General features: G+C 45.6%; 4 protein-coding genes and 1 long non-coding RNA gene across 7 annotated transcripts; 3 read left to right on the top strand and 2 right to left on the bottom strand.

Annotated features, from left to right (window-relative positions):
• The first annotated feature begins 796 nt into the window (after positions 1–796).
• Positions 797–92,571, top strand: Nup210l (nucleoporin 210 like). The gene is made up of 40 exons (XM_087897331.1): positions 797–1,019; positions 2,883–3,019; positions 15,245–15,376; positions 16,932–17,025; positions 18,020–18,170; positions 22,160–22,292; positions 23,992–24,150; positions 27,802–27,870; positions 28,655–28,761; positions 30,261–30,401; positions 30,788–30,919; positions 31,461–31,616; positions 37,150–37,348; positions 38,079–38,224; positions 41,050–41,271; positions 46,343–46,516; positions 48,658–48,850; positions 53,590–53,678; positions 54,247–54,351; positions 54,578–54,679; positions 56,333–56,461; positions 57,409–57,536; positions 58,885–59,017; positions 63,387–63,449; positions 64,114–64,293; positions 64,630–64,710; positions 65,816–65,947; positions 68,468–68,626; positions 70,481–70,572; positions 73,940–74,114; positions 75,535–75,710; positions 77,994–78,211; positions 81,641–81,777; positions 83,387–83,513; positions 85,369–85,518; positions 86,704–86,951; positions 89,514–89,712; positions 91,239–91,343; positions 92,174–92,248; positions 92,331–92,571. The coding sequence occupies exons 1-40, from the start codon at positions 829–831 to the stop codon at positions 92,429–92,431; spliced, it is 5,640 nt and encodes a 1,879-aa protein (XP_087753457.1). The 5' UTR covers positions 797–828; the 3' UTR covers positions 92,432–92,571.
• On the bottom strand, positions 65,139–75,614 carry LOC146891355 (uncharacterized). 2 transcript variants are annotated; one of them, XR_014997763.2, is made up of 4 exons: positions 75,553–75,614; positions 74,894–75,030; positions 73,882–74,046; positions 65,139–65,332 (listed from the first exon to the last, which is right to left on the bottom strand). It is a non-coding gene; the product is annotated as an uncharacterized LOC146891355 (long non-coding RNA). The 2 variants fall into 2 exon arrangements; XR_014997764.1 differs by lacking the exon at positions 65,139–65,332 and adding an exon at positions 66,642–67,124.
• On the bottom strand, positions 91,882–94,557 carry Rps27 (ribosomal protein S27). Its single transcript, XM_048456137.3, has 5 exons — positions 94,424–94,557; positions 94,004–94,112; positions 93,663–93,773; positions 93,220–93,385; positions 91,882–92,125 (listed from the first exon to the last, which is right to left on the bottom strand). Exons 1-4 carry the CDS (start codon positions 94,427–94,429, stop codon positions 93,357–93,359), a joined length of 255 nt encoding a protein of 84 aa, XP_048312094.1. The 5' UTR covers positions 94,430–94,557; the 3' UTR covers positions 91,882–92,125; positions 93,220–93,356.
• A 7,886-nt stretch (positions 94,558–102,443) lies between these two features.
• On the top strand, positions 102,444–108,380 carry Rab13 (RAB13, member RAS oncogene family). Of its 2 annotated transcripts, XM_087897329.1 has the most exons (8): positions 102,445–102,713; positions 103,879–103,939; positions 105,931–105,991; positions 106,208–106,285; positions 106,710–106,799; positions 106,925–106,990; positions 107,072–107,125; positions 107,628–108,380. In XM_087897329.1, the coding sequence occupies exons 1-8, from the start codon at positions 102,590–102,592 to the stop codon at positions 107,700–107,702; spliced, it is 609 nt and encodes a 202-aa protein (XP_087753455.1). In that variant the 5' UTR covers positions 102,445–102,589; the 3' UTR covers positions 107,703–108,380. The 2 variants fall into 2 exon arrangements, with proteins under 2 accessions (XP_087753456.1, XP_087753455.1); XM_087897330.1 differs by lacking the exon at positions 106,208–106,285 and having other exon boundaries at positions 102,444–102,713.
• A 5,543-nt stretch (positions 108,381–113,923) lies between these two features.
• Positions 113,924–117,075, top strand: Jtb (jumping translocation breakpoint). The gene is made up of 5 exons (XM_048456215.3): positions 113,924–114,315; positions 114,465–114,502; positions 114,714–114,796; positions 115,310–115,389; positions 116,625–117,075. The coding sequence occupies exons 1-5, from the start codon at positions 114,233–114,235 to the stop codon at positions 116,779–116,781; spliced, it is 441 nt and encodes a 146-aa protein (XP_048312172.1). The 5' UTR covers positions 113,924–114,232; the 3' UTR covers positions 116,782–117,075.
• The last annotated feature ends 253 nt before the right edge of the window (positions 117,076–117,328 follow it).

Genomic DNA, 117,328 nt, shown 5'->3' with positions numbered 1-117,328 from the left:
TGAAGGTATCAGATCCCCTGGAACTGGAGTTTCACGGAGCCGTTAGCTGTCATTTGGGTGCTGGGAATCGAACCTGGGTCCTCTGGAAGAGCAACCAGTGCTCTTCCTCTCTAGTCCCCTAGACTAAGGTTCTTGATCCCCCTGCCTCAGCCCCTGCTTACTGGGGTTATGGATATGTGCCACCACAGCCCAGTCACGCACACATGTGCCCAGGGTTTCTGTTGTCGAGTCAGGTTGTGTGAGACAATGACTTTCTCAGTTGCTTCTGAGGTCAGTGCCAGCTATTTCCTGCATCATGGTCTGGAAGCAGGACATAAATCCTAGGAAAAATAACATACATACCTTGACTAAGGCCAGATGTTCATGCTAGAGACTGGGATTTTTTCCACTTATAGCCTGAGACTAATGCTGACTGGAAATCCCTTCAATTTTTTAAGTTAAATAACTTGTTTCTTGTGTTATTGGAGGGTGTGAACCTAGACCCTTGTGCATGTGAGTCATACGTTTCATCCTTATCTTTCTGCCCTTTTTTATTAAAAACCTTAAAATCGAACCAAACAATAACAGCATGTGGAGTTGAGATGGGAGACACTGCTGGATTTTTGGACCTTTCTTTCTGGTTCTTAGCTAGTGAAGTTTACCACCAAATATTTAGTAAGGCGGTCCTTTGGTCCTGTGCCCGAAATTTACATGTTAGTTTGGACGCACTTAAAAAGTACCCACAATTCCTAGTGAGAAAAGCATCCGCTGACGTTGTGGCTGCGGGTTGGTTGGTGTTGGGGGGGTGGGGCAGTAGTTGAGTGGGAAGTTGAGACCAGGGCGGTAGCCATGATTATCTCTAGGGCTCCTGGAACCCGAAGCTTCAGGCACCTTTTCTGCTTGACTCCACACCACCTCCTGCTGTTTTTAGTTGGGACCTTGGCCAACAAACTCAATGTGCCGCAAGTGTTACTGCCGTTCAGCCGGGAGCCAGGCCGGGTGCCCTTCTTGCTGGAGGCGCAGCGCGGCTGCTACACCTGGTGAGGGGCGCCAGAGGTCGCAGGATCTTGTCCCCACAGTGAAGAGGGACAGGCTTACAGGAGTGAGGTGTGGTCCCACAGTGTGCAGGGGCCTGAATGTGGCATCCTTGAATGGAATAGACCCTAAATTGGAGGCTTTTTTAATTAAGAAATGTACTAGGATACGAGTCTGCCTCCCTGCTGAGACAGCCCTTGTAAGCAACTGTCGGCACAGGCAAGCCCTATGCCAGACACTGCCGCCATTTATTTTCTCCAATTTGAGGGATTTATGATGGAAACAAAGACAGGTGAAGTGAGAGCCACATTAGAAGACCCTGACAGCAACGACAAAACTAGAGTAACAAGAAAACGATTCATCATGCCTGAAAATGAGATCCGCCTGTGTGATGAGAGCTCCCTTCCCCTGGTGCAACGGAAGAGGGAAGAAAACTGGGTAGTCTGTCCTGGGTTAATGACCTTCCCGACTCTAAGAGAACCCAAAGGCAGGTCATGCGGCTACCAGAATTGTACGGGAGTTTAACTAAAATAATCCTAAATGAAAGAGATTTCCCCTTTCTCTACCTTTGCAGAACAGAGGGTTGGACTGTGGCTTTGCACATGGTAGGCAAACCCTCTGCTGAGAAACTGCATCCCCAGCCCCTTCCCTGCCTCATGAGAAGCAGTGAGGTTTTTATCTCAGAGTACAAGAATTTCAAGTCTCATTTCATGAGGAAGTATAAGGAACTTAGGCTTGTAGAGGTCCTAGTGTGGTGGCCATCTTTCAGGAATTTGAGAGCTTTTCATCCAGGCGAGTTGTATTTTTGTTTGGTCTCAGGAAGTAGGTAGAGGAAGCCCTGTCTGTCTTGTTGCAAACATAGCCCCAATGTTATTTCCCGTAGCCCCAGTGTTATTTTCCACAGTGTGAGTTTTTTTTGTTTTTTTGTTTTGTTTTGTTTTGTTTTTTTGTTTTTTGTTTTTTGTTTTTTTGAGACAAGATTTCTCTGTGTATCCCTGGGCATCTACATCTAGAAACATACTCTTAGACTAGGCTGGTCTCGAGACTCACCTGCCTCTGTCCCCTAAGTGCTAGGATTAATGGTATATGCCTCTACCACCTGGCGAGTCTTTTTTTAACCATTCTGGGAGGAATATAGCATTGTAGATCTTTGCAAGAGAAACCACTGGGAAAAGATTCAGATCACTCTCCTGTTTTAATCTTGTGTCCTCTGACACTTCTACAGAGTGTCTTTAAGCAAGCCTAGTCGTATGTAGCATGAGAGAAGTGCGGATCTTTCTTCCAGATGTCGCCTTGACCCAATCATTTCATGCTCTTTTTTTTTTCCCTTTGGTTTTCCAAGACAGGGTTAGCTGTCCTGAAACTAGTTGTTTTTTTCTTTTTAATTTATTTATTATGTATACAATATTCTGTCTGTGTGTATGCCTGCAGGCCAGAAGGGGGCACCAGACCCCATTACAGATGGTTGTGAGCCACCATGTGGTTGCTGGGAATTGAACTCAGGACCTTTGGAAGAGCAGGCAATGCTCTTAACCTCTGAGCCATCTCTCCAGTCCCTGGAACTAGTTCTTATAGACCAGGCTGGCCTCGAACACACAGAGATCCACCTGCCTCTGCCTCCCAAGTGCTAGGATTTTTTTTTTATGTATACAACATTCTGCCTCCATGTGTGCCTGCATGTCAGAAGAGGGCACCAGATCTTATTACAGATGGTTGTGAGCCACCATGTGGCTCACCAGGACCTCTGGAAGAGCAGCCAGTGCTCTTAACCACTGAGCCATCTCTCCAGCCCCTGAGTGCTAGGATTAGAGGTGTGTGCCACCACTGCTTGGCTCGCATTTCATGCTCTAAACCGTTTGCTTTGGCAGGCATTCCACTCATCATGATGCAGTAACCATTGAGCCTTCTTATGAAAATGGCACCTCTTGCTCCCAAAGAGCTATTCTTGTTGCTGAATCCACCCAACCAATCCGCCTCAGCAGCATTATTCTTGCTCGAGAAGTAGGTATGTTATGGAATTTGTTTGTTTGGTTCTGTGACTGTTGTTTCCTTGAGACAGGGTCTCACTATGTAACCCTGGCTGGCCTGGAGTTCAGTATGTAGACCAGGCTGGCCTCTGCCTATTGAGTGGTAGGATCAAAGGTGTGCACTACCATGTACAACCATTTATTTGGAATTTTGAAATGGCCTGTCTGGCCCTGGTACTCATTATGTAACCCAGGCTGGCCTTGAACTCACAGATGTTCATGCATTACCCTCGTGTATGAAGAAATTAAAGATGTATATCACCATGCCTGGCAAGAAAAGGCTATGTTAAAAGCAAAGATGAGTAAGATAATGTCTTATATTAATGATTGACACAATTGTGTTTGGCTTCAAGTATTAAGAACCTAAAGATGATATAAATCATAATATTGTAGATGCTATCAATCCTGACAACCTGGGGGAGAAGGAAAAGAACCAAATCCTAAATGTTGTGCTCTGATCTCTGAAGGGAGGAGGCAAAAACACCTTGGCCTAAGTACTGCCATTTTGATATGAGACTCCATTTTACCCGTAGGGTGAAACAAAGTTCAGGTTCCCAAGCCCTAGGGGAACTGGAGCTTTCCAATGGCTGATCAGCCCTCCTTAGACACTGGAAACCGTCTGTTATGCCCTTAGTTCTCTAAAACATTACGGCTGTTTCTAACAACAGAAAGAAGAAATGATGCTGATTGGCTGGACCCTCTGTGTTGGTTGACAGTGACGGAACACATAGGGAAAGTCCCCAGTCTTTGGCTCCTGATGGGTGAAAGCTGTAACTGGAACTTGGCAACAAATGTTTGTGGCTTTTCTGCTTATAAACCCCACTTCTGTCCTTGCTCGGGCTGTCAGGGGAAATGAGGCTCCTGCGTCCTTGTCCTGACTGGTCAGGGCTGCAACGATCACAGAGCCTTGATGTGGCAAGTTCTTAAAGTCTTTGGAGCCACAGGTGTCGCTCTCCTTCCTCGTGGACAACGGACATGACATGTGCACTTGTGCACGCTCGTGTGTGTATACTCATGTAAAAACAATATGATTTTAAAACTTCATGGCCTAATTTTTCCATTCTATTTATTTTGGTTGGTTTGTGTGTGTGTGTGTGTGTGTGTGTGTGTGTGTGTGTGTTTGATTTTTGAGACACAGTCTCACTTATGTAGACCAGGTTTCTACCTGTCTCTGATTCCCAGGTACTGGAATAGAGACATGTGCCATACTTAGCCTAAAAGCATTTTAGTGACATTTATGTGTAACATGACGGGGGCCAGCTTGTTGGGGTATCTGTCCCACCTAGTACTCCACAGCCGGCAAGTCCCAAAGAAAATCACGCACAAGACTCCATAAGATTATAAACTGATTGCCCATTAGGTCAGGCTTCTTGTTAACTCTTATAACTTATATTAACCCATTATTCTCATCTATGTTAGCCACAATGGCTCCGTACCTTTCTCAGCTGGACATGTTACATGCTGCCTCTTCGGTGGTCTGCGCAGGAGTGGCAGAGGAACCTCCCTGCTTCCCAGAATTCTCCTGTTCTCATTGCATCACCTCTACTTCCTGTCTGGTTTTTCCGCCTATACTGCCTGCCTGGCCAATCAGCTTTTTATTAAAATATGATTGACAGAATACAGACAATTCTCCCACACCATTTATGTGTGTGGGGAGGTGGTATGTAGGAAATGACATGCGTGTGGAGGTTAGAGGACAGCTGTTAGGAGTTGGTTCTTGCCTTGCACCATGTGGGCCCCCAGATTTGAGCTCAGATTGTCAAGTTGGGGAGCAAGCTTAGGTCCTACCTATGGTTTTGTGTGTGTGTGTGTGTGTGTGTGTGTGTGATTTTTGGTTTTTGTTTTTAGACAGAGTTTTACTACATAGCCCTGGCTAGCTGGAAACTCCCTGTATAGAACATGCTGGCCTCAAATTCACAGAGAACTTCTTGCCTCTGCCTCCCACGTGCTAAAATTAAAGATGTGCACTGCCGCACCTGGGTTGCTTTTGTTTGCTTGGCTTTTCAAAGCAGGGTTTCTCTGTGTGTTCCTTTCTTTCCTGGAAATCACTCTGTAGACCAAGCTGGTCTTGAACTCACGAGATCCACTTGCCTCTGCCTCCTGGGACTCAAGGCATACACCACTACTCCTGGTTCTTGGGTTTATTTTTGTTTTAATTATGAATACTCAGCCTTAGTTTAGGCTTGTTCCACTAGCTCTTTTTTTAATTTTAAATTTTTATACATTTTTTATTGATATTTATTGAGCTCTACATTTTTCTCTGCTCCCCTCCCTGTCTCTCCCCTCCCCCTTCAACCCTCCCCCAAGGTCCCCATGCTCCCAATTTACTCAGGGGATCTTGTCTTTTTCTACTTTCTACTTCCCATGTAGATTAGATCTATGTAAGTCTCTCTTAGTGTCCTCATTGTTGTCTAAGTTCTCTGGGATTGTGGTTTGTAGGCTGGCTTTCTTTGCTTTATGTTTAAAAACCACCTATGAGTGAGTACATGTGATAATTGTCTTTCTGGGTCTGGGTTACCTCACTCAAAATAATGTTTTCTAGCTCCATCCATTTTCCTGCAAAATTCAAGATATCGTTATTTTTTTCCTGCTGTGTAGTACTCCATTGTGTAAATGTAGCACATGTTTCTTATCTATTTTTCAATCGAGGGGCATTTAGGTTGTTTCCAGGTTCTGGCTATGACAAACAAAGCTGCTATGAACATAGTTGAGCACATGTCCTTGTGGCGTGATTGAGCATCCTTTGAATATATACCCAAAAGTGGTATTACTGGGTCTTGAGGAAGGTTGTTTCCTAATTTTCTGAGAAATTGCCACACTGACATCCAAAGGGGCTGTCCCAGCTTGCATTCCCACCAGCAATGCAGAAGTGTTCCCTTTTCCTCATAACCTCTCCAGCATAAGTTGTCATCAGTGTTTCTGATCTTGGCCATTCTTACAAGTGTAAGATGGAATCTCAGAGTTGTTTTGCTTTGCATTTCTCTGATGACTAAGGATGTTGAACATTTCCTTAAGTGTCTTTCAGCCATTTTAGATTCCTCTGTTGAAAGTTCTCTGTTTAGGTTTGTACTCCATTTTTTTTATTGGATTATGTGATCTTTTGGTGTCCAATTTCTTGAGTTCTTTGTATATTTTAGAGATCAGATTTTTTCCCATTATGTAAGCTGTCATTTTGTCTTGTTGACCATGTCCTTTGCTTTACAGAAGGTTTTCAGTTTCAGGAGGTCCCATTTATTAATTGTTTCTCTCAGTGTCTGTGCTGCTGGAATTCTATTTAGGAAGTGGTTCGCTGTGCCAATGCATTCAAGTGTACTTCCCACTTTCTCTTCTGTAAGGTTCAGTGTGGCTGGCTTTATGTTGAGATCTTTGATCCATTTGGACTTGAGTTTTGTGAATGGTGATAGATATGAGTCTATTTTCTATCAGTTATGCCAGCACCACTTGTTAAATATTCTTTCTTTTTTCCATTTGATATTTTTTGCTTCTCTATCAAAGATCAGGTGTTCAAAGATGTGTGGATTAATATCTGGGTCTTCTATTTAGTTCCATTGGTCCTCCTGTCTGTTCTTATGCCAAGGGCTGTTTTCAGTACTGTAGTTCTGTAGTAGAGTTTGAAGTAAGGGATTGTGATGCCTCCAGAAGTTCTTTTATTGCACAGGATTGTTTTGGCTACCCTGGGTTTTTTGCTTTTCAATATGAAGTTGAGTACTGTTCTTTCGAGGTCTCTGAGGAATTTTGCTGGGATTTTGATAGGCATTGTGTTGAATCTGTTCTTGGGTTTCTTTTTGTTTCAGTTTTGTTTGTTTATTTTTGAGACAGGGTCTCTTAGTCTTGGCTAGCCTTGAACTACTGGTGATACTCTTGCCTTAGCCTTTTAAACACCAAGATTGCAGAGTGCGTAGTGTGTGTGTGTGTGTGTGTGTGTGTGTGTGTGTGTGTGTGTGTGGTGTATGCATTTTCATGTGGAGACCAGAGCTTAGCTTCTGGTATCTTTTTCAGTTGCTCTTCTTTTTATTTTTGAGGCAGGGTCTCTCTTTGTTTTTTTTTTTTAATTTTTTTATTTAATGTTTATTTATTTATTATGTATACAATATTCTGTCTGTATGTCTGCTGGCCAGTGAGCCCCCCAGGATCGCCTGTCTTCACTCACCTAGCCCTGGGGTTACAAAGGTGTGCCACACCATGCCTGGTTTTTATGTGTGGTCTGGGGATGCAAACTCAGATCTTTATACTTGTGAAACAAACATTTGCTCACTGAGCCGTCTTCCCAGACAGCCTCATGTAGCACAGGATGCCCCGGAACTCACTGTATCTTGCTGCTGGCCTTGAACTCCTGATCCTTTTGCTTTTACTCCCTGAGTGCTGAGGATACAGGAGTGTACCATCACAGCTGGCATCCCTGTAATTTTTGATATTTCCAAGTGTGTTGGGGAGCCAGGCTTAGTGGTGTAGACTCGTAACCCCAGCTATTGGGGGCTGGAGGCTGGAGGATCATAAGTTCAAGGCCAGTATGGGCTATTCAGTCTTAAAATTAAAATGAGAGCTAGGGATATGAGTTAGTGGCAGAGAGGTTGCCTAGCTTGTGTGAGACCTTGTATTCAATCCCCAGTACTGCAAGCAAATAAATAGTGTTAGTCAGATGTCCCTCAGTTTGGGTTTGTCTGGTTTGTAATAGATTCTCTGCACCGCACCCCCTACAGTAGGTTTCTCTGCAGACTCAGTAAGTCAGGTGAAGCTGAATTGAAAAAGTATAACAGGCTTATCTGAGCAAAGCAATTCCCAGGCAGCTTCTCCAGTCCCAGAGATCGAGACCAGAGAAGCCACACACCTGAACTAAAGCAGGGAAATTATATAGTTGTAGGCAAGACATGATGATATGTCCACCACAAGTTGCGTTTGTGCCCAAGTATGATCCAAAGCAGAACACTTTAGGTGGAGACTTGGCAGCTGGCCACTTCAGGGGAGGAGCTGCTGTAGCCACCAAGAATGCAGAACTGGGCTTTTTGGTGCCTTTTCTTTGTTTGGAGATTCTCTGAGTGGGCAGGGTTTGGAGACAGGAATGGGCCTTCTCAGATGTGCAGGAGTGAGCTGGAACTTTCAACCGAACAATTTGGGTTGTATTGGGGGGACTTGGAGGCGAATAGCCTTTGCTTTGCATTGTGCCCCAGAGTGTGTGATGTCAGTGGCCGTGTTAATACTTGACTTAGATGGTGTCTGTGTTGTTCCCATTCTCCCCTTCCTTTATGCTAGTCATGAGAAATCATCACTGAGTCCAGCCCCATAGGCAAAGGAGAAAGAATTAAGCTCTACCTTGGAAGGAGCATTGTCAAAGAGCCTATGGTAATATATTTAGCACCAGAATAACTAATAAATATTTGGGGAATGTAGAAGGAGCAGCGGGCTGTGTTCCTGCCTGGCTCCTGCATGGCTAGCTTTACACCCAAAATAACAACACACAAATTGTATTCTTTTAAACACTCCCTGGCCCATTAGTTCCAGCCTCTTATCGGCTAACTCTCACATCTTGATTAACCCATTTCTATTCATTTGTGTAGCACCATGAGGTGGTGGCTTACCAGCAAGGATCTTAACCTGCATCCATCTTGGAGAGGAGAGCTACAGCGTCTGCCTGCCTCTGCTTTCTTTCTCCCATAATTCTGTTCTGTCTTCCCTGCCTAGCTATGTTCTGACCTATCAGGCCAATCAGTTTCTTTATTAATTAATCAATGAAAGCAACAGAAATATAGAAGACCCACCTACATCAGGGAAAGATACTTTGATATATCCTGTCACTCCTTAAAGGTTTTACCCAGTAATGTTAACACATATGCATGGATTTTTAAGAAAGATTTTATTATTTTTATGTGTGTGTTGGTTTGAATGAGAAGCACTCCCTTGGGTTCATACATTTGAAGACTTGGTTCCCAACTGTTGGACTGTTTGGGAAGGCTTAGAAGGTGTGGCCTTGTTGGAGGAGGTGTGTCACTGGGAGGCTTTGAGTTTCAAAAGCCATTCCCAGTGCGACTTTCTGCCTCCTACTTTTGGATCAAGATGTGTGCTGTCAGCTGTTTCTGCTGCCGTGCTTTGGCTTCCCATCATGGACTCTAATCTCTGACACGGTCAGCCCAATTGAACACTTTCTTTTATTAGCTGCCTGAGTCGTGGTGCTGTTACATCAGTAGAAAAATAACCAAGACAGCGTTTTGCCTACATATTTGTGAGTATACCACTTCATGCCTGGTGTCCACGAAGGCTAGATGAGGGCAGTAGACCCCCTAAAACTGGACTTACAGCTGTGAGCCACCATGTGGGTCCTGGGACCTGAACCTGGGTCCTTTCCAAAGGCAGCAGCTGCTCCTAACTGTGGAGCCATCTTTCTAGATCACGAGTTCTCAGCCTGTGGGTCACAGCCCCGTGGGGGTGGAGAGCAATCCTTGCATAGGAGTCGCCTAAGACCATCAGAAAATACAAATATATTACAATTCATAACCGTAGCAAAATTACAGTTATAAAGTAGTAACAAATATAATTTTATGATTGGGGATCACAACATGAGGAACCGCACTGAAAGTTTGCGGCTTCAGGGAGGTTGAGAACCACTGCCCCAGGTGGATCTTTTTGTTTGTTCAGTTGGTTTTTGAAACAGGTTATCTCACTGTGTAGCCCAGGTCAACCTAGAACTTGTCAATCCTCCTGCCTCTGTCTCCCAAATACTGAGATTACAGGTGTATACCACCATACCTGTCCTGCCTGCATCTTCGTGCTGTGCTGTTCAGATGGTCACTTCGTTTCCCTCAACTCTTCTATGTTTAGTGGGTAGTATAATGAAAAAAAGAAGTCTTACATCTTCCATATAGCATCTTCCCATTGAGTATCTTTCTCGGCCACTTACATCAGTGTGGACTTAGCTATTTGGGGACGGGGTTATAATCTAATTCTCCGTGTCCTAGTTAGTTTTAACTGTCAGCTTGTCACGGCCTAAGTGAGTCACCTGATAAGGGAATCTCAACTGAAGAACTGACTAGTGAGATTGTCCTGTCCATGGGGGATTGTCTTGGTTGTTAATTGATGTCTGAGGGACCAGACCTCTGTGGGTGACATCATCCCCTGGGCAATGGTCCCATCCTCTATATGAGCCCGTGAGTCAATGTTCCTTCATGATTTCTGGTTCAGATTTCTACTTAGGCTCCTGTTTAGACTGCTCTCAATGGATTGTAGTCTATAAGATGAAAAAGTCTTTCCTGCCCTTTAGTTACTTTTGGTCTTGGTGCTTTGTCAGAGCCTTGGAAAGAAAACTAATTAATATTCCTTAAAAAATAATGCTGGCATGACCGCAGCCGCTAGTCCAGGCAGAGATGGCTAGAATGGTGCAGATTCCCCGCCGGGAGAGTCACTCAAGCAGGCCGGTGGAGAGGCGTATAAAAGGCTTACAGGACATAGTAAACAGACATAAGGCTAAACATTTATTACTTAAAAAGAGAAAGACAGAAATAGGAAAAGGGAGAGAGAAAGACAAAAACATGTGTGCACACGCCAAGAGAGGAAACAGAAAGAAAGAAAGATGGCAACGAGAGGTCAGAAGTCTCTGGGAGTGGGCGTGGCTTGCCCCTTAAAGGGACCAGAGATCAAAAAGAATAACACTAACACTGTGGGAATTCATATTTTCTACTTGTGGTGTCCTGCAGTTTGGCTCCTGTGTCCTTTGCATATACCCTTATTTTTGGTATTTCCTTTATGGAACTCCCTGCCCCACCCCCTTTTTTAAAGATAAGGTCTCATATCGCCACTTCTGGCCTCTGGTTTACTATATAGCTAAGCTTGACCTTGAACTTCTGGTCCTTTTGCCTCCACCTCCCCAGCCCTAGGATTCCAAGTGTGCACCACTGGGCTGTGTTTATGCAGTGCTGGAGATCAAGCCCCCGGCTTCTTTCATGCTAGTCAAAAACTCTAGCAACTAAGCTATATTCCTAGCACAGTACTTCCTTGCTTTTGAGCTCCAGAGTTATATTTAGACAGCAAGTTCTAGATGCTAGTGTGCTTGTTGCTAAGGGAGTGTCCCAGTTTCCAGGTTCTCTTATAAGACAGAGCTAAGAAAGTAATGTGCACATGCCAGCCTGAGTGTACACATGTCTCTGTATTTATTTCTGTATTGTCTAGCTGCATATATGATTAAAATGCATATGAACTCATGCTGATAGCTTCAGCTCCAGACTGGGCTCATTCTAGACATCTCTCTTTTGCTTATTTGTAGCTTTGCTGTCAGAAAGACAGACCTGGGCTGGTGAGATGGCTCAGTGAGTAAAGGCACTCGTCACCAAGCCTGATGACTAAGTTCCATCTCTAGAACCCATGTAAAGGTGGAAGGAGAGACCCGAGTCACAGAGTTGTCCACCAACATCTACACGCCTGCTGTGACACATGTCCACACATAGGGAATAGTTTTCGTCAAAGCCTGACCTTCATCATCTTTTGTGTGTCCTCTTGTTTGTCCAGCCCCGTCCACATGAAGAGCTATTTTAGGGGTGGAGAGACAGCTAAGAAGCCAGAGCATTGGCTGCTCTTTCGGAGGCTCAAGATTCAATTCACAGCACTCACAGGGCACTTCAGAACCTTTCATAACTCCAGTTCCTGGGGCCTTTGTCCCTTTTTGGCCTCCAAGGGTAATGCTTGCCCACGGCACAAAGCATATATACAGGCAACACCCAAACACATAAAGTAGTTTCAATATGGCAAATTCAATTTTTTTTTGCACTGGGGTCTTAGTTTATTTTACCAGGGTGCCTAGGATTTATTGTGTGTGTGTAACTCAGGGTGTCCTTTAACTTGAGGTCTACTTCCCTGGGTGCTTGAGTTACAGTTAAATTCAGTTCTTAACGTCTCTTGTGTAAAAAAAGACAGTGTTTTCTGAAGTAAAAATCTGTTACCGTGCATGGCATCATGGGCCTGTAATCCCAGCACTCAGTAAACAGAGACAGGAGGATCATAAACACACACAAGGGTCTCTTTGAATTCCCAGCCAGCCAGGGCTGCGCAATGAGACTCTGTCTTTTATTTGTTCTGTTTTGTTTTGTTTTTCAAGACAAGGTTTCTCTGTGTTGTTTTAGAGCCTGACATGGAACTAGTTCTTGTAGACCAGGCTGACCTTGAACTCATAGAAATCCTCCTGCCTCTGCCTCTTGAGTGCTGGGATTAAAGGCCTATGCAACCACCGCCCAGGGTCGAGACCCTGTCTTAAGGAAATAAAGCAACTAAAAACAAAACAAAAATTGGAGTTCAGAGTCTAAAGAGGTGGGAACAACAAACAGACAAACCCCGGAGGGCTGGTCAGGTGGCTCAGTGGGTGGAGGTGTTTGCTGCCAAGCCTGACAGCTTGAGTTTGATCTCAGGCCTCCACATGTGGAAGGAACCTGCACTCTCAAGTTGTCCTCTGACCACTACACACAGATTAGAGGCTCATCAATACAGTTCCCATACAGTACCTCCATTTTACTTATCTAAATAAATAAATTTAAAAAAACAACCGCTGGGCGGTGGTGGTCACACCTTTAATCCCAGCACTCGGGAGGCAGAGACAGGCGGATCTCTGTGAGTTTGAGGCCAGCCTGGTCTACAGAGCGAGTTCCAGGACAGGCTCCATAGCTACTGGGAAACCCTGTCTCAAAAAACAAACAAACAAACAAACCCAACCAAAAACCTATTACCCTCATTTTCTAAAATATTTTTAAATATTCCACTTAAACCGGGCAGTGGTGGCGCACACCTTTAATCCCAGCACTCAGGAGGCAACCCTGTCTCGAAAACAAACAAACAAACAAAAAATCCACTTAAAAAGACAAGGAATAGGGGGCTGTAGAGATGGCTCAGTGGTTAAAAGCATTGCCTGCTCTTCCAAAGGTCCTGAGTTCAATTCCCAGCAACCACATGGTGGCTGACAACCATCTGAAATGAGATCTGATGCCTTCTTCTGGCCTGCAGGCAGACACACAGACAGAATATTGTATACATAATAAAATAAATAAATATTTTTTAAAAAGACAAGGAATATCAAACATTGCTTCTCAGCTCTACCCATCCTCAAACCCTCTACCCATGAGGCTGGCATCTCTTCCCTTCAGATGCTTCACACCCCAAAAGGAATCTCAATTTCATAACTATTCTGCATCTGCTGCGGTCCCCTTAGTCCATCCCTGTGCCTCTTAGCAAATCCTCCTGGCAGACCTCGCTGCTCTTGCCCACTGTCCCACGTGGGTGCCCTAAGTCACAGTCCTTCTACTAGAAACACTGCAATGACTCATTGCCTTTATAAGATGTCTTTCTCAGGGGCGGGGGAGTTTTTTGGTTTGGGTTTGGTTTAGGCTTGGTTTTTGGTCTTTTTGAAGCAGGGTTTCTCTGTGTAACCCTGGCTGTCCTGGGAACTCTGTAGACCAGGCTGGCCTCGAACTCAGAGATCTGCCTGCCTCTGCCTCTCAAGTGCTGGGATTAAAGGTGTGCGGATAAGATGTCTAATAAGTGGAGCTGCTCCCTTTGATCCCTGCAGCGTGTCAGGTTCGTTTTCAGCTCCAGACCTCTCTAGATCTCAGCTCAGTGGCCTTGATTTCCCCACCAGCGTCACTCTTGCTCCCTCTGCTCGTTCCTAAGTCCCCTCCAGCCGGCACCTTGTGGGAAGGTCTGGTGGTCTGTCTTCCCTGCTTCTTCAGTGCCACTAGAGGTTCAGTTTTCTATGTTATGTTTCTACGTTATGATTCCAATCCAAACAAGGGAGACAACTGTGTAGGCTTGAGCCCCTCAGGAAAGAAGCCATTGCTGCCCCTCCCCCTTACCATTCAGGTAGTCCACACACCGTTGTGAACTGTCACTTCCAAGAGCCCACCTTAGCTGGTACATTCTGCCTAAAGCTTGCTGCGCCATCTTTTCACAATCTTGACTCTTCTCCCTCTCTCTCCCAGGACCAGGATCTGACCCAGGCATTGGTACGGGAGCTTGAGCTCAGAAGGAACTCTTGTGAAAATCAGGAACTATACGGGAGCTTCAAAGTCTGGCTTCCTTCAAAACTAATATACATACATACATACACACACATATATATATATATTAGCTTTATATATTAGTTTTGACAAGTACAAAAGTGATAATACAGAGCCCTCCTCAACCCAAAATGTGAGCCACCCGTGGCATCCCCTCCCTGTTAACAAACCAACAGGCAAAATTTCTGGAGTCCTTGTCTCTTTTAATAATGTGTTATTCTGTTTTGTAATGTGTGCTTGGGGTTCTGAGGTATGTAGAATTGAGTTCTATGCTTTTTTTCTACGATGTTATATGTAAATGTAAAGTTATTTAGATATATGTTTTAAAGAACTCTCACCACCAACTTTTGTTGCAAAAGAAAAAGAAATCACTGCTGCATTAAATGGACCACATCATGTGTCGAAGAAAAAAAAGACAAGGAGTAAAATAGGTCCCTCGGTGACACAAACTCTGGGTTTTATTTTCTGGGACAGGGCCTTGCTGTATAGCAGCTCAGGCTGGTTGAACGGGCAGCAATCTTCCTGCCCAAGCCTCTAAGCTACCAGGATTCTAGGTGTCAGTCACTGCAACCAGTATATCTTTCAGGTCTTTTTGGATTGGTTAGGAACTTGGCATACAAGAAACATTAGCACATAATTCTGCAGGAATTCAGGGATGGGCCTGACACACAGCTCTTAGCGGAGGAGCATCTCTCTCTCTCTCTCTAATATATATTTATTTATTATATATACTGTCTTTCTGCCTGCATGTGTGCTTGCATGCCAGAAGAGGGCACTAGATCTCATTAGAGACAATTGGAAATCATCATGTGGTTGCTGGGAATTGAACTCAGGACCTCTGGAAGAGCAGCTACCTGCACTCCAATTCCAGGGGATCCAAAACCTCCTGAGGCACTGCATGAACATAGTACATAGACTTACATGCAGCCAAAATACCTAGCCACATAAAATAAAATCCAAAATTAAAAAAAATTCAGTTCTCTCGTTCTCGGGCTCGGCAGGACATTTCCCCACACAGCCTTGTCGTGAAACAGAGGTTCCTCTTTTTGACTTTTTGAGACAGTCTCTCTACATAGCTCTGGCTGCTGGCCTTGTATAACCTTTAAACTCTGAGTATTTGAGACATTTAATAAACTGGTGACAAATTTCCTTAAGTAGTCAGCTCTCTGTCCCTTGCAGTGACTGACCATGAACTGCGCTGTGATGTTAAGGTCGATGTTATAAACAGCATAGAAATCGTATCTCGCACCCGGGAGCTGTATGTGGACGACGCGCCCCTGGAGCTGATGGTGAGGGCTCTGGATGCTCAAGGTACGGGGCCAGAGGAGGCCGGAGCAAAGGGGGCCTAAAGCAGGAGCTCGGAAACTGCTAGCAGATTGTGAATGTGACCTGTTTTCTCATTTCTCATTTCTCACATGCAGGAAGGTTGGCAGTGCGGAACGTAGTTCAATGTATTAGCTGCTTTCTTGCAAAAAAAACAAAAACAACAAAACTACTGCTATTATTTCTTGTTATTTCTGGACTTTAAAAGAAATTAATCAGGCTGGGCAGTGGTGACACACACCTTTAATCCCAGCATTCGGGAGGCAGAGGTAGGCAGATCTCTTTGAATTGGAGGCCAGCCTGGTCTACAAGAGCTAGTTCCAGGACAGACTCCAAAGCTACAGTGAAACCCTGTCTCGAAAAACCAAAAAAAAATTGGTTGGGGCTAGGGGTTCTTTCAGAAGACTTGGGTTCAATTCCCAGCACCCACATGACAGCCCACAATTGTCTGTAACTCCAGTTCCAGGGGATCCAGCACCCTCATACAGATATACATGCAGGCAAAAATACCAATGCACATGAAATAAAAATAAATAAAATGAAAAAAATTAGTATATGGGGGTGGGGCCTGCACACCCTACAGACATGTAGAAGTCATAGTATGATTGGTGGAAGCCAGTTCTCTCCTTCTATCACATGGGTCCTGGGCTCAAACTCAGGTCCTTTTTGGTTTTTGTTTTGTTTTTTTAAGACAGGGTCTCACTGTGTAGCTCTGGCTGTCCTAGAACTCACTATATAGACCAGGCTGTCCTCCAATGCACAGAGATCAACCCACCACTGCTTCCTGAGTGCTGAGATTAAATGCCTGTGCCACCACCACCTGATAATTTGCCTTAAATGTGCTATACTGAGGTTGTAAAACGATATTTAAAAAGTTATCACTGCTATACTTGTAAATTATTTAGTAAACAGGTTTTAAAATTTCTTTTACTGTATTGTCTGTGTGAGTGCACATATGCACATGTATGCTAAGGCATGCATGTACTCTATGGCGTGCATGTATGCTCTGGCATGCATGTGGAGGTCAGGGGACAGCCCTTTCCTTCCATCTTTACTAGATGGAGCTCAGGCTCCCACTGTGAGTTGCCTTCCCACCACCTCATTAGCCCAAGACTGCTGGACTAATTTTTAAGACATGAAAAAATAACTTTTAGAATCTAGTTTTATGACAACTTGTTTTGAAGGAACCAGGGTTCAATATGCCTGCAGCTGGCAGTGAGTCTACATGGGTCCATTCTACTTTAGAAAGCCTGTTGGAGCCGGGCCGTGGGGGCGCACACCTTTATTCCAACACTCAGGGGGCAGAGGCAGGTGGGTCTGTGAGTTTGAGGCCAGCCGGGTCTACACAGCTAGTTCCAGGACAGCCAGGGCTACACAGAGAACCCTGTCTCAAAAACCTAAATAAATAATTAAGTGCCAGCCTGTTGGAAGCCACACTCACGTTGTCTTGTAAGGGTCTTCATGTGTGTGTTTCAGCTGATTCATCACTGAAATGTTTTGGAATATGTGACTCTGTCTCGCCTGCTTTTGGTTTGCTCTGCAGGGAACACGTTCAGCACTTTGGCAGGCATGGTGTTTGAGTGGAGCATCGCCCAGGATAACGAGTCAGCAAGAGAGGAGTTGTTTAGCAAAATTAGGTAAAGCTGAAGGCCAACATAAACCACCTGACCCTGAAGATGTGTCCCCGTGAAACCTCTGGACAGCAGCCGTCTGTGTGGACTTTGATAATCCTACTGTCTGGAATTTTTTAAACAGATACATTCACTAGGGCAAATACCTTTGGTAGAAAGACAGAGGGAATAAATGTGGGAACCTACGTGAGAGTTACTTTGAGCCTCTGTTGGGAAATCCGTGAGCTCAAGCTGTTGGCACATGCTGAAACTGAGTGAGATTATTAGCCCATTGGTTTAGCAAGCACCTTTAGTCCCAGCATTCAGAAGGCAGAGGCAAGCTGATCTCTGTGAGCTCAAAACCAACTTGGTTTACATAGTGAGTTCCAGACCAGCCAGGGCTACACAGTGGGAACACCTTAAGAAAAATTAAAACAGCAACAACACCAATACCAAAGAACAGATCACAGACAGCCTAAATTATAGTTTGATAGCAGTCTTAACCATAGGCTAGCCCTTCTGGAAATCAGAAAGTAAAAACTCAAATCAGGCTCAGTGTCTCAGAACCCTAATACTGGGAGTTGGGGGTGGAGGTGCTGAAGCAGGAGGATTGGAAGTTCAGGGTGAGCTGGGCAGTAGTGGCACACACATTTCATTTTACCACTCAGGAGGCAAAGGCAGGTGAATCTCTGAGTTTGAGGCCAGCCTGGTCTATAGATCAAGTTCCAGGACAGCCAGGGCTGCACAGAGAAAATCTGTCTAAAAAAGAAAGTAGTAGTCGTTCGGGGCGAGCCTCTGCTATATAAGTTCTGCTATATGAGCCTCTGCAAATCTAAGTTCGAGGCCAGCCTGGGTTACACTGTTTCAAATCCAAGTTAGAGGCCAGCCTGGGTTACACTGTTTAAAAAAGCCGACAAGCAAGCAAAGGTATTTTAGAATTGTTTACATGAACAGATTTCATAGAAACTAAAGTTTAGAAGTCTATTATTCCTACTAGAGACAAATCTTACTTTGTATCTAGGATCCTGAAATTCTCGGAAGCAGAATATTCTCCCCCTGACTACATCATTGAGATGGAAAAAGAGGAGCGACAAGGAGACGTGGTTTTGGTGTCTGGGATGAGAACGGGAGCTGCTGTGGTGAAAGTCCGAATTTATGAGCCATTCTACAAGGTGAACAGCTGCGCTAGAGACGGCCTTCCCAAGTCTCCCCGTGCGGAATAGACACTGCTAACTCGCTATTATCTGGGCCAATAGGCATCATTTATTTGAAAAAGCCCTTTCACACCTCCTGTGGTGTCACACCCCTTTAATCCCAGTGCTCAGGAGACAAAGCCGGGATCTCTATGAGCTTGAGCCCAGTCTGGTCTACAGACTGAATTCTAGGCCAGCCAGGGCTACACAGTGTGACTGTGTGACTGATGCTGAGGGTCAAATCCTTGCCTTCTACATGGTAGGCAGTGTTTCACCACTGAGCTGCCCCATACACTGACATTCTCCGTTAAAAATAGCTAACTGCTCCACGCCTTGATCCCAGCACTCCAGGAGGCAGAGGCAGATCTCTGTGAGTTTGAGGCCAGCCTGGTCTACAGAGAGAGTTCCAGGACAGGTTCCAAAGCTACACAGAGAAACCCTGTCTCAAAAAACAAAAACAAAAAAATAATAAAATAAAATATCTACCTTTTTTTTTAAATTTATAAAAGTTTATTAATTTATAAAAGTTTCCATTTCTGCCCCTCCTCCCAACACCCTCCCACTCCCCCCACTCCCTCTCCTCCTCCCTCTCCATCCCTAAGAGCAGTCAGGGTTTCCTGCCCTGTGGGAAGTTCAAGTTCCTCCCCCCTCCCTCCAGGTCCAGGAAGGTGAGCATCCAAACAGACTGGATCCCAAAAATCCAGTATATGCAGAGGAAACAAGTCCCAGTGTCATTGTCAATGGCTTTTCAATATCTACCTTTTTTATGATGCCCTGGACGGCCTAAAGCTCACTGTGTAGACCAAGCTGGTCTCCAGGTTACAGACCCTTTAGCTTTGCCTCCCGAGTACTGGGATTAAAGGTGTGCACTACCAGGGTTGGAGAGATGGCTCAGTGGTAAGGAGCACTGGCTGCTCTTCCAGAGGACCCGGGTTCAGTTCTTGGCACCCACATGGCAGCTACAACTGTCTGCAGCTCCTGTTGCAAAGGATTCAACATCCTCATACAGGCAAACCAGTGTGTATAAAAAAATTTTTAAAAAGGTGTGCACTACTATGCCCAGTCCAAAGCTTTTGTTATTTAAATTTTTAAAATTATTTTAAAATGTCTTTAAAGTTATGGGTGTTTGCCTGCACATGTGTGTGCACCACATGTGTGCCTGATGTTCTTGAAAGCCGAAAGAGGGAGCAGGAAGATACCAGGGACTGGAGTTACAGAGGATTCTGGGAATTGAACCCAGGTCCTCTGCATGAGCGACTAGTGCTCTTAACCACTGGACATCAATCCAGTCCCCTTTTATTTTTCAGTATAGGAAAAATAATTGTTTTGGTCACTAATTGGTTTTAGTCTCCAATCAGCTGGAGAATCAATCCATTTCTATAGCCTGTGATGAGACAGAAACCACGATTGGAGGAGAGTGTGGAAAGGAGAATGTAGCTGGGATTTTTTTTTTTAACTCTTTGTGGACCTGCCACTCAGCTCCCAAATAAATACATGGAGACTTAGTCTTACCTATGAATGCTTGACCTTAGCTTAACTGTTTCTAGCCAGCTTTTCTTAAGTCACCCACCTAGCTTTTCTTTTCTTTTCTTTTTCGAGACAGGGTTTCTCTGTGTAGACTGTCCTGGAACTCACTCTGTAGGCCAGGTTGGCCTCAAACTCAGAAATCCTTCTGCCTCTGCCTCCCGAGTGCCGGGATTAAAAGTGTGTGCCACCATGGCCCAGCTCCCATCTACCTTTTGTCTCTGGGATTTTTACCTTTCTTTGTTCTATACATCTTTCTTCCCTTCATACTCTGGCTGGTTGTGTGGTTGGGTGACTGGCCCTGCCTAGCGTTCTCTTTCTCTTCTTTTCTTTAGAGCCTAGTATAGTGTGATGTCTCACTCTTTTGGCAGGGACCTCTACATAGCTCCCGAATAAATCACACACGAAGCTTACTCTTACATTATCCCAGCTACCTTTTGCCTCTGTGCATTTTCCTTTTCTTACTTCTGTTTTCCTTTCACTCTCACCCCCTGGCTGACTGGCCTCTTGCCCTTGTTCTCTCCTTGCTCCTCCTCTTCCTTGTTTTTCCTCCTGCTTATCCTCTCTGTCTGCCAGCCCCGCCTGTCCTTGCTCCTGCCTTGCCAGTGGCCGGTCAGCTCTTTATTAGGACCCTCAGCTGTTTTAGACAGGCGGAGAATCACAGCTTCACCAAGTCAAACAAATGCAGCATAAACAAAAGTCACACAGCTTAAAATCATATTGCCCAGCAGCCTAGATTGCTCCTCCTATTTATTTTCTCTGCCTATCAACCCTGCCTATCCTCTCTCCTGCCTACCTATTGACTGTTCAGCTCTTTATTAGATCAGTCAGGTGTTTAGACAGGCCAAGTAACACAGCTTCAGAGTTAAACAAATGCAACCTAAAATAATGCACCTCATCTTTGCATCATTAAACAAATGTTCCACAGCAGAAACAAATGAACACATCTTAAAATAATATCCTCCTATCTCAGGATCTTAAATAGTGGAATTATAGCCTTGTAGCATCATACCCAGCTTCCTGTTGTAATGTATTTATAAATTATAACTAACAGCTGGGCAGTGGTGGCACACGCCTTTAAGCTCAGCATTCAGGAGGCAGAGGCAGGCGGATCTCTGTGAGTTCCAGGCCTGGCCTACAGAGCAAGTTCCAGGACAGAGAAGCCCTGTCTCAAAACACTATATATATATATATATATATATATATATATATATATATATATATATGATAAATTTAACTTAGATAAGCATTTAATTTACATGACCAAAGAACAACTGTGTGGGCATCCTACTAAACAACCCAATAAACTGATGCTGGGTTAGAATAATGCTGGCTTTTAATGAGAATCGGGACTGGAGAGCTGGCTCAGCAGTTAAAGCATTAGCTACTCTTCCAAAGGACCCAGTTCAATTCCCAGCACCCACATGGCAGCTTACAACCATCTACAATCTCATTCTCAGGGAATCCAACACCCTTTTCTCACCTCCAAAGGACTCAGGCACACACATAGTTCACAGACATAAATGCAAGTAAAATGCCCATGCACATTAAAATTCACCCCCTCCCAGACAGGATTTCTCTGTGTAGCCCTGACTGCCTTGGAACTCATTCTGTACGTGAGGCTAGCCTCAAACTCAGAGATCCCCCTGCCTCTGCCTCTGGAGTGCTGGGATTAAAGGTGTGCACCGCTGCTTGGTTAAAATAAACCATAAACTGTTTAAGAAAGAAAAGGGGGTGAGGGGATGTTGCATTTGCTTTTTGCACCTGCCTCTCTTTTGCCTTAACCTGCACAGCAGGGCCTGTCAGCGGGGTGGGGGGGGGACTGAAGAGAGGGAGAGACAGACAGACAGACAGACAGAGAGGGAGCGGGAGCTAGAGCCGGAGAGCTCTGGATTAGTAGACTGCATCTCTGTTAGATGGTTTCAGGTTAACCTGAAATGATTTGTGATTATTAGGAATTTTTTTTGCTCTTTATATATTTTTTAAACTTATAAAAAAAGGGGGACAGATGAGATTTCTCAGTGGGTAAGAACACTTGGCTGCCAAGCCTAACAACCCGTGTTTGATCCTGAGTACCCATGTGGTGGAGGAGAAAACTGATTTCTGCAGGTTGCCCTGTGACAGCCACATTTCCACACATGTAAAAACAAACAAGTGCAAAAACTACTTTTTAGCTTTTTAAAAGTAAGCTTTGGGGCTGGAGACATGGCTCAGTGGCTAAGAGCACTGCTATTCTTCCAGAGGTCCCGGGTTCCCAGCACCCACATGGCAGCTCACAACTGTCTGTAGTTCCAGTTCCAGAGGATCCGACACCCTCACATGGACATGCAGGCAAAACACCAATGCATATAAAATACAAATAAGTCGTTTTTAAAAAGTAGGCCCTGAAGAAGGGTGGGAGTTTAGTGACTTTTGCCTATGGAAATTTCTTCGTCCTCTTTCAGAAAGTGTCGGCAGCCTTGGTCCGTCTGCTCGTGCTGGAGAACATATTCCTTATGCCATCTCACGATACGTATCTCTTAGTAGGAGCCTGCATTAAATACCAGGTTGCAAAAATGGTTCAGGGAAGAATGACAGGTAAGACGGCTTGGCTTTCCCTAGGACTCATGCCTCTTCCTGGTGATACTGAAGGAGGCAGTGCACAAACCACTTCTTTGTGTGTCAGATGTTGTGGGAAAATACTTCTAAGTACCTGAAGTCTGCATATTCCAAAGAGCTTATTGACATAATTTAGCTTTAGTTAGGACACTTAGCTTCTGCGTTTGCACCCACTGTTAAGGTGACAGCCCAGAATTTTCAGCTGATAGAGGAAGTGCAAAAAACTTATCTGGCTGGGCAGTGGTGGCGCACACCTTTAATCCCAGCACTCGGGAAGCAGAGGCAGGCGGATCTCTGTGAATTCGAGGCCAGCTTGGTCTTCGAAGCAAGTTTCAGGACGGTTATGCAGAGATATCCTGTCTCGAAAAGAAAAAAAAAAGAAAAAGAAAAAAAAAAGGCTATCTGAGGGACTGGAGAGGTGGCTCAGAGGTTAAAAGCACTGCCTGCTCTTCCAGAGGTCCTGAGTTCAATTCCCAGCAACCACATGGTGGCTCACAGCCATCTGTAATGAGATCTGGTGCCCTCTTCTGGCCTGCAGTCATACATGGAAGCTGAACACTGTGTACATAATAAATAAATCTTTTAAAAAAAAAAGGCTATCTGATCTCTGCTAACTTAGTCCTTTGCATGCTTAGTAGTGATCTGCCCAGGTCACCAAGTTTGTTTGCTTTGCTGTTAATATTTTGGCAAAGATGTATTTTAATCTTAATTATGTATATATCTATGTATCTGTGTGTGGTTATGTGTGCATGTGAGTGTAGGTGCACACAGAGTCCTGAAGAGGGCAATAGATCCCCTGGAGATGTATGTAGTACAGGTTGTCGTGAGCTACTTGATGTGGATGCTGTGTCCTGAACCCCGATCCTCTGGAGGAGCAGTGCACACCTTCAACCACTGAGTCATCTCCTTAGCCCCCATACTGCCTTGTTTGTTTATTTCTTTTTTAGCAGTAGGGTCTCTTTACACAGCCCTGACTGTGCTGGAACTCCCTCTGTAGACCAGGCTGGCCTTGAGCTCACAGAGATCCTCCTGCCTCCCTCCTGTATACTTGGATGAAAGGTGTGCATTACCATGCCCAGCTGTTGCTGTCATTTGAGACAGTATCTCAGCTAAACTCAGGGTGACCTCAAACTCCCCAGGTAACTGAGGCTAGCCTTGAACTTCTGATCTCCTGGCCTCTCTTTCTAGGTGCTGGGATTACAAGGGTGCAGCCACACACTCAGTGACTCACTAGTTTTCAAGTGTATAAGTTACCAGTTAGGTCAGAGCGTCCCTTCTTGCCAGTGGCCGTGCAGATTCATCCTTGTGAAAAAGGGACCAGAACCCAGGCGGTGGTGGCACTGCCTTTAATTCGCAGGTGGATCTGTGAGTTCAAGGCCAGCCTGGTCTTCTAGAGATAGTTCCAGGACAGGCTTCAAAGCTACAAAGAAACCCTTTCTTGAAAAAGAAAGAAAGAAAGAAAGAAAGAAAGAAAGAAAGAAAGAAAGAAAGAAAGAAAGAAAGAGGAAAGGAAAAGAAAAGAAAAGAAAAAGAAGAAGGGACCAGAAAGGGATCCAGCTGTGGGTTTAAGGTCTAGGACATCACTGTCCTGACTGGACAGTTACAGGTGTCTGTCTCCCTCACACTGCGGTGGACATCACTGACCTGGACTGTTACATGTGTCTTTCATGTCTTACAGAGGTGAAATTTCCCCTGGAACATTACACATTGGAATTGCAAGACAACAGATGCACGAATAAAGGTTCTCCTTCTGGGAAAGTGGCTCTACTGGATGAGAAAACAGCCACGGTCACTGCTCTCCAACTGGGCCAAACTAACCTTGTCTTTGTCCACAAAAGTATCCTTTTGTTCAACTTTAGTGGGCAATCTAAACTTCTCTGAGCATAGTAGGCATGGTTCTTGGTAAAAGAGCCTATTAAAAGTGATTATGGGGGTGGGGCTGAAGGGATGGCTAAGAGCTCTTGTTGCCCTTTCAGTGGACCTGGGTTCAATTCCAGCCCCCTCATGGCAGCTAACAACTGTCTGTAAGTCCAGTTCCAGGGAATCCAGCGCTCTCACACAGACATGCATGTAGACAAAACACCAGTGCACATTAAATAAATAAATTAATTTAAAAAAAGTGATGATAAGGCTGGAGAAATGACTTGCTGCTGGTCCTGAGTTCAGCACCCATGGCAGGCAGCTCGCGAGCACCTGTCCCTGCAGGTGCTCTGAGGGCACCTGCACACACACTCGCACACCCACACACAGTTTTCTTTTTTGAGACATGATTTCACTTTCTAATATTAGGATTGTATTTCTTTGTCAGCACAGCCAGCTTTTAGTCATCTTAAAGTATCTAAAATGTAATACCTACAGAAGAATGCTTGCTTACTGGACGCCATCTGAGTGGCAGGAGTGCCCCTGGTTCCCTAGCAGAAGTATATATATATGCTCCTGGTGTCTCGGAGGCCAGGGCAGAAGGACTGCTATCTGTTGAGCCAGCCTGGGCTGTTACATTGCAAGACTGTCAAACAAACAAATAAACAAACCTGGAACTAGAGGGATGGCTCAGTGGTTAAGAACACTGACTGCTCTTTCAGAGGACCCAGGTTCGATTCCTGTATTCACATGGTGGATATAACTTCAGTTTCAAGGGATCTGATCATCTCTTCTGGCCTCCTCAGACACTTCTTGCCCACGGGACACAGACACACTATACATGCAGACACCCATAACGTAAAATTAAAATAAGAAAATAAATAAATAAAAATAAAAGACTAGTAGTTCGAAGTCTGGGTCACGTTGTCAGTAAAAGTAGCTCCGTTTTGAAAAGAAGAAAAGCAGGTAGAAATTACAAAAAGACACGAAGAGACAGGCCTCATGTAGCCCAGGCTGGCCTTGTGATGTAGCAGGTGATATCCAGGAGTTTTTATCCTCCCCATCTCCCAAGCACTGCAGCTGCAGGTGGGCACCACCACTTTGGGTTTAGATGGTGCTGGGAATGGATCCCAAGGTTTCATCTTGCTGGGCAAGTCTAACGGCTGATCAACATCCTCAGCCGGAGATAACCTAAGAGAAGAGAAATTGCACATGACAGCATGGTGAAGAGGAGGAGGAAGTTGGAGCTGTAGGGAGCCGATGGCAGCAAGTTTTCTGATGGAGTACGTGGAGGAGAGCAATGTGTGTGTGTGAGCTAGATGGCCGTGCGTGTTCTCACAGCTGTGTGTGTGTGTGTGAGCTAGATGGCCATGCGTGTTCTCACAGCAGTGTGTGTGTGTGTGTGTGTAAGCTAGATGGCCGTGCGTGTTCTCACAGCAGTGTGTGTGTGTGTGAGCTAGATGGCCGTGCATGTTCTCACAGCTGTGTGTGTGTGTGTGTGTGTGTGTGAGCTAAATGGCCGTGCGTGTTCTCACAGCAGTGTGTGTGTGTGAGCTAGATGGCCATGCGTGTTCTCACAGCAGTGTGTGTGTGTGTGTGTGTGTGTGTGTGTGTGTGTGTGTGTGAGCTAGATGTCCGTGTGTGTTCTCACAACAGGAGTGACTGTAGGAGCCAGGCTGATGTTTCCTCATTCGTTATAGTTCTGAAATACACTCTAATGCGTATATTTTATGACTATTATATTCAAGTATCATCAGAACCAGCCAAGTCTGGACAGTTGCTTATACAGTCTTTAGATTTTCTATAGTGAACAGGTAAAAATTATTATCAATTGGCATACAATCACATGTACATGTATGTATACTTATATATATGCATATTTGTATATCATCAGGGTGAGTGCATAAACAATTTCCTTTTTGATTTCTGTTTGCTTAATTGGTAGTGTTTGTTTGTTTCAAAACAGTGTCTTGCTATGCATCCCAAGCTGGCCTATAACTCACTAAGTAGCCCAAGCTAGCCAAGAGTTTACAATTCTTCTACTCTACCTGCTGAATGCTGGGTTTACAGGCCTTTCTCACTAAACCTACTTAAATATGCCTAAAAGACAGATGCCAAGTGGCACATGCCTTTAATCTCTGTTTCTTCCAAAAAGTAATTGTATTTAACTAGTAGCATATCTAAGTAAACTAGAAGTATTTTTTTAAAATGTTTTAGATGAAGCTGGGCAGTGGCGGTGCACGTCTTTAATCCCAGCACTCTGGATGCCAGGCAGGTGGATCTCATTGGGTTCAAGGCCAGCCTGGTCTACAGAGTGAGTTCCGGGACAGTCAAGGCTACACAGACAAACTCTGTCTTGAAAAACAAAATACAAACAAAATTTTCTTTTAGATGTATTTATTTTATTTTATGATGTGTATAATTTTTTGTTTGTTTGTTTTTTGAGACAAGGTTTCTCTGTAGCTTTGGTGCCTGTCCTGGTACTAGCTTTTGTAGCCCAGGCTGGCCTCGAACTCACAGAGATCCACCTGCCTCTGCCTCCTAAGTACTGGGATTATGCGCCACCACTGCCCAGCATGTACAAATGTTTTGCCCGCATATATGTAAATGTACCAAGTGTGTGTCTGATGCCTGAGGAAACCAGAAATGACATTGGATCCCCTAGAACTGGAGTTACAGATGGTTGTGAGTCGCCATGTGGATGTTAGTGATCAAACCCAGCTCCCCTGCAAGAATAACCACAGAGACATCCATCCATTTCTGTAGCTCATAGAAGTGTTTTTGATGGCAAAGAAATAAATCTTGGTAGTGAATATTTGCTGCAAGCTATAGCGATTTTGGAGCTGTAGAGCTCTAGGCACGCTGCTGGGTGGCAAGTCTCACCCCGGTTCCAGCTCCACTGTTCGTCTTTTCAGGCCATGTCTTTGTCTCCTCCAGAATGGGATCAGGTTTTCCTGCATTCCATACTGGGCTCCTCTGGGAGAATTTATTTGAAGAAATAGTTCTGTAGCTAAGTGAATTTTAAAACCACAGAACATGACCACCTTTCCATTCTGTCCTCTTTAAATTTAATTCTGTGTATATGCATGTTTTGTCTGCGTGTGTGTCATACATGTGCATGCTTAATGCCTGAAGAGGCCAGATGACAGTATCAGACATCTGGGACTGCAGCATTGCTGTAGATGCCAGCACCTGAACCCAGGTTCTCTGCAGAGCAGCCAGTGCTGAGCATCTCTCTAGCCCCTGCATTTTTATTATGCTTATTTATGCATGCGTGTGTGTGTGTGTGTGTGTGTGTGTGTGTGGAGTCAGGTAACAGCTGTGGGAGTCCTGGGGATCAAGCTTAACTTCAGGCTTAGCAGCAGCTGCATACTACTGTTGCACCATCTTGTTGGGCCGTCCGCCATCTTGTTGGGCCATTTGCCATCTTGTTGGGCTGTGTTCAGGCTTTTCTCAGAAGTGTTCATATTTAAGTTTTGGCTTTCCAAAGTAAATGAAACACAAGTGTGTGTGTGTGTGTGTGTGTGTGTGTGTAGTTTTGTTTGTACAATTTACTTTTTTTCTTCAGTGGCTCATCTTTCTTTTTGTACCCAACACTGGCTCAGATAACTTCCTTAGCAAAATTAAGATGTCCACATGCGCTCTGTATCTGGACTTCCAAACGCTACCATATGTGTCGTGGAGCCTGGATATTTAGGTGATTTTAGATAATGGCTTTCAGAGAGTTGAGTAATTTAAATGAATGCATTAAACTTAAAAGGACTGCCAAAGTCTCAGACTTTGAATTTGAGACTTTGAATTCAACCTGACTTTGATTCATTTCCTTTCTTTCCTTCTTTCTTTCTTTTGTTTTTTGCTTTGTTTTGTTTTTCTAAGACAAGGTCTCTCTGTGCAGCCCTGGCTGTCCTGGAATCTGCTCTGAAGACCAGGCTGGCCTTGAACTCACAGAGATCCACCTGTCTGCCTCCGAGTGCTGGGGTGACACGCGAGCCCCACCCTGCTTGGTTTCGGTTACTTCTCTGCTGCTGTGACAAGACCATGGCCATGGCACCTGAGGGGAGGAAGGATTTATTTGGGGCTGACATTTTCAGATGGCCAGAAATCAATCGTTGTCATGGCAGGAGCATGGCACCTGGCAGGTGTGCGCTGGAGCAGCAGCTGGGCACTCATGGCTGTGCCCACAAGCAGAAGGTGGAGACTGTTGGAACCTTCAGCCTGCCCACAGTGACAGGCTTCCTCCGATAAGGCCGCTCCCACTAGTCCTCCCCAAGCAGTCAGGAATGGAACCAAGAAATGCCTGAAACTTGTCGAGGGGACATCTCATTCAAACCATGCTTGGCCATGGTGTTTATAACAGGAGACAGGAGAGTAACCGTGCGGTGCATCTTCTGTTTTGTTTTGTTTTAAAGTCCGTAGTTGTTACCTCGTGGCAGGAGGACACGGACCTCTTCCCAGTCTCCTGTTTCTTGCTTTGCGTGCAGGTTTCACCGTTTATCCTGGCGGCCGATGGAGTCTCGAGGTGGGCCAGGTGTATATCATCACAGTTGATGTGTTTGACAAAAGCAGCACAAGGGTTCATATTTCAGACGTGAGTCTCATTTGTTTTTGTTGTTTTCGCTCCCTGTCTGAGACAGGACCTCACATAGTCCACACTGGACTTTCAGCTAGCTGCGTAGAAGACAATGATTTTGAACTCCTGATTTTCTGCATCTATTCAGGAGAGTGCTAGGATTACAGATGTGTGCCCATGTCCAGTTTTATGTGCTTCTAGGCATCGAATCCAGGGCCTCAAGTACACAAGATAAGCACTTTCCCAACTGAGCCACACCACAATCCTCTCTTATTTTCTCAGGTCCGTTGTGGACAGCTCCTGGCGTGGGCCATCTGAGTGGGAGAAAGCAGTCTTTCTTCCTTTGCTCTGAATCTTCACCTTTGTAAATGCAAGTTATTAGTTGTGGTTATTATTATTACCATTCACTAGTGCTGTCCTTGGGGGAATGTTAACCTGGAAGTCATAATATGATCGGGGTTACAGGCAGGAGTTGAAGACCCCAGTAACAGCTGGGGACAGGCCTCTCTCTGCACATCGTACTTCTGCGTCCTGCCCAGAACTGACAGGGTTGAGAGTTAGGCATTATGCATCATGAATACCTTCTTAAATCACACCTTTCTGACAGACTTCCCACGAGGGAAAGCAAAAGTTTTGTTCTTTTTTGAATCAATTAATTATAGCTTGGTGTGGTGGTGGCGCACGCCTTTAATCCCAGGACTCAGGAGGCAGAGGCAGGTGGATCTCTGTGAGTTTGAGGTCTGCCTGATCCAAAGAGTGAGTTCCAGGACAGCCATGGCTGTTTCACAGAGAAAAAACTTTGTGTGTACAAGTGGTTTTCTGCATATATGTATTCCTGATACTGAACAGAGGCCAGGATAGGGCATAGGATCCTCTGGAACTAGAGTTACATGGTTAAGAGCTGCCGTGTCGGTACTGGAAACTGAACCAGGGGTCTTCTGGAAAAGCACAGGACTGAGCATCTCTCCAGCTTCTGTTTATCTATTTACTTTTTGGCTTTTCTTTTTCTTTCTTTCTTTCTTTCTTTCTTTTTTTTTTTTTTTTTTTTGAGTCAGGACTTCTCTGTGTAGTCTTGCCTGTCCTGGAACTTGCTCTGTAGACTGGAGGTGGCTTCAAACTCAGAGACCCGCCTGCCTCTGTCTCTAGGACTAAAGGTGTGTGCCACCACGGCCTAGCTTCTGTTTATTTAATTTTAATTATGTGTTTGTGGGTATGTACATGTGTGTGCAGGTGCCCAGAGACCAGATGTGTTGGATCCCCAGAACTAGACCTATAGGTGGTTGTGAGTTGCCCTGTGGGTGCTGAGAACTGAATTGGGCCTTCTACAAGAGCAACAACTGCTCTTAATGACTGAGCCATCCTTCCAGCACACACACCCGACCCCTGTTCTTATGTCTTCATCCCTTAAGTGCATAGCTACAGTCTTATCTGTGGCTTGGCTTAAAATGGTTTTAGGGAAATGTATTTGGGGAAAAAAATACATCTTCAAATTTGTTTTGCCGTTGGACTGGTTTCAGAATCTCAAAATCACGTTCCAGTTTCTGAAGGAATATTTTGAAGAGCAACTAAGTACTTCCAATGGATCTTACCATGTGTTAAAAGCCCTGAAAGATGGGGTTGCGGTGATAAATGCGACCCTGACTCCCAGCACTCAGGAGGTAGGTGTCTCAACAGCCGGCCAATCCCTAGGAGCCCTGCAGGGTGGGCTGCTGCGATTTAAAGCACCTGTGACATGCCATCTTCCTCTGTCACGCCACACACACGGTACTGCATGCCTCTACAGACTGTTCTTCCACTGCAGATAGCACACAGTTCCTCTAAGAAACTTTTCCAAGCTGGGCAGAGGCTGGTGGCGCACGCCTTTAATCCCAGCACTCGAGAGGCAGAGGCAGGCAGATCTCTGTGAGTTTGAGACCAGCCTGGTCTACAAAGCAAGTTCCCGGACAGCCCGAGATATTACACAGAGAAACCATGTCACAAACAAAAATAAAACAAGAAAGGGTCTCAGGAGATCTATTTTGACATTTTTTCCTTGTTTCTGCAGAGTACTCAGCCTAAAACGTATGAAATCAGTCACCAGCAAGAAGTGAAGGTGTATTTTCCCATCCAGCTTACACCCAGCTTTCTGGCATTTCCCCATTATCCTCTGGGAATACCAAATCGTTACAAAGTTCAGGTATGACATCCTCTAATAGTGGGATTCCCTAGTAGGTTGTTTTGTTGAGAAAGTTGTGACGTGTGGTTCAGACTAGCCTTGAACACCGTGTAACCTCAGGTTCTCCAGACTGCAGCACGTGAGATGCACAGCCTGGCAATGCAGTGCGGGGATCAAACCCAGAGCTCCACTCTGCCTGCCGGGCTGCACCCCAGCCCCAGATTCATTGTTGATTTTTACCTCCCCACCAAACCTAAGAATTGCCATGCTTTCTGTGTGGCCATCTGCCATCTCCTTGTGAGTTTTACGATGCTTTGTCCCATTCCCTGATGCCCCTGTGACCTTGTGTGGCAGGAGAGCTCCTTACCCTCTCCTCCCTTTAATCCTTTTCTCATCATTTCCTCCTTCCTGGCCGACTCACGGCCTCTTGACATGTGCAGAGATCGTTTATTACATCATTTTATTAGTTTCTAAACTTGACTTCACCAGGCAGGTTCTACATTTTCACTTAGATTTCCCTTTCCTCCCAGAAGAGTTCAACATGGGTTGTGGTTTTTCACAGGTGGAGGGAGGTAGTGGCAACTTCACGTGGACCTCTTCTAACGAAACGGTGGCCATGGTCACCACCAAAGGAGTGGTCACCGCAGGTCAGGTGAGAGGGAACAGTACCATTTTGGCACGAGATGTACAAAATCCTTTTCGATATGGAGAAATTAAGGTAAGTGTCTCTTGAAAACCAAGTATCTTTGGGACACCGCTGTCTAAATTTGGTTGGGATTTTTTTTTGTAAATAAATTACGTGTATGAGTGTTTTGCCTCCATATATATCTGTGCACCACTTTTGTGCCTAGTATCCATGGAAGTCATAGGAGGGCACTGGATCCCATGGAAGTGGAGTCTCCAGCAGCTGTGAATTGCCATGTGGATTCCAGGAACTGAACCTCTCTCCTCCGCACGAACAGCGAGAACTCTCACCTGCTGAGCAGTTTCTCCAGCCCCATGATTTCTAATTGTTTGTTTGTTTGGATTTTTTTCTTTTCTTTCTTTTCTTTTTTGAGACAGGGTCTTTCTGTGTAGCTCTGACTGTCCTGGAACTCGCTTTGTAGACCAGGCTGACCTCGAATTCACAGAGATCCACCTGCCTCTGCCTTTCAAATGCTGGGATTAAATATGTGAGTCACCACCAACGGGCTACAATTTCTAAATTTAATTTCAGGACATGTTCAAAATTACATCTAATCCAGCTTGACTATTTGAAAATTTTACTCAAGACTTGAGGTCATGGCTCAGCTGGTAGAGTGATTATCATGCACAAAAAACCAGGTTCAGTCCTTAGCACCCACAAAACTGGGCATGGAGACCGTGCTTGTAATCCAGCACTAAGGAGGTAAAGCCAGGACAATCAGAAATCCAGCACCATCTTCAACTACATGAAACCCTATCTCAGTAAATAGAGCTAAAGTAAATTAAAATGTTATGAAATTCAACCTGAAAGTTCATATTCCTTAAATAGTTCGGAATATGAGTTGATTCCTACTAAAGAGTCCTATATTTAGCCGGGTGGTGGTGGTGCCGCCTTCAGTCCCTTCAGCACTCAGCAGGAGATGGATCTCTGAGTTCAAGCCCAGCCTGGTCTACAGAGCAAGTTCCAGGACAGCCAGACCTGTTACACAGAGAACCCTGTCTCAGAAAACAAAACAACAACAACAAAAGACCCATATGTTTGGTGTCTGTGTTTGCTTTCTCAGTTGTAAAATGGGCTGGTCTTGGGCTGGGGACGTAACCCAGTGGCAGAGAACACAACCTACCCTGTGCAAAGCCCTGCTTTTTCTCCCCAGCACTGTGTCTGGCTTTTCTGGAAAGTTTGGGAATCCAAGCTCAGGTCCCCACTTTGTAAGACAAGTTCTTTACAATTGAGCTCATGTTCCCAGTCCTAACCATTAAAAAAATCACTTTGATACATGTAATCTTTTAATATTTAATATTGCACGTGCATATGCATGTTGAGGGTGCATTTGCCACAGCAGTGCGTGTGGAAGTCGGAAGACAGCTTTGTGAAGTGCTTTTCTCCTCCACATCAATTGACAACCAAGGAAATGCTCCACAGACAAGCCCATGGGACAACTCAGAGGCCGTTCTTCAACTGAAGTTCCCTCTTCCCGAGTGTATCAGGTTGACAGCCAAGATTAGCCACAAGGCCTGAGTACCAGAAATGGAACTCAAGCCACCAGCGGTGTGTCTGTGTCGCGGGCGTCCATCTGAGCCCCTCGCTGGCCCTGTACAGTCATCAGAGGCTTCCATGTTACCCTTATTACTAGCCTCATACTTTGGCGAGTTAAACTACCTGTGAAAGACTGAAAATACTTGCCAGGTCTGGGAGTACATACCTGTCATCACCCCAATTTGGAGTTAAAGGCAGAAGGATTAGGAATGTGGTCATTTTTTAAAAGATTTTATTTATTATGTATGCAGTGTTCTGCATGTACACCTGCAGGCCAGAAGAGGGCACCAGATCTCATCACAGATGGTTGTTAGCCACTATGTGGTTGCTGGGAATTGAACTCAGGACCTTTGGAAGAGCAGTCAGTGCTCAGAACCTCTGGAACCATTTCTCCAGCCCCAAGACCCTGTCTTAAACAAAAAACAAGGCCTGAACTTTTTTCTTAGACTAATTATATGACCATTTTTCTATTTCCTCCAGTGTATGGCATATAATGCTTTTCCTTGTGTGACTTGATATTGTTTGTTTGTTTGTTTTTTGAGATAGGATTTCTCTGTATAACAGTCCTAGCTGTCCTGGAACTAGCTCTTGTAGACCAGGCTTCTCGAACTCATGGAGATCCACCTGTCTCTGTCCCCGAGTGCTGGGATTAAAGGCATGCACCACCACTACCCAGCTGTGATCTGACGTATGTCATCACGTCATAATCATTTAATGAGTGCCTCTAGGTACTAATAAGTACTAAGTACCATAGCCCCCCACCAAAACATGACATCACTTCCTACCTCAAAGAACTAAAATCTATGCAGGAAGATTTCTTTGTTTTTTATTTTCTCTTTTCTTTTTTTACTTTACTTTACTTTACTTTTTTTTTCTTTTTTGGCTTGTTTTTTGAGATGTTTCTTTGTATAGAATTTGCTCTGTAGATCTGGCTGGTCTTGAACACACTGAGATCTGCCTTCCTCTGCCTCCTGAGTGCTGGGATTAAAGATGTGTTCCACCACCCAGTGGTAGTGCACACTTTTAATCCCAGAACTCAGTTTGAGGCCAGCCTGTTCTTTGTACTGAGTTTTAGGACAGCCAGAGCCACATAACAGAGAGATCCCATCTCAAAAAAATCAATCAATAAAATTAATTAATAATTTTAAAAACTTCTCTTTGCCGGGTGGTGATAGCACAGCACTTGGGAGGCAGAGGCAGATGGATCTCTGTGAGTTCGAGGCCATCTTGGTTCACAGAGTGAGTTCCAGGACTGACACTTCATAGCTACTGAGAAACCCTATCTCCAAAAACCAAAAAAAAAAAAAAAAAAAAAAACCTACTCCTAGTAGATAGAAAAATCCTTGTGGGCCTTGTGGGTGTGACTAGTTAATGAGGTGTGACTAGTTAGTGATGATTAGGAACAAGATTTTGGAAGAAAAAGGCAAATAAAAGCCAGAGGGCCACAGCCGGACGTGGCCTCTTTGAATAGCTTTTACCAGGACTCCTGTTGCTCATTCACATATTCCAGATGCTGCTTTCTTTTTGGTTTTTTGAGACAGGTTTCTCTGTGCAGCATTGATATCCTGGAACTGCCTCTGTAGCCCAGGCTGGCCTCAAACTCACAGAGCCCCGCCTGCCTCTGTCTCTCAAGTGCTGGGGTTAAAGGTGTGTGCCACCACCCCTGGGCAAGACCCTGTTTTAAAACAGCAAAAAGTGGACAGATTGAGAGGATCCTGTAGTTGGAAATTTCTTTGGGCCACCAAGTTGGAAATTTCTTTGGGCCACCAACCAGCTCCCAATAAAGACACAGAGACTTCTTATTAATTATGAATGCTCAGCCTTTAGATTATGTTTGTCCCACTAGCTGTTATAACTTAATTTAATCTGTTTCTGGTCATTTACATTTCGCCTCAGGCCTTCTCTACTTTTCTTTCATTCTGTCTGTCCTGCTTGCCTGCTCTTCCAGGGCTGGCTGGGCCGCGGCGTACCCCTGGTATCTTCGTCTCACCCTTGTCTCCCTCCGTCTCTCTCAAGCCTAGATTCCTTCTACTTACTCTCCCTACCCAGAAGTCCTGCCTATACATCCTCCCTCAATATTGGCCATGCACCTTTTTATTAGGCCAAGCAGGTGCCTTAGGCAGGCAAGGTAAAACAGCAACACAGCTTTACATAATTAAACAAATGCAACACATCTTTAGATAGTTAAACAAATACAACACACTTAAATAGTTACAATAATATTCCACAACAGGTCTTACTTGGGGAGAGGGATCAGTTGAGACAGGGTCTTATTCTATGACCAAAGTTTGCCTCAAACTCATTATGTAGCTCAATCTGGCCTCAGACTCTTGGCCATTCTCTTGTCTCAGCCCAAATGCTGGGATTGTAGGATTAAAGATTTAATGAGCAGTTGGATAAGGCAAGTAAAAGATCTGAAGCTACAGAGATGGTGTGAAGGTTTCCAGTTCTGACAGCAGCATACATAGGGAACACAGGAAAAGGAAGCATTGCGTGGGATTCTCACCGCCATCTCTCACTGCCACAGCACCGCATTGTTATGCTGCGTTGTGTTTTTGTTCTTGGGTATTTTTGTTTTGTTTTGTTTTGTTTTGTTTTTTGACAGGGCCTCTATCTATAGCTTCAAATTCATGGCAATTCTCTTGCATCCACCTCTTAAGGGCTTAAACCCCAGGCCAGGGCCACTGTGTCCAGCTGTCCGTCACTGTTCAGGGAATCACAACAAGGGAAGAAGTGCATCTAAGTGCAGTGTACCTGTGATCCCCAGAACTCAGGGACAGAGGCTGTGGTATCCAAGCCATCTCTGCCACACAGTTAACTCAAGGCCAGCCTGGATGACATAAAACCTATCTCAAGCCAAACAAAGTACATTTTCAGTGTTTTTCCCAAGTAATTTTAGTCAGTTGAATCTGTAGATGCATAACTCATGTATATGAAGGGCTGATTCTCTGTTATCCTGGTTAGATTTTTGGCAGCTTGGCATAGGCTTAGAGTCATTTAGAAGAGGGAACCACAATTAAGAAACTGCCCTGACCATATGGGTCTTTGTGGAAGCCAGTGGTACATTTTCTTAATTAATGGTTGATGTGGAACGGCCCAGCCCATTGTGGTTATAGCATTTGGGCTTCTAGCATCTGCGCTGGTGGTCCTAGACACTGTAGGAAAGCAAGCTGAGAAGCCATGAGAGCAAGCCAGTAACCTGTTTTCCTCCATGGCCTCTGCCTCAGCTCCCTTCTCCAGGCTCCTGCGCTGACTTCTGTGTATGGTGGACTTTTCTCCTCGAGTCACTTTTGGTCATGGAGTTTATCACAGCAATAGAAACCCTAAAGCACGTGTATGTGTTTATATTAAAATATATATTAACTGAAGTTGGGCATGGTGGTGCACGCCTTTAATCCCAGCGCTTGGTAGGAAGAGGCGGGCAATCTCTGAGTTCAAGGCCGTAGTGAATTCTACGACAGCCAGGGCTACACAGAGAAACCCTGTCTCAAAAAGAACCCAAAATAATATGTTAGAGAATACCTTTGTGTTATCTAACCTAAGTTATTATATAATTTGTATATAATAGATCAAAATCATGTTATATTACATATACATAATTTATGTAATTATATAATTTTATCTATAATATATATAATCATATGTTTTTAACTGGAGGCCTAGCTTGGCATAGTAGGCTTTCCTCTTATGCACAAGGATCTAGGTTCAACCCCTAGCACCGCCACCAAAAAAAAAAAAAAAAAAAAGGAAATGGAAGAACATGGGACCTAAAGTAAACTTTGTAAGTAACAATGTATTGAGAGAATATACATGTGGCTGTTGAGACAGGATCTCACTACATGACCAAGCCTGCACTTGACTCTATCCACTGGCCTGAGCTTCTCAGGGCTAGAATCAGATTTGTGCAACCACACCTAAATGTGTGAATTTATGTATATATTATATGTGCATATGCATGCAGCGTGTGATTATGCATGTATTTACATATCTCTTCTAAGACTTTCCTAAAGGTTAATTGCTTTTCCTCAAGATATATGTCATGAAGCTGAACAAAATGGAACTGTTACCATTTCAAGCTGATGTGGAAATTGGTCAGATTATTGAGGTCCCCATTGCAATGTATCATGTAAATACAGAGACCAGAGAGACCATCGCATTCACCGACTGCTCTCACCTACCCCTGGATCTCAGCTCGGATAAGCAAGGAGTCTTCACTCTTTATAAAGAAGGCAAGGCAAAGCTCTTTCTAGTTTTCTTCTTCATCCTTGAATTAAGGGACCATTCACCTCTGTAGTTTAATTAATACAATTCCTTCTCTTCTACTCTCTCTTTCCCTCTTTAACACACACACACACACACACACACACACACACACACACACACACACACACACACTCTCTTGATCCTGCTATGTAGCCTAGGCTGACCTTGAATTCATAACCTTGTCTAAGCCTCCTGAGTACTGTCGTGAAAGGCTTGTGCTTCTCTATAACGCCTCTCTATATACACCTTCTCTGTAAGACCTGTACCCTGCACCTTCTCTGTGACACCTTTCCCCTACACCTTCTCTGTGACACCTTTCCCCTACACCTTCTCTGTAAGACCTGTACCCTACACCTTCTCTGTGACACCTTTACTCTGCACCTTCTCTGTGACACCTTTCCCCTACACCTTCTCTGTGACACCTTTACCCTGCACCTTCTCTGTGACACCTTTCCCCTACACCTTCTCTGTGACACCTTTCCCCTACACCTTCTCTGTAAGACCTGTACCCTACACCTTCTCTGTGACACCTTTACTCTGCACCTTCTCTGTGACACCTTTACCCTGCACCTTCTCTGTGACACCTTCATTCTGTCAACTGTAGTGAAGTAGGTGTTCCTCTGCTCTTTTTTATATATTCATAAAACCTCCCAAGTGTCACCATGTCTGTTTGAAACCATGTCTTTTGATTGAAAGGTATTAAAAACCCTGGACCAATGCACTGTTCTAGTGTGCACATAGCAGCCGCGTCTGCAGGCCACACTGTGCTGACAGTCAGTGTGACTGGGCATGAAGAGCAGGCTGCGAGCAGCGCCACATTTGCTGCGTACGAGCCTCTAAAGGTGAGCTGTCCGTCGCTAGGCCTGGTAAAGCCCTGGCTACTTGCCGCCCGTCCTCTCCACGAAGGCTCAGCCATCAGGATCTGTGGGAGTTTATCCCCCAAGCTGCCTGAATGAACTCATTCAGGAACAGCTTTTCTTTTCTTTTCTTCCTTTCTTCTTCTTCTTCTTTTTTTTTTGTTTGTTTTTAGACGGAGTCTCATGTAGCCCAGGCTGAGCTTCAATTAGACATGTATCCAAGGATGATCTTGAACTTCTGCTCCTCCTGTTTCTACATCACAAGTGTGGGGTTACAGTAGTATTCAGTCACACGCAGTTCATGCCCTGCGGGTTGGAACACAGGCCTCATGCATGCTAGGCAAGCTTCCAATCAACCAACCAATAAGCAAATAACCCCGCCCCCAACTGAACCACATCTCCACCTGTCATTAGTAATAATATAAAATATTATCTTTATCTTGCATTAGCAAATTTTAGGTATTTAACTTTCTTATTTAATAATGAGGTATAAGCTGTGGGAAATTAATCACCTGAGACATCAATTCTAAGGTAATATCTGATTTTTACATATGTATATATCTCTGTAGGCACACCTCACACAGACTACTAGCACAGTTCCTTTTGAAGATAGCGATCTTTCAGCAACCTCCTGTCCTATGGCAGAGGAGTCAGTCATATTTACCCCCTCGTGTTTATGTATTTTCAGAATAGCAGCCATTATTTGGGGCCATTAGGGTTAGTCCATTAAATATTATGACAAGTGGTTCAAAATAAAAGCAGGGAGAGCCTACCTATTTGCTTAATTCCATCAAAAACTAAAATTGAGGGGCTAGATAGATGACTTGGCAGGTAAGAGCACCATATGGCGCTGTAGAACTGCCCAGAGGTGACCTGAGTGAGGGGATCTGTGCTAAAGCGGAAGAGGGAGACCTCACAGGGCCTCAACCCCACACAGAAGCCCTACAGGCAGCGAAGGAAGCTGAAAGCAGGAGCCATGGTCCCCTCCATGGAAGAGGCACCAGCTGGTTCTTGTCTTAGTTATGGTTACTGTTGTTATGAGGAAACACCATGACCAAAAACACGTTGGGAAGGAAACGGTTCTTCTGGCTTACATTTCCGCATCATCGAAGGAAGTCATGACAGGAACTCAAACCTTACAGGAATCTGGGAGGCAGAAGCTGATGCAGAGGCCTTGGAGAGGGGCTTCTTGTTGGCTTGTTCCCACAGCTTGCTCAGCCTGCTTTCCTTCAGACCCCAGGACCAGCCCAGGGATGGCACCACCCACAATGGACCCAGGCCTTCCCCATCAATCACTAATTAAGAAAATTCCTTACAGCTTTATCCTGTGGAGGCATTTTTTTTTTCTTTTTGGTTTTTCAAGACAGGGTTTCTCTGTGTCACCCTGGCTGTCCTGGAACTCACTGTGTAGACCAGGCTGGTCTTGAACACATAAAGATCCACCAACCTCTGCCCTCTGCCTCCAAGTACTGGATTAAAGGCTTGTACCACCACTGCCCAGCTGTGGAAGCATTTTTTTTTCAAGACAGCGTTTCTCTGTGCAGCTTTGATGCCTGTCCTGGAACTAGCTATGGTAGACCAGGCCTCGAACTCAGAGACCCACCTGCCTCTGCCTCTCAAGTGCTGGGATTAAAGGCATGGGCCACTACTGCCCGACTGGAGGCATTTTCTTAGCTGAGGTTTCCCCCACTCAAGTTGACATAAACTATCCAGCACAGTATCCAATGCCAGATGGTCAGCCCTGAAAACACACATTATACAGACTGGACAGGCTGTATTTGTGTACTTAGGAATATATATTTATATACACATAAATACTTATACGTATGTAACGGCAAAGAGAAAGAAGCCATGAACTTGAGAGAGAACAAGGGAGAGGTGCATGAGAGGAATTGGAGGGAGAAGAGGGAAGAGAGAAAACTATATAAATGTGTTATATTCTCAGTCAGGCATGATAGCAGATGCATTAATCCCAGCACTAAGGATGCTGAGGCTGGTGAGTCTCAAGTTTGAGGTCAACCTGATCTACAGAGCAAGCTCCAGGGCAACCAAGGCTACATAAGTGAGAACCTGTTTTCAAAATAAATAAATAATGAAAATAAAGTTAAAAGATTATAATCTCAAAACAAAAATTATAGGGGCTGGGGAGGTGGCTCAGAGGTTAAGGGCACTGACTGTTCTTCCGGGGAACCTAGGGTTCAATTCCCGGCATCCACGTGACCGCTCACAGCTGCCTGTTATTCCAGTTCTAAGGGGCCTACACCCTCACACAGATATACATGTCCTCACACAGGCATACATGTAAGCAAAACACCAATGCACATAAAATGAAAATTATAATAAAGGAGAGACCCTGTCTCAAAAAAATTATAGAGAAAAGGTGTGGGTAATAGTAATCAGAGAGAAAGGGGTTATGAATCTGAAAGAGAGCAAGGGGAATATATGGGAGAGCTTTGAGAGGAAAGGGGTAGATAGACAGACAGACAGACAGACAGGGGAGAGATAAATAGATTTTTTTGTTTGTTTTTGCTTTTTGAGACAGAGTTTCTCTGTGTAGCTTTGGAGCCTGTCCTGGAACTCTCTCTCTGTAGATCAGGCTGGCCTGGAACTCACAGGGATCCACCTGCCTCTGCCTCCTGAGTGCTGGGATTAAAGGCTTGCGCCACCAGTGCCCGACTGATAGATATTTAATCCAGGCACTGGGGAGGTGGAGGCAAGAGGATCAGATCCAGGAGTATGGGAGACCAAACTCTTTCCAAACAGATAATAATAAAACAATTCCCTAACTATGTAAGATGAATCTGCTTCAGGCTGTGAACCCGGTGGAAGTGGCCTTGGTGACGTGGCAGTCTGTGAAGGAAATGGTGTTTGAAGGGGGCCCTCATCCGTGGATCTTGGAGCCTTCCCGATTTTTTTTGGAACTGAGCATGGAGAAGCCAGAGAGCATTAGAGTAACAGAGGCCCGGCTGCCAGCTAAGAGGAAGCAGAACCAATATGTCTACCGAGTCCTGTGTCTGGATTTAGGAGAACAAGTAAGGAAAATAGCCTCTTCCTTCCCTCCCTCCCTCCCTCCCTCCCTCCCTCCCTCCCTCCCTCCCTCCCTCCCTTGTTTGTTGAGACAGGGTTTCTCTGTTTATCTGACTGTCTCATAGACCAGGCTGGCCTTGAACTCAGAGGTCCACCTGCCTCTGCCTCTGCCTGTCTGAGTGCTGGGACTGAAGGTGCGGGGCCTCATCATTGTCTGGCGTTAGTATGATGTCGCAATCGTTTTATTTATGTGTACTTGTATTTGCCTTCATGTGTGTAAGTGTGCCATGCTCTTAACCACTAGGTCATCTCTCTTCCCCCCCCCCCCCAGTTTTTTTGTTTTTAACTTTTGGATACTTACATATCTATATTTTGGCTTGGTTTTTTGAGATAGTCTTGATGCACCCTGTCTATTCTGGAACTTGCTTTGCAGGTCAGGCTTGCCTTGAACTCACAGAGACCTACCCGCCACTGCCTCCCAGTTTTGTGTGCCAGCAAACCAGGCCCATATAACTTTTTTCTGGGTTTCACTAGCTTCCTTAGCCTGATTTCCTTCTTCACATGTGCCCTGTGTGCCATGTAGAGATTGTATTCACACATGTGCGGGCACACACGTGCAGATGCCCATATAGCCTGCAGTTGACATTGGATGCCTTTGCTAATCACTCTCCGTTTTATTTATTGAGACAAGGTCTCTTGCTGAGCCTGGATCTTGCTAGTCTAGCTAGCCAGCTTGCTCTTGTGTGCCGTCTCTGGTCCTGGGATTACAGATGGCTACCATGCCTTTTTGGCTTTTAGGTAGGTTATAGAGATCCAAACTCCAGCCCCCCACATTTGCACACTCAGCTATCTACCCAGCCCCTAGTCAGGGCTACACAGAGAAACCCTGTCTCAAAAAACAAGAACAAAACAAAAGACTCTTCTCCCCCCCCCCCGCCCCGCCAGCTATGAAGAAGTGGACTTGCTGACTCCTACAGTAAGTTCTTTTCAGGGTTCTGAGGGTTGCTACACTTCTCTGCGCATCGGAACTGCTGACTCTGCCAGCACTGTGCACCATCCCTTTCTCTCTGTCCTCACTAGTAAAGCATTTCCATTCACTACTGTGTCTGCTCAGGTTTTCCTAATAAAAATAAGCTTCAGGGACTAGAAAAACTAAGCTTAGGGGTTAAGAGCACTTTCCTGTCTAAAAGCATGAGGAGTTCTGGAGAGTTCTGATCCCAGTTATGATATATAATATCTCAGTGCGTACATATTTGTGTGTGTATGTATATACATTTGTGTGTGTGTGTGTGTGTGTGTGTGTATCTGTGTTGAATGTTCATGTCTATTGATGGACACTTTGGTTGCTTCCATGTTTTAGCTACTAAGTTCTGATCTGATCTGAAGAGTCTGAAGAGCTCTGGTCCCAGCACCCATGCTATAAGCCAGACGCAGTCCTGCCCACACCTGGAACCCCAACTTCTGACTTAACTGGAAAAAAACAAACACACACCATCCCACCCTCCTCCAGGGCTCCAGGTTCAGAGAAAGACTGCCTCAAAGGAATAGAGCAGAGAGGTGGAGGGAGCTGCCTCTTGCCCTCCAGTGGCCTCTGTGTGAAGTATTGTTAGTAACCCGGTGGGTCTACTATGTGGTAGCACCCATAGTCTAATGGGTGTGTCCACTAGGGCATGAACAGCCATATCTCCAAAGAAGAGTGATTCTTCCTCAGTAGCCATTAACTGCCAACGGCTCCTCCTATAGAGCGATGGGACCTTGGGGTCCCGTTCCCATCCACACTGTATTTTTTTAAACCAAAATAAGTAAATAAGATAAAATACAATAAATAAGCTTAAATTTTTTTATTGCTATTTATTGAGCTCTACATTTTTCTCTGCTCCCTTCCCTGCTTCTTCCCTACCCCTTCAACTGTCCCCCAAGGTCCCCATGCTCCCAATTTACTTAGGAGATCTTGTCTTTTTCTACTTCCTACTTCCCATGTAAATTAGATCTATGTAAGTCTCTCTTAGTGTCTGCATTGTTGTCTAAATTCTCTGGGATTGTGGTTTGTAGGCTGGCTTTCTTTGCTTTATGTTTAAAAACCACCTATGAGTGAGTACATGTGATAATTGTCTTTCTGGGTCTGGGTTACCTCACTCAAAATAATGTTTTCTAGCTCCACCCATTTTCCTGCATAATTCAAGCTGTTGTTATTTTTTTCTGCTGTGTATTACTCCATTGTGTAAATGTGCCACATTTTCCTTATCCATTCTTCAATCGAGGGGCATTTAGGTTGTTCCCAGGTTCTGGCTATGACAAACAAAGCTGCTATGAACATAGGTGAGCACATGTCCTTGTGGCACGATTGAGCATCCATTGGATATATACCCAAAAATGGTATTACTGGGTCTTGAGGAAGGTTGTTTCCTAATTTTCTGAGAAATTGTCACACTGACATCCAAAGGGGCTGTACCAGCTTGTATTCCCACCAGCAATGCAGAAATGTTCCCTTTTCCCCACAATATCTCCAACATAAGTTGTCATCAGTGTTTTTGATCTTGGCCATTCTTACAGGTGTAAGATGGAATCTCAGAGTTGTTTTGATTTGCATTTCTCTGATGACTAAGGATGTTGAACATTTCCTTAAGTGTCTTTCAGCCATTTTAGATTCCTCCATTGAGAGTTCTCTATTTAGGTCTGTATTCCATTTTTTTTATTGAATTATGTGATCTTTTGGTGTCCAATTTCTTGAGTTCTTTGTATATTTTGGAGATCAGACCTCTGTCTGATGTGGGGCTAGTGAAGATCTTTTCCCATTCTGTAGGCTGCCATTTTGTCTTGTTGACTGTGTCCTTTGCTTTACAGAAGCTTTTCAGTTTCAGGAGGTCCCATTTATTAATTGTTTCTCTCAGTGTCTGTGTTGCTGGGGTTCTAATTAGGAAGTGGTTCCCTGTGCCAATGCATTCAAGTGTACTTCTCACTTTCTCTTCTATGAGGTTCAGTGTGGCTGGCTTTATGTTGAGGTCTTTGATCCATTTGGACTTGAGTTTTGTGAATGGTGATAGATATGGATCTATTTTCATTCTTCTACATGTTGATATCCAGTTATGCCAGCACCACTTGTTAAATATGCTTTCTTTTTTCCATTTGATATTTTTTTGCTTCCTTGTCAAAAATCAGGTATTCGAAGATGTGTGGATTAATATCTGGGTCTTCTATTTAGTTCCATTGGTCCTCCTGTCTGTTCTTATGCCAATACCAGGCTGTTTTCAGTACTGTAGCTCTGTAGTAGAGTTTGAAGTCAGGGATTGTGATGCCTCCAGAAGCTCTTTTATTGTATTTGATGGTTTTGGCTATCCTGGGTTTTTTGCTTTTTCATGAAGCTGAGTACCGTTCTTTCAAGGTCTTTGAAGAATTTTTCTGGGACTTTGATGGCCATTGCATTGAATCTGTAGATTACTTTTGGTAAGACTGCTATTTTTACTTTGTTAATTCTACCTACCCAAGAGCATGGGAGATCTTTCCACTTTCTGGTGTCTTCTTCAATTTCTTTCCTCAAAGATGTAAAGTTCTTGTCATATAAGTCTTCCACTTGTTTGGTTAGAGTTACTCCGAGATATTTTGTGCTATTTCCACACTGTAATTTTGACTGCACAAGTGACCACGACTGCTGAGTAGCTGTGGTTCACAATTGCCTGTAATTTCTGCTCCAAAAGATCATCCCCTGGTCTTTGTGGGCTCCTGTATACACAGGGCTTACACTCTCTCACACACACACACACACACACACACACAACTACACACACACAACTACACACACACAGGTCTTCATGGCCAGAGAGTTGTTTCAGTAATTAAGGAGAGCCTATTGCTCTCTCAGAGTACCTGAGTTTGGTTCCCAGCACCTACGTCAATAGGCTCACAACTGCCTATAGCTTTAGTTCCAGAGGATCTCTACGCCTGTGGCCTCTGTGGGCACATCCACCCACTGCGCACGCGCGCACACGCACACGCACACACACATGCATGTGCACACACACGCACGATTTTAAGAATCGTCTTCTTTTTTATTTTTTTGGTTTTTTGAGTCAGGATTTCTTTGTGTAACACAGCCTGTCCTGGAACTACCTGTTATACACCAGGCTGGCCTCGAATTTACAGAGATCCGCCTGCTTCTGCTTCCTGAGTGCTGGGATTAAAGGCGTACACCACCACTGCCTGGTGAGAATCTTTTTTAAAATATTTTTTGTTTAACTTTATTTTATGTACATTTCCATGGGTGTCGGGTCCCCTGGAACTGAAGTTACAGACAGTTGTTAGCTGCCATGTGGGTGCTGGGAATTGAACCCAGAATCTGTGGAAGAGCAGCCGGTGCTCTTAACAACTGAGCTATCTCTCTAGCCCTAATTTTAAAAATCTTAAAAACAAAAATAATAATTTTTTTCAAAAAGACAAAAAACAAGAAGTTCCAAAGAGTAAAGGGATGAACGGCTTTCCATCCTGAAGTCACAAACTTATGTATTTTTATTCTTCTTACAAGGAAATGAAGCTGCTGTTGTTAGCCACACCTGAGTCACTGATAGTGGGTTGTCTGCTGAGAACGTGGGATGGAGCAGGCAGTGCTTCCAGTGCTTTTTGAAATGCAAATTTATGCTTCATTTCAATTTATATTATAAATTAATACTTTTTTGGTTTTGGTTTTACGAGACTGGACTTATCATCTGTGTAGCCCTGCTCTCTTTCTTGATTGCTTTCTGCCATTTAAAAAACAGATTATTTGGGCTGGAGATCTGACTCAACAGTTAATAGTACTGGCAGCTCTTCAGAGGACCCAGGTTCAATTCCCAGCACCCATGTGACAACTCACAGTGTGTAACTCCAGTCCCGGAAGGTCTGGCTCTCTCCCACATACATACAGGCAAAACAATGCACATAAAAATAGATTATTTAATGTATAGTGGGGAAGGCACATACCTTTAAGAGATTTGTCTGATTATTATATTCAGAAGGGCTCCTCTACAATGGCATTAGGTTCATTCTGACTTATGTAGTTGGGCACAGTATACATGTAAATAACCCTCTGATGTTTCCTTAAAGGTCCTCACGGTACGGATTGGGAATCACCCAGGTGTTCTGAACCCTAGTCCCTCTGTGGAAACAGTGCAGGTGCGCTTCATCTGTGCCCACCCTGCCAGCATGTTGGTGACACCAGTGTACAAGGTGGCAACTGGCACTCAGCCATGTCCTCTGCCGCAGTACAACAAGCAGCTGGTAAGTGCAGACTGTGCTCCAAAGACACAGGCACTTTTGTCTCAAGTGTTTGCAAGGGTCTGAAATGCAGCTTTCAGCTATGCTGGGATTACAGGTGTGTGCTACTGCGGCTCCCCACACCCACCCCTCTCTTCCTGCTCTCCAGTGCCTGATGGCCCTGTTACCGCGCGTGCCCCCCCCCCCCCCCCACTCTCCATGCCCTCTTACTGAAGCCTGTTTTAGTACAGGCATTTTCTCACACCTTCCTCTCAAGTGACCGGAGTTTGTGTCAAGTTGACATAAAGCTAGCCAGCCCAGGGACTAAGTGTCCTTACACGCAGTCGAATCAGGACTAGAAAGGTGGCTCAACAGTTAGGAACAACCATGTCAGGAGTTTCACTCCTGTAACCACAGTTTACGAAACCCAACACCCTCTTCTGGCCCTCTTGGGCACCGGCACATACATGGCTCACATGCACATTTAGGTATACATGAATACACATAGACAAAGATGAAATCCTTTTTTAAATAATGAAGCAACAAAATTCCTAAAAAGATTTAAAAAACATTTGGTGGAATATATAGGGGGAATTGAGATATTGACTCTGTATTTAATGATGCTACATTAATGTGTGTGTGTGTGTGTGTGTGTGTGTGTGTGTGTGAGTGAGTGTGTGTGAGCACGAATGCGCGTGTGCATGCACCTGCATGCTTGGGCTGTGACACACAAGTGGAGGTCAGAGAGCAGCCACAAGTACCAGCTCTTTCCTTCTATCATGTTTGAAACAGGGTCTTCTTCACCACTGCGCATGCTAGGCTAGCCACCTTTCTCCCCCCCCCCCCCCCCCCCCCCCCGTCTCCACCTCCCATCTTGCTGTAGGCGCTAAGATCAGAGACACACACTGTATCAGGCTTTATGCAGGTTCCAGGGGTCTCAGCTCAGGTGCTCATGCTTGTAGTGCAAGCGCTGTAAAGCCCTCTGAGCCATTTCCCCAGAACTTACGTTGGCATTCTTAAGCACAGGGCAGTTGGAGAGATGGACAAGTGATTAGTTCTTGTGCAGACCTGAGTTTAGTTACCGGCACCCACATCCAGCAGCTCCTAATTACCTGTAACTCCAGCTCCAGAAGATTCTATGAGTCCTTCTAATCTCAGTGGGCATGGATACACGCATGGAGGACGTACACATACACATAGCCAGTGGGTACCTGCCTACATGGGCATGGATACACACATGAACATACACATGCACATAGTTAGTGGGTACCTGCATACGTGGGCATGGATACACACATGAACATACACATGCACATAGCCAGTGGGTACCTGCATACGTGGGCATGGATACACACATGGACATACATGGCATGTGGGTAGGGTAAAGTGCCATAATAGTTACATCATTCAGAAATCAAAATGCAGCTAACAAAATTCCCTGTTGAAAGAGGGAACCGCTTGTTGGTCCCAGACGCTCAGCCACAAAATAATCACACAGAAACTATATTAATTAAATCACTGTTTGGTCCATTAGCTCTAGCTTTTTATTGGCTAAATCTTACATTAATTTAACCCATTTCTATTAATCTGTGTATCGCCATGTGGCAGTGGCTTACCAGCAAAGTTTCAGCATGTCTGACTCTGGTGGCTCCATGGTGTCTCTCTGACTCCGCCCTTCTTTATCCCAGCATTCAGTTTAGTCTTTCCTGCCTATCTAAGTTCTGCCCTATCAACAGGCCAAGGCACTTTCTTTATTCATTAATGGTAATCACAGCACACACAGGTGACACCCACATCACTGCCCCCAAGCCCTGAAGCTGAGGAATAAAGGGAAGAGGAAGAGGAAGCACACATACCCCATGTTAACAAGTACTGGGCCAAGGCTGAGAGGAGATGTAATTTCTGTCTTCAAGCATAGCTACTGAATTAACTAAATTATTGTATGTGTTCATATGTTTTGTGTGTGTGTACAAATATGTTTGCCATGGTTTGTGTGTGGAAATCAGAGGACTACTTTGTGAAGCTGCTTCTCTCTTTCCATCTTTTATTAGTTCCAGGGATAGAATCCATTCCAGGATTTTATAGCAAGGGACTAACCCACTGAGCTGATCTGATGGCCTCAAATTTTTATAAAAAGTCCTTTCTGACTTTTTCTTTTCATGTAGATTCCTGTGTCCAGCCTCAGGGACTCAGTCCTGGAACTGGCAGTATTTGATCAACATGGGAGGAAGTTTGATAATTTCAGTTCATTAATGCTCGAATGGAAATCTTCCAATGAGACGCTAGCCCATTTTGAAGACTCTAAGTCAATGGAGATGGTAGCCAAAGATGATGGCAGTGGACAGACCCATTTGCACGGTACTGTAAGAGGCCTGCGGGTGTAACCAGGCATTTGCTACGGGGTTCACATGCTGCCTGTGAGCAGTTGTTTCCTTCCAAATTTCATCATGTTGCCTTCATCTTTGATATATGTGCTTTCTTTGTATTTTGTTTTTCAAGACAGAGTTTCTCTGGGTAGCCCTGGCTGTCCTGGAACTCACTCTGTAGATGAGGCTAACTTCCATCGAACTCGAGAGGTTCGCCTGCTTCTGCCTCCTGAGTGCTGGGATTAAAGGCGATGCCACCACTGCCCATCTATTTGTGCTTTTTTAATAGAAAAACATGAAGGCAGGATTGGCAGTGCCACTTGGTGATAGACCATCTATGTAGCCTGTGATAGACCATATATGTAGCCCGTGTGAGCCCCTGGGGCCTATCCCCAGTGCTGAGAAATCCAGAGGGGTGAGAAAGGAGAGAAAGAGAAATGGGAATATCTGGAAATGTTGCCCATTTGGAAGTGTTTTCCTAACTGTGAAGCCCTAGATTCGGTCTTTAGCACTATATAAACAGCGTGGTGGCTCTCATACCTGTAATCTCAGCACTTTGGAGGTAGAGGCAGTAGGATCACTGGTCTGGGCCCATGAGATGCCTCAGTAGTTAAGGTGCTTGCTACTGAAGATTAGAGACCTCTTTTGAACCCACAGAGCCCATTGAAGTGTGGAAGGAGAGAGCTGACCCCTCAAAGATGTTCTCTGAACCTACAGTCCCATTCCCTATCTCTATAGAATCACTATGGTGGCAGAGGCTGTACATACATATCCTGAAAATCAGAGGCCTCCGAGGTCCTCATCACCACTAGTGAGGCTCAGGTCAGTGTGCCCTTCTCACCAGCCGCTTCACTTTGGGCAAAGCAACTGCACAAACGTCTTTCCCGCTGGCAAGGTTCCAGCATTGAGAGTGACGATGAAGTCTGGTTTTGGAGCAATGCTGCCACTTACGTATGAAACAAGGAGATTTGGAAATACTTCAGAGGCCGCAGCTGAGTGATGTCGTGGTTGAGCTTTGCTGATAGTGACATTGTCTCACCAGCCTTGGGCATTCTACCCCACAATAGACTGAAAACGCAGAGAGGTAGGGGGATCCTGAGGCCGCAGTGTGCTCGCATGAACATGAGGACTTTTTAGCGGGTGGCAAGTGACACTGGCTGATTTCACAGCTGTTTATACCCAGCCGTGGCTCTGTCCTTTGCTGGGTCTGCCCTAGAGTTAACCACTGGTTCCTTACTTGTATTAACCACCCTGGTGCAGAGCTGTCTTAGGGGAGGCGAAAAGGTGACAGAATGGACCAGCTTGATGCTAAGAAGTTTGCAGAGAGCCTGCCTACAAAAGGAAGGGACTTATGGGCAGAGAATCAAGAGCCTACCCCCACCTCCCCCCCCCAGCCCAGGAGCGCCTTTGTGTCGCACAGGTGGCGGTAAGTGCTCTGTTTGGAGAGTATTTGATGAAGATGGCTGGTCCCTGTGCTGCTCTAAACACTGCTTCTCTGAAGAGCTCTCTCCATGAGCTGCAGCTTCATTGCTGGAATGTTCCAGCAACCGGACTCTTTCCTTCTTGGCTCCCTCTCCGGAGTGTGGGTCTTCTAGGGTCAGGAGCTTGCCTTTCTAGAGTACAATTGACCAGTGGACTTTGAGTCTATATAGAAACTGCATCCTCACAGCAAAGAGCCCCAGAGCCCAGTCCCAGAGTACTTTTCCTGGGAATGGCTTCCAGCATGTCTGCAAAGCCGCCAATCAAGGCAAACTCTTCAAGTGAGCACCTCTTACTCTCATCTAGCTGCCTGCACCCCCCCTTCAGGGAGTCAGGGGTCATCAAAAGAAACTGAACACTGGGGGAAAAAAGTTCTCTGAGGTCTACAGTGTTCCATGGCATGCCCCCTCACACACTTTAAACACACAGGTAAGATTAAAAAAGAAGAAGACAGATTCAACGCAATGCCGAGCAAAATCCCAGCAAAATTCTTCAAAGCCTTCGAAAGAATGGTACTCAACTTCATTTGAAAAGCAAAAAACCCAGGATAGCCAAAACAATCCTGTGCAATAAAAGAACTTCTGGAGGCATCACAATCCCTGACTTCACAATAAGACAAAATGACAGCCTACAGAATGAGAAAAGATCTTCACTAGCCCCACATCAGACAGAGGTCTGATCTTCAAAATATACAAAGAACTCAAGAAATTGGACACCAAAAGATCATATAATTCAATAAAAAAAAAATGGAGTACAGACCTAAATAGAGAACTTTCAACAGAGGAATCTAAAATGGCTGAAAGGCACTTAAGGAAATGTTCAACATCCTTAGTCATCAGAGAAATGCAAATCAAAACAACTCTGAGATTCCATCTTACACCTGTAAGAATGGCCAAGATCAAAAACACTGATGACAACTTATGCTGGAGAGGTTGTGGGAAAAGTGAACACTTCTGCATTGCTGGTGGGAATGCAAGCTGGTACAGCCACTTTGGGTGTCAGTGTGGCAATTTCTCAGAAAATTAGGAAACAACCTTCCTCAAGACCCAGTAATAACACTTTTGGGTATATATTCAAAGGATGCTCAATCGTGCCACAAGGACATGTGCTCAACTATGTTCATAGCAGCTTTGTTTGTCATAGCCAGAACCTGGAAACAAACTAAATGCCCCTTGATTGAAGAATGGATAAGGAAAATGTGGTACATTACACTACACAGCAGAAAAAAATAACAACAGCTTGAATTATGCAGGAAAATGGGTGGAGCTAGAAAACATTATTTTGAGTGAAATAACCCAGACCCAGAAAGACAATTATCACATGTACTCACTCATAGGTGATTTTTAAACATAAAGCAAAGAAAGACTCTAGAGGAGAAATGAGATTCCACCTAGTCCCTGCCCACGAGGAGCTGACAGTAGAGCAGGCTGAGCTTGACTGGCGGCTGGGCAGTCCAGTAGGAGACGTTCACGTGGGAGGTGGCTGGAGACAACCACACAGACAGCATGGAGCACAGCCCTAAGGCCAGCAGGATGTACAGTCGTGTGCCAAGGAGAACAGAAGAGCCGCTGCGTGTAACAAGCACCAGTCAGCCACAAGTCCAGTGTTCCTTTATCGAATGGCTCAGTGTGTGGTCTTCTCGGTCCATCACCTTCTCCCTCCATCCAGGAGCTCATCCTTCCTGACAGCATCCTCTCTGCCGTTCTCTGCCTCCCCCTCCACACTGATGTCCTCAGTGACTGTCCTAAAACATCTGGGCTGGAGAGCAGGGACACTGCCCTCTCAGCCTGCACAGAACCTGGGTTTGATCTCCAGCGCCATATAAACAGAGCGTGATAAACTCTGCCATCCCAGCCTCCAGGCCAAAACAGGAGATCAGAGTTCCTGGCCATCTTCCAGCCTCCAAGTTCAAGATAAGCTCCAGCTACACAAGACCCTGACTCAAAATAACAAAACCATGAAACAGCCAGGCGTGGTGGGTGCACACCTTTAATCCCAGCACTCAAGAGGCAGAGGCAAGGGGATCTCTGTGAGTTTGGGGGTCAGTGTGATCTACAGAGTGAATTAGTTCCAGAACAGTCAGAACTGTTACACAGAGAAACCCTGTCTCGAAAAACAAAACAAATCTTTGAAATAAAATAGAAAATGAATGTGAAGGAGCTGAGGACACAGCTCAGTGTTTCACACTGGCCTCAGATGTTACCTAAGCGCTCCAACACCGAGCTGCCCCACAGCTCCCAGGAACTCTGCTCTCTCCTGCCCCTGGCTTGTTCCTTTAGATGTTACTCATACTGAACTATGAACTGTCTCTCAGAAGACTGGGAATTTCCGGTCTTTCTCTGCTCCTAGTCTGAAGTAGACATTCTGAGCATCAGGTGGTAGCGTATGCTCAGTGACAGGAGGAAGAGGCCGGAGCTACCCAAGTCCTGGGACAGTCTATGCTATAGCAAGTCAGGGCCAGCAGGGGGATGTGAGACTTTGTTTAAAGAAAAGAAAAGAAAGAGGGTTGGCCATGGTGGCACAGGTCTTTAACCAAGCACTCGGGAGACAGAAACTGTTGGATCTCTGTGAGTTTGAGGCCAGCCAGGGTTATGCAATGAGAACCTGTCTCAAAAAGAAATGAGAGAGCAAGACAGACAGACAGACAAAGAGGTAAAGCAAATTGACTCAGCGGGTAAAGGTGATGATGGCGTAGTTCAGCGTGTTGGGAGGTAACTGAGCCCACAAACCCCTCGGACACATGTGCCCCACCACCGCACGCATACACATTGAACTAAAAACAGCAGCGATGCACCATTTCAATTCTTCGAGTGACTGTTATGTGTATAAAGAGTAGGGAGCCAAGAGAAGGCCCCAAAAGACTCCCTGTCACTGCCATTTATAAATTGAAAACTTATATACAAAAATGTCCACATGCATTTGCTTTCTGTTCATTTTTGGAATTATAGGCCATTACAGGAAGAAGAATTTTAGGTTTTGCCTGGCCCAATTTCTCATTTAATAAAGGACATGAGAGGTCAATTTTCGCTCGGAGTCATGCAAACCCAGTGTTCTCTCTCTCTCTCTCTCTCTCTCTTTCTCTCTCTCTTTTTTCTCAGGACAGATGTGAAAGTGTTCTCTTTTTTATGACTTCCCCCTTTCAGTGTTTTTCTCTCCACAGTAAATGTTGGAAAATACTGAGACAGACTTTGGTTTTCAGGAGACTGCTTTGCAGAGGGTGTTACTGTCTCTTACAGTGTTTTCCTGCTTTAGGCCATCAGAACCTTAAAGTCCATCGAACGAAGGGGACTGTGCTCATTGCAGTCAACTTCGTGGGCTATTCAGGAAAGAAAAGCTCTGAGGTGAGTGAAAATCCTCATTACAGGGATATAGACAGGGCCTGGCATGGCCGCTGCACAGGCTTGCAATGCTAGCCTGGGCTATGGAATGAGATCCTATCCCAAGACTCAACGGTTTATAAAAAAGAGAGAGTCTACAAAGTTAAGCGGGCAGGGAAAGGGGGAGTCTAGGAGGAGTTGGGGGAGGGGTGGATATGATCAAAATATGTTGTATGAAATTCTCAAAGAACTAATAAAATTAAAGAAGGACTGGGCGGTGGTGGCACACACCTTTAATCCCAGCTCTCGGGAAGCAGAGACAGGCCAATCTCTGTGAGTTTGAGGTCAGCCTGGGCTACAGAGTGAACTCCAGGACAGCCAGGGCTACACAGAGAAACCCTATCTTTAATAATAATAATAATAATAATAATAATAATAATGAGAAAAGGAAGGAAAGAAGGGGAGGAAGGAAAGGGAGGAAGGGAAAGAAATAGAAATGAACTCAAATGTAAAGTTCCTCTCTAGAAGTCATTAGCTGGAATTTTCTCCACGGGTCAGTTTCTGCTGTCCTTTGTGCTCACTCCCTGGTTAGGAAACTTCCCACTCGCCCAGATCTGCAGTGGCGGAGCTGCTCCTGGTGGAGGATGTCACCGTGCGGCCTGAGAACGCTACCATCTACAACCACCCTGACGTGAAGGTGAGGAGACTCCTGTGGGAAGGCGGCAAGGGGCTTCACCTGCTGTTGACAGCCAAGCACACAAGCCATGGAAGGACAAGCTGCAGTGTCCTTAGAGCTGGTCTGTGGCCGCCCCGTCTTGTCTGTCTTCTGCCTGTACACCACTCTTGTTACAGAGAAGTCATCTCCTGTGGGCTATGAACCAAAGGAATGGAGCAGAAGAATGGTTTGTCTGGTTTTTCCACAGGAAGTACTTCGCCTTGTGGAAGGGTCTGGCTACTTCCTAGTCAACAGCAGTGAGCAAGATATCGTCACCATCATTTACGCGGAGGCAGAAAGCTCTATCCAGGTGGGTTTCTCAGGTCAAAGTGCTTTTTTGTTTTGTTTTGGTGTTTTGAATTATTTAGGTGTGTGTGTCGTCTGTCTGTCTATGTGTATGTGTCTGTGTGGTAGTATCTCTGTGTATATGTTTGTGTGTGTGTCTAATTCATATCTTTATACATGTTTACAAATGAAGCATAAACAAAAACAACACACCTCTACATAGTTACCCGAATATTCCACAACAAGAGAGATGGCTCAGTGGTTAAGAACACTGGCTGCTCTTCTAGAAGACCTGGGTTCGAGTCCCAACACCCACATTCACAAATGTCTGTAACTCTAGTTCCAGGGATCCTCTGGCCTCTGAAGATTACACATCACGTGACAGTTTATCAATATAATTCATATCACAGCTATTATCACGAAGGGATATTGGATTTTGTCAAATATGTTTTCTGTATCAACTGAAATAATTATATAATTTCTGTCCTGAGTCCATGTAGATTATGTATCCCATTTATTAACTTGTACACATGGAGCCGGCCCTGCATCTCTGGAAGGAAGACAGTTCAATTGCAGGGAACAATCTTTGTTGTTGTTGTTTTCTTTTTCATTTTGGGAGACAGAATTTCTGTGTGTAACAATCTTGGAACTCATTTTGTAGAAGAGACTGGCCTCAAACTCAGAGACCCGCCTGCCACTGTCTCCTGAGTGCTGGGATTAAAGGGGTGAATTACCACTGCCTGGTTCAACAATCTTTTTGATGTGTTGGGATTTTTTGTTGTTTGTTTTTTTGATTTTTGTTTTTCTGAGACAGGGTCTACCTATGTAGTCCTGGATGTCCTGGCACTCACTGTGTAGACCAGGTTAGCCTCAAACTCACAGAGATCTGCCTGCCTCTGTCTCCCAAGTGCTGAGATTAAAGGCATGAACCAACACCGCCCAGACTTGTTTTTAATAAATGCTTTATTCTACTAGTTTTTAAATTATGTGTATACATAAGTGCAAGTGGCAACCAGGGCCAGAGAAAGGCATCTGGTCCCCTGGAGCTGGAGATACAGAGGCACATGTGATCTGGGTACTGGGACACGGTGATCACGGCCGCTGACACTAGGAGTGGGCACAGGGTGATCATGGCCGCTGACACTAGGAGTGGGCACAGTGATCACGGCTGCTGACACTAGGAGTGAACACAGGGTGATCATGGCTGCTGACTAGGAGTGGGCACAGGGTGATCATGGCTGCTGACACTAGGAGTGGACACGGTGATCACGGCCGCTGACACTGGGAGTGGACACAGTGATCATGGCTGCTGACACTAGGAGTGGACACGGTGATCACGGCTGCTGACACTGGGAGTGGACACGGTGATCACGGCTGCTGACACTAGGAGTGGACACGGTGATCACGGCTGCTGACACTAGGAGTGGACACAGGGTGATCACGGCTGCTGCTGCACGGTAAGTAGCTTTGATACAAAGACAGAAGCCACGTGCCATCCGTTTTCACCGCCCCCTCCACCTGCAGCCATAGCCCACACATATTTGTTTTCTTCATGAAAACTTTTCCTACTGGTGACTAAGGAGCCAGGGGTGTGTTAGAGTCTGCTGATACAAGTACCTTAACCTCTGCTCAGGTCTGTGGTTTTGCCTCACACTAAACACCATCTACTTCCTTCTAGGTGGTTCCAGTACATCCTGGATTTCTAACCTTGGAAGTGTACGACCTGTGCTTGGCTTTCTTGGGTCCAGCAACTGCCCGGCTCAGGGTGTCAGACATACAGGAGGTGGAGCTGGATCTGATCGACAAGGTGAGCACTGTTTCGTGTCAAGAGTGGCACAGACCTGATTCACTCCCCCAGCACATTTAAGAGTATCTCCTCAGCTCAGCTCCTGCAGACCTTAGACTAACGAAATGCCTTTAATCCAGCACAGAGGCAGGAGGATCTCTGTGAGTTCAAAGTCAGCCTGGTCTAAAGAGTGAGTTCCAGGACAGTCAGGACTACACAGAGTAACCCTGTCTCCAAAAACAAAACAAAATTTTAAAAAAAAAAGTGTGTACCATCAGACTAGAGAGATGGCTCAGAGGTTAAGAGCACCGGCTGCTCTTCCAGAGGTCCTGAGTTCAATTCCCAGCAACCACATGGTGGCTCCCAACCATTTATAATGAGCTCTGGTGCCCTTTCCTGGCCTGCAGCATACATGCAGGTAGAACACTGTATACATAATATATAAATAAATCTAAAAAAAAAAAAGTGTGTGCCATCACCACCTGGCTGACTTAATTTTTTAAAAAAGAGTAATCACAGCATCCAGGAGGCAGAATCAGGCGGATCTCTGTGAGTGTGAAGCCAACCTGTTCTACCTAATGAGCTTCAGGCCAGCCTGGGCCACATAGTGGGGAGGGGAGAAGAGGAGAGGCTGGGACAGAGAGAGCGAGTAGATGGCTCCCTGGGTGAGGGTGCCCACGCCAAGTCTGAGAACCTGACTCCCCTGGAACTCCTGCAAGTCGTGCTGACCTCCCTAGCACATTGTGCTACATACAAGTGTGCACACACAAATGTGCTACATACAAGTGTGCACACACAATAAACAAAGAAAGAAAGGAATGCATTGGCGGGGGCTACAAATAGCGCACACAGCTTCAAGGTCATTGATCAGAGGCCTACCTACCAGGAGCATCTGGATGCGTAGAAATGCCTGTCCCTCCTTACTCAGTGGAGTGCGTATGTTACCTGCTACTTTTTTCAACTGCTAGGTTGAGATTGGCAAAACCGTGTTAGTGGTTGTGAGGGTTCTTGGCTCTTCCAAACACCCTTTTCGGAACAAATACTTCAGAAACATGGATGTCAGACTTCAACTGGCATCTGCCATTGTCACCCTGAGGTAAGTTCTGCTCAGTCCCGACAGTCTCCCTCCTGGTGGCCTGGTCAGCTTCCCTTACCAAAAGGATTCCCTGCTGTCTTTTTGGTAGCTTACTTGGTCCATGCCCTTTCCCACAGTCTGTGTCTGTATTCATTCAGGCAGGGTGCTGTGGTGTGTACCTGTAAGCTCAGCATTCGGGAGGCTGAGACACAAAGATCACAGGTTCGAGGCCAGCCTATGCTCCATAGAACTCTCTCAGAATATGAAAGTAGGGGCTGGGGAGATGGCTCAGTGGTTGAGTTTGATTCCCAGCGCCTACATGGTAGCTCACGACCATACATAACTCCAGTTCCAGGGACTCCAACGCCCTCTCTGGCCTCCATGGGCACCAGACACACAAGTGATGCACAGACGTGGACTCGAACTCATATACATAAACTAAAATTATAAAATTAAATATTAAAATGTAAAAAGTCAAGAGCCCTAACTGTCTTGTTTGAGCACTAAAATAGGTCATTTTTTCCCTGAAACTCTCTCTCTGGATGTTCTCTTTTGGGAGTGCTTCTGCCTGGAGACCTTCAAAACTGTGTTGGCCAACGAACACTCTCGGTATTCTTCTTTGAAAAAGAAGAGATCCAAGGATTCCCTGGGCACAGTAGCTTACCCCTGTCATCCCAGCACTTGGGAGGTAGAGACAGGATTGGGAGTTCAAGGCCAGCCTAGGTTACATGAGATTCTGTCTTAAAATACGAAGAAAAAGTGCTACAAACTTAGTAGTCCCCGTTCCGCCTCTGTTTTCATCGCATTCACCCCTTTGCAGCCTTAAAAAAAGGCTCTGCTCCCCTGGAGCTTAGGCTTGACTTTGGAGATGCACTTTCCAGAAGGTCCTTCTAGCCAGAATTAGAATGTATTGAGCATCTTAGAAAGAAGAATTACTGGCCTTTCTCAAAACCAGATATTAGCAGGACTTAGTGGTGCATGATTTAAACCCAGCATTGGAAAAGCAGAGACAGGAAGATCATTGTGAATTCAAGGCCAGTCTGCCCTACATAGAGACCCTGTTTTGAAAAACAAAATAAACCTCTGGGCAGTGGTGACACACGCCTTTAATCCCAGCACTTGGGAGGCAGAGGCAGGCAGATAGATCTCTGTGAGTTTGAGACCAGCCTGGTCTACAGAGCTAGTTCCAGGACAGTCTCCAAAGTCACAAAGAAACCCTGTCTCGAAAAACAAAAACAAACAAACACACACACACACACCCCAAAAAAAAAAAAAAACAAAGAAAAGAAAAGAAAAACAAAATAAACCAAGCCAAACCACCACCAAAACCACCCGATCTTCCTCACCAGTACCACACTGATCTTTGCAGGCTGATGGAGGACCAGGATGAGTACTCTGAAAACTATGTGCTCCGTGCCGTCACCGTTGGGCAAACCACACTTGTGGCCACTGCCACAGACAGGATGGGGAGGAAGTTCACATCCACACCGCGGCACATCGAGGTGAGTAGCCGCTGTCCTCTGTGCGCATTCTCCCTTAGCAGCATCCCTCCCTTCTGTTTACACATGGCAGGGCTGCTGAGACAGCTTAGCTGGTAAAAGTGCTTGATGTGAAAGCCTCATTATCCCTTGAGCTCAGTCTCTGGAACATGTGGTGGAAGCAGAAAACTGACTCCTGAAAGTTGTCCCCTGCTTTCACACATATGACATGCATTCACACACTAATAAAAATAAATTAATAAGCCAGGTGTGGTAGCACACACCTTTAGTCCTAGCACTGGGGAGGCAGAAGCAGGTGGTTCTCCGTGAGTTTGCGGTCAGGCTGGACTACATGGCAAGTTCCAAGACAGCAAAAGATACATAGTGAGACTTTGTCTCAAAAATCACTAAAGATAATTTATCAATAAATAGAATAAAAAATTTGTGCCAGGCAGTGGTTGCACACGCCTTTAATCCCAGCACTCAGAAGGCAGAAGCAGGTGGATCTCTGTGAGTCTGAGACCAGCCTGGTCTACAGAGCTAGTTCCAGGACAGTTAGGGCTGTTACACAGAGAAACCCTGTCTTGAGCAAATCAAAAAAAAATCTATGACTCTACCATTATCAGGCATTTACTTATGGTGGTGCTTCCTGTAATATCAGAACTCAATAGGCAGAGACAGGAGAATTGTAGCAAGTTTGAGACCAGTCTTGTCTATCTAGAGAGTTAAGGATCCACGCCCCTCCAGAGCTTCACAATTAGACCCTGCTTTAATAAGCAAACAAACAAAAGTATATTTTCTGGGGCTGAAGAGATGACTCAGAGGTTAAGAGCACTGCTATTCTTCCAGAGGTCCTGAGTTCAATTTCCAGCAACCACATGGTGGCTCACAACCATCTATAATGAGATTTGGTGCCCTCTTCCAGCCTGCAGGTATACATGCAGACAGAATACCATACCATACACATAAAATAAATCTTTAAAAAAATTTAAAAAGTAGCTGCACAGTGGTGGCGCACGCCTTTAATCCCAGCATTTGGGAGTCAAAGGCAGGTGGATCTCTGTGTGTTTGAGGCCAGCCTGGTCTACAAAGCAAGTTCCACAATAGCCAGTACTGTTACACAGAGAAACCCTATCTTGAAAATACAAAAATAAATAAATAAAAATTAAAATAGTAGGGTTTCTTCCCTTTTTAATCCTATTCACTTCCTCTCAACTTTTTTTTTCCTTTTTTAAAAACTTTTGTGTGTGTAAGTGTTTTGCCTGTATGTCTGTATGTCTGTGTACCATGTAGAAAGCAGAGGAAGTAGGCCCGAAGAGGGTGTCAGATCCTCAGGGACTAGTTACACACAGTTGTGAGCCACCACGTGAGTGCTGGGAATCAAAGCCAGGTCCTCTAGAAGAGCAGTCAATGCTCTTTTTTCTTCATTTATTCTTATATAACACATCCCAACTGTAGTTTCCCCTCCCTCCACACCTGCCAGGCCCCACCCACCCAGATCCACTCTTTCGGTTCCCTTCAGAAAAGAGCAGGCCTCCCAGGGACATCAACTTAACATGGCAGTAAGATAAAATAAAACTCGGCACTAACTCCCATATCAAGGCTAGACAAGGCAATGCAGTAGGAGAAAAAGGGTCTCAAGAGTTAGAGACACCGCCCCACTCCCACTGCCAGGAGTCTCAGAAAAGATCAAGCTAAACAGCCAGAACATATATGCAGAGGACCTATGCAGACCCACATGTGAGCCCTGCCCAGTTTATTCTGTGGACCATGTTCTCCTGGTGTCATTTATCCCTCTGCCTCCCACAATTCTTCTCCCCCTGTCTGTGGAGTTCCCCAATCTCCATGAGGAGGGCACCTGATGGAGAGCTCCAATTGGGGCTCTCGCTGCATAGAGTTTAGCTGTGGGTCTCTGTATCTGCTCCCATCAGCTGCCAGAGGAAGCCTCTCTGATGACAACTGTAGCCAGTGCTCTTAACCAGTGTCCTGTCTCCCCAGTTTCTCCCCCCACCACCACCCATCTGTCTCCTGGCACCAAACTCCTAAGCTCAGTGATTCTCCTGCCTTGGGCTTCTGAGTACACAGGTGTAATTGTGCAGCCCCATTCCCAGCTCCTCCTGTACACAGGTGTAAGTGTGCAGCAGCATTCCCAGCTCCTCCTGTACACAGGTGTAAGTGTGCAGCCCCATTCCCAGTTCCTCCTAGATACACAGGTGTAAGTGTGCAGCCCCATTCCCAGTTCCTCCTAGGTACACAGGTGTAAGTGTGCAGCCCCATTCCCAGCTCCTCCTGTACACAGGTGTAAGTGTGCAGCCCCATTCCCAGTTCCTCCTAGGTACACAGGTGTAAGTGTGCAGCCCCATTCCCAGTTCCTCCTAGGTATACAGGTGTAAGTGTGCAGCCCCATTCCCTGCTCCTCCTGTACACAGGTGTAAGTGTGCAGCAGCATTCCCAGCTCCTCCTGTACACAGGTGTAAGTGTGCAGCCCCATTCCCAGATCCTCCTCTACACAGGTGTAAGTGTGCAGCCCCATTCCCAGCTCCTCCTAGGTACACAGGTGTAAGTGTGCAGCCTCATTCCCAGCTCCTCTTCTACACAGGTGTAAGTGTGCAGCAGCATTCCCAGATCCTCCCAGATTGATATTTTGTTTGTTTGTTATGATAGGGTCTCACTCTGTAGCCCAGACTGGCCTGGAACTCACTATGTAGACTAAGTTGGCCTTGAATCCAGAGAAATCTACCTACTTCTGCCTTCCAAGTCCTGGTATTAAAGACATGCATCACCTTGCCTGGCCTCTTTGACTATTTTAACATAAATAAGTAATACTATCTTTTTTCTTGTTGTTTGTTTTTGAGATAGTGTCTCATGTATTCCATGCTGGCTTTGACCTCATTGTCCTGGGCTACAGGCATCTGCTACTCAAGTCCCATTTTGTGTGGTAGTGGAGCCTGAACCCGGGACTCCTGTCTAGTGGAGTGGCAAGCTCTCTACCAGCTGAACTACGGCCCCATCCCTATCCAGGCTCTTCATCTTGGTCTTTTTTAGTTCAGACTTATTTATTACGGATTCAGCACCTGCCTGCATGTATGCTGCAGGCCAGAAGAGGGCACCAGATCTTCTTATAGATGGTTGTGAGCCACCATGTGGTTGCTGGGAATTGAACTCGACCTTTGAAAGAGCAGACAATGATCTTAACCACTGAGCCATCTCATCAGCCCCCTCATCTTAGTCTTTTACTAAAAGTTATTTCTCAGGGCTGAGAAGAAGGCTGGGTCAGTAAAACGGTTACAGCACAAGCATGGGGACAAAGTAGGAGGAGTGTTGCAGGTTCAAAGCCAGCCTGTCTGCATATTCTGGCAATATGTGGCATCATCTGCTGAAAGCAAGAAAAGTCAGACAGTGGTGGCACACACCTTTAATCCCAGCACTCGGGAGGCAGATCTCTGAGTTTGAGGCCAACCCTGTCTACAGAGGGAGTTTCAGGACAGTCAAGGCAAAGAAACCCTGTCTCAAAAAAAAAAAAAAAAAAGACAAAAAAACAACAGCAACAAAAAAAAACCATGAATAGATAATCAAAAGATAGGAAAAGATAGGGGCTAAAGTTGGCTAAATAGTGGTAAGGTTCTTGCCTAGCGTCTCTAAGACCCTATGTTCTATACCCAGCATGAAAAAAGAGTAAGAAGTTGGTTTGCAAACATACCTTTACATTTCTTAATGATTTTTGGTTTTTTTTCTTTTGGTTTTTTTTGTTTGTTTGTTTTCTGAGATAGGGTTATTCTGTGTAGCTTTGGACCCTGTCCTGGAACTAGTTCTTGTAGATCAGGCTGGCCTCTAACTCAGAGAGATCCACCTGCCTCTGCCTTCCCAAGTGATGGAATTAAAGGCGTGTGCCACCACTGCCCAGCCTAATTTATTCATTTTTTTTATTTCATGAACATTTGTTGTGTTTTGCCTGCAGATATGTCTTTGTAAGAGTGTTGGTCGCTTGGAGCTACAGACAGTTGTGAGCTGCCGTGTAGATGCTGGGGATTGAACCCGGGTCCTCTTGAAGGGCAGCCAGTGCTCTTAACTGCTGAGCCATCTCTTCAGGCCCTATATCTTTACATTTTTGACACTTGGTGGCATTTGCCCGAGAATGAGATATTTTGTTTTCTATAGTTTATGTTCAAAAAAGAAATTAAAAATATAATCTTAACTGTTTTTTACATTTATTTTATTTAGTTTGTGTGCGGGAGGGTACTAATGCCACAGCCAGCAAGCATGTGGAGGTCAGTGGGTCAGCCAGCTCGTCAGGCCGCAGTGCCTACGCCTGTGTTCCTGTCTGCACACGGCAGTGTTCCCTAGGATAGGCCAGCGCAGCTGACAGTGCTACTGTTGCCTTCTGTCCCTCCAGGTATTTCCTCCATTCAGACTTGTCCCGGAGAAAATGACACTGATCACAACTAACATGATGCAGGTGACTCTCTTTGGGGTTTTTCTGCGGGTTTGGGTTTTTTTGGGGTTTTGGGGGGGGTGTTTTGGTTTTTGGTTTTTTGAGACAGGGTTTTTCTGTAGCTTTGGAACCTGTCCTGGAACTAGCTCTTGTAGACCAGGCTGGCCTCGAACTCACAGAGATCTGCCTGCTTCTGCCTCCTGAGTGCTGGGATTAAGATGTGTGCCACCACCACCTAGCTGAGATTTAATTTATTTTATGTGCATGAGTGTTTTGTCTCTATGTATACCACATGCAATACTCAAGGATGCCAGAAGAGGGCATCAGGTCCCCTGAACTGGACATAAGAACTACCTGTGATGTGGGTACTGGGAATTGAATCTGGTCCTCTGGAAGGGCAGCCAGTTCTCTTGACCACTGAACCATCTCTTCAGACCCCAGTATAGATACTTTTAAAGCATAACATGATTTGCTGTTTCTATTTTCCATGCATACACATCTCCTGTACACCCAGGGCAGGTGGGTTGATGAAGAAGAAAGTCAGGTCTCTGTTCTTGGGAGTCCTGTGGGCCATTTGTAGCACACATGTCTTCTACACACGTTTGAACTGATGTGGTGTTCGCTGTCCAGGGATGGAGAAGGGATGTGATTGCCACACTGCAGGCGCTCGCTGGTGTTTGCGTTACAGATAATGTCTGAAGGCGGCCCTCAGCCGCAGTCCATCATCCACTTCTCCATCAGCAATCAGACGGTAGCTGCTGTTACCAGGCGGGGACAAGTCACGGGGAAAGTGGTCGGCACAGCCGTGGTGCACGGCACCATCCAGACAGTGAATGAAGACACCGGCAAAGTCATTGTGTTCTCCCAGGTATCCGCTGCTCTGCTGTGCTCTGCTCTTGAATCTTGGGGTGATGGGCACAGGTGACGAGGAGGATGCCATCAGACCAGGAATGTCCTTCTAGCTCCCCTCATCTGGTATAGAAAACATGTGGGCTTTGGCGGAGAACCCACAGAGCCCTTGGCATTGTTGTAATGTGTGGTCCCTAGCCCTTCAGAACTTTTTTAAAGAACAAAATCAAACATATGTGGTCGGGCTTTTTGTTGCCGTTGAACATCAGGAACACTATGTACAAGGAGCTAGCTGTAAGCATCTCTGTCAGCGCAGAAACCCCCTTAGCTAAGCGCGCTCTCCCTTGTTGCACAGGATGAAGTCCAGATTGAAGTTGTCCAGCTACGGGCTGTGAGGATCTTGGCAGCCGCAACCCGACTCATCACAGCCACTGAGGTTAGTTGTACAGAGCATGTGGGTTCGCCTTCGTTTCTCTCTCCCTCCCCTCTCTGGTTTTATTTTTTTCTGGGATTTATTTATTGTTGCCACGCATGGTAGCTCACATCTTTAATCCAGGCACTCAGGAGGCAGAGGCAGAGGCAGGCAGATCTCTGTGAATTCAAGACCAGCCTGGTCTACAGAACAAGTTCAAGGACAGCCAGGGCTACACAGAGAAACCCTGTCTCAGAAAAAAAGAGAGAGAGAGAGAGAGAGAGAGAGAGAGAGAGAGAGAGAGAGAGTTATTTATTTTTATTTTATGTATATGGGTGTAGCGCCTGGACTATGGGGCGGTACGCAAGCCGGGAACTAGGCTGGAGACTTAAAAACACACACACACAGACAGGCAGAGACACGGGTCATCCTTGAAACAAGAATGCCAACTTTATTGTGCTCCAGGGAAGCTTATGTAGGGATCCTTAACTGATAGCCACGCCCCAGCTCTTGGGATTTCCAGCTGTAAAACCCACCAGAATCCACTCTCCTGCCATCAGGAACTCATGATGGTCTCTTTGTCAGAGCAGCTGCAGGCACAGGTAAACAAGTTGTTTTGTTCCGTTCACTCCAGCAGGCAAAGGGTCTGAGGCAGGCAAAGAAAGTCAAGGGGTCAGGGGTCTGCAGCCCCCAGCATATGGATGTTTTCCTGCATGCGTGTCTGTATAGCACATGCATGCCTGATGCCCATGGAGGCCAGAAGAAAGCATTGGATCCCCTGAATCTGGAGTTAGAGACAGTTGTAAACAACCATGTGGGTGCTGGGAATGGAGCCTGGGTCCATTTGAAGAGAACCCAGTGCTCTTAATGGCTCTTAACTCTTATGTATGTGGTTTTCCTCATACTCTTGCTATGTAGCCTAGGTTTGCCTGAAACCAAAGAAAATCCTGTGCTTCAGCCTCCAGAATTCTGAGATTCCGGGTATGTGCCACCATGCCCAGCTCTGAGATTCCGGGTATGTGCCGCCATGGCCAGCTCTGAGGCTGGTATGAGAGCCATATTCTGGGCTCACTGCTCTGAGAATGCCGAGTAAGCAGGTATAAAGCACAGTATCACACTTTGTTTTCAGATGCCAGTTTACGTCATGGGAGTGACTAGTACCCAGACTCCTTTCTCCTTCAGCAATGCCAGCCCCATGCTCACTTTCCACTGGTCCATGAGTAAGCGGGATGTGCTGGATCTGATACCCAGGCATTCAGAGGTATGGACTTACCTGTTTATATTGCCGTGGGAGTTTTAAGATTTATGTTTAATTATTAGTTAAGGGAGTATACACGTGTGCAGGTGTCCTTGAGGCAAGACGTATTGGGTCCATCACAGGAACCTGTGAGCCAAGGTTCTCTGCGGGAGCAGATGCATCTCTCCAGTCATTCACCTGAACCCCCACAAGTGTTTTTGACAGAGTTCCATTATTTAGTACTGACTGTCCTGGAACTTACTAAGAAGACCAGGTTGGCCTCAAACTTGCAGTGATCCTCCTGTCTCTCTCCCCCAAGTGCTGGGCTTACAAGTGCACCATCATGTCTGACCTGCCTTAGGAACCTTCTTGCTGTCTAAGACTTTCATGACTTGTTCATTCCTCCATTACTTAGTCCTAAATTGACATCATTTTATTTATGCAAAAGTTTATCATTTAGCCAGACACTGGTGGCGTACGCCTTTAATCCCAGCACTCGGGAGGGAGAGGCAGGTAGATCTCTGTGAGTTCCAGGTCAGCCTGATCTACAGAGTGAGTTCCAGGACAGCCAGGGCTACACAGTGAAACCCTGTCTCAAAAAAACAAAAAAAGTTTATAATTTAAAAGTAGGAGTAGGAAAATGTAATTTATTTATACTTCAAATGAAAGACAGAAATCAGGGAAAAATAATAAAAGTGGCACAGTGTTATGTTTCTTGGATTTATTTTTGCCCAGGAATTTATTATAATTCAGTCTGGAATGAAGGAAATCTCAGTTTTTCTAGATTTGTTTTGTTTTGTTTGCAGGGTTTCTGTGTGTAGCCCTGACTGTCCTGGAACTCGCTCTGTAGACCAGGCTGGCCTCGAACTCACAGAGATCTGCCTGCCTCTCAAGTGCTGGGATTAAAGGTGTGCGCCACCTCCACCTGGCTCCTTTCTAGATTGCACCACTCACATCTGAGACTGCATTTTCAGAGTCTCTTTTGTTTGCCGAGGACATTTCACAGCCTGGTTACTTCAGTTTAGCATCTTGAGAACTTTAATACTTTTTGTGCCATCCATAAGTGCAAGCATGAGATCCTCCTTTGGAATTCCAGGATCCGTGTAAAAAGTCCCAATGTTGGAGTCCAGCTGATGAGCTCCAGCCGCAGGCTCAGAAAGTCAGGTGGAGAGCCATTGAGGAAGGTGTCCAGCGTTGACTTCTGGTTTATACACAAGGTAGACAGGGAGGAACAACTGCGTTAAGTTATCCTGCGACCACACGTGTGTGCCCAATTTATGCATATTTACAAACTGCATTCCCAGACACAGATTTTGAGCCTGAACCCCTCAGTGGGGATGTCAGGTACCGTGGGTGTCATCCAACTGCTATAGCCCACTGCTTGGCAGCTGAATCTGGGTTGAGTTCCTTGCTTTTTGGGTGACTAACCAAACTGCCCCTCCATGGTTGCCTCTGGTCTCTGGTGAATCTGGATGGACACAGAGAAATTGAACAATACAACTTAAGACTGTGTCTCTGACCAGCAGAATTGGCTCGGCAGTTAAAAGCACTCACTGATCCTCCAGAAGACCTGGATTTGATTCCCAACACCCACTTGGCTGCTCATAACTACCTGTAACTACTGCTCAATGGGATCCAACTCCCTCTCCTGGCCTCAGTGGGTACTACATGCAAATGGTGTACAGACATATATGCAGGCAAAAAAATTAATGTCTATAAAATTAATATTTTTCTTTATTTCTGTCGTTTTTAAAAATTTATTTATGTATTATGTATATAGTGTATATATGCCTGCATGCCAGAAGATGGCACCAGATTTCATTATAGATGCTTGTGAGCTACCATGTGGTTGCCTGGAATTGAACTCAGGACCTCTGGAAAAGCAGTCAGGGCTCTTAACCTCTGAGCCAGGTCTCCAGCCCTCTGTTGTTGTTTTTGACATAGAGTTTCTCTATGTAATAGTCCTAGATGTCCTGGAACTCCCTCTGTAGACCATGTTGGCCTTGAACTCACAGAGATTCACCCGTCTCTGCCTCCAAAAGAGTTCTGGGATCAAAGGTGTGAGCTACTACCTCCCAACAATAAAATTAAATAATAAAAAATAATAATAAGACTGTCTCTAAACTGGGCATAATGATGCACTCTTTGATCCCAGAACTCTTTGGGAGGCAGAGTCAGGCAGGTCTCTGAGTTCTAGTCTACTTGCTCTACACAAATTTCACACCTTCCAAGACTATACTGTGATACCTTGTCTCAAAATTAATAAGAAGAACAAGACTTATAAGTTTTTGAAAATGGTTTTCATGCCTGTTCCATCAGACCTCTCACACTGAAGCCTGAAAAAGACAGAAAAGGGGCTGGAGAGATGGCTCAGTGGTAAAGAGCACTGGCTGCTCTTCCAGAGGACCCAGGTTCAGTTCCCAGCACCCACCTGGCGCTCACAACTGTTTGTAGCTCCAGTTCCAGGGCATCTGGCACCTTCACACCAATGGACATAAAATAAAAGTTAAGCAGTCATTTTCAGTGCATCCCTTTACTGTCCAGGTGTCTCTGCAGCTTCCAGCAGAGAACAACTTTGCCATGATTGTTCACACAAAAGCGGCTGGCAGAACAACGATCAAGGTCACGGTCCGCAGTGAGAGCAACTCCTTTGGGCAGTTTGAGGGGAGTGTGCTGGAACTGTCTGACGAGATCCAAATCCTGGTAAGCACCCACCTAGGTCCCGCATCTGTCAATCCAGAAGCTGTTGCTGGCAACAGCTCCGGTCTGCAGCTCTAAGTGTGCTCGCCTTATCACATATTCCAGAAGAAAAACCGAGTGGGGGCCACAGAGATGGCGCAGAAGGTGAAGTGCTCGCTGCAGAAGCCTGGGAACCTGAATTTAATTCCTAGAGCCTACCTGAAAGAGACAGAGATGGTGGTGCACGCCTCTAATCCTAGGGTCCCACAGGCCGTGGGCTGGCGCGTACAGTGGCAGAGAGGAGAGACATACTACTCCAGCTCTGCCAACTTTAGAAAGCTCTCCTCTCGCTTAAATTTAAAAAAAAAAAACAACTGTTTTCCTCTGACCACACAAATACAGTGGCACACGCAAGCATGTGCCCATGTGTCTCACACACACAAGCATGTGCCCATGTGTCTCACACACGCAAGCATGTGCCCCTGTGTCTCACACATACAAGCGTGTGTCCATGTGTCTCGCATGTGCAAACATGTGGTCATGTGTCTCGCACACGCAAGCATGTGCCCATGTGTCTCGCACACACACACAGTAAGCGTAAACAACCCTAAGAAGGAAAAGTTTTTAAAAAGTCCAATTAGTGGGTAAATAAGTAAAAGACAGTCTTCCCCTTTATTTTGTCCTTGGTTCTGTGACTCGGTATAGAGACAAGGAAAGGACCCTTCAGTAGGAAGCAGCAGAGCTGGATTGTAGTGTGGTGGTTTTGCTCTTTCACTCTGGCTTTTGGGGGGCCCACCACCCAGCTCCCAAATAAATCACACATGGAGGCTTATTCTTAGTTGTGAGTACCCGGCCTTAACTTGGCTTGTTTTTTGCTATCTTTTCTTAATTTAATATATCCCATCTATCTTTGGTCTCAGGGCATTTATCTTTCTCTTTTCCTGTATACCTTTCCTTTCCTCTTACTCCATGTCTGGTTGTGTAGCTGGGCCGCTGGACAGCTGGGCGGCTAACCCCTGAAGATCTTCCTCCTTCCTCTCTCATTCCTAGATCCTCAGACCCCCCGTCCAGATTTCTGCTCTCTGCCTGCCAGTCCTGCCTACTCCTTTCTCCCTTCTCCTATTCCTTTCCCTTACGTTTGCTCCTGCCTCACTATTGGCGGTTCAGCTCTTTATTAGACCCTCAGGTGTTTTAGACAGGCACAGTAACACAGCTTCACAGCTAAACAAATGCAGTTTAACATGATATTAAACACGCCTTAACATGATATTCCTAACACTGAATGGTGCCTCTCCTGACTTAGTATCAGAGTCTTTGCTCCCAGACCTCAGTTCAGTGAGCAGAGCTAAAACTGGGTCTCTAGTAACTTTAATCTACCACAGAGACTGTAGCCAGTGGGGTTTGCCACATGACCAGTACTTCAGGAATAGAGCTGTGAAAATATATTTTAAATAATATATTATTTTTAATAATATATAATATATAATAATATCAATTTTAATAATTTTTTTTTGGAGACCGGATCTCTCTATGTAGTCCTGGGTGTTCTGGAACTCCCTAAATAGATCAGGCTGGCCTCAAAGTCCCAGACTCTGCACATGCCTCTGTCCCCTGAGGGCTGGGATTAAAGGTGTGTGTCATGAGCCCAGGTTTAGATTGTATACCCTAAACTACCACATATGTAGCATGCACCTGACTTGTTTTAGGGAGGGGTATGGAAGGCTGTTTAGATTTATTAGAAATCAGGCAGACTGTTGCCTCCTAGTTACTGCATGTTCAGCACACGGTTCCCATTGCATTGTCCTGAAATCCATCCATATGTAAATAAGTACTATAACTTGTCTTCTGAAATGAGGGAAAGTCATTTTCTCCCTATAGGTGTTTGAAAAACTCCAGCTCTTCTATGCAGACTGCCAACCTGAGCAGATTCTGATGCCCATGAATTCTCAGCTCAGGCTCCACACCAACAGGTAAGGAAGAAGAGTGGGTTCTGCCGTGAGGGAACCCCAGCAAGATGTCACACACGGGGGCAGGATGCTGGAGGGGCCGCTCATCTGGACACTGCCCTGCAGGCCACTGGAATACAAACTACAAAACTGTCCTCTGACCTCCTCTGTCCGAACATCGTGTCTCTCTCTGTCTCTCCCTCTTACTCTTGTCTCTGCCTCTCTCTCTGTCTCTCTGTCTCTGTCTCTGTCTCTCTCTGACACACATACACACACACACACACACACACACACACACTCTGATAAATGAAGCTTAAGAGCTGGCAAGAGGGGCTGAAGAGATGGCTCAGTGGTTAAGAGCACTGCCTGCTCTTCCAAAGGTCCTGAGTTCAATTCCCAGCAACCACATGGTGGCTCACAACCATCTATAATGAGGTCTGGTGCCCTTTTCTGGCCTGCAGACATACACACAGACAGAATATTGTGTACATAATTAATTAATCAATTAATTAAAAAAAGAGCTGGCAAGATAGCAAGATATTCAGTTTATAAAGATGCTTAGGGCACAAGCCCGATGACCTGAGTTCAATCCCAGAACCAAGGGAAAAAGCAGGATGTGGGCCATCTGGCTTGAAGTAGGAAGTGCAGCAACAAAAACAAGAGGCCCCATCTCTGCAAGGAGACAAGTGCACACCTGCACACACACATTAATAATAATTTTAAAAACATTTTGAAAATTCAAATTGCATATGGAAAGAGCTACCTATAGTGATATTTCATTTGTGTTTTAATAAATAAAGCTTGCCTGAAGATCAGTGAGTAAAACAGCCGCCCTGGTCAGTCAGCCTTAGAGACCAGGCAGTGGTGACACATGCCATTTGTAGACAGAAGTTTCTGTCCCACCCAGTCCTGCAGCCATTCAGTCCCAAATAAACACACAGACTTATATTAATTTAAACTGTTGGGCCTATTAGCTCAGGCTTATTACTAACTAGCTCTTACAACTTAAATTCACCCATAATTCTTGCTTATGTTGAGCCACATGACTTGGTACCTTTTCTCAGTAAGACATTCTCATCTTGCTTCCTCTGCATCTGACTGGTGACTGACTCTCTGCCTTTCCTCTTCCCAGAATTCTCTTAGTCTGGTTGCTCTGCCTATACTCACTGCCTGGCTACTGGCCCATCAGTGTTTTAATAAACCAGTACAAGTGACAGATCTTTACAGTACACAAGAACATCATCCCACAGCAGCTACCGTCTATTCTCAAGTGATTTTTCTAATCTGAATAGTTTTTCAAAGATGAAATAATGTATACAACATAAAAATAACCAAAAGACTCACTTACTATTGCATGTATATGTGTGTGTGAGTGAATGAGTGTGTGTGTGTCCGTGTCCAGGCACACGCTGTGGTAGCATGTGGAGGACAGAGTCCAACCTTCAGTTCTCTTGTGCTTATGGGATCCTAGGATCAACCTCAAGGTGGGCTTTTGTGACAAATACTTTTACCCAATTTGCTATTTCACTAGCCCAAAACTAACCTCAACTCCTTATGAGGGTGACCATGGCCTCCTGCTGTTCCTGTTTCTACCTCCTCAGTGCTAGGAGTACAGGTGTGTGCAGCCATGCCTGACTTTCCACGTATGTGTTTGGGAGAGGGTCTCAACATCTTGGTCCCCTTCCCCAGCTCCCTAGGTGTACACCACCACACCTCATGTATTTTTTGCTTTTTGACTATTGTGAATATTGATGCTGTAGACATTCATATATGAGTATTTGTTTGAATATCTGTTTTCAGTTATTTTGTTCAAAGAATTTTCTAATATACAACAGGATTTGTTTTTTAAAGAGAAAAGCATAGGCCTGGGGTTAGTGGTTTATGCCTGTTGTCCCAGCATGTAGGGAGGTAGAGACATGTGATGGCTAATTATATGGAAACTTGACCCAAGCTAGAGTCATCTGAGAGGAAAGAACCTCAGTTGAGAAATGCCTCTATGCAATCAGGCTGTAGGCAATCCTGTAGGACATTTCTTATTTCATGATTAATGTAGGAGGGCCCAGCCCATTGTGTGTAATGCCATCCCTAGGATGGTGGCCCTGGGTTCTTTAAGAAAGCAGGCTGAGCAAGCCATGAGGAACAAGCTAGTAAGCAGCCCCCCTACATGGCCTCTCTGCATTAGCTCCTTCCTCCAGGTTCCTGCCCCGCTTGAGTTCCTTCCCTGCCTTCCCTCAATGGTGGACTCTTGCTGAAAATGTAAGCCAAATAAACATTTTCCTCCCCACATTGCTTCTGGTCAAGGTGTCGCCTCACAGTAACAGAAACCTAAAATAAAACAGGAAGGTCGGGAATTCAAGATCATCCTTGGCTACTTAGGAAGTTTTGTTTTGTTTTTTTGTTTGTTTGGGTTTGTTTTGTTTTGTTTTGTTGTTGTTCTTGTTGGAGACAGGGTTTTTCTGTGTAACTTTGGAGCCTGTCTTGGAACTTGTTCTGTAGATCAGGCTGGCCTCAAACTCACAGAGATCCGTCTGTCTCTGCCTTCCAAGTGCTGGGATTAAAGTCATGTGCCTCCACTCCCAGTTTCTCAGGGTTTTTTTTTATTTTTTATTTATTTATTTATTTATTATGTATACTATATTCTGTCTGTGTGTATGTCTGAAGGCCAGAAGAGGGCACCAGACCTCATTACAGATGGTTGTGAGCCACCATGTGGTTGCCAGGAATTGAACTCAGGACCTTTGGAAGAGCAGGCAATGCTCTTAACCACTGAGTCATCTCTCCAGCCCCCCTCAGTTTTTATAATAAGGTTTAAGATGTAAAATTTTTAAAAACAGAAGTTGGGCGGGGTGACGCACAGCGTTAATCCCAGCACTTGGGAGGCAGAGGCAGGCGAATCTCTTGTGAGTTCGAGGCCAGCCTAGTTTACAAGAGCTAGCTCCAGGACAGGCTCCAAAGCTACAGAGAAACCCTGTCTTGAAAACAAAAACAAAAAAGAATAAAAACAAGGAAGAAAAGGAGAAAGGGAAGAAGAGGAGAGGGTGGTGAAGTGAGGGAGGAAGGGAAAAGCTGGGAAGCCTAAGCCTTAGCTATGGCTGCCTTTTCCTGAGGAACATCCAACGTAGAGAATGCACACAGTGCCAGAGCACAGACTCCAATCGTAGTCCTCCAAAATGTCTGTCTGATTTAAAGTTTTAGTTTTCTAAGACAGAGTTTCCATGTAGAGCCAAGCTCTGTGGACTAGGCTGGTTGCAAACTCATAACAATCCTCTTTCCCAGCTACCAGTGCCGGAAGTGCAGTGAGCCAGCACTCCTCTTAGCCTTGTCGGTCCTCACCTGCTTCCTCCTGGCGGACAGCCCGAGAGTGTGCCCACTTGTTCTGTTTGTCTCCTAGAGAAGGCGCAGCCTTTGTGAGTTCCCGTGTTCTCAAGTGTTTCCCGAATTCCTCAGTAATTGAAGAAGATAGCCAAGGGCTCCTGAGATCTGGGTCCATTGCGGGCACTGCAGTGTTAGAAGTCACTTCTATAGAACCTTTTGGAGTCAATCAAACAACCATAACTGGAGTCCAGGTGAGTCCGGGACGGAACCAATAAAATAATGGGTTCTATGACGTAGCCCAGGAGTAGAGTGTCTGCCTACCATCCTTAAAAACCCTACCAGTAAATAAATAAGTAAACAAAGTAGGTAAAAGGCCCTGTCCTCCTGAGACGGTACTGCCCTGAAGAGAGGGATCAGCCCCCCATTAGTGTGGCTGTCTTCCCAGGAGCGGCAAGAGCAAAGCACAGAACTGCTTCTACCAGAGTCTGCTTTTGAAGCGGGGTGTGGGGGTGACTTCAAAGTTCAAGGCCAGCAGGGGCTACAGAGTGAGACTGTGTCTCAAAGAAGAAAATTTCTGGGGCTGGAGAGATGTCTCAGAGGTTAAGAGAACCGACTGCTGTTCTGGAGGTCCTGAGTTCAATTCCCAGCAGCCACATGATGGCTCACACACTTCTATAATGAGATCTGGTGCCCAGAACACTATATGCATAATAAATAAATTAAAAAAAAAGAAAATGTCTGACTTTGTATACAATTAAACATTTTAGGGTGGAAAGAGGTCTCAGAATGCTTCTTGGCCGTTCAGCTAAGATTAAATGTAGAAAAGGCCTCAGAGGCATGTTATTCTAACAAGAATCTTTTAGACATTAGATATATACTATATTCCAGCCCATATATTGTCCTGCTGTGTGCATTCCTCTTCTTACTACTTTAAGAACTGTACAGGGTGCATATAATTGAGAAAGAAGCTGAGATCCGGAGCTACACAACGCTATGAAGTGACAAACTGGGATCAGATTGTGTTTCTTACTGTAGTGTAGCCTTCACACCACAGGGAAAACGGGTCGTACTCCTGATAATCATGTAGTGACAGTTTGGATAATGAAGTAACCATTGCCTGCGCCATCGTAGCCTTCGACACAAGCGTGTCAAGTCCAAATCTCTTTCCTGTAAAGGAATGGGGCACGGGTACAAGCCTGAATTCAGATCCCCGTAACCCACAGAAGAGGCAGAGTGCAAGCATGTGTAATTCCAGTGGCCAACAAGAAATGGGAGGCAGAGACGGGAGAAAGGCCGGCTGGCCTGACTCACACAGCAGTGAGGAGGCCTGGTCAAGATCGAAAGACCTGACAGCCGAGCTCTGCTCACACACACACACAGACACATCCACACACTGCCACACACACATCACACACTGTCTCACACACACCTACACACTGCCACACACACACATCCACACACTGCCACACACTGCCACACACACACACAGACACACACATCCACACTGACACACACTGACACACACACACAACCACACACTGCCACACACACACACACACACACACACACGCGCGCGTGCATGGCTTGTGACCTTGACTACAGGTTGTAGGTGTGACAGCAGCCCTTCTCCAGAGCTGCAGTCCCTGGACCAGTGGGTTTTGTCTCCCGCAGGTAGCACCAGTGACGTACCTTCGAATGAGCAGCTACCCCAAGCTGTACACAGGCCAAGGAAGAACCCTATCAGCCTTTCCCTTGGGCATGTCTCTCACCTTTATTGTTGAGTTTTATAATAACATTGGAGAGAAATTCCACACCCACAATACTCGACTTTATATGGCTCTGAACAGGTATGGAGGTGAGGGGTGTTAGGCCATGTTGGAAGCCTTCAGTTAAGGGCGTGTCTGACAGCAGGTTCAGCGGGCGTCTCTTCACTGGGAACTTGGAATCTGGTCTCTATTTTTTTACTCAAAATTAAAGCATGAGCCATGTGCCCATGTGTGGTGATACATCCCTCTAATAAGGAATGTAAAATGGGAAACATCTCAGATGCAAAGCCAGCCTGGGCTTCATCATAGCAGAGAGTTCCAGGCTAGTGTGGGCTAGAGTGTGACCCTGTTTTAAGGCAGAGGGGCTGAGGGATGACCAGGGACATAGCTAAGAGATAGAACACACCTAACATGTGCAGAGCACTTGGTTTGATCCTCAGCAACACATACACACTCACATGCACACATACTCCCTTTTTCCCTCTCTCTTTCTCTCTCTCCCCCTCCCTCTCTCTCTTCCTCTCCCTCCCTCTCTCTTTCTCTCTCTCTCTCTCTCTCTCTCTCTCTCTCTCTCTCACACACACACACACACACACACAGCCAGACCTGGGCTTGGTACCTATAATCACAGTCCTTAGAAAATTGACCTAGGAGAACTGTCATAAGATCAAGGAACAACAAACTGAAACCCTTTCCAAAACGAAGTGGGCTAGAGAGATGGGTCAGCAGTTCAGCGTGCTGATAGCACATGCGGAAAGCTGAGTTCAGTTCCCAGTATCCACGTTGAGAAAGTCCAGTTCTAAGAAATCCAACGCCCTTTGGGGTCTCTGAGGGTATATACACACAAATAAAACAAATTTTTCTTTGTTTGTTTTTCAAGACAAGGTTTCTCTGTGTAGCCCTGGCTGTCCTGAAACTCACTTTGTAGATCAAACTGTACTCAAATTCACAGAAATCCACCTGCCTCTGCCTCCTGCCTGGTGAAATATAACAATGTTTATAAGAAAATATTGTCAGTCAGGCTTAGTAGTACACTCCTTTGATCCCAGCACTCAGGAGGCAGAGACAACAGGTGGGTCTATGTGAATACGAGGTCAGCCTGTCCTACACAGCAAGACCTGGGCTTCCTAGGGCTGCATAGTAAGAACCTGTCTCAAAATCAAAAGAAAACTGGTAATTAAGGAAGTTTCTGCTGGGCAGTGGTGGCACAATCCCTTAATGCCAGCACTCAGGAGGTAAACAGGCAGATCTCTTTGAGTTCTGGGCCAGCCTGGTCTACAGAGAGAGTTCTAAGACAGGTTCAAAAGCTACAGAGAACCCTTTCTCATTTAGAAGGTTAAAACCGAAGGATTGAGACCAGACTGGGTCACATAATAAAACTCTCAAGAAAAACCAAACAACATAAAGAACTAGGCATGGAGAGGTAGAGGCAGGAGGATCAGAAATCTAAAGTCATCCTGAGCTACATACAGGAGCATGGAAAGCCTGGATTTCATGAGGAAAAAAAATCCTCAGGAAACAGGGCCAGGGAGGTGACTCAGCAGGCACTGGCTGCCAAACCTGATGACCTGAGTCCTGATGGTCCCAAATCATAGATCAAGGACAGAACTGATCCTTCAAAAGCTGTCCTCCAGCTGCCACGCATGTGCTGTGGCACATGTGTGCCCATCACGCACGAAGAAATTTTTAAAAAATTTTAATGATTTGTTTATTGTGAATACGGTGCTCTGTCTGCATGTATGCCTGAATGCCAGAAGAGGGCACCAGATCTCATTCTACACCATGTGGGTGCTGGGAATTGAACTCAGGACCTCTGGAAGAGCAGTCAGTACTCTTAACCTCTGAGCCATCTCTCAGGCCCCAAGAATTAGAAACTTTAAACAAATTCGTGATTGGGTCTCTTCCCTCAATGTTTTCCAATGTTCTCTCTCTCTCTCTTCTCTCTCTCTCTCTCTTTCTCTGTCTGTCTGTCTGTGTCTCTCTCTCTCTCTCTCTGAGACAGGATTTCTCTGTAGCTTTGGAGCCTGTCCTAGAACTTGCTCTGTAAGCCTCGAACTCGGAAATCCACCTGCCTCAGTCTCCCGAGTGCTGGGATTAAAGACATGTGTCACCACTGCCCGGCTCATTGTAGTATCTCTTTACAGATATTACAGATATTGTTTGTCTGTTTGTTGCTCTGGCTAGCCTAGTACTCACTATGTAGCCCAAACTGGCTTAGAACTTGGCAGCATGGACGCTGGGCACACAGGAGTGAGACTTTTCACTGGCAGCCAGGGCCTTCTGCATGCCGGCTAAACAACCCACCACCGAGTTACATGCTCAGCTGTCCTTTTCAGACACTCCTGCCTTTTGTGTCATTCTTAGAGATGACTTGCTGCTTATTGGACCAGGAAACAGAAACTATACATACATGGCCCAGGCTGTGAACAGAGGGGTGACGGTTGTGGGGCTCTGGGACCAGCGGCATCCTGGCATGGCGGATTATATTCCTGTTGCTGTAGAACATGCCATTGAGCCAGACACCAATCTTACCTTTGTTGGCGATGTCATCTGCTTCAGCACTCACCTCGTCAATCAGCATGGTAGGTGCGCCTCTTCTTAACCACACAAAAGACATATCCCAGCACTGGGGAGGCAGAGGAAGGCGGATCTTTGTGAGTTTGAGGGTAGCCTGATTTGTTGTTGTTGTTGTTGTTGTTTGTTTGTTTTTCAAGACAAGGTTTCTCTGTAGCTTTGGAGCCTGTCCTGGAACTAGCTCTCATAGACCAGGCTGGCCTCGAACTCACAAAGATCCACCTGCCTCTGCCTCCCAAGTGTTGGGATTAAAGATGTGCGCCACCACCACCCAACTAGTCTCATCTTATAACCAGTACCAGGTTATGCAGGGCTACATAGTAAGACCCTTACCCCCACCCCCAAAAAATCATTTATTTTATTTTGATTCTTTTTTTTTTCTTTTTTTGGTTTTTCAAGGCAGGTTTTCTCTGTGTCTTTGGAGCTTGTCCTATTCACTTTGTAGACCAGGCTGGCCTTGAACTCACAGAGATCTGCCTGTCTCGGTCTCCCAAGTGCTGAAATTAAAGGCGTGCACCACCACTGCCTTGCTTATTTTTGATTTCTTATGACATTTTATTTATTTGTGTGTGGGAACAAAGAACGTGGATGAGTTAGTTCTCATCTTTTACCAGTGGGGCCCTAGGGATTGAACTCAGGTCATCAGACTTAGTAGCAGGACCCCTTGCCTGCTAAGCCATCTTGATGGCCCCAAAGTGATTGTTATGTTAGCTGATAATTCCCAACTGGATGACCATTTTCTCAATAGCCAATTAGAAGTTGACTTGTATCACTTATCATCTGCCTACTGATAGCCAATTAGAAGTTGACTTGTATCACTTATCATCTGCCTACTGAAGACAACTTTGTGTTCTATAATGGACATAATCTGGAGCACTGTCATCTCAGCCTTTGAAGGAAGGTAACTAACTGCTAGGTGAAGAATAATAAAAGTTGGACCAGAGAGATGCTTCCATGGTGAGGGCACTTCTTCCTGAGAGGACCTGGGTTCGATGCCCACCATACACATGGTGGCTCACAGCCATCTGTGTACTCCCTCTTCGTACCTCCACAGCTGCAGGCACACATGTAGGGTACATGTGTGCATATAGGCAGAACATATAAAAATATTTAAAATTTAAACTTATAAATGTAGATGAAATACAAGAAAGAACAAAATGCAATGAGGCTTCAGTTCTGGACACAAGTATTAATACGCTGTTCTCTGAGGCAGCAGCCAAGGCCTAATCTAATGTCCAGTAGATTAATGTGTCAGTCTGTGGGGTGTGTGTGTGTGTATGTGCGCGCGCACGTGTGTGACGTGTGTGGTGCATGTGCCGTGGCACACGTGTGAAGGTCAGAGGACAGCTTTATGGAATTGGTTCTCTCCTTCCTCTGAGGATTCAGGGGATCAAACTCAGATCACCAGGCTTGCACACAAGCCCTTGTACCATTTGAGCCCAGCCATTTTGCCAGACCTAAGCTATTCTGATCAAGAAAACAATTCTGTTAGAAAAAGTTCTATTAAATTCAATTAAAATGATAGAAAAATGTTCTTAGTTTGAAACCCTAGCACTCAAAAATAAAAAGTAAATTTATCCTTGGCAAGAAAATGTGAATTCTTTGACTTTACAGGAAATATGTCCCAATGGCATACATGTATTGCTACTAGTCATCTGTGTGGAGCACTGTTCTCCATATACAGCTGTCATGCGCATCAGGGCATGGGACCACTAGTAGACCCCGAGATCAGGCCTGCTCATTGCTGGTGTCGCCTCGTAGAAGGAAGGATGGAGAGGATCGCAGGACCCTCTCAGCCTTTTGTGCCTCTCAGTTAGCTACATGTGCTTCTGTTCTAATTGCATACAACCCCCTAGTCTTGGGAGGTGCTAGAGCACAGACATGGTGTGTAAGTCTAACTGAAGGAGGGACTCCATCTGTGCAGTTATGGTGGGGTGAGACTTACCAGTAGTGTGGTAGCTTTGGGTTCACCCATACTCCTGTAACCCCTTAACTGTGCTCTATAATAAAGCCCAATAAACTTAATAGTTTCCCAAGTTGGACTTTGATTTGGTTTGTCACTGGTAGCCTATAAGGAAGTATCTGTCTTCCCAGGGAAGAATTTCTGCATCCTGAAACCATTCACATATGACTAACTCATTGGGGGAGGAGGGTCTAGGGCTATGAAGGACTTTTGTCTCTTTTCTGGGAACTATGGTTACGTGCTGAGTTACGTGACGACACTGGAACTAATCCTAACACACACTACATGGTTTATAGCTGTTACAAAGGTAGTTATCTTTTTGGGGTTTTTTTGTTTTGTTTTGTTTTTTTGAGACAGGGTTTCTCTGTGTAACAGCTCTGGCTATCCTGGAACTCTCTCTGTAGACCAGGCTGGGGTCAGACTCATTGAGATCCACCTGTGCCTCTCAAGTGCTGGGATTAAAGGTGGCTACAAAGGCAGTTCTAATCAGTCTTGGAGCTGACTTGCGATGACCAATGTATACTCTAAGGTCTGTGAGCTAAGCTGGCTTCAAAGCCAGTAATGAAAGTTATACTTCCACAGTTAGAAACCTCTTGGATGAAGCAAACTTTATCTTTAAGCATTTCTGGTCATGGGGACACACATGTCATGATACACATATGAAGGACATGGAGCACATATGTCATGATACACATGTGAAGGGCATGGGGAGCTGGGCAGTGATGGCGCACGCCTTTAATCCCAGCACTCGGGAGGCAGAGGCAGGTGGATCTCTGTGAGTTCGAGGTCAACCTGGTCTACAAGAGCTAGTTCCAGGACAGGCTCCAAAGCTACAGAGAAACCCTGTCTCGAAAATCCAAATGTTTAAAAAAGGGGCATGGGGGCACACATGTCATGATATGCATATGAAGGGCATGGGGGCACACATGGCATGATACACATATGAAGGACACGGGGGCACACATGTCATTATACACATATGAAGGTCATGGGGCACACATGTCATGATACATATATGAAGAACATGGGGCACGCGTCATGATACACGTATGAAGGGCATGGGGCACACATTTCATGATACACATATGAAGGTCAGATACCAGTCTTCTCTCCCACCATGTGGGTCCTGGAGATTAGCTCAGGCTGTCTGGCTTCACAGCAAGTGCCTTTGCGTGCTGGCTTGCAGGCTGCAGAGGTAAGGCTTTTTAGTTGGGTTTGTGCCAGGCCCATCCTTCAGTTTTGCATTTTGGAATTTTGAGAGTCAACCAAGTGCATACTAGTAAAGATGAGGAAGCAGAAGGGCTACGTTAGGATCAGAAATCTGGTAGGTGTCAGGTAAAACAGACAGTCAGGAAAGCTGCTTACATTCTTGATAAAGAGTGGTCATGAGTGCCTACTGATTGAGACTTTGAATGAAGTAATTTATTAATTTATATAGAAAATTGCAGCCAGGCACGTTCTTGTCTTTTCTCAGGTGAGCCTGGGCTGTGGATGATTTCTCCCAACAATGTTATACAGACAGACACAGCCACTGGAGTGGGAGTGGCTAGGAGCCCAGGAACTGCAACCATCTTTCATGACATCCCTGGAGTTGTGAAGACATTTCGAGAGGTACAGCTAAGTGCACCGCAGCTGAAAGGACCAGCATGGTTTCACTTATAGGTTATACATGCAGAAACATGCTAGGCCGGAAGTACACTTTATAACATGCATGAATTCCTGGGTTCAATTCCCACCACATAAACCAGGTGTGTCTTTAATCTCAGCACTGGAGATGTGGAGGTGGAGGCTGGAAGATCAGAAATTCAAGGTCATCTTAAGCTATGAAGAGATTCTGGCTAGTCTTTTTATATCCAAGACCCTGTCTCAAAATTAAAAAAAAAAAAATCTGCTCTTCCAGAGATCCTAAGTTCAATTCCCAGCAACCACATGGTGGCTCACAACCATCTGTAATGAGATCTGGAACCCTCCTCTGGCGTGTGGGCATACGTAGAGGCAGAAAGTTGTATACATAATAAATAAATAAATCTTTTTTAAAAAATTTAAAAGTCATTTCACAAGTAAATGAATTTGTAGACAGAAGCTTCTGTCCCACAAACAGCTCCTAAGTAACCACACAGAGACTTAATATTAATTATAACTGGTTGGCCAATAACTCAGGCTAATGAATAGCTAACTCTTACATTTAAATTAACCCATATTTCTTACCTATGCTTTGCCATGTGACTTTAATACCTTTTCTCATTATGGCATGCCCATCTTGCTTTGTTCTGGGTCTACTCACCACTCCTCTGCCAGCATTCTCAGTGTGGTTCTCCTGCTTAATACCACCCATTCAGCAACTGGTCAGTCGGCTTCTTTATTAAACCAATCACAACGACATATATTCATATAATGTAAGAAATATTCCAAAATTTTTTTAAAATATTCCACATTTTTTTCTAATTAATAACTGTTTTTATATAATTTTACTATGTTGAAGTTACAATCTTTTTTAATTAAGCAAAAGGGGGAAATGCTGTGGAACAATCTTTGTACACTGTAAATATGTACTACTCTCATTGGTTATAAAGAGCTAACTGACATATAGCTGGGCAGGAAGCGATTGGGCAGGAGAAACAGACTAGAAGGATGCTGTGAAAAAGAAGGGCAGAGTCAGGGTCACCTGCCAGATGGAAAGGAAGCAAGACATGTATAAAATGAGGTAATAAGCCATGAGCCATGTGACAGCACAGATATTAATAAAAATGGGTTAATTTAAGTTGTAAGGGCTAGTTAGTAATAAGCCTGGCTATCAGCCAAATATCTATAATTAATATTAAGTCTCCATATTGGTTATTTGGGGGTTTTTGTTTGGTTGGTTGTTTGGTTAGTTGGTTGGTTGGTTGGTTGGTTTTTTGAGACAGGGTTTCACTTTAGTTTTAGAGCCTGTCCTGGAACTAGCTCCTGTAGACCAGGCTGGCCTCGAACTCACAGAGATCCTCCTGCCTCTGCCTCCCAGTGCTAGGGTTAAAGGAGTGCACCACCACCGCCCACATATTGGTAATTTGGGAACTGGTGAACAGGAAAGAAAAGTCTGCCTATGCAATTTTTTTGTTTGTTTGTTTCTCAAATAATCAGAATGCCAATTTGTAGTTATATGAAATAGATACTCTTGGTTGAAATAAGTTATTGGGGGTAAGGATGGAGGGAACCAGCTCTCCTTTTGGTTTGCTGACAGGTGGTAGTCAATGCTTCGTCAAGATTAACATTCAACTATGACCTCAAGACTTACCTCACAAATACCCCCAACGCAACTGTGTTCAAACTCTTCATCAGCACCGGCAGAAATGATGTCAACCTTAAAGGTAAGGAACCTCTCTGCAGGTCTCCTGATTATGTCCATCTTCCTCTGTGTCCCTCAGTTATTTTACTCCTTTAGATTAATATTTTTCATTGACTGTGCATAGTAGCACCTACCTATAATGCTAACATGTGAAAAGCTAAGATACAACCTTTGAAGCATGTTCAAGGACACACTATTCTCTCAAAAAACTAAAACAACAGCTGGGTGGTGGTGGCGCACACCTTTAATCCCAGCACTCAGGAAGCAGAAGCAGGAAGGCAGGGGAATCTCTGTGAGTTTGAGGCCAGCCTGGTCTACAAGAACTAGTTTCAGGACAGCTAGGAGTGTTACACAGAGGAAGCCTGTCTCAAAAAAAAAAAAAAAAAGACAACAAAAGAATCCATTTTTACTTCAAAATTGACTCCAATTTTTATAAAGGTTTTTATTATTTTTAATTATGTGTAGGTATATGGGGATATGCACATGGGTGCAGGTGCCCTTGGTGGCCAGACACCTGACATGGGTGCTTGGAACTAAACTTGGTCCTCTAGAAGAGCAATAGCTTATGTTGAGCCATCTCTCTAACCCAGTGGTTCTCAGCCTGGGAGCTGGACCTCCTTGGGGTCACCTGAGAGCAGAGGAAAACACAGGTAATCTACACTACAATTGATTCTACAATTGCTACAACAGTACAACAATTGTAGTACAATTGTAAAATTGTAGTAAAATTGTAGTACAATTGCTACAACAGTAGCAGAATTACAGTTATGAAGTAGCAACAAAAATAATTTTAGGATGGGGGCTCACCACATGAGGACCTGTACTTAAAGGGCTGCAGCACTGGGAAGATTGAGAACCACTGCTCTAGTCCTTAACTCCACCCTGGCACAGAAACTGAAATCAATGAGATTTCAAAAATTATGACTGGATTAAGGTTTAGATTTTTATAGTCAGGCGGTGTGGTACACGCCTTTAATCCTAGCACTTAGGGGGCAGAAGCAGACACATCTCTGGCACTGATGTCATGTTAGGTTTCTTTTTAAAAGATTTTTATTCATATCTGTGTGACTACCTTGTGTTCAGGTTTCCTTAAAGACCATACAAGGGTGTCAAATACCCTAGAACTTGAGTTACAGACGGCTGTGAGCTGCCCACAGTGGGAACTGAACTCAGGTCCTCTGTAGCTAATCTTTCTCTGTCCTGCCAGCCAGCTTCCAAATCACAAGCCAGATACTTTTTATTAATTATGGGAGCTTGGCCAATAACTTAGGCTTGTTTTTTAGCTAACTCTTAGAATTTAAATTAACGCATTTCTATTGATTTATGTACTGCCATGAGTCTCACGGCTTTTTACACCCCATCTCCTACATGTTACGTTTATGTTACATCCCAGTCTCTGCCCTTCTTCCCAGCATCCTCTCTGCCCTGAAAATCCTGCCTACCTATTGGCTGTTAAACTTTTTATTAAACCAATCTGAGTGACATATCTTCACAGTGCACAAAAACATTATTCCACAAGTCCGGCAGTGGTGGCACACACCTTTAATCCCAGCACTTGGGAGGCAGAGGCAGGTGGATCTCTATGAGTTTGAGGCCAGCCTGGTCTACAAAAGCTGGTTACAGAACAGGCTTCAAAGCTACAGAGAAACCTTGTCTCGAAAAACAAAAACATAACAAAGAAAGAGGAAAGAAAGAAAGAGAGGGAGAGAGGGAAGGAGGGAGGAAGGGAGGAAGGGAGAAAGGAAGAAAAACCATTATTCCCCAACAGTCCTCTATAGGAACAAATGCTCTTAAGCACTGGGTTCTCCCTCCAGTCCCCATAATTTCTCCTTCTACAACCTATGTTGATAACGGTTATTTAACTCTCTTCTTCTCAGGGTCCTGTACCCCAAGTCAGGCTTCCGCTGTTGCAAATGTTCTTCTTCCCGAGACACTCGTGCTATGCCACGTGCAGTTCAGTAACACTTTACTAGACATCCCAGCAAGTAAAGTCTTCCACATCCATTCCGAGTTCAGCATGGAGAGAGGTAGGATCCAGCGGCTCAGCAGCTTCCTTTTGCCATTTCTACAACTGTCGCCCTCCGGTGGTGACGGCTTATTTGCGTTTCCTCTACCTCTAGAGCCTTTCTCAACTGTCCAACAAAGGGCTGTTTTCTGTTTCGGGCTGGTCTCAACCAAGAACAACCTTGAGCTGATGCCTCCACCTATGGAGAGCTAGGACTGCACGCTGTGCCCCCATAAGTTACCTTTTTCTTTTTTGTTCCTGCTCTAGGAAAGGTTAGATTGTCTCACTGTGTTTTGTTTTGAGACAGTGTCTCACTGTGTAGCTCTGGATAGCCTGGAACTCACTCAGGCTAGGCTGGCCTGAGTGCTGGGATTAGAGGCGTGGGCCATCTCGCCTGGGCTATTCTTTATCTCCAGCATGCATCGCCGTGTCGGAGTATTCCAAACAAATGTCATTAACAGTATAGCATTCAGATGACTTGATATAAATGAACATAAAGCGAGAGGATTCTGCTAGGCCTTAGGGCATAAACCTGTAATCCTAATACTTGGAAGAACTGAGGCAGGAGGATCACAAAGTCAAGGCCTGCCTAGTCTACAAAATAAATTCAAGTTTATCTGGGAAGTCTGGTGTAACTGTGTTCAAACTAGAACGTAAAAAGGCTGGGGATGCTCAGTGGGAGAGATCACCTGGCATGTGGCAGGCCTAATTCAAATACTGCGAACACAACTGTGGGGGGCAGGAAAGCAGGGGAGAGGGAGAAGTAGGGAAGGAAAGGCAGGCTAATGCTACAGTATCTGAGCTCGGAATTGAGGCCTTGCAGCTTGAATGGCATGGCTAATGGACAAGCACTGAAGGAAGGTTCCATCACACTAAAGCTGTACACTTTAGAAAGTTCCAGAACAAAATTCAGATAGAAAGGCACTGGACCAGCAACCAAGGGGAGCTAGGGAAGCGGTGTCCTCGAGGCTTTGCCTCCATTCGGCCTCCTCTGCACTTTTTAGCTGTTTGGCCATTCACTGAGTGCTGACTTTCTGGGACCAGCACTGCTGTGCTCCCTCAGGACAGTTTTCCTTCTTGGTATTTTCCCCATAATGGTCAACAGTGTACCCTTAAACTGAACTGAGTTCACAAGGTAAGTTCTTCTACCTTACCTTGGTTATCTTAGTAGAGTCTCTCAGCCTTCCTGCTGTCTTTCTTTTTTTAGGGGTCTATGTCTGCCTAATCAAGGTTCGACAGAATTCAGAGGAACTGCGCCAAGCCCTAAGTGTGGCCGACACCTCGGTATATGGGTGGGCAACTTTGGTCAGTGAACGCAGCAAGAATGGAATGCAGAGAATCCTCATTCCTTTCATCCCTGGTTTTTACATGAACCAGTCAGAGTTGGTTATTAGCCACAAAGACATTGGAGAACTCAGAGTCCTTGGAGTGGAAAGAGTTCTTGAGAGTCTAGAGGTAACAGCAGTACTGGGGACGGGTGTCTAGGTTGTGCTTTTTTTCCAACATACTTTCATTAGGCTAGCAGTGAAGTCTCCCTGTATACTCAAGATTGGCCTCCTGCCTTCCAAGTGCTACAATTAAGACGTGTACCGCTAACCAGTGTTTGTGTGGTCATGAGAACTCAACCATGGACCATGTGCATGTGGCAAGCACAAGGACTCTACCAACTGAATATCCCTAGTCCTCAGTTTTGCTTTTCAGACAGTGTAACCCAGGCTACCTTGAAACCGTGTACCGCCTATCTTCCAAGCTTGGGGACCACTGGACATGCACTACCATGCATGACTGAAAGACAAGGGGTTTGAAAAGACTTTTCATTCTCATTCCAAGAGTAAAATGTTACTGTGCCTAATTAAAGTTACTGTGGGGGCTGTAGAGATGGCTCAACAGTTAGGAACACAGGTCGTTCTCGCAGATGAGTTTAGCTGCTGGAACCCACATCAAAGGGCTCAGAATCCCTGAAACGCCAACTCTAGGGAACCTGATGCCTTCTTTTAAAGTTACCGCTGGAAAATAGTTTAAATACTTGGAGATAAATTTTTATTTTTAACCATGTATGTCTCTCTGTGTGCATCACATGTTCTTAACCTCTTAAGCCAGGTCTCTAGCCAACCACTGGAGACTCTTATGGTAAATGAACTCTCCTCACAAGGCTGGATACAAGTTTGTCGACCATTGTTAATTTTATTTACTTTTTAACATTTATGTTCATTGGTATTTTACCTGTATGTGTGGCTGAGGGTGTCAAAGCCCGGGAACTGGACTTACAGACATTTGTGAGCTGCCATTTGGATGCTGGGAATTGAACCCAGGTCCTCTGGGAGAGCAGTCAGTGCTCTTAACTGCTAAATTACCTCTCCAACCCAATAAATGCTGCCAAAACAAACTGAAGGCAGGTACGGTGTCGTGAGCCTATAATTCCAGCATTGAAGAGGCTAGGAGTTCCAGGCCAGCCTGAGCTACACAATGAGACTTCTGACTCCTTGCTGGCCCTCTACCTCATGTCACGTCTCCAACCCTAGCACTCAAGAGAGGCAAGTCTCCCCCCCCCCCCACGCCTCAAAGCACACTCAAAGTCAGCCTTTAGCTTATTTTATTTTATTTATTTTATTCTTTTGTACACTCAGTGTGGAGGCCAGAATTCTCCCTCAATTGCTCACCATGTTTTTTATGTTCTTATTTTTGGTTTCTCAAGACAGGGTTTCTTTGTGCAACCTTGTCTATCCTGGAACTCGCTCTAGACCAGGCTGGCCTCTGCCTCAGGAGATGACCCTGCCTCTGCTTTCCAAGTATTGGGATTAAAGGTGTGTGCTCCCATTCCTAGCTCACTACCTTTGAAGACAAATCATTATGTAGCCCTGGCTGGCCTGGACCTCACACATGCACCTACCTACCTACCCCCATCCTTGAGTACACACGGTGAGTCAAGTGTGCCACCATGCCCACCTGCACCTTGTTTTCCTCAAGATGAGAGTGTGCGTGCACGTGTGGAGGCCAGAAGAGGGCTGGCGACTGTCACTCTCCAGCTGTCTTTCTTTCTCCACATTTTAAATCACATTTTTATTTATCTTGTATATAGACACATCCATGCCACACAGCACATATGGAGGTCAGAGACCTTAGGAGGGTCATTTTTTCTCTTTTTGTCATATGAGTCCCTAACTCATGGCATCAAGTTTGGCAATAGGCAACTTTACCTGAGCCACCCCATAGGTTCATCACCACTCTTTGAAGATGACTTTCCTTGACTAGGCTAAAAATGAGCCCCAGAAAATAAACTATCCCTGTACCTCTCAGCCGGGGTTGCTGGGATCCCAATGCCAGGCCTCCTGATTGTACAACAGGGACTCTTAACCACAGGAACCTTCTCTACAGCCCTCCCCCACTTTTTGGTGGTAGAGGTCTTAGTCCTGGAGCTTGCTATGTAGTTGGCCTCAAACTCTGACACCCTTCTGCCTCCTGGAACTCAATACATAGCCACCTTGATTTTTGAGATGACCTCATTGAACTGGAGCCTGCCTTAGGCATCCTGTCTGTGGCCATAGGCACACACAGCCAGCTTTTACTTCAGTATAGAGCTTCTTGGTGCCCTGGCTGTGTAAACCAGGCTGCCTCTGCTAGGATTAAAGCTATGCAGCACAACCATGACCAGTTTTGGTTTTGGGGTTTTTTTTTTTGTTTGTTTGCTTGTTTGTTTTCTGGAGACAGGATCTCTATAGATTTGGAGCCTGACGTGGATCCTGGAACTGGCTCCATAGTAGAGCAGGCTGGCCTTGAACACAAGAGATCTGCAAGCCTCTGCCTCCTGAGTGGTAGGATTAAAGGCTTGAGCCACCACCGCCCATCTATGACCAGCTTTTTAAATGAGTGCAAAGCAAGCTCTTGTTCCTTTCTCATTGCATCCAAAGTGGTGAAAAAGCTAGTGATTTATCAGCTGGATACCGGGAAATTCTTGTACTAACTGAAACAGCACCGACTTATCTTCTTCTAAACAGGTGGTATTTTCTTTTCTCCAAGGTCTTTTCCAGCTCCCCATTTCTAGCAGTCTCTGGCCATAGGCACTCTACCCTCACGACAGGCCTGGTTATCTACCTAGTAAGAGCAGTCAACTTCACCGCCTTCCAGTTGTCCTCACCGGTTTTCATTAACATTTCCTGCACACTCACCAGTCAGCATGAGGCCGTGGTGGTCAGAGCCAAAGACCTATCTGGTTCAGGTGAGCACTAAGGACTACTTTTAATCTACATGGGGAAAGAATGCATTGGTAATGGCCAGTCCCCCCCCCCCCCCGCCCGTCACACACACTTTTGGCTTACAGTTTGTCCAGCCCAGATTTTGCTATGTAGACCAGGTTGGCCGCCTGCCTCTAGATCCCTAGTCTACACTCAATCACCTTTTTACAGTAACAGGTATTGGGCTGTAGGAAGGTTGGACTTCTCATATCCCCACCATGCACTTGGGAAGGAGGCAAGTATCTCTTGAGTTCCAGGCCAGCCTGGTCTCCAGAGAAACCCTGTCGGGGGTCGGGAGTGGGAAACCTGCATAAGTCAAGTGTTAGGTCACAATATAGTCATAACACGTGGGCACTGGCAAATGCTGCAAGTACCATTATGTCCAAATCTTACTTAGACCCCATCCAGAAACTATCTACATAAATAGCAGGGTATGGTCAGATTGCTGCAGTGGTTTGTTGTTCATGGCAGGGCACACACACTAATGTGGACTGAAGCAGTCACCCTCCAGTGCCACCCCAGGAATCATCAACTGTTCTCATTTGTCTGGAAGGAAGTATAGGCTAGGACGGCTGGGCCATGTGCAACTGGAATTTAACAGAAAACCACATGGGCCTGTGTGTCTACAAAACTCAGCTCTTAGCTGCACAGTGGTAGCTCATGCCTAGAGGTAGGCAGAGAAATCCTGTTCCTCGTGCTTGACCAAACACTACTTCAGTTATCTCCCCACCTAATGGTACCTTCAACAACCCGGGATAAAGAACATGCTTGAGTACGATTATATGCTAAGAGCTGAGGGCCTCTGAAATAATCAAATATAGACCAAATGTGCTAACAAAAAAACAAGCATGGTGGCAGGGGAAGAGGCAAGAAGCTGAGTTCAAAGCCAGGACGAGGGCTGTTACAGAGAAACCACCTGAAAAACCAATGAAAAAGAAAACAAGCTTTGGCTAAGTGTGTATAATTCATGTGGTACAAACTAAGCGTGTGAAGCCCTGGGCTTACTGCCTAGCTTGCACCCCTGAGAACTGGACATATTGGTCTATTGCCTACAGTGGTCTATTGCCTACAGTCCCAGCACTGAAGGTGGCAACAGAAGGATCAAGACAGCAAGGTCGTTCTTCACAATATGGCATCTAGAACTTTTTAGTGTGGGGGCAAACCCTACATTTTATTATCAACAGTTGAGACAAAGATCAAAATGGCATGCATACAGGTGAGAGAGAAGGGTCAGAAACCGAGTCAGCAGGCTGGCAAAATGGTAGAAAGTCCTCTAATATCCATGGGCACACCAGAATTGGGTTTTGAATTCCATTTGCAGGGCAGCATGGGATTTGAGATATCACTGTCTTCTTACTTCATCATCCCAAGTGGGCATGTACCCTGGGACCCTGTTTTCTTTGTAGCCTTGAACTAGTCAAAAGATCCAGCTGTCTCTGCACTAGGATTAAAGCCACCATCTCCTCTGAATGTTATTAACATATGATCTCATCCCATTATGGCAATGCAGATCACTGTGAAGATTCAGGTGTCTTCAAGAATGTTGCTGGTTCTTACCAGATCCTCCTATTTACCCTCTTTGCTGTGCTGGCATCAACTGCTTTCATCTTCCTAGGTAAGGAGTCTACATGGTAGACTATTGACTCTCACAACCAATCATATAGTTAACACTGAGTGAGCCTAGTCTACTAAAGGTCAACTTGCTGAGCATGATGGCCCACACCTTTAATCCCAGCACTCGGGAAGAAGCAGGCAGCCTGGTCTATAAAGCAAGCTCCAGGACAGTCAGGGTTGTGTTACACAGAGAAACCATCTTAAAAAAAAAAAAAAATCAAACCAAAAGAGATAGCACTATTGCCTACATATGCACTTTTAGCCAAAAGTGCAAAGAAAAATACCTCTAAGATGTGTATTGTCGGCATCTCCCCTTCAGTACTGCAGAGAGGCAGTTCCAGGACCCATAGCAATTACTGAAACTTCCAGTATTCAAGAGCATTGCCATTTAATCTATACATCTTAAATCTATACATATACTTGAATTATCTTATACCTACAGCATATGCTACAAATGTCATAGTTGCACTGTACTGGTTAAGGAATTACAAGTATTAGTACACAGGGCAGTGTTTTTGGAAGGCAGACTAACTGGAAACTTTTATACTAATACTTAAATCTCATTTTATTTATTTCTTACATATTTGCTTGGGTTGAGGAAGGAAGCACAATCATGCCCTGACTCAAGTGTGTAAGTCAGAGACAACTTGAGGGAGTCTGTTCTCTCCTTCCACTGTGTAGGTTCTGGGGACTTAAGACAAGCTTGTCAAGAGTCTGCTGGCTGAATCATCTTGCCGCCCCTTAAATCTCATTTTTGAATGGACTTTAATCTTCAAGGCCTTCCTGCAATCAAAATCACATAAAGCTTTTTGTGGTATTTCCTCTTTCCAGCATACAATGCCTTCCTGAACAAGATACAGACTATTCCAGTTGTCTATGTACCAACTATAGGAACACCTCAGCCAGGTAAAGAACCGCCACCCTCATCTTTCATAGCTTCAGCTATGTGCTTCACTTACGTGCCTTCGCTATTTCCTTTTTCTTCCAGGTTCTTACACAACCACATGTTCTCCCCCTCACTTCCTGAGGCCACAGCCCCCTCTAGTACAGAGTCGGCTACAACACTGGTTATGGAGTCTAAAGCACTAACCTAAATACGGACACATCCCTTCACTGCAGAGTGGAGGAGACACCTAATTCTGCAGAAGCCTAGTAGCAAACTTTACACTAAAGCTCCAAAACAAGTTTTCTGTGTGCTATAAATAAAGAATCTTAAATGGTTTGTTTAATTCAAAGTCATGTCTTGTAAAGTTTCTGGGGCCACCTAAGCCCTGGGTTTCTGTTCCTAGCACCACATAAATTGATATGGTGGTGCACACCTACATATGCTATCACTGGAGGGGAGGGGGTATCCCCTGCGACAGAAGACTTGAAGCTAGGTAAGACCCTGTCTTACACACACCTACTACACCAGTAATCCCAGCTGTTCTGAATTTGCCTGCTTCTTCTGAGTGTGTATCGTCATTCCCTGAATGTTAAGACCGTCACACACCTTTGTATGGCACAATGCTTCCTGTCCCTGTTCCCCCCTACCCTACCTCACCCCACGCCCCCACCACCCCAGACAGGGTTTCTCAGTGTAATAGTTCTAGCTGTCCTGGAACTAGTTCTGGTAGAACAAGGCTGACCTTGAACTCACTGAGGTAAGCTTGCTTCTACTTCCCAAGAGCTGGGATTAAAGGCGTGTACCACTCAGCTAATGCTTCCTGCTAAGAACTAGTGTTTCCCTAAAACAGTAAATACCAAGAAAGGCATTAGAAGAACACAAGCCCAATTATAATTATACAGTATCACTAGCTTTAAACCATGGTCTAAAATTCACCCAGTGAACCTAGCTACAAATGCCAAAATGAACTCTTGGGTATTTGGTCACTTACTTGACCCAAAAGGACCACTCTTCTGGTTGCCCTGGGATACTTGAGGCACAACTTCCTACAAGTTAAACAAGACAAACACTATATATCCAAAATGTGTTTATTGGGATGGTTCCCACTCATCTCGAATCAGGTGCTTTTCAGTGCTGCTTCCTCCTGAAGGAGCATCCTGGAAGAAATAGGTCCAAAGTATTACTTACACCACAGCCTGCACTGACCCTTCCTGAGACTCTGTTCTCAGCCCCATTGACTACTTTCCAGTTATTCAAGTCCCTTTCACCACACTCTATCGCTTGGAGCCAAACTGAAAAGCTTTCAACAAAACCAGCCCACCCTCAACTTTAAGCACTAGGGCTTTGAGACAATACAGTGACTAGCAATACCTACTTTCCGAGCCTGTCACCGTAAGATTCAAAGGCCAAAAGCCCAACATGAAGGCCACTTACCTTCTGTCAGTCTTGCTTTCCCGCCTGTAGGCTGACAGAGGACAGTGGAGCAGCCGACACACAAGACTACCGTCTGTGCATGGCTAAAGACCGTGGTGATTTTATAGCATCCTGAAAATAGACAAATCAACAAACACGGTCATTGCTTTCACTGCTCCCGTGTTGCCATCCCTTTACTGTTCCGTAACAAAAACTGTGCGGTATCTATCGCTAATCTAAGCACGCATTCTAGGATGGAGCTCCAAGTCTTACTTTTGAGTTCTAAGGAAATACCATACTACAACAAGCCCAGGACTAGTTAGTTCTTCCCCGAGTGCTCAAAGTCAGCAGACACTCCTCACCTGGGCACTTCACATCCATAAAGTAGGAATTGGGGCTCTGCACCAGGCGCTTTTTCTTGTGTTTCCTCTTTTCCTCCTCTGGAGAGGGATGAAGGAGATCCTTTGCGAGCTATGAGGGACAGAAACGCAGAGACTTAGAAGCTGACGGTGAAAAGAGATGGTGGAAAACGGTCCCCAGTGTCACACACCGAGGAGAACTCTCCCCTCGCCGCCCCTGGTGTCTGCGTAGCTGGGCCGCCATCTTATCTCCTCTCCGCTCCCGTCTCCGCGGGTGGCCGGTCGGCCGCCGCGGCTCCGGAATTACTATCCTACGACAACGTGGGGCGTAAGTGCGGACCCGCTATGATCTGCAAGTAGCGCGAGAGGGGCGGACAGACACCAGAGCGAGTGCTCTGCCGAAACCTGGGCCAAAGAACTCACAGGCATGTTCTCGTAGGGAGGTCGTCACCGCCGGAAAGGAGCGAAAGCGGAAATCCTGTTCCTTATATCCGGTATGGCACAGGAAGTGACGAGTGCGTGTTGTTCTGCCATCTTGGGAAGGTCCTGCTTGTTGTTAGATTACAAGGGGTTGAGCCTTAGGCTGCCATTTTTAGAAGGTCTGTCAAGGCTCCTCGTGTCACGGGTGCATAACCATGGTGAGAGAGTTAGCTTCTATTTTGAGTTCATGGTTTTGCTGCTGTCAAAAGAAAAATGCATAGGTTAAAATTTTCTTCCTAAGCTTTGACAGCTGGAGTGTAACGGGAACAGCAGAGGTGAACACCAGCCAGGAGCTTAATAAAGGACGTCATTAACTGGGATTCCGTACGATATACTCTGATTAACAAATGTTTTCTTGGAGTTGGGGGTGTACGACGTTAGACTTTTTCCTTAGCATGCACAAAGCCCTGGATTGAATTTCCAGCATTTTGTAAACAGGACAGGGCAGGCAGTGCTGTCGGGGACTCAAAGCTGTAATCGCAGCGCTTCGAAGACGGGAGAATAATAAATTCAAAATCATCCTGGGCTCCATAGCAAATCTGAGGTCAAGTGTGGACTACAGGAGCCCGGTCTGCGGGGAAAAAAAAAAAAATCCTGTTCATATTTGCGCCACTACAGCTAACCATTGTTAACCATGGTTTTGTTGGTGCTGTTTTCCAGGGCGAAGGGTAGCTCCCGATTTTGTATTATTCTGATTTCTTTTTCATTGAAGAAGAATAAAATCAAGTATCCTGACTCGTGCATTGTTTTTGAATATACTAACTAAAGGCCACACGTGATTGGCCACACCTTTTATCGCTGCCCTCTGGCCAGCAGGGTCTAGAGAGGACTGAGTTCAAGCCAGCCTGATCTAGGGAGTTTAGGACAGCAGCAAGAACCACATGGACTGATTGTGTCTCTAAAAATCAAATCAAAATGAAACAAGTCTGCTAATTAACCATGAGCAAACTGTTACTATTACCACATTATACAGATTTTTGTGTTGCTTAGAGAAGTTAAATTGTCCAAGCCAGCGTGGTGGCACCTTTAATCCCAGCACTGGGGAGGCAGAGACAGGTGGACTGTGAAATCCAGTGTCTCAGAGACAGGCAGATCTGGTCTACAGAGCTAGGTTTTGTTTGTTTGTTTGTTTGTTTTACTACAGAGCTAGTTCTAGGATAGCCAGGGCTACACACACACACACACACACACACACACACACACACACACAAAGCCCGGGCATTGATGGCTCATGCCTTTAATCCCAGCACTTGGGAGGCAGAGGTAGGCGGATCTCTGTGAGAAGAGGCAGTTCCAGGACACCTAGGGCCGTTTACACTGAGAAACCCTGTCTCCAAAAACAAAAACAAACAAAAAACCCAAAAAGCCTTGTAGTGGTGGTAAATGTTTGTGTTTTGCCTACATGTCTCTGAGATACTTCTGTATGAGGAGGGTGTGAAAACACTTGGAAATGGATTGCAGACAGTTGTGAGCTGCCATGTGGGTGCTGGGAACTGAACCCTGGTCCCCTGGCAGAACAGGCAGTGTTCTTAACTGCTCCAAATCTGGTAAATGTCTTTTAATCCCAGTAGAGGCAGGCAGAACTCAACTCTGTGAGTTCAAGGCCAGCCTGGTCTATAGAGTGAATTTCAGGACAGCCAGGGCTACACAGAGAAACCCTGACTCAAAAAAAAACACCTACTCTGCTCACATGACAGTTCACAAATTGCAGATACACTACAATAATTGTAGGGAATTATTTTCAGTATTTGGTGTATAGCAAAGAAATAAATTTCATTTTTAGACTTAGAACCTATTTCCAAAGATATCTTTATTATGTATATTTCAAATATGCCAAAACCCAAAATTATTCTGCTCAACCCATACATACACATATGAAGAGAGACATGTTCATTTAAGCTTGGAAAAGCCTTTGTTTTTATTTTATTTTTTTTATTTATTTATTGGTTTTTCGAGACAAGGTTTCTCTGTGGCTTTGGAACCTGTCCTGGAACTAGCTCTTGTAGATCAGGCTGGCCTCGAACTCACAGAGATCTGCCTGCCTCTGCCTCCTGAGTGTTGGGATTAAAGATGTGCACCACCACCGCCCAGCTGGCGCACACATTTAATCCCAGTTCTAAGGAGAACAGTGTTTATCCTCCCAAGCTGACCTCACACCTTGAAAGTTCTCAGGTGACAGGCATGTTCTGATATCTATTGTGTGTGCTGTGGAGAAGGTACAATGTTAAGAACCTAAACCAGTCGGGTGGTACTGCGCTACAGCCTCAGCCCTTCAGTTTTGCATTCGCAATATCTTTCTTCAGCCGAGAATTCTTCTCTACTAGATGTTTGCACATTGTCTTTCAGATTGCAGCCTGAATGCCTTTGCCGCCGAAATTACTCTGTGCCAGGAAAATAAGCTAGAACCAGTTCTCACTGATTCCCAAGACTAGATTTTTGCCAAGCTCATATTCAATGATACTACTTTGGTATCAGCCATGGTGAGTCTATGCACATCACTGAGATTAAGCACTACACCCACAGGGCTTTCTTTCCTTTGGAGAACTGGTTGTTGATCCTTTGTCAGCCCACTCCTAATGGGAATTCAGGTACCTCGCTTCATCCTTTTCCATGAGGATTAACAAAGCCATTTGGTCATCTTTCTTCCTCCATGAAATAAACAAGTAGACATTGTAAAGATTCTTATTTTGTGTTACGTTTAAAAAATTGTGTCCATGCCATTGTGAGACACATACAGGCAGATGTTGGAAGAGGCCAGGAGCATCCGATTTCTCTGGAGCTGAGTTACAGGTGGTTGTAAATTACCAACAAGGGTGCTGGGAACTGAGCTCGGGTCCTCTGAAGAAGCATCCTCAGCCCTTAACTGCTGAGCTATCTCTGCAGCTACAGCAGGTGGACATTCCAAACCTTTACTCATTCCAGGAGGAAGATGCTTTGATCTTCATCTTTCCTTTCTTCTCGGTGCCCTGGGTAGCAGTGTTCCAAAGGGTAGAAATCTTCAGAGGCCAAGATTATAGCTTAGTTGGTAGAAGTCTTCTCTAACATGTGTGAGGCCATTTGTTAGAGTCCCAGAATGAAATAAAAATTTAAAAAATGAATAAAGTAAACTAAGTTCTGAAAGAGGGATGGGGTGAAAGCAGAAGCTTTGAGAGTGAGCTAAGGAAAGGATACGAGGAGATGACGTTGCAATGAAATATACCTGCTAAAGTACCGGAGATGTAAGCAAACAGAACACTTTGCTCGGAATTAAAAACCCTGATACATGAAAAAAAAAAAAAAAAAAGAATGAGGGGGAAAAGAATTTATGAGCTTTTGTCAGAAGCACCCATGAAAACTAAATGTGAAGGGCCGCATCCACATGCCCCATTACAAGATGGCGCTGGCATCCGGTTTCACCGCCAGGTGAACGCACATATGCTAGGTAACTTTCCACTGCTGTCCCCGCCTACTCCCGAGGCTTCACCTGGGCTAATTGGGCAGCGGACCAATCCAAGGGTAACACGTCCGAAACAAGGACTGCTTCCTATATAAAGGAGGGGTTCCCTCATTTAGGGGTCCCCGGCCATGTTAGCTGATGCTCTCTCTCTCAGGACACATTAAAGCTATTTCTGCAGAAGAATCCTAGTGTCCTGCATGGTTCTTGCTGGCGAGACGATAGCGTGGGACAACTAAAGAGTGATTTATCTACTTATTTCTTTTTAACTCTTTATTACACTTTAGTTAACTTGTGTTTTGTGAGACAGATAAGAGGATCACTTCCAGGAGTGAGTTCACTCCTCCCCGGTGAGTCCTGTGCACTGAAAGCAGGTCATTAGGCGTGGTACATGCACCCTTATCTGCTCACCGCCTTCCCACTCTGACTCCCTCTCCCTCCCTAGCTCTCTCTTTTTTTGGGCCGTGGGGGTGGAGATTGAGACATCTTTATACAGAGCCCTGGCTGTCCTGGAACTCAATATGTAGACCTGCTGGCCTCAAACTCACAGAGATCCGCCTGCCTCTGCCTCCTGAATGCTGGGATTAAAGGCGTGCACCACCATGCCCATCACCAGCTTCTCTTTTTTAAAAATTGTTGCCGGGCAGTGTTGGCGCGTACCTTTAATCCCAGCACTTGGGAGGTAGAGGCAAGAGGATCTCTGTGAGTTTGAGGCCAACCTGATCTACAAGAGCTAGTTCCAAGACAGGCTCCAAAGCTACAGAGAAACCCTGTCTTGAAAAGCAAACAAACAAAAATTATTTTTATGGGCTGGAGAGATGACTCAGTGGTTAAGAGCACTGGCTGCTCTTCCAGAGGTCCTGAGTTCAATTCCCAGCAACCACATGGTGACTCACAACCATCTGTAATGATATCTGGTGTCCTCTTCTGGTGTACAGGCAGAAAACTGTATACAGAGTAAATAAATAAATCTTTAAAAATTATTTTTGTATCTACACATAATACATTCTGGTTAGCTACACTATGCTCTCTCCCCAAAAAGCTGTCCTCACAACCAGTCAGCCCCTACTGTCATGTCTTTGTTTTGTTCTTATTTGGGGTTTGTTCTGTGATGCTAGTTTAACCAGAACTGCCAACAGGGCATGATTGTCCATGAGCTCAGCTAAGTCGTCAGTGGCTACACCACTAAAGACAATGATATCTCCTCTCCCCAGGAACCATCAGCTGTCAATATCTGTCTGTCAAGGGGCTGGCCCTCCTCTTTGGGCTTACCTGACCTCCATCTATGACACATCCAGGGCTGTTATTTATTCTTTTTTTAATATTTATTTATTTATTTATTATGTATACAATATTCTGTCTGTGTGTATGTCTGAAGGCCAGAAGAGGGCACCAGACCTCATTACAGATGGTTGTAAGCCACCATGTGGTTGCTGGGAATTGAACTCAGAACCTTTGGAAGAGCAGGCCATGCTCTTAACCTCTGAGCCATCTCTCCAGCCTGCGGTTATTTATTCTTATTTACTTATTGGAAATAGACTCTCACTATGTAGCCCTAGCTTGCCTGGTACTTGTTATGTAAGCCAAGCTGACCTTGAACCCACAGGCTCCTTCGGCCTCTTGCCTCTGGGGTACTGAGTATCAGGTCCAAAAGACACTCCAATTCCCCAAGCTCCAAGGGACAGACCAAATATCCAGAAATGAGCTCAACCTGGAGTGTTGAAGGATTTCTCGTGGTTTGATAAAAGCCAGTCTTCCTCAGGAATTTGTGAAACTGGTTCCCTTTTACCAAAAGGAGTCATTTCCCTTACCTGTGCTCATGTTGGCCTCCAGGCTGCAGTACCACAGTGCCTGTTACACACTTCAAAGTCCTGCTCCCTTCCTAGCCCTTCTCACCTCCTCTGCTCTAAACTCTCCAGCTCATGGGCTCCTTCCCTCCAATTGCTCCCCATTCTTCTAACCTGCTGCTCTTACTGTCTTCTTCCTATGCACAGCTCCTGCCTCTCGCTGCAATCTCTCTAGTCTCTATTTCCTGCTAGTCTCCCCGTTCTCAAGACACCCCTGGCCCTGTTCAGTCTGCATCTTTCTTTCTTCTGACTCTTCTAGATACCCCTGGCTGTTCCTTCTCACAATAAAAACCTTCCCCTTAGCTGGGCATGCGAGAGGCAGAAGCAGGCAGATCTCTGAGTTCCAGAATAGCCAGGGCTACACAGAGAAACCCTGTCTTGAAAAACAAACACAGACAAACAACAACAAAAAAAAGCCTTTCCCCTTCACTATCCCGCAGATAGGTCAATTTACCTGCGGGGCTTCAAGGTCTTCACTACCACTTTCTCCACCCCTCCATGTGTGCTGGTTTGCTTCCAGATGCTGTGATAAACATTTTGACCAAAAGCAACCTAGTGAGAAAATGGGTTTATTTGACTTATAGGTTACAGTTCATTATTGAGGGAGCTCAAGGCAGAAGTCGGAAGCAGAAACTAAGGAAGACCATTGCCTTACTCCCAGAGGGTTCATATTCAGCTCCCCTCCCTTTTTTTTTCTTTTGGTTTTTCAAGACAGGGTTTCTCTATGTAAAAGCCGTAGCTGTCCTGGAACTCCCTCTGTAGATCTCAAACTCACAGAGATCCGCCTGCCTCTGCCTCCCGAGTGCTGGGATTAAAGGCATGTGCCACCACCGCCTAGCTCAGCTCCCTTTCTCATACAACAGCCCTACCTGTCCAGGGATGATACCTCCCACACAAAGTTCGGCCCTCGGACTTCAATTAGCAACCAGGAAAATGCCTAAGGCTAAAGAGAGCTGACTCTAGTTGAGAGCACTGGCTGCTCTTTCAGAGAACCAGGGGTTTGATTCCCACCAGTAACATGGTGGCTAACAACCATGGAGGCTCATAACTGTCTGTAACTCCAGTTTCAGAAGATCCAACACCAACCTTTTGGTCCCAAGGGCACCTGGTATGCATATAGTATACTCACAAGCCTACAAGCATGCAAGGGCAGAATATCCACACAGGTAAAGATAAATAAATCTGGGGACTGGAGAGATGGCTCAGAGGTTAAGAGTGTTGCCTGCTCTTCCGAAGGTCCTGAGTTCAATTCCCAGCAACCACATGGTGGCTCACAACCATCTGTAATGGGGTCTGGTGCCCTCTTCTGGCATGCAGGCATACACATGGACAGAATATTGTATACATAATAATAAATAAATATTAAAAAAAGATAAATAAATCTATGTAGAGATAAGGAGACCCTATCTAAAAATAAAAAAGAAAGAAATGCCCCCCTCCAGTTATGCCCACAGTCCAATCTGATGAAAGCAATTCCTCAGTTAAGTCAAGTTAGCAACTAAGAGGTGGTGGTGGCGCATGCCTTTAATCCCTGCACTCAGGAGTCAGAGGCAGGTGGATTTCTATGAGTTTGAGGCCAGCATGGGCTACGAGCCAGCCTGGGCTACGAGAAGACACTAGTGCCAGCACAGACACTAAAGCTACAGAGAAACTTTGTCTCGAAAACAACAACAAACAAACAAACAAACAAAAAATGTTTCTGTAAGCTTTTTTTTCCAGCAAAGAAAATGGTAAAAGAACAAGTAGCCAGGGCTGGAGAGATGGCTCAGAGGTTAAGAGCATTGCCTGCTCTTCCAAAGGTCCTGAGTTCAATTCCCAGCAACCACATGGTGGCTCACAACCATCTGTAATGGGGTCTGGTGCCCTCTTCTGGCCTGCAGGCATACACACAGACAGAATAATGTATATGTAATAAAAAAAAAAAAAAGAACAAGTAGCCACAGAGAAACCCTGTCTCGAGAAACCAAAAAAAAAAAAAAAAAAAGAACAAGTAGCTGAGCAGTTGTGGTTTAATCCCTAATCCCAGCATTTAGGAAGCAGGGAAGCAAGGGCAGGCAGATCTCTATGAGTTCGAGGCCAGCCTGGTCTACATAGCAAGTTCCAGGACATCCAGGGCTACACAGAGAAATCCTTGTCTTGAAAAAACAATAAAAGAAAGCAGATAGAAAGCTGGGCATGGTAGCTCACACCTGTAGTCTTTATACTTGAGAGATTGAAACAGGAGGGTTACCACGAGTTGGAGGTTGTGTGTGTTTTGAGTGTTGTTGTTGGGACTTATTTTTATCATTTCAATTTTTCGCCGTGCTCCACCAGGGGGCAGGTCGACCCAACGCGCTTCTTTTCAAAGGGATTTGGATACTTAGGGCGCTCAACGCTGACACAAAGGTTCTAAGAACCTTCATCTCAAACTCAAAAAACCTTTGAATAGTGCCTCAGCTTTTTTTAAAATCAATTTCCAGTGGCTCCCCCATCTCCACGCTTATTGGCAAATTCTTTCCCGCTTCCTCTAATCTCTTCAAAATTCCTCTTTCCACTTCGGTCGAAAGAGAGGAAAGACAGTTAGCCAAAGACAGTGGGAAGGTCTATGGAGACGGTCTCGCTGAGGCTGGAGAAGCGGCGCCAGGACCACGGGAACTGGACAGGCCTCTCCACTGGCGAAGAGGGGTGGAGCCCAGAGCAGGGCCGCCTCTCTTCTTTCCCGGGGCCTGGGCGGAGAGGGAGGAAAACTTCCTGGCTGGGACTCTGGCGGTTTTTGCCTGCCAGCTCTCCGATCCCGCCTACCAGTATTGGCTCTTCCCGACCCCTCCCCTGGCGCCCCCAGAGTCCGCCATGGCCAAAGCCTACGACCACCTCTTCAAGTTACTGCTGATCGGGGACTCGGGAGTGGGCAAGACCTGTCTGATTATTCGCTTTGCAGAGGACAACTTCAACAGCACTTACATCTCCACCATCGGTGAGCCCCCTGACTGTATCCCAGACCCATCCCCTGCCCCCGCCCACCCTCCTGAATGAATAGGGACCCTACTTTTTGATCCTCTTGGAGTAAGGCATTAATTAGCTTCCTGTCTCTCGACCCCTGTCCCAGACCCATCCCCCATAATGTCCCTGACTAACTCTCAGAACTTCTAACCTTTCTGAGGCCTCCAGGTAACTCCAATTGCTGCTACCCCTCCCGTTCTTGGTAATAACTCCCTGGTCTCCCTAGATCCACATAGGCTCTTGTCATCCCCACCCCATCCTTCACCGCATTCATCTAAACTCTAGTTTCATTCCCAATTCTTCACAATTTCACTTTTTCCCCTGCTTCCCAATTCTGTTGTTCTCCTTCTGATCCACAGGGCTTCAGACTTCCCCTGCACCCTCCACCTTCTAACCCTCTTCCCAGTCCCCCTCCCTTAACAGGGCACTGCAGAGAGTGTCCGGGAGCACTGGGTGAGGAAGGTGGAAGTGAGGGCCCTTGGGGTCTCTGAGTAAGCTTCTTGACTCATCCTTCTCTCTGGGGCCCCTAAGTGCCCCCAGGAGATCTGCCCAGACTTCCAGTAAAAAGAGTGGCCTTTCTTTCTCCTCCCTCTTCATCTTCATCTCCTCTTGACCGAGACTCTCAAGTCTGATGATAAAGGGAAAGAAAGAAACCGCTTCTCCCGATGAACTGATACCCCAGAGGAATCTTATGGAGCCTCAGTCCGTCAGTTCCAAGCCTGGCCCACTAGTTAAATCACAGAGACGTGAATCAACTGCCTTTTCCGTTCCTCTTTACCCTGGAGGGCTAGCTGGCTGGCTGAAGGACCAAAAGTCTGTGTGTGTTGGGGGAGGGGAAAAGAAGACTGGGAAAGTGTGGTCGAGGAGTTGGAAGTGAAAGCTGTCAGGGGGCACGCTTTTAAGCCCCTGAAGAGAGTTTCATCTCTTCTCCAAAACGTCATAAATTCTAAGGACAAACAGTATGCTTACTATAGGAATAAAGCTTTGGGAAAGTTCTTGCTGTTTACACATCCAACAAGGTCACCCCAAGTGTCTGCCCCGCAGAGTTCCCGGTGCAGCCCCCGCCCGCTCCCACCACACTTTTCACACAAGTGAATAAGTGTGTATATAGTCACCTGGCCTCACACCTTTCGCCCCAGGAATTGATTTCAAGATCCGAACTGTGGAAATTGAGGGGAAGAGGATCAAACTGCAAGTCTGGTAAGTAAGCTCCCCAGCTCCCCAGCTCCCCAGCTCCCCAGTCCAGGCTGCCATGTGGGCCTGCCCTGCACCCACGCCCTGCCCTTCATCCCTCATTTCTTCTTCCTAGCTTTTTCTCTTTCCAGTTCTCTTTCTCCTTCTCCTTCCTCTTCTTCTTTTGGTTTTTTCGAGACAGGGTTTCTCGGTGTAACAGCCCTAGCTGTCCTGGAACTCACTCTGTAGACCAGGCTTACTTCAAACTCACAGGGATACACCTGCCTCTACCTCCCAACTGCTGGGATTAAAGGTGTTTAATCACCTAGCTTCTCTTTTCGATTTTATTTTTTGAGACAAAGTCTTATGTAGCCCAGGCTGGCCTGGAACTCATCATGTAGCTGAGAATGACCTTCAACTCCTGATCCCTGCTGCTTCTGTCTCGTCTCCCATGTCCTGGGATTACCGGCATGTGCAGGCATGTGCAGGCATGTGGCACCGTGTTGGTCTTTCTGTTCTGCTTTGTGTCATTCTCTTTTATTCTGTCCAGTACATCTCCTAATTTATCCATCTTGCTTACTCAGCTGTCCTTCCATTCCTGTCCCTGGTGTCCCACTTTTGTTTGTGTTTTTTTCCTCACCCAGAGAATTCTCTGGACTTGAAAACGAACGTCTTTTGAGCTATGATGTAGAAACAGGTTCTAAGTGCTTAAAAGGCAAGTTCCAAGCCTTTAATCCCAGCACTTGGGAGGCAGTGGCAGGCGGATCTCTGTGAGTTTGAGGCCAGCCTGCTCCACAAGAGCTAGTTCCAGGACAGGCTCCAAAGCTACAGAGAAACTCTGTCTCAAAAACCAAAAAACAAAACAAAGACAAGTTCCAGAATTACAAATTTGACTTGCAGTCAATTGCTTTCTCTAAGTTTTAGAGAGCAACTTTATCCCAGCATTTAGGATGCAGAGGCAGATGGGTCTCTGCGAGTCTGAGCCCAGCCTGGTCTGCATGGTGAATTCCAGAAAAGTCAGGGTTGCATAGAGAGACCCTACCTATAATGATAAAATAATAATAATAATAAAACTTAAACATTTTAGAGAGCACAGGAGGTCACATTCAGAGGTGTGGCCTGACTCTTGTAAGGAGGTGGAGATGCTGCAGGTGTATAGACGCTGCAGGTGTGGAGGCGCTGCAGGTGTATAGACGCTGCAGGTGTATAGACGCTGCAGGTATGGAGGCGCTGCAGGTGTGGAGGCGCTGCAGGTGTGGAGATGCTGCAGGTGTGGAGGCGCTGCAGGTGTGGAGGCGCTGCAGGTGTGGAGGCGCTGCAGGTGTGGAGGCGCTGCAGGTGTGGAGATGCTGCAGGTGTGGAGGTGCTGCAGGTGTGGAGGCGCTGCAGGTGTGGAGGCGCTGCAGGTGTGGAGGCGCTGCAGGTGTGGTGACGCTGCAGGTGTATAGACGCTGCAGGTGTGGAGGTGCTGCAGGTGTGGAGGCACTGCAGGTGTGGAGATGCTGCAGGAGACACTGCAGGTGTATAGACGCTGCAGGTGTGGAGGCGCTGCAGGTGTGGAGGTGCTGCAGGTGTGGAGGCGTTAGACTTTTGCTGAAGCATTGTGGTGTGATAGATAAAAAGAGCAGCAGATGGGGTCTAAACCCTGGTGCTGCTACTCCAGTTCAGCTTGACCTTCATTAGGTACCCAGCCTCCCACGTTTGCTTCATTTATAAAATAGGGACAATGAGACATGCTTCACAATGATACAGTGAAGGTTAGATAGGATGACACACACACACACAAAGTGATACTCAGGACAGTGCTTGGCGTCTGAGTAACAAGAGACATCCTGTTTCCCAGGCCTGCAGCCTCTGAGTAGCAGCCCAACTGTCCTTGGTCCGTTTCTCCTTTACTGTTTCCTGACTCTTTTCCTTTCAGCCCCACCCCCAGTGTTGCAAAAGCTAAGCTCTTAGGAAAAGACTTTCCCTCTCGGAGCTCTTGCTTCCATTTCACCCTGTGAAAACCTCTGCTTCAGGGACACAGCTGGCCAAGAACGATTCAAGACAATAACTACAGCGTATTACCGTGGCGCCATGGTATGAGTGTGGGTATGGACATGGGCTAAAGTCATGGTTTCGTGAGTATGGAGGGTGACGAGCATGGGGCAGGGGATGAAGAAGGAGGGTAAGGTGTGTTGTAGCGAGCCCCATAGGACCTGTGTTTAGACCCATGGGTGGGACTGGGAGGGTCGCTTAGAGGACAGTAGAAAACTAACGGGAATATGGTCCCAGGTGAAGTCTGTTATCCCTTAGGGTATTATCCTAGTATATGACATCACAGATGAAAAATCATTCGAGAATATTCAGAACTGGATGAAAAGCATCAAAGAGGTGAGACACCTCCAAAAGAGATGGGGGAGCAAGGTGCTCCTGGAGGGTGGTGGATGTAAAAATGGGCAGGATTCAACTTTAATTAATTTATTTAAATTTATGTGTACATATGTACATCTGTGAACCAGGTGCCCTCAGAGGTCAGAAGGGAGTGGTGGACCCCTGGGACTTTAGTGACAGATGGTTGTGAGCCACCAAGTGGATGCTGGGAATTGGACTCAGGTCCTCTGGAAGAACAGTCTGTGTTCTTAACTGCTGAAGCCTTCCCTCCAGCCCCAACTGCTGTGAAACTCACTGTGTATCCCAAACTCCCTGTGGTCTTGAACGCACAGCCGTCCTTCTGCCTCAGCTTTTTAAGAGCAGAAGTTATAGGTGTGAGTCACTTGAGAGACCCAGCTTTTTCTTGTTCTGCTCTGGTCTTCAGAACGCTTCTGCTGGTGTGGAGCGCCTTCTGCTGGGGAACAAGTGTGACATGGAGGCCAAGAGGAAGGTGCAGAAGGAGCAGGCAGATAAGGTGAGGGGCAGAGGACCGGGCTGTTTGCCTCAGACCCGGGAGAACCAGCAGCGTGAGGAGGGATTGCTGAATGCTTTGCTTCTGCCCTTTAACCAGCTCTCTCCTTCCCTCCTCACCCCCTACAGTTGGCTCGAGAGCACGGAATTCGATTTTTTGAGACAAGTGCCAAATCCAGTATGAATGTGGATGAGGTGAGATTCACCTTCCAAGACGTAAAAGTACCAATAGTTTTATGCTCTCCTCCAGTATGTTCTAACTGGTTTCCCCTTTAGGCTTTCAATTCCCTGGCGCATGACATCTTGCTCAAGTCGGGAGGCCGGAGATTGGTGAGTTGATTCTACTTGCTAGGTGTGTGTCTGCAAGAAACGCAGTGCAGCCATGCAGAACACAGGCCCCAGCACTGAGGGGTGGTAGCAGGAAGGTCAGGAGTTCGAGGCCATCCTCAGCTACTCCATCTAAACAGAAACCCACTGTGTGGGGTGGGCAGCACGGGACTGGACTACACGATGCTGGACAACCGCCTTTATCCCATCATTCAGGAGGCAAAAGCAGGTGGATCTGAGTTTGAGGCAACACAGTGGCAGGTGAATCTCTGTGAGTTCGAGGCCAGCCTGGTCTACAGAGTGAGTTCCAGGACAGTCAGGGCTACACAGAGAAACCCTGTTTCAACAAACAATCAATCAAACAAACAAACAAAAAAGCAGGCCAATTGAAGAGGAGGAGGACCAATGCCAGGGTTTCTCATAAAGGGGAGATTGCCTTGAGTTTAGAGCTCCCACTCCAGGCACCCCCCACACACTGACCCTTCTTCTACCTTCCTGGCTCTAGGGAAACAACAGCAAGCCCTCCAGCACTGACCTGAAACCATCTGACAAGAAAAACACCAAGTGCTCCCTGGGCTGAAGGACAGTCCTTGCTTCCTCCCCACAGTGCTCCCTGGGCTGCAGGACAGTCCTTGCCTCCTTCTCACAGTGCTCCCTGGGCTGAGGGATAGTCCTTGCCTCCTCCCCACAGTGCTCCCTGGGCTGAGGGACAGTCCTTGCCTCCTCCCCACAGTGCTCCCTGGGCTGAGGGACAGTCCTTGCCTCCTCCCCACAATGCTCCCTGGGCTGAGGGACAGTCCTTGCCTCCTCCCCACAGTGCTCCCTGGGCTGAGGGACAGTCCTTGCCTTGTCCTCACACTAAACCTTAAGGCTAGACCTGAGAGAGGTGGGCTGTGGGGTTGGTTGCACAAGGGAGAAACCGGTGGGACCTAGAGGGGCAGATGAACTGGTGATCAGGAGAGGTGATGAGGACAGGTGATCAGGAGAATGAGGATGAAGAAAAGGAAGAAAAGTGCAGGAAAAAGGAGGGTGAAGGAATGAGGATAGGAAAGGTGAAAAGGGTCTGAGAAGAGGAAAGGAAGAATAATGGTCTCAGGTCCTGGACTGTCCTTGGGTTTAAAGTCAAACATTAATGTAAATATGTTGATTTCTCCATTGCTGGTTCAGGTTTAGGGCCCAAAGAGGCCAGCTCAGCACTGTTCTGGAGGTCGCTCTCTCAGGGTCTTTGTTAGTATTAAAGGCCGCTGTTTTACACGGATGTTCCACTGTTTTACATGGATGTTCCATTCACATGACTTGTATTCTGTCAGTCTGCTCTCCACTCAGATCAAGTTCTTGTCACTTCAAGATGCTGCTTCACCTGTATCTGCCTGGGTTCCCCTTCCTTGCCTCTGCCCCCCTTAACTGGTAATAAAACAGCAAGGAAAAGCCAGGCAGTGGTGGCCCAGCTTCAATCCCAGCACTAGGTAGGCAGAGGTAGGTGGCTCTCTGTGAGTTTGAGGCCAGTCTGGTCTATAGGGTGATTTCCAGGACAGCCAGGGCTACACAGAGAAACCCTGTCTTAAAAACAAAACGAAAGGGGCTGGAGAGATGGCTCAGAGGTTAAGAGTATTGCCTGCTCTTCCAAAGGTCCTGAGTTCAATTCCCAGCAACCACATGGTGGCTCACAACCATCTGTAATGGGGTCTGGTGCCCTCTTCTGGCCTGTAGACATACAGACAGACAGAATATTGTATACATAATAAAAAAACAAAAACAAAAACAAAAAAAAGTAACCTGGCAAACCAATTTCTTTTAGCAAAAACAGTGTGCTACAGCCAGACTGGACATTCACTTAGTTTTTGTTCTAATGCAAGGGGTGACCTACTCTGCCTCACCCCACCCGTGAGAGCTCAGCTTCACACTCTTCAGGCGGTGGTGGCCACGCCTTTAATCCCAGCACTCAGGAGGTAGAGGCAAGCAGGTCTCTGTGAATTCTAAGTCAGCTTGGTCTACAAGAGCTAGTTCTAGGATAGGCTCTAAAACTACCCTGTCTTCAAAAACAAAACAAACAGATTCCTCAAAAAGAAAATGAGAGAAAGAGGAAAGGGGTCAGCTGCGAGTGCAGGCCAGCAAGTACTGGAAATGCCGCAAGGTTTTGTTGTTGTCCCCCCTCCCAACCCTTTGGTTTGTCTGAGACAGGGTTTCTCTGTGTAGCCCTAGCTGTCCTGGAACTCACTCTGTAGACCAGTCTGGCCTTGAACTCAGAGATCTCTGCCTCCCTGGTACTGGGATTAATTGTGCACCACCACTTCCCGACCACAGCAAGGCTTTTTGTAAACAAAATTTTACCAGGTGAGTAAAGAGATTTGGATTCCTTGCTATATAGCAGTTTTATGAGGTGGGGAGATTTGTGAAATATTGGCCATTCATGGGCTACCCATCTTTTGATATAGACAAAACCCAACTTTTCTCACAGTTTAAAGGGAGGAAGAGACACGAGAGAGATTCACATATTTATCAGTATTTTCTGAGCATCTGCTCTACGACAGACAGTAAGTGATTGCTAACAGCTTTTGGTGACACATGGAAGCAGAGAGGAATAGACAAAATCTTTTTTTTTTTTTTTTTTGGTTTTTTGAGACAGGGTTTCTCTGTAGCTTTGGAGCCTGTCCTGGAGCTAGCTCTTGTAGACCAGGCTGGCCTTGAACTCATAGAGATCCTCCTGCCTCTGCCTCCTGAGTACTGGAATTAAAGGCATGCACCACCACCCCCCAGCCAGGAATAGACAAAATCTTAAAAGAAAAACACTCTTATTAAGTTTTGTTTTTAAGTTTTGGTTTTTGCCTGACATGGTGGTTCACGTCTTTAATCTCGGCACTCAGTAGGCAGGTGGATCTCTGTGAGTTTCATGCCAGCCAGGACTATAATAGTGAGACCTGTCTAAAAATAAAGGTTTTTTTTTTTTAATATATAAAGTTTTATTTTTAATTATTGTATTACATGTATGACTGTATGGTAATGCGGAGGACAACTCTTGGGGGCAATGTGCTGCTCCCACGAGGCCCCAGGAGTGACTCAGGTCATCAGGCCTGTATGGCCAACACTACCTGAGGAGCATTCTCATCTGTCATCTTTTGGATTTCGTGCAACTTGGTGTCTTCGCTACTTTTCCATCGCAGTAAAGGGGCACCATGGCCAAGGCATTAAAGAGGAGTTTATTGGGGGCTTGCTTATCACCCCAAAGAGTTAGAGTCATGGTCATTATGGTGGGGAACGTGGAAGCGGCAGGACAGAGACAAAGTTAACTGGAAATGGGGTTGGCATTTGAAACCTTAAAGCCAACCCCAGTGACACACGTCCTTCATCAAGTACGAATCCTTCTCAAACATTCTCAGTCAGAGCATCCCACTGGGTCTTACTTGTAGACCAGGCAGACTGGCCTTGAGCTTGCAGTGGTCCTTGTACCTCCCAAGTACTGTGACATAAACAACACTTAACTCCTGAAAAATAGAGGAGCTAAAACTACTGACACACAGAAGTACAACCAGCTAGGCAGTGGTGTGCATCCCTTTGCCTTTAATCCCTGCACTTGGGAGGCAGAGACAAGCAGACTTGAGTGCGAGGTCAGCCTGGTTTACAGAGTAAGTTCTAGGACAGGCTCCAAAGCTACAGAGAAACCCTGTCTCGGGGAATAAAAAAGTACAACCAAATATTCAGGTTAGATGTACTGTCCCTATCTATATTTTACCCTCTTTCACACATGTCTCCCTTCCCTTGAGGCAAGGTTTCCCTGCATAGCCTAGTCTGCCTCATATTCATGGGAATACCCTACCTCAACTATGTATCTTAGCCTGGACGACACAGTGAGATGCAATCTTTTTATTTTATTTTTTTCTCCGAGACAGGTGATTAGCTATGAAGCCTGACAGAACCTCTGTAAATGCCAGATGTGGTGCCACATCTATAAACAGCACTCCTAAATGACATGAGAGCTGGAGACAGGAGAATTGCCAGGAAGCCCACGGGCCAGCTAGCCTGTGGTAGAGAGCACAGCAGCAGCAAAAGATCCCACCTTAGAGAGATGGTTCAGAGCTTAAGAGCGCTGGCTGCTATTCCAGGAGTCCTGAGTTCAACTCCCAGCAACCACATGATGGCTCGCAACCATCTATAATAAGATTTGGCACCTTCTGGACTATAGACATACATGCAGTTAGAATACTGTATACATAATAAATCCAAAAATAATAAATGAATAAATAAATAAATAAATAAGTGAAAAGAAGTTGGACAGTGCTGGCATAAGTCTTTAAATCACAGCACTTGGGAGGCAGAGGCAGATGGATGTCTGAATTTGAGGTCAGCCTGGTTTATAGAGGGAGTTCCAGGTTGGTCGGGGCTACACTTGTCTCAAAAACAAAGCCAAAAAAAAAAAGTGAAAAGAACCTTCTTGAAAATTCTTTAGACCTCCACCAGCACAGCATGGCACAAAAGCACTCACTTACAGACTTATATGAACATACACAAGATAAAAATATATGTATATATATTTATATATTATATATTACATATTATATATATATTGGAGACAAGGATCTCACTAAGCAGATCTGCCTGCCTCTGCCGCTTGAGTGCTGGGCTGGTATGCACCACCATGGTGAGCTCTAAAGATACATTTAAAATTATTCAAATTCTTTATTAAAAATCAAAAATTCGTCTCAAAAACTTGCAAACCTCCTTCCCCTTGGGGCTGGAGATCAATATTAGTGTGTTGTAATATGATAGCCAAATGCTTTACAGTGCTTTGCAGAGGGTGGGGTGGGGGACAGAAACGACAGCACACATTTAGCTTGCCAGCTTTCCTCTTAGTGTCAGGGGCAAGTCTACTAGAGTTAAAGAAGAAAATCGCTTCCTGGGGCAGAGTTGTTTCAGCAGCTTCCGGGAGGAGGAGAAAAAAAAAAAGCCACTCAGTTTAAGCCTGAATAGACAAGCTGCCACATAGTGAGGATAGGAGGTTTATGAAGAGTGAGAAGCCCCAATGTCAGGGAACTCCTGCTTAGAACAGAGATAGAAGAGGCGAAGTTACTCTTTCCCGGTAATAGAGAAAATCAGGACGAATTCCAAAGCAACATGGTTGTGCCTGTGAGCTACTGACTGGATAAAGTTTATTTTCTCTGAGACGGTTTCTCTGTGTATCTCTGGCTGTCCTAGAACTCACTCTGTAGACTAGGCTGGTCTTGAATTTACAAACTCACAGAGATCTGTCTCCCTCTGCCTCCTGAGTGCTGGGATTAAAGGTTAAAGACTTTTTTTTAAAATGAAACATTTTGGACTACACCAAATCTGGAATTATATTTATCAGATTTTGAGATGGATTCTCATGTACCTTGAAAATGGTACTCAAGATACAGAAGAGGGAGAGCAGTCAGGGGTGCATATCAGGACCCCGTGACTTCCCAAAAAGACTAACATCTTTTTTTTTTTTTTTTTTTTTTTTTAAATTTATTTATTTATTTATTTTTATGTACACAGTGTTCTGCCTGCATAAATGCCTGCAGGCCAGAAGAGGGCATCAGAGTTGCAGATGGTTGTGAGCCACCATGTGGTTGCTGGGAGTTGAACTCAGGACCTTTGGAAGAGCAAGCAGTGCTCTTAACCACAAAGCCATCTCTCCAGCCCCAAAGACTAACATCTTAATCACATCCCAAGGAAGAATTTTTATTTTAAAAAATTATTGTGTGTGTGTGTGTGTGTGTGTGTGTGTGTGTTGCTGTGCATCCTTTGCATGCCCGGAGCCTATGATGGCCGAGAGTGTGAGGTTGAGCTTCTGCAACTGGACTACAAGTAGTTGTGAGTTCCTTGTGGGTGCTGGGAATCAACCTATATCTTTGGAAGAGCAGCCAGTTTCAGTCAGGGCTCTTAACTACTGAGCCCTCTCTCCAGCAGGGCAGATATTTCTCTCTCTCTCTCTCTCTCTCTCTCTCTCTCTCTCTCTCTCTCTCTCTCTCTCTCTAATACAGAGTCTCTCATCGTGTTATTCTGGTTGGCCTGGAACTCACTTTGTAGAGGTTTGTCTCAAACTTGCAGAGACCCACCTGCCTCTGCTGGGACTAAAGGCCGGGCCAGATGTTCTAAAGTCGTGTAGCTGAAAAGTACATGAATCTAGCTCCAACACTGCTTTCAATTTAAAATCTCCGTGCTCTAGACAGTGGTGTCACAAGCCATTTAATCCCCATTCTTGCGAAGCAGAGGCAAGTAGAACTCTTGAATTTGAGAGCTGTTGAAATGAGTTCCAGCACAGCCAGGGGGACACAGACAGGGAGAGACAGGGGTCTCAGACAAACAAATAAACAAATAAAAATCTCCCATGGACACGGTTCATCTGTGTAGAGCAGGGACAAGCAAGTTTCAACTCTGATCCAGTCCCGCATCCATCAGTAGGCTCCCCGGACCCAACTCCTCAAGGCCGTCCAGAGTGGTGAGCAAGGGATAGGTGCGCGGGGAGGGGAGGTGCTATCAAAGAGCCTAATGCTGAGCCCACAATTTTAATGAATGCCCTAAATCCAGACATAGCTGCGTATTTATGTCCCCTTTTTATGTCTCCCTGCTCACCTAGTTTTAAATGGACAAACAGGCGACACCAGGGAGAAACGAAGCGAGAACAAAATCTCCCTAACCGCCTTTCCAATCGGCTGGGCAAATACTACAAGGACCACAATGCCGCGCGGCGCCAGCTAATGAGTCGCGTGTTGCTGCGCAAACGCAATGAGATCCAGCGGCCCGAGTCCGGAACCACTACAAGCCCCAGCAGGAGACAGTAGACAGCTCGCCGGACGAGTTGGCGTCGCTAGTGCGGGACCAGCAGCCTCCGCGAGCAAGATGGCCGCTCCCGAGACCCGGGCCGAGGGGCGCCGGCACTGAGTCGGGACCCGCGCGCCCTTCCTCCTGCCTTGCGCCCCCACAAAGACCTCGCGCTTCCCGCCAACAAATCCCCATGGATTATTCTCGCTGTGGTCGCGAGGTCGTTCCAATAGAGCCTTAGTTGGCCCAGGGAGAGAACTCTGGCACAGAGCTGCTCTGAGCTGGAACCTCAGGGAGGTCTGCTGCAACAGGTGCGACACTGACTGCTTCATGCTTGTGGGTGAGGGGAGGCGTGGCCTCCCCCGGGGCGGCTACATCTGCTGGTTGCTGTGTGCTTTCACCTTAAAGCTCTGGTAAGTGGGTACCGAGGGAGGAAAAGGGGGCGCGCAGGCGAACTCAATGGTCCTCGCCCCCATGAACCCGGACTGCTCAGCCACGTAAGTGGGTGTGCCCTGTGTTCTGCTTTCTCACCGTTGTTCTCACCCCCTTTCCCCATCTGCAGTGAAGCAGAGGCTCCCGTGCGCGAGGAGAAGTTGTCAGGTGTGTGATTGCCCGGGAACCCCGTACCTCTCTAGTTTGTTTTTATTTTGAATGTCTTCTTTTTTTTAGTGTAGCAAGAGCACAGATAGAAAAGGAAGCGCCACATGAAATGAGGGCAAGCGCTGTGCTGGGAAGCTGGATGGGGTAGAGCCTTTGAGAGAAATGTTTTTGAATAGTCTTCGGCTGGCCATTTTTCTCTCTCTCCTTTTAGTGAGCACCTCAACTTCTCCATGTTGGCTGGTGGAAGAGTTTGTGGTGACTGAAGAGTGTACTCCGTGTTCTAACTTCCAGATTGTGAGTTTTTTGCTTATTTTGTGTTGTGTGCATTGGTATTCTGCCTGCATGTATGTCTGTGTGAGGGTGTCGGATCCTCTGGTACCGAAGTTACAGACAGTTGTGAGCTGCCATGTGGATGTTGGGAAATGAACCCCGGTCCTCTGGAAGAGCAGCCAGTGCTATTAGACACTGGGCCATTTCTCCAGTCCCCAAGTATTTGTTTTTGTTTTTTGAACAGGATTTCACTGTGTAGCCTTAGATGTCCTGGAACTCTGTAGACCAGGCTGGCCTCGAACTCACAGAGATCCACCTGTCTCTGCCTCCTAGGATTAAAGTTGTGTGTAATACAGTAGACAGGAATCTTTGCTTACTCCTAGATTGTTGCCTTCCTAATCATGTCACCACCATCCACATCAGGGCTCTCCATTAGCTGTCTGCTGCCCACCACCTCTGGCCCTTTTTGAACATCAGGTCTTCTGTTTCTTCAACTCCTCCTCCCTAATGTATGCTTTTGGACTTTTCCTTTGGTAGAAAACTATGCCTGAGTGTGGTTCTACAGGCTATGTGGAGAAAATCACATGCCACTCCTCTAAAAGGAACGAATTCAAAAGGTAAGGACCGCTTCTCTGCTTTGAAGTGACCTGATCCCCTTATCATAGGTAGTAGCCCTCTCCTGGCTGGCTGCGATGCAGTTTGACATACAGGAAAGAGGAGGGGATTTGAGCCAAATTACTCCTCACTCCTAGCCCTAGTCTTCAGCTCTATATCATTAGTTATGTTTTTGATCAAATAATTTGGCCAGGTGGAGAATATAGCTCATTGGTAGAGTACTTGCCTAGTATGTATGAGGCCATGAGTCTAATCCCCCCCGTTGCTTAAAAGGAAAATAAAGGTTCAAGGAGATGGGGAATTCCAGCACTCAGGAGACAGGCTTAGCTCTGTGAGTTCAAGACAGCTTGATCTACATAGGGAGCTCAAGTCAGCCAAGGCTGCATAGTGATTGTTAAATAAATAGTTAAGCCAGATATAATGACACACGTCTTTGATCCCAGCATTTAGAAAGCAGAGGCAAGCAGATCTCTAAGAGAGACAAATTAGATGTCTTGGTAGGTAAAGGAACTTCCTGCCAAATCTGAGAACGTGAGGGACTGGAGAGGTGACTCAGGTTAGAAACACTGTTGCTCTTGCAGAGGACCTGACTCAGTTCCCAACACCCACATAGTTGGTCTGTACTCCTGTTCCAGGGTATCTAGCACCATCTTCTGGCCTTGTTGGGCACCAGGTACACACATGGTACATATACATACATACAAGAAAGCAGTCAGATATAAAATAAATGTTTAAAAAACAACAATTTGAGTTTGATACTCAGAACCCAGATGGTAGAGGTACAGAACTCACTTCAGCAAGGTGTTTTCTGACTGTGTCTGTCTTATGGGATGGGGAGAGGCTGGCAACCTCTCCTTTTCACGAGTGTGCACACACATAGCCTAACAAAAACGTAGGCTTTTTGAGTTGGGGGGTGGGTTCAAGACAGGGTTGCTCTATGTAAACAGTCTTGGCTGTCCTGGAACTCAGCTTGCTCTGTTGACCAGGCTGACCTTGAACTCACAGAGATCCCCCTGCCTCTGCTTCAGGGGTGCTGGGATTAAAGGTGCGCCACCACACCTGACTTTATTTGTTTTATTTTAGTAATCAAATTGGTTAATGCCACTTTGCTTATCTCATCAGAGACTAAAGCGTGACTGACTCTGTTTAGATAGCGTCTTGGGTAGGCTGAAGTAGAGGACAGTAGCTAAGAGAGACTGGCTGCTTCTGTGAATAACTCTACTCCTTCTGCCCTCAGCTGCCGGTCAGCTCTGATGGAGCAGCGCCTGTTCTGGAAGTTTGAAGGCACCATGGTGGGTGTGGCTTTGGTCTTCGCTTGCCTTGTCATCCTTCGTCAGCGGCAGCTGGACAGAAAGGCTCTTGAAAAAGTCCGGAAGCAAATTGAGTCCATATAGCCGAATTCCACTGTATTATGCTGGGTCTTACAGACTGTATCTCAGATGGAGAAGGACCAGTGGGCTAATTTGCACTCGTACGCCTGTGGTAGTAGCATCTTTCCCTGAATTCCAGACCATTAATGAGCACAATAAAAAGTAAAGTAGAGCTGGGCATGGTGGCACACACTTGTAACCGCAGCCCTTGAGAGAGTGAGGCAGGAGGATCCTGGGTAAATTTATAGGCAGGCTAGCCTGAGCTACATAGCAAGACTGTCTTTAAAAAGCAAAAAAAGAAATAAAGGAGTAACACAATTTCCTTCCCTCTGATAGTTTGGTGTGGGGAGGACTGGGTGTGGTGGTGCAGGCCTTGAATCCCAAACCTGGGTGACAGGCAGATCTCTGAGTTCAAGGCCAGCTTTTGTACACAAGGTGCTCCCAGCCAGCCAAGGATATATAGTGAGACTACATCTCAAAAAAATTAAAGAGGTTGGTGAGTTTGCTTAGTGCTTATGAGTACTTGCTGCTCATAAAGGATCTGGATTTGGTTGCTAGCATCCCAATCGGG

The sequence above is a fragment of the Myodes glareolus genome, chromosome 17 (assembly GCF_982192425.1).
Source record: "Myodes glareolus chromosome 17, mMyoGla1.1, whole genome shotgun sequence".
NCBI classification, from domain to species: domain Eukaryota; kingdom Metazoa; phylum Chordata; class Mammalia; order Rodentia; family Cricetidae; genus Myodes; species Myodes glareolus.
This window is presented reverse-complemented; position numbering and strand designations above follow the sequence as displayed.

Coding starts and splice junctions, on each gene's coding strand:
- Nup210l (XM_087897331.1), top strand. CDS start 829: ATGATTATCTCTAGGGCTCCTGGAACCCGAAGCTTCAGGCACCTTTTC. Junction 3,020..15,244: donor TATTCTTGCTCGAGAAGTAG/GTATGTTATGGA, acceptor TGTCCCTTGCAG/TGACTGACCATGAACTGCGC. Junction 57,537..58,884: donor TCTGCCATTGTCACCCTGAG/GTAAGTTCTGCT, acceptor TGATCTTTGCAG/GCTGATGGAGGACCAGGATG.
- Rab13 (XM_087897329.1), top strand. CDS start 102,590: ATGGCCAAAGCCTACGACCACCTCTTCAAGTTACTGCTGATCGGGGAC. Junction 106,286..106,709: donor GGATGAAAAGCATCAAAGAG/GTGAGACACCTC, acceptor TCTGGTCTTCAG/AACGCTTCTGCTGGTGTGGA. Junction 107,126..107,627: donor AGTCGGGAGGCCGGAGATTG/GTGAGTTGATTC, acceptor TCCTGGCTCTAG/GGAAACAACAGCAAGCCCTC.
- Jtb (XM_048456215.3), top strand. CDS start 114,233: ATGCTTGTGGGTGAGGGGAGGCGTGGCCTCCCCCGGGGCGGCTACATC. Junction 114,316..114,464: donor GCTTTCACCTTAAAGCTCTG/GTAAGTGGGTAC, acceptor CCCCATCTGCAG/TGAAGCAGAGGCTCCCGTGC. Junction 114,797..115,309: donor CGTGTTCTAACTTCCAGATT/GTGAGTTTTTTG, acceptor TTCCTTTGGTAG/AAAACTATGCCTGAGTGTGG.
- Rps27 (XM_048456137.3), bottom strand. Junction 93,774..94,003: donor TATGGATGTGAAGTGCCCAG/GTGAGGAGTGTC, acceptor GTCTATTTTCAG/GATGCTATAAAATCACCACG. Junction 93,386..93,662: donor GAAAGCAAGACTGACAGAAG/GTAAGTGGCCTT, acceptor TATTTCTTCCAG/GATGCTCCTTCAGGAGGAAG.